Below are 144,179 nucleotides of genomic sequence, written 5' to 3' on the forward strand. Positions count from 1 at the left end.
TATCTGTAGTCTTCTTAGATGTGCAGGTGATCCACAGCAGTCTGGCAATCACTGGCTGTCCCACAAGAAGATTAAAAATGTTAATCAGTGAGAGAAACACAAGGTGGCCCAGTCCACAATCACAATCCCCAGGTTTGCTGGAGTTGAGCGTGACATTGGTGAATGTGTTCTCCATCTTACCAGACTTTGGTTCAGAGCTGGAAGAAACAAAACTGTCGGATAATAATTAATGTAAAAGCAAAGAGAGCTGCAGATAATGGATAAATACACAAACACATACTGCAAAATTCATTAACATCTTCAGATTCCTACATGCCAAAAACTGACCTTGTGACTTTGTAAGTTTAGCCCAGTATTTTTCTTTACAAATTTGACATATTCTCTTCTAATAGGTAATAAAAATACACCAATGCAAGATTATTTAAACATTTTTCTAGTACAAATAAACTAGTAGAGCAGATCACTGCACCAAAATAGGGTTGATTCTTGAAAAATGATTAAAACTGTTTGCTTTGAGGGGGAAAAAAAGGCAAAAATATTCTCACTATCTGGCAGCCATTTATGGAAATAAATTATAGGTCAAGAAACATAATAAAACATTTTTGTTTGAGCAGATATAATAAACACTAACTTATGTTTATTATTACTAACTTAACTTACATATAGTCATACTGCAATAAAGTAAATATTAACTTATATTTTTATTATACACATGTACAATTATACACATAATCATACAATTAAACAATCAACACAGTTGAGTGCTTACCAGGTGTGTTCAGCTGCTGCTCGGACGTCACCAAAGGATGACAGGAAGAATAATCTACTGACTGAGTAAAAGTGACACCTAATTTTCCTAAAAGATGTAAAACAGGTGCAAGCCAACCAAGCAAAACCAACAAACTGTGAGTCAAATGCGTCCTTATTTTCATAACAGCAGAGTTTCGGTTGCACCGGAGGTTTAAGGCTGTGACAAGATCAGACGTTAAGAAAAATTTAAAAAAACTCCCAGAAGTGTTTGTCAGTGCTGAGACTGATTCCATGATTAAAGTTAAGCAGAAATCGTGCAGACCTCATGGTGTCAGTGTGCACCATAACTTCCACCCAAAGCGCTGGAGAAGCACTGAGCAGCACGCTTTATATTACATAATATAAAACAGACTAGAAATTAGAACTGTTTCACATATAAGATTGAATCTGTCTGGAATTATTGATCATGAAGATGAGATGAAAGCTTTTTAACTGATATAGATCTTTAATGAAAGGGTGAACTCTGTGGATGCAGGGATGAGTAATGTGTGCTGTTGATGGATGTGAGATTGATTTCTGTTTTAGTACTAGAGCTACAGTAGAGTCGAAAATCTTTGTCAGGGGAGTTTTTGTTTTCGTGGCGATATCAAATATTTCAGTGTTGGTTCTCTTTTCCCCTGGCTGTTTTCATTTGAAGACACTGAAGTTGTCTCTACTCACAAAAAAGGAGATGCAAGTTCTTATTTTTTTACATTAAATTTTGTTTTCATTGCATAATCTTATTACTTAACTTTATGTACCTTTTTTGAATTATGCCATTTTTCTCTTTGTATGCTTTTAAATGTATTAAATAAACATTGAACTTAAAAGTAAAGTACAGTTTACAAGATCCAAAACTCTATTTTGATTCAATTTTATAGGTAAATCACTGAAATAGAATTCAGTTGACTTAAATAAAAGCTGTATAAACACAACTAGCAAGACTTTACTGAATATACTGAACTTCCTGAAATCCTCTTCATCAGTAACATATGATTCCAACTTTCTCTTGACAACAATCTGCAGTCTCAGGTTAACGCGATGTGATTTTAAAGGACTATACTGGTGTTTTCTGTTAGTTTTAGCTCCTTACAAACCATTATATTTCTGCTGAACATTTTCAAAAGCATGATATTCAGTTTAATGGATGTATTTCTACTACAGCACTATTCTATTCTAGGCAACCTTTGGTTTAAATTTGAAATCCTGAGAAACCGGCTTTGTATGTAACATGCAAAACACCTGGTATTGCTTTTCTTATATAAAATCCTTCCCAGTGCAGCTGTGACTACAACTGGAGATGATGAGTATAAATTTACACTCTAGATAAGGCATAAATACAAATGGAAGACATACCAGACTAGATTTTGTATAGTTAAGGATGAGGCAGAGGAACCTTAACAGATAGTTATAGTTATTATAATAATACTTTTATTGTCTCTGCTGCTCATATTAATCTAACCTGAAGACCTCCTCCTGAAAATTCTATTATAATGTGATGACACACAGATTTCTAGCCCCTTGTTTATAGTGAGACACATATCATACAGATGAAAGAGATGAAGGCTTATTTATTGACAAATACACAAAATAGAACACAAAGCAGAATTATGAGTTGTAGACTAACAATAACCTCCTCAGTAAACATTTCAGTACGGCTTCTTTCATGCCCTTCAGTTACATGGATTAAGACTCATAAATACATATAAAGGTGTGAGAACTGTGTGTGTGTGTGTGTAAGCCCATTAAATCTTGCTGTAAGAGCGCAAAACAAATTAGTACATAAACCACAGTATGCAGGTAACCATGTAAAAGAAGCTGTATGATAAACATGAATAAACAGAGCACATGCTAAGAGAATAAATATGAAAATACAAAAACAAACAAAGAATTTGTACTTGTATTGCTGTTCACCGTTGTTGAGTATTCTTTGGATCAGAGGCCTTCTCTGTTACAACGGTGAATGTTAACATTCTTTTAGAGACTAATGCTACCTGCATGTTGCATAGCTTCCAGGGTGTAATAATAGTCAAGCTTTGTCAAAACTGAGATGATTTCTTCCTTTGATAGAAGTCCAACCAGTATTACTGTAGCCAACAGTTTACACAAAGTTCATGTCGTCAAGTCAGTATGTGGTCTGTATTGTTTATATGAAGAAAATGATTCAAAATGACTCAATATCCTGTGATTACACATCAACTGAAAAGTTTTGCCATTGCTGTGTGACTTAAAGTGACAGAACCATGTTGCCTTAATGGATTAAGTACAAGTAATACCACAGGTTTAGTGGTTAAGTGCTTATTGTTGATTGTGAATACAGAAAATGTATTCTATTTTTATTCATCTTAAAGGGGACATATTATGCTTTTTGTGATTTCCTGTTATTTACATACTGTTATGATGATGTCAGTTATGATTTAGAGAAAGGCTGAGAAGAAAAACAGTTGGAGGACCATGAAAGCCAACCTTCGGATCGAAGATGGCACAAATGGTTGCTTGGTTGATATGATGTCGCATTTCTATGTTAAACATGGTCAAAGTTCCAAAACTTGAGGTTTGCATATGTAGAAATGCTCCCTGCAAGTCAAAATCCAGGGCTTCAACCTGCTCTGAAAGCTTTGTTTGCGACATATTTTTCTACGTTGCTGACAAACTGTTGTCGGCTCGTCATCCGTTTCATAGCCTTTATTGCTAAGGTTGTTTTTTCCGTGTGTTGTTCGCATTGTCCACTCTCATATTTTGGATCGGATTTTGGCTCAAATATGTACGGATGTATTTGAGAAGTTGATATTTTGAATAAGAATGAGAAAAAGTAATGAGTGAGAAATCCTACTACTATACTCTGTTGCATGATTTGTTGATGTAGCTTCCAGAGTTAGCGGAAATCTCCTGAGGGGCAGCTTCTAAGAGCTGGCCAATCAGAACAGAGTGGGCTCATCGGGAGGCGGGCCTTAAAGAGACAGGAGCTAAAACGGCCTGTTTCAGACAGAGGCTAAACTGAGGGCCTGTGTAAAGGGTCAGTGTGAGGTAAATAAGGAGTTTTTTAAACTGTAAATCATGGAAATACATATCAATGCAGCCCAAAATTAAAAATATAGACCTGTAAATGTGCATAATATATCCCCTTTAATTTAATCTCTCCAAACAAATGTCCATCAAAAATGCAAACCAAATATGATTTAAAGTGAGACTTTGCAATTTTTGAAAGAAGAAATAAAACATTTTTCCTGTTGACCTCATTAGAAATAAAATGCATCCTTGATCAATTAAACACACACATGGGTTTTGCTATTACAACCTTACTTGGTCTGGTATGACCAGTAGCTTATAGTGGCTAATTTAGATAGATATTACTGTGTAACGGACATTGCTTAGTCAGCGCACTGACTTTAAGACTCTTTTCTATTTGTGCTACTATTACACTATCTTTTAGCTTTTACATTATCCCATAATTGTCACTTGTGGCCAAAGTAGTCCCAGTTCAGCAAAAGCTACATAGACTTGCTTTAAAAAAATCTTCAATCTTACATTTTGAGGTTGAACTTGTGAAGTCAAACTTTCTGCTTCCAGTCAAAAAGGCACTTTTCTTTTAAAGTGTCTCTCTGTAAAGCCAGATATGCAAACTGAAGCACTACAGACACTGTATATACAAATTACATAACTCATAGGCACTGAATCATTTACAAACTGCAGCAAAAAAAGATACATATATATATAAAACAATGCTTGGTCCTCTAAAAGCATATTTGTTGTGGGGTTGAGGGTGGCAGGTTTGGTTGCTACATAATCAATTTACACATCTTTAAAAAAGTCAGTCATGTGATTTAATCCTTGGATAAATTCTGTGTAAAGGCATTATATATGAAAAAAAAAAACAAGGCACACGATGGACCCTGGTCATCTGGACAATACATTTACATTTGTTCTCCTTGCATTTCCTGCTGTTGCTTCCTGCAGGTTGTAGTCCAAGCACGCACAGCATAGTGTCAGTTCTGTTTGGCGTTTCCCTTTTTTTTTTTGGTTTCCTGTGTCAGTTTTGGTGGTGACGGGAAACTATGCGTGGCTGTGGACGGAGATGCTTGACAGGTCATTCCTGATGATCTCATTGACTGCAAAAGAAAAGAGAGAAAAGGATGGTTGGTATATTGGATACTTTACAACGACATCAACAAGGAATAAAGACTGCTGGCATGTAAAGTATAACATGTAACACTGAAGTATATTGCAGTATTACTTGCAGGTAATAAAAATGTTCCTTCACTATTAGCTCACTCCTTTTAGACAACTACACAGAATACAGCGGGAGTCAAACATTCTTCTTAACTTACACACAAAATGTTAACAGTCTCAATATAAAAACTCGTCTCTGTTTCATGCTTTTTTCTGTTTTCATTGATTCCTTAACTACAGCAAGTGACTTAGGTCATTGTTACAGAGAATATGTCCCACAATATTATTTCCCATTTACTGTCTGGAACATGTAACACACTGCATGTAACACCTTTGAAAATAGCTTCAATCTGAGTTTTTTGTTGTTGTTTGTAATTGTAATTCTGTTGTGTCTGTAAATGGTGAACGGAGTCTTCAGTTTGTCTGTGTAAATGCTCTTAAGTATATTACTGTACTGTATGTGTGTGCATTTATGTATTTGTATGTTTATGTAAGTACATTTACAGTGTATATATACATATATATAAACAGTATACTGTATATCAATAAAAAGTTGATCACACAAAAAAAATCTGCATTAATTGATTTTTTTTTGGCAGTGCAACAAGCTGCCAACACAACACTGACTTATTATGACCTTTTTAAGTTGATATGGCTATAATGTTAGCACTGAACTGTTTCTAATTTACAAGACCAGCAGACATGGAGTGACGTTCATTTAGAATCATGTTTTTGTGACCATATGAATGTAAGTCCAATATTCACTCCAATTTTTAGCTCTGATTTGGTCTCTACCAACTCCTGAGGGAAATATCTGTCTCTTTAGCTGCCTGCTGTGTCTGGAAACAACACTGATGACAGCGATGAGAGTGAAACAAGTGAAACATAAAACCAAAACAAAGAGATTGAGAGTCATCTGATAATTATCTGTCGGTCCGTCACTAGAAGCAGCACCTTTCATATTACACATAGTCCTTTTTCCATTGTTAATAAGAAAATTGATTAGTGCAGCTTTAAGGTAATATTTTCCACCACTGTGAATTAAATTCTCTGACCTATTTAGGACCTGTTATTTCCTTAGAGTCAATTTAATAGAATCACTTTATATCTGAAATCCCCAGACATTTCTTATCAAGAGAGATGATGCAACCCGCTGCTGTCCCTAAAGGATCCAGGTGCACTTGTTTATCTGTTTTTATCAGCTGTGTTCTTTGGCTGACGAAGGAATATGATCTACAAGCAATTCAGCTAAACTAAAGTAGAAAAATATATAGATATCAATGCACTGATAACAGAGAAAGGAGCATTTCTTCCCACACTGAAGGGGTTTGAGATGTTTCATTTTTCATTAGCTTTTACCGTCGTTATCTGTGAACTCATTTATTTGAGGAGACAGCCTCCACAATTCCTCCCTGTTTAATCAGCTTCTCACATTTTTTAAAATTTACTTTTAATTAGGTTGTCTTTTAAAGAACACAGATAAACAAAAGTGATACATATGGACATAAATCACACACGCTTTAAAGGAAAAAACAAGTCAAAAATAAAATAAACAACGAGGGGAGGATCCATCTCTTAAATAAACAACAAAATCTACCACTAACAACACCATCAACAAGTATCTCACTTTGCACAGTGAAGCTCTTCTAGATCACCAAGGTACATGATTTTAAAATTAAAATGGATTTTCATCTTAAAAACAGCCTCCAGGACAACGTGGACGCTTCTCCAAAATGGAGCCACAGAGGGACGATTCCAGAAAATGTGATGGTGGTTTGCTCCTGCGCTTCCACAGGACCACCAGCAGGCATCTGATTAGCGTTACAGAAAAATCAAGTCACATTCTTCCAGCTGAATTCTCTCCAGGAGGGAGAGGATGTCATTAACCATCGTTGTCTGCAGATCCTCTCCCATTCTTCCAGTGTTATTGTGAAATCACCCTCTGGTTACCATCTTGCTTTAATATTCAGATTACGACCTCTTTTAAAATTTTCAAGAGCAAAATACAATTTAGATATTACTTTTTGGTAAATAGCATCTTTATAGGCTTTTTGAAAAATACCAAGGATTTCTTTTTCCATTGTGGTGTCATCTTTTGGAAATTTCTTGCCATCAAAATACCTAAAGTGATCCTGATTCTGCAGATTAAAGTTGTCCTTAGGGTCCTGGAAGCTCAAAACCATACCTTGATTTAAGAGTGTGCAAGACCATTTCCAGTCCAGCATCTAAACCTTGTGTCATATTTACTGGCCATGAAGTCTGGGTCATAGGCAAACCATTTGTGATTTCAGTCCTGTCCTTCAATTGGTGCCTTTTAATGAGTTCATTCCATATCTTTCGGGAGCTAATTATCCAAGGGTTATTGGCATCTGAAAGATGACTAGTTAATGAAGGGTCTCTGACAAACGTGTTAACTGGTAGTCCCTTCCCCACTAAGCTTTCTTTGTCTTTCACTATGATATATAGTTGGGTTTACACCAGTCAGCTAGTGGCCAAATTTGAGCTGCTCTATAAAAATCCCTCAGACATGGAAGGGCTAATCCACCTCTCTCCTTTGGTAGTTGTAGAGTTTTATATCTTACTCTTGGTTTCTTCCCAGCCCAAATAAATCAAGAAATAACTGTATCCCAGTCCAAAAAATACTCTTCTGATTTTTCAATAGGTACTGATTGGAATAAATACACAAGTCTTGGTAGGGTATTCATCTTTACTAAATCTATACATGAACTAATATTTAGATAAGGAGTTAAATTCAATCTGTTAATATGTGCTATAATTTCCTTTTTGAGAGGACCATAATTCATTTCTTCTAATTTGGATACGTCTATAGGCAAAAAAATTCCCAGATATTTTACAAATTTCTTACCCCAGGGTTGATACCTCGAGTGAAGATACTGAGGGTGGTTATAGTGAATATTAAAGACCTGAGTTTCTTGCACATTTAGTTTATAGCCTGAGTATGACCCGTATCACAGGTAGACAGGCTTTTGGGCTTGATAGATACACAAGAATGTCATCTGCAAATCAGGTTAGTTTTCGTTCCCCCCCTGCCATTTTTATACCTTTAATCATGTTGTTCTGTCTAATTCATTGTTCCAATGGTTCAATAAAAATTGTGAGTAGAAGTGGACTTAACAGGTGGCCCTGTCTTGTGGGTCTCTCTAACAGCTTCTAATGTCTTAATGATTGCTTGGCTAAACCTAAAATTCTCCACAACACTAAATAAGAATTTCCATCTAATCAAAAATCAAATCAGAATCAAAAGCATCGAAACCTGTCAGCACAGCCTGTATTTTATTTTGATTTATATGTCTAATCATTTATAAAGATATTCTGATGTTATCATGAGTCTGACATGACAGAACAAATCATGCTTGGTCCATGTTGATTACTTAGGGTACAATTTTCTTCAAATTTTCTTTGAAAATATTTTGGCAATGATTGAAGTTAACAATTTGTAATCAAGGTTTAGCACACCACATGGTCTGTAGTTTTCACAATCTAATTTATCTTTCCCTCCTTTGGGTATAACTGAAAAAATTGCTTCTTTTGATGAAGCTGGAGTTTCTCTTTTGTCAGAACCCAGTTGAATGTTCTTAGTAAAATAGGTGTCAGAGCCTCTTTCAGACTTTTATACCACTCCAAAGTGAATCCATCTGTGCTCGGGGATTTATTAACTTTCAATCTGGCTATAGCCAATTAAATTTCTTCTTTTGTTATCTGTGAGTGCTCTATTTTGATCTTCTGTAAGGGCTGGCAAGTTTAATGATTTGAATAGTGTCTTCATTTGCTGGTCATTGTCGACCTGAGGTTGTCAATATAAATTTTCATAATATTCCTTAAAACAATCTTTAATTTCCTTCATTGTGCTGGGTGTCTTTAGTTTAGGGGTCCTTTATCTTATATATCGTGTTATCTACGTGTTGTTTTTGTAGTGGTGAACTGACAGACCTGCATGTATATTCCATATCCCCTAGATAAGTCCAACATAAACCTAGGGCTGGGATCCCCTGTAGGCTTTGCGCTTCTCCATCACCTCAAAGGCATAATCATGGTCGAAGAAAATCTGCTTGTTATTTATGTGAACTTTCTTCTTCCAAGCCAACTTCACAACGGTTTCTTTAACGTCAAACTGCTGGAAGTTTATAACGATGGACCTTGGAGTAGCATCGGGTCCTGGCTTCTCTGTCAAAGCTCTATGTGCGCGGTGAATTTGGAGGGACATACTGTCAAGTAAGGGGAACTCTGTAGTCAGCAAGTTTTCCGCAAACGTAATCATCAAGTTGCCCTTGGAGCCCTCAGGCACACCGCACATCCAAATGTTGTTTCTTCTGGATCTGCTTTCCAGATCGATCACTTTTTCCCGCAGCCTGCGTTGTTCTTTCAGCAGACATAGCAGAGCCTCTTTAGTTACAACGCTGCTTGCTTCCATATGTGAAATGCGCTCCTCTGCCTTGGTAATAGCCTGGCCTTGAGCTTGAAGCAACCTCAGATAGCTTCTGGTTAAGCTTGTATTTTAGTGTTGTCAGCTTTTCCTTCAAGTCTTTTCTTAAACCCCTTTGGAAATAGCCGTGTGTAGGCTATATCTTTTTTAAAGTCATGGATAGACATAGATAGAGATAGACATCATTTCACGGAGCAGGTCATCTCCAGGCTCAGTAGCTTCTTCTCTGCTAGCTAGCAAGATGCCATTTTCCTCGTCGAAGGGCTCCATTTGGTCTTTTTTCAACGTTAATTGTTCAGCAACCTGCTTTTTCAAACTCTTCTGACCTCTCTGTGATTCCCCCCCCCACTCATTTCTCTCGCGTCAAAGTTTTCAAGTAGGGTGTTGTTTTTAAGACCAATTGAGACAGAGTAAACTAACTATGTATCCACCTTAAGTATGGCTTATCTGGAAGTCCAGCTTCTCACATTTTTAATCAGCTTATAGGTTCAGGTTCAAGGCCCTTTCGCAGCTCTAAGGAGGATGAGAAATGTGAGAGGGGAAGGGGAACACCCCTGGAGCCAGCCCCGAGAAACCAAGCCAGCAGGCCGGGGGAGGAATTCCCTCTGACTGGACGCAGCCGAGTCTGGAAAAGCAGCCTGGAAACCTGAGATTCCCCTCCAAACAATGGACTTTTTTTTTTTTACGTTTATTTTCATCGCAGGCAGCGGTGCAGCCCTTCCCTCATTGACCCAACACTGGCACTGCTGCTTCCTACCAGAAATACCACTCACTTCCTATCACGAAAAAGATGACAGGGTGTACGTGCCTTGCAAAAATTCCACAGAGAAAACTGTTTAGAAGTGCGCAGGAGGCTACCATGGTAAAAAACAAAACATAACAGTATCATCATCAGCTTAAGATAATAGAAAAATAACTGCGCAGGAACTCATAATAGCACAAACTAAAACTTATATAATGAGAAGGTTTCCATTGAAATCCCCTGAATTCTGATTGAAGCTGTTAAAAATTAACCCCGCATGTAAAGAGTGATATGTCACACTCACAGCATTTGAGTCATCTAAACATGAAGTTAATGACTCTGACTCACTGATTGACTGCTATTAATAAAGGAACAGGAAGATCTCTTGAGAGGTTTGATAACTGCAGCACGGCAGCGATCTCACATGAGTGTGTCACACAAACACATGGACACATTGAACCTATTATGTGACTATGAGGACAGGGTGCGATTCACAGCAATATGTCTTTGTGAAGAACTTGGCAGCGGGGAAGAAACTCGTCAAGGCAGTGGTGACATTTATATTCAGGTGCTCTAAATCACTTCCTCTTGATTCAGCTTAGGGCCAAGAAAGGGATGAACTCATCATTCAGGTTCAACATAGACACTTAGCATGTTTTATCCCACTTACTACGTGTTATGCATACTGTACTAAAAGTTTTTAGAACTTGGAGAGACTCCTTAAAGGCCCTAAAACGTGTTTTTTCAACAAGCTTTTTACTATTAATGATGAGGTGCTACATGAGCACACAATTTTCTGCTAACAGATTTTGTTATTTCAAATGAGATATTTCTGTTTTTGTCTTGTCTTCTATGCTTTGCTCATTAGTTTTAAGTGGGCAGAGCTCAGTTAGATAAAGGTAATGTTATATATTTACATTAATCAGTCAGAGTTTGCAAAATCTGAATGAAAATCTAACGACAGTGAGGTTGTTTACTAATGTTACTAATGTTGCCAGGCAACTGTCAATCAAATCTGATTAAATAACACCTACACAGCGCTGATGGAGGAGATTAGGTGAGTTTATGACTGTTAAAATCTTAATAAATAATAATTAAAGGTATTTGTTTTGAACTTATTCACTTATTTAGCCATGAAAATGTAATGTCATATAGAATAATGCTACTATAACAGTGAACATTTTGTTGCCCTTGCATTTATTTGTTAAAGTAATAATAAGTGTAAATGGGGACTGTTTTGAAGACTTGGCAATGGTGCATTCAAGGACAGACATCTGACAAGTAAAATAAAACTGTCAAGCAAAAACTCTTTTAGGACAAGAGGTGACAATTAACCATAAAAATCTAAGTGCAGTTCAACTAATTCCAACAACAAAGATCATGAATATTTTGTTATTCAGCAACTGACTCTTAATGTTTTGACTGTCTGATTGTCCCTTAACGCACCACAAAGGTGAGTTTAGTCTGAGGTGAGTCTCTCATAGAATAAAGCAACTTTCATTAATAAATAGAGATGACGAGTTGATCATTGTGATGAATTAACGATCTCAAACATGTTTCAGGTCTCAGGCAACTTGACGTTGCTTGTGTACTGAAACAATGGCTGCCTGGAGGGTAGAAAAATCTTGTGTTTTATATGTAATGCAAATATGCTAAGCCACTGGTTTTGATCTGTATATTTATCTGTGTAATATATCATGGATAAATGTGTATCTCTTAGATATTCATACAGGGTGTACAAATCCTTGCGGCGGAGAAATCTCCTTCCTATGAGACTTGACTGAATCAGAGTTAAACTCCACAGACTTAAGTCTTTGTTTCATCAGGATTAGTTGCAACTCTGTTAACAGTAAGATTAGAAGGATCCATTTTTCTGTGTATATGGTAATGCAAGATGCTTTCTAACATACCTCACCATCAGGACAGCATACTGCCACCAGCCATGTGAATGTGAGAATATGACCAATATTACCATAAGACATACTTGAACTTGAAGAAATAAACACTCAAACCTCATCTCCACCCTCCTACAGTCTGTCGTTCCGCTGCCATGTGTGCTCTTCCCGACCCAGACTGAACTGACTGACCTCCTCTCCTCTATTTGATCTGGCTTTGACCTTCTGCGCATCTGGAGGTGGAAGGATATAATCTTTGAGTTCGAAACCTCAAGAGGACGTTATTACACCAACTTCTCAACGCGCACATCAAGCCAGGACGGCGGCTATAAATTCAGCACATCAAGACATCGTCAGACCTCCACATCATCACCTGTCCGGTAACTTTTAAAACCACGGGTGAATTATGGCGTTCAGATATTTTTCCTCACGCATCTTTATGCACCACATGTGGAGGAATAGCTTTCACATAATAATGAAATGGTAAAAAGACAGAATTCAATTGGATTCAGCAGTAAAACGTTATCTTTTATCCAACTGAGGCCACAGCATTTACTGTTTACATGCCCGTTGCCATGGCCCACTTTTCATTGTGCCGCCACATTTGATGTGGAGGATCTAATTGAAAAAAAAGTCAATCTATTGATCTCTAAGTGTGTTTACAACAAAGTCCTTAAAATAGGCACAGCACCAGTGTGACATCTGTGTCATGTGGCTCTCTGGTCACATTGATTTGCTCAGGCGACAAGTGATAGAGATGCTTCAAACACATCAGCGGCCACACTGAGCAGCATGGTAATCTCTGAGTCATTATTTTATTCAGGTAAAGTCTTAGGTCTTTGTGATTTTGATTTGATTTTGAGAAACCAAAATAATAACTTTTTAAACAATTATACTGTATGTAACCTTGAAAGAGATTATGTTCAGTCACTCTAAGGGTCTCTATTTTAAAAAATGAATTAAAACAGTTGAGAAATTAATCTCATAAGGTCCATTTTGTGGTGGTTCTGAAGGTTTAAATCATACAACATGATCTTCAGCAGTGGATGGAGTTTGCCCAGTTGTCATGTCCATTTTTTGAGCACTTAAGGGGCTGCTCTTTTCATATTGGCTTAAAAGCTCAGATCCATTTGTTCTTGATATGATCGTGACATGACTGAAAGCTCAAGAACAGCTACTAAATGGACCTTGTGACGAAAATATGAGACTGCTTTCTCAACTGATGTTTTGAATGTCACAAATGAACTTAAGCTTTTGAGCAAACATGGATGAGAAGTCCTTAAAGTGCTCAGGAAAATGGAATCTACGTTTCCATGACAACTTAGTAAACTCCGTCTGCTGATGAAGATTGTGTGATATGATTGAAAGCTCCAGAGAAGCTTCTAAATAGACCCGGTGGTGAGATTGTTTTCTTAACTATTGTTACTAAGGTCAAGAGTGAAATTTGAACCTCAGATTATCAAAAACAGTTTAGGATATATTATGAATATGCAGTATACTGTATACACATTATTTATGGTTATTAAAATAATGTTTAGATAGTGCCTTGTTATTAATGTAACATGAGGCACTGTGCTGTTAGTGAGCTCATTTCTTGTTCTATGTGGCTAAGTTTACAGTTATTTAAGCACAGGGAAGGTGGAGTTTGATATGAAGTAATCCAGGAACAGGTTTCCTGTTGCACGGAGGTCCACAGCAACTGGAGCCGACTGATACAGACCAGCTCTCCAACCAGGAAACCCCTGACAGACGAGGAACTCCCAAACAATTAGCAGGACAGCACTGTTTGCCTCATTAAGGGCTGAAACGTGTCAACATGATCTGAGCCTGTAATAACAGAGAACTACAGGAGAATCGATCATCTGGCGAGATATTCAACAGTCTCTGAACACTGTGGATAAATCAGATGAGAGACCAGAGCTGAGACAATGAGAGAAAAAAGGCCGGGGGGCAGAAAACACCACAAATCCCCCCGTTTACTGCCACGTCAAGTCCAGGCCACAAGCCACGAGATGTTCTTGGCCCACATAACGAGGCTCCTACTGGGTTACTGCAAGTCAGTCCCACAGAGCGGTTCTGTAGTTCACCACAGCTTTTGCCATTTTTTGTTTCTTTAAAACCCAGGTATTATTTCAAATGAGAATGTCTGAACTTTAGAAACTTTACGGGCCTTAAGACAAATGAATAATAGTAAAACAGCAGACAAGACGCAACATATTACATGAAAGTTCCCTCATACACTGACTAACCAGAAAAATGGGCCCTCTGTTGCAAAGTAACCCAGTTTAGTAATCTATCTACCTAATATTGTCATTCTGTTGCTCCATATTGTATTTTACACTTCTTATTTCTGTCGACTCTTGCGTACAACATCTATTGCATGTCTGTCCGCCTCTTTTATCGCTCTTCCCATTTGTTCCTTTTATCTTGTTGGGGGGAGTTTTTCCTTATCCAAATCGAGGGTCCTGAGAGGCAAACGTTGTGTCTTTTTTGGACTCTAACCTCAAGTCCTGTAATAAATATGATCCAGGTGGAAGTTTTTTTTGTTTCTGACATTATGTTAGATAGGTGTTGATTCAAATCTATTGTATTTTTGCAGATTACAGTGTTGTTGTTTTGGATTTCTACTATTTATGTTCCTACATATATGTAAATGAGGTGAACATATTACATACCCATAAAGTAGTCTCAGTAGTGGTATTTATAGTAGTATTAGGTACACAGGTGTGTGTATTTTTCTGGCCACTCACTGTATTTAGAAATAATTGGCAACAATACTTAGATGATGTGGTTGTTCCAATACATGATAAACCTTTGCTATATTTTCTTCAAAGGTAGTTGCTATTTACTATTACTGCTTGGAGCAAGATTCTTGCAAGCTGTGGCTGCAGATAATACGGGTAAATTGAGAGTTTTACTGCATCAAATCAGGCAGATTCCAGTTTTCAGACAGGTATTACACACAAATTTACTCTCAAATACTTTTCCTATGAGTATCTAAAATATCTGGTCATCAATTGCACCGTTCTGACATATAACAAGGCCACAACACGCCGTAAAAAACGCATTTCGTAACGCCATTTGGCTCCGATCTGATCTTCAGAATGCACATGTTTTGCTCATGTTACCTCACCATGGACAAAAGTCTATGGCACACTACTGTGCAGTATAACGTATGGCTTTGGCCACCTCTTGCAGACGTTTATCTGAGCCAAAGGGAAGCATGCAAACCTCTCCAGTCAGCAAGTTTTATGGCAGCGTGGCCAGTCTCCATCTCCCTCAGCCTCAGCAGCAGAGGAGTTAAGACTGTGCGCCCTGCAGCCTATAGCTCCGGCTCGGGGCCAGACAGCATGATTCAGACTTTCCATGAGCAGACATGTTTGTAACCTGTGAAGGGGACGGTGTGAAAAAATGTTTAACAGAGCGGGGACTCTGATGAATTTGAGAGGGCTGTACAAACAGAGATAAAAGACAAAAACAGCACCGCTTGATGTAGGAGATCAAAAACATCTGACTGTGTCACCTTCATTTATGAATTAAGTTTACTGTGGCTATTTAACACGATAAGTGGGTTAAACATCACATTATGACGATTAAATTTAAGTGCATTACATTAAATAAATGGCAACAATTAATGTTTGGTTTCTCAAAGGAATGTACAGATCATTGCAGACTAAATTGCAGCCCACAAACCCTATTTACAACAAATATTTTCAGTGACAATCAATGTCTCAGCCCTTTAAAAGTCTCATATCGTTGTCTGAGTTTTAATGACCATGGCCAACAAGAAATTACAGTAACAGTAACATCACACCTGAGTGAGGCTATAAAGCAAAAAGGCGTATCAAACTCTGCCAAAGGTTTTAATGAAGTGAGAAGCCACATTAAGATTGGAATGCTTAGCAAAATTTCCTTCAATTTGCCAATGAAAACAAGTGTAATTGGGGGCCCAGCTGCTAAGAAATATCCATTATGGTTATGGTGGCGTACTTATACACTTTGATTTTTTTTTTTTTTTTTGCTTTAACTACACCTGGTTTGAACGTAAACAGCCTCTAGAGACGCCAGCAGTGGTGGCACCAGTCTGAACATAATTACAAATCAACTCTCCACTGACACAGAGCTAGCCAGCCAAATATCCCCGCAGACAGAGCTAACAAGTGTTAATGTATTTACCCAGACTTTTCAAAGGAAGTGGCATGGGAGCAGTCTGAGTTCTGCGTCTGCGGCCCAACAACAGCGTCTCATTCGCCATCGTCAGGAAGCGCGGCCAGATGATTCAGCAGGGGCTCTGGTGACGGATCAAAGCTGCTCTGTCCGCTGATAGCTGCTGGTTAGTGTTTCTTTATCTACTGCACTGCTTTCCTCCCCGGGACTTACACAGAGCCAGGCGCTGTTTTTTCATGCCCCGAGGAAGATCATTTATCCAATTTATTTCAAATCACCACAGCGCAGAGCACACGGCCCCCGAACCTCAGTGGTGAGCACAGCGGCCCAGACCAGTGAGATCATAAAGTTTGTGCTCCTAAAATCCTGCTCTTGCAGTCTCTCTGAGATAAATACAGGAGGGTCACAAAAAAAACTGCATTTATTTTATCAGTGAGCTTTGAGAAAGCTTGTCTCATTCATGGTTTAAAGCCAAATATATCAAACGTTGGACCACCAGCTGTCTTTGATCTAATTACCTCAGAAGTTAGACGGCAAAGAAAGCTGACAGCAATGGAGAGAAGAAACACAGCTACCACAAAAGTGAGAGTATTCATAAAGGGATATAAAACAATGTATGACTTTTGATAGCCTCTATTCAAGAGAAATAGGAAATACAACAGCAGTGATAAACCTTTCATCACTCCCACAACAATAAATAACATTTTCCCAAAGTAAGTGAAAAACACCTACCAATGAGGTTAAGTATCACCATGCTGACATAACTGATTTGTTATTTTGTGTTTTTTGGCCTTCATATGTAAAAACACAATGTTAAAATGTTTGTGGCTTGTTGGTAGGATTGTCCTCCATCAAGAAAAAGTTTGTAGTCTTTAAACAACATTGGGTGAGCGTGCTAACTGAGTTTTGTAATCCAAAGTCCTCAGCTCCTGGCAAAGTGATCGGTGAGTCATGCAGTATGATATTGATCAAAAATGCTATCAGCACCTGCAGACATATTATGGTCATTTTGTGCTGGAGCACAATAAAAACCTTATTGTCTATTTAATTAGGGGGTTGGACTGGTTGTTCGTTTTATAATGTTTTCCATGTCCTGGATTAGAAAAATATTTTTGTATAATAATAAAAACAGTTTCACTCACCATCATCAAGGTACATCTGGTCCAGCTCTTGTGGTTCTTGTTTGATGCTGACAGCCAGCGAGGGGGGGCTGCCGTCCTCCTGCAGGGAGGAGCGCCCCCTCTCTGGCACCTTAGGGTGCTGCTGGGCGCCGGGGCTGGTGCTGCCGCTGACTGGCTGAGGGGTCATGCAGTGGGCTGGAGAGAAGGGCGCCTCGGGGCCTGTGCCTGGGGTGGAGGGCTGCGAGGCCGGGGAGGAGGAGGCGCTGCTGGGTGGGTAGAGGTTGGGCGGCTGGTAGCGCCCAGGCGTCTCCTGGATGATGGAGACGTGCGGGATCGGGGACTGCGGGCCTGGGTGTTGGACTGCTGGGCCGGCAGAGAGGCACTTGGAGAAGGGCGGTGGTGACAGGTCGTGCAGTTTGGGGCTGGCGCTCGGGGAGGAAGAGGAAGGCAGCGAGGAGGGCTTTGCTGCCAATCTCTGCTGACTGACAGAGTAAGCCCCTCCCACCACACATGGCCTGAGGTCAGAGGTCATCATCGGGGTCATGACCTGTGGGGGGAAATATGGCTTTGGGTGCAAAGACAGGCTGGGTCCACGCTGGGCACACACCAGAGGGGCGTTGTAGTCGTCATGTGGCTCTGTCTTTATTGTTGGCACTGTGGGAGAAGGAGGAAAAACAGAAGGAAAAGCTAAATGAGTAAACACATATTCCAACCTTCCTGCAAGTGTGAGTGAGTGAGTGGGTTTGTGGCTAGGAAACACACTGCCAAACAAACACTCTCATCAATGAGACTCTGTGTCTGGGCCTGAGCTCTCCCACCCTGCTGAAAATATTCACAAAACTAGAAAAAAGAAGGAAAAAAGGGATGACTCATCAACACGAGAAACATCCAGCTGCTTCTATAATAAAAGGGTCTATTTTCTTTGGATCTTGCTCTACTGCTAATATCCATTAAATGTGCGATATGAAATATGCAACAGCAGCTTCATACTCAGCAGGGTTCAGCAATTTAAAATAAATTACTGCTCGCTCATTGAGACAAAGCAAAACAACGAAGTTTAACTGGACGTGAAAGCTGCTTTAAGCACAAGATGTGGCTGAAAAAGACAAAATGGTGGCTTCGGGGTGTTTGAGGATTGTGGTGAATGCACAAACGAGGACCAATGCTGAGTTTAAATGAGGCAGGACTTGTTCTCAGTCGCTGAGATCTTGGCCACCCGTACAGATTCCAGCACAGAACATGTTGGACACCGCGTTTTAAAATGTGGACCGTCAATCTGCTGCAGCTCATGACATGACATCAATCTTATATAACAAGCATTTCAGTGCCGTTACAACCAAACAACAGCACGGCTCTGACCCTGAGCTTCATCACTGCATCACTAAACTGGATCTATTTCTTCTTTTCATGGCTGCGGTGAAGCTGTTTCAGATTATAATATGAAGCATGTGCTTGAAATCAAAGCCGATGGATTAAATTACTTTATTCCTCTCTGTGATTCTTGGTGCACTTTCTAAATTTTTTTACTGATGCACGCAGTTAGTTGTTCTTTATCTGCGTCTTCTTTTGTTGTTCTTCTGTATTTTGCGATTCTGCTTGTTCAGGGAAATCTCTTGAAAAAGATCATTTTAATCTTTCTGGGTGTACCGAGCTAAAAAAGGTGCCTCATTATACTAAAAAAAGAGTGAAACTAGGACGCGTCATGCCTTACTGAAGCCTCCACTGTCAACAACTGTAAAAGAGGAACTGTGATGAGATGGTTACACCAACCGCAGGACTAAAATAGCACATGCACCCCTATTTTGGGCCTGTTTGGAGGAAGTGTGTCTGTCTGCCTGTGGAGGATAGGCAGATGCACCAGCACAGAAAAGAGCAGAAGAAGTGCAAATGTTTGTCTTGCCACAAAAGAGAGCCTGCCCTTGGGTTTCCGGAGTGTGAAAATCAGCCGTGTGTGCTGTATGTCCCAAAATAAATCTGTTGTTTTAGTACAAGCTGTTGTAACACCTGCTGCTGCTGCAAAAAAGGTTAACATGACGTGATTTTTAAAAAGTAGGAAAAACTGAATTTCATTTAAATCTCATTATTGAAAAAAAAAACGGGCTTTTGATCATTTTTTCCACCTACGTTTTCACTCAACTTGTTTGAAACTTTTCACTGACTTTCTCCTTTTCTGCGGCAGATCGTATTGTTCACCCAGCCTTGCTTGTTGCCTTAATGGCGCTCGCTCACCCTTTAGGATGAGACACTGACCAGACTAGCTGTCCCCCCGAGTTCGTTCCCTCCCTTACGCTCCCTGCATCCAGAGGACAATGCTCCACTTTCACAGCGGGGCACTCCGTCGCCCACGTACAGGGCTGGGCCAGCTCAGTTGAATCAGAGCTTTGAACCACCCACCCACTGGATGCTCGCTCCAACCCCGAAGCGCAATTAGCAGTGGTTTTTACATTTCAGTTGGTGGGTCAGTGTTTATATTTAGCTTGGCAAAAGGTTCTCTATTCAAATAACATGCTTTTCCCATGCCCCTTTCCCCACCCTTGTGTGTCCAGTCACTGCAGTGTTCATGTAGCTACAGGTATGGAAAAGAACAGATTTTATAGTTTTTTTTTTGTTTTTTTGTTTTTTTTACAATGGGGGAATAATAGCATTGCTTTGTTCCTCCCTAGCAAACCACCAGACAAGGGAGCATACAAACTGTTTGTTCTCTTCTTCAGATGTGAAATGCTGGTGAAAATGTTTCTAATTAGTCTGGGATATGAAAGGAAAAGGGCAGACTGCGAGTGGCGAAGTGTCGGGGTGATGACAGGAAAGTAAAAGAAAGACAGGATAAGTGAGTAGCAGTAAAGGTTAGAGGTTAAATGGAAGTTATTTTCCCTTTTATTGTGACAAATAGTTATGACTCTTGTATGAAGCCCTCACAGTCAAAGTTCCTCAGTTTGCCAGCCCCACTAAACTCAACTGAATGAAACTATTTGGTGTATCAGTATCTATGATCAACAACATGTTTGAATGGCAGTGTTGTTGGCCTCGTCCTCGTTCTTGAAATATCATATCTTAAGACTATTTCTAACTTGATTTAGATCCTGGATTAACAACGGGAGATAATACAAATCTTTTCCAGTTGTAAAATCACAGCGAGGGGCAGTTCAAAATATCTTGTATGACTGGTGCATTTTTATTAAGTCAAAAAATCAGCAGCTTCATTCTTGTTTTCCACAGTAATCCTTCTTTGGGAGAGATGTTGAACTCACCAGAACATCCATGTGCTCTGTTAAAGTGTCAAGCAAATAACCCAACAAACCCCAAACTGTTACCTGCTCATTTACTGTTAGTTAAGCTTAATTAAGTAAGCTGTAAATGCATATGAAGTGGAGATCTTTACCACTGGCAGGAACGTAGGTGAAGCGCTGATACTGGCTTCTTTTCCTCTTGCCGTTGCAGACGTAGAAGTTCACGTGGACGGGAGTGGAGAGTCTTTGGTTTCGATAGGGAGGGATTTCAATCAGGAGCGAATTCTGCAACACAAAATTGACTTTTGACTAAAACTGAGTTATGCATTCTTATGGTTTGTGTGGTTGCAAATGTAACTCACAAAAAAAAGATGATACACAAGGCAATTTTTGTTGGTAATAAAAAGGCTACTTGAGGACTTTATCCATCACTTGCTCTACTTCCTAGATTAAATTTATATATATCCTAAGTCAGTACATACTGTATTAAAGTAACAGACTTGTATTTTGCCAAATGGTAACATTAAATCAACATCTAGCTCTCTTTTCCTTCAAAAAACAGACTGAAAGTAAAGTAAGTTGTGTGTTTTGGGTGGGGGGAATGAAATCTGAAAATCTGGTTGTAATCCTCAACGAACCACAAAGAGACCATGAAGTGAGGTTATAGAGAACCATGGTTGTTTGCACAGTGAATAACTCAGCTGATGTGAATAAACTGAAGTCGGGAGTGTCCAGATAGTTTATTTCCCCAGCAGAGCTTCCTGCTGTCTGAGGAGAGAGTGAAGGTTCAGCTTGTGGCCATATCAGTCCCACATGTGTGTGTGTGTGTTTGTGAGCATGTGTGTGTGTGTGTGTGTGTGTGTGTGAATATATATGGAGTGTGTTGGAGGTGCTGCTCAGTAGCCAGGGAGGAAGTCATCTGTCTACAAAACTGTGCTTTGGAGGATGGCTGGCCCTGACATGTACAGGTGAGAGCTGACACACGTTATATTAAATCACTACAGTCGTAAAGTCAAGTAAAGCCAGATGAGGCTTTTCTACTTTTCTTTTTTGCCGCAAGCCTTCTGTCCTTCAGAGGATTAGCTGATAAAAACTCTGGAAACGGTTCACCATTTGCACTGCGCTAAAGCGTAACTGTGTCCAGGCTGAACAGGAATATTTCCAAAGTTTCACTGGTCGCTAGTGTCCAAACTTTTTATTTACAAGTATTCATGAAAAACATGCAGGCTTATTTTTGAATCAAAAAACATACACGGGTGAAATAATTCACTCGCTTTTGAAAATTTTATATGCACATGTGTTGTATTGTAAAAACATCTCATCCCACTGAGGTCTATGTGGACCTCTAATTTGTGTAAAAAGCATGAAAATCACCAAAAGTTGCGCAGAGATGTTGTTAGCTGACAAAAGTAATTTATCTCATATGGAAGAAGGAAGAACAAGGGTGACAAATTGAGCATGGAGGAGCGTTTTTTGGACTCCTCCACACCATTTATCTAAGTTCATGTAAGCAATCTGATGTATCTAATTGAAAATAATTCTAAAATGAATAATAAATCATCTCAATCTTTTCTCCTCTGGGTAAAGGTCAGTTTGTGCAGGTGACAGAGACGGTGAGGTATTCTGAATTTGCGGTTTGGTCTGTGTTGTGGTGCAACAGCAGAGGTTAAACTGGCCAAAGCAGCGTCAGTGTTTAAAATGGGACCAATCCAGCAGACTGGGCTGAGTGGGGAGGGAGGGAGGGATGGAGGGAGGAGCGAGGCCCTATTGTCTATTCAAGCAGACAGATGTGTCCCAGCAGTTACTCTGTGTGTGTGTGTGTGTGTGTGTGTGTGTGTGACAGAGATGGAGTGTGTGTGTGTATGTGTGTGAGTGTGTGTGTGGCGTATATGTGTTTTGCAATAGGAAGACACTGGGAGCAGGTGCAGCGCTTCACATGTAGACACCCACTAATCCCCTCGTCTATCTCCCAGACTCCCACTACATCTCTCTCTCTCTCTCTCCCTCTCTCTCTCTCTGCCTCTGTGTGTCTCTCTCTCTCCTCCGGCTGTCCCAGGCCAAGACAGGACACGCTGCCAAGCTTAAACTCCCACAGGTTGAAGGTTGAACTTTTGAAAACCTTTCCACACGTTTCAAACACAACACTGCTGTTTCCCCCGGAGGGCTTCTGCCCCGGGGCGAGAAAATCTACAGTCATGCTATCGTTACACTTCTCTCTCTCTCTCAGTGTGTGTGTGTGTGTCCTTGATTTTGTGTACACCAGTGTGTGTCAACATATTTGTTTCAATCTAACTCTGGGACAATACAACAAATGGGAACACTTATGTTAATATTGTCTATGGTGCAGAGAGGTAGTTGTGTGTACATCTTATCATACAGGCCAGGTGCAGGATTCAATGAATGCATTAAAAAAGCTCCCAAAACTTTATACCGTTGCCTTTTTTTCAGACCAATTAAGTTTTAATCCAGTGTACAGACCCTCTCCATCTTTTTTACAATAATGTATATGGTACCTTATCAATCTAAATATAGATTTTAAAATCTAAATTAAATAAGAAGACATCAGACTAAAAAATGATACCACTGGAGACAATTCAGATACCGTAAATTCTTCTTCTTCATTAATCTTAGTATTTGATTAGCTTTGGATCAATGCTGGATTTCAAATTTTCAATTTAATTAAGATGAGATGAAATAAGATGAGATTGAGTTAAATTCATACTTTATGCAACTAGAGCGGAATAAAGAATGAGTATATTGGGTTAATAGGAGGTTACAGGAATAGTGCAACATTTTGGGAAAGACATTTATTCGCTTTCTTGCCAAGAAAGAAGAGAAAATATCTGTATTGTAAATATAAAGCTACAGATGAGAGAAGGTTAGCCTAGCTTAGCATAAAGACTGGAAACGGGGGGAAACGGCTAGCCTGGCTCCGTCCAAAAGGGAGAAAAAAATAAACCCACCAGTATCTCTAAATTTAACTAAATAACACGTTATATCTTGTGTGTTTAATCCGCACAAAAACTGAAGTATAAAAACAACACGTTGTGGTTTTACAGGAAGTTAAGTCCCAGAATATTTTTTGTTGTTTTTTTTATTGTTTTTAATTATTTTATCTTGACTGTTATGTTTTGGATTTTATTTACTTTTGTTTACTGTAAAAAAACTATGTAACTTTGTGCTAAGTGCTATATAAATAAAGTTATCATTATTACTATTTCCTGGCGGGGTGCAGTGACTTCCTGTAGTCTTATCGTCACCATGTGGTTGCCAGGCAACAAGCTGCAACGCAACAAGAGGTTACTTTCGCTTCCATGAAATTGTCCAGCAAGCTTTTTCCCTCTGCTTCCAGTCTTCATGCTAAGCTAAGCTAACTGTCTGTCTAACCTGTAGCTTCATATTTAGCACACAGATATGAGAGTAGTGACGATCTTCTCATCTAACTCTCAGCAAGAAAGTGAAAAAGCATATTTCCCCAAATGTCAAACTATTCCTTTGAGATAAAACCCGAAAACGGTGATATCAAAGGACATATTTACTGCACATTTAGATTTATGACGTCATCGTTACTGTGAGTCTTCGCCAGACCGAGCGGAGCTTCATTCATTCTCAGCTGACTTGATTTAGACATCAAATTTTAATGTGGTGATAGAAAAGTTCTGACTGAGTTTGGTTAAAATGATTTAGAACAGCTGCTTTGTCCTTTTGTCTGCTTTCATCCTGAAATGAGACCAGATTCGTTACAATAATAATGTCATATGTATCACTTACAGGCTTTGAGGCGTCTTTGTCAACCTTGGCCTCGGTCTCCCAGAGGTGGTGACCATCTAGAAGAAGAAGAAGAAAAAAAAAAAAGAGAGAGAGAAGAAGAGTTTTGTTTTGTTATAACAAATCAGAAAGTAATCCACCTACTTGGCTCCCAACAGAAATGAAGAAATGGAATGAGTGTTGTTATTATTATCTGTTACATCAGTGATATATAAAACAGCTACGGAGAGCCAAGGGTATCGCAAACGTCATACTGTCTGACCCGCAGCTCATGAGCTCATATCCTCAGTCTAACAAACCTGAGACAGAAAGGAGAGAGACGACAAACTCACAGAGAGACAGACACAGACAGAGAGAGAGAGAGAGAGAGAGAGAGAGAGAGAGAAATCTGATGCAATCCTTAAAAAAAACTAGTCATACCAAAGGGATGAGCGACATCTTTTGTGGATGAGAGAAACCTTGACTTCATCGCTGTGTGGAATCCCAACATGCTCGAGCAGCTGGTGGGCTCGTTAATGCAGAACGACTGGAAACTGACAACTTGCCTCAACGTTCAGACTTCTTATTTCTTATGTTCTCATAGGAATCTTTCTGTTATCCCCATATAATGATGGCTAAAATAGCATTGGTATTCTGGTAATGTGTTTTTTTTTTTCTTAAACTTGCCACAATAAAGAGGTTTTCCCATCAGGCAATAAAATGGGGCATCATATGAGCTGTTGTAAAACACAGCCTTGCTAAAAATACGAAGCAAGTTTGATATGTCATTCTGTCCAATGAGGTGAGCAAAACTATATTTTTACCGATTTGTGTGACACAGAAGGAAACCATTGCAATTTCTTTACACCACTGACTCATTAACAAGGCTGTAAAAAGACATTAAATGACTGTGAAAATGAGTTTACGTGGAAAGGAAACTGCCGTTTAAAGAAAAAAGGTTCAGCCGTGGCCAAATTTCTTGAAGAAAATTAACTGAGATATGTGCCGTGTTGCTCAACAGGCTGTCTGCAGTTTGATAAGTGGAGCTTTTGAATTGAGGCAGACAGCGCAGCGCAGATGGATAAGGTACCGCTCGTTGATGTAGAGAGGAGTTGTGAGGTGGCAGAGATGGAGGAGGTGAAGCTTGGCAATGACAGCTTCTATTATGTCTGAGAAGACACAGGAAACCTGCACACCCTCTCTCACTTTCCCTTTACTTTCCCTCCCAGTCTGTCAACTGTGGATTGGATTTTAAGCTGCTGCACTCCTGAAAGAATTATCGCATTTGTTGAGTATAATCTTGAAGAGAGAGGGGCTCAACTACTCGAAAGGGAGGAAAAAAACACACAAGACAACAAATAAAAAACAAACAAAAAAACAATTTTGCTGCCAAATCTCTGTCTCATCAAGTTTGTGAGAGCTCTGAAGAGATTTGTGCACAGAAGTTCTTTGGACAGAAATATTGTCAGTATAGCAAAAGACTATAAATCAGGGATCAACTGAACACTGAACTGTTGACTCTGGAGGCCTGTTGTCAAAATCACAAAAAATCAAGAGGCTGCATACAGACTTTTTGGAGTACATTTAATTTTGTCACTTTTCCAGTGCACCTGCTGAGAATTAGTATGTAGCATGGAATTGGGACACAGTTATGGTCTAAGTATCCAAATTTTTTGACAAGATTTTCTCCAGACGTCTGTGAGTCTGCTAGACTGACAATTTCAGCAGCACTCAGGAGGCTTTTTAACATGATATCCCTACCCATTTACCATTTAAATGTTTCACTGTGCTTCAGACTAACATTATTTATATACTAGATATTATCTAGAATAATTTGTGCCACTTTGTGACTAAGTAATGTTTGGTTATGAGAGTTACAAATATCAAATATATTTGTAACTGAAGAGTCATTAGAGTGTTCATAGTGTAAACAGTATATGCAATGTGCAAATAATAGTAAATACAGATTTGTGTTAATGTAACACACCATGTTTGATGGGAGTGGATTCAGAGATGTGCAAATGATAGTGCAAGTGGAAACTGGACGATGTAGAGAGCTTTTATCCAAAGCAACGTACATCTGAGAGACAAGCAAGGATCTAGTCAGGAGAGAACAATGTGAATAAGTGGCATGAAGCTAAGTTTGAGTCCGCTAGGGCATAGATGCCAACAGGTGGTGCACAGAGACAATGCATAGAGTGCATAGGATGCACAGAAGCAGATTTTTTTTCTTTCTTCGGTCCATCAAGTGCAGAGGTGTACGCGAAAGAGCTGGGTCTTTAGTCTTTTCTTGAAGATTGAGAGGGACTCTGCAGATCAGATGGAGTTTGGTAACTCGTTCCACCACTGAGGAAGAATGTAATAATGCACTAAGACTCGCTGCAGATTGATGGATTGGCTTTACTGAGTTGTAAGCAGTGGAGTTTTCTGGTGAAAACAGAACCTAATGTTGCTTCCAGCAACTAATCCAAGACATAACAATTCGAGGATGTAGCGATTTGAAAAGACTTTAGTGGAATACATTAGCACTAACTAGTCCTGTAGGTTAATATTTGTCTGAAATATGTTTTGTTGATTTTTGTCTTTATTAAATAAGCATTTGTCAGGAGAGACCAGAAAGGCTTAGGCGAGACAGAAGGGAACAACATGCGACAAAGCTCCTCCAGAGATTTTGCAACTTAAGACCACTGAGCCGCAGGGAAGCCATGATTCCTCTTTGCAAACAACATGCAATAATGAATTTCTTACGACAGATCAATTCTGCAACCTAAACTCAGAACAATCTCACCAGAAAAGTGAGTAAGCTAAGATAGATGACAAAGATAACAAAGGTAAAGCTAGCTTAAACAAAGCAGTGCCTTCTATGGGCATCATACTGTACAGTCATAGTGATCGGCATGTGTGCGTAGTACTGTGAATCAAACTATTGTTGCAAGGAAATCTCCATGTAAACAATAGAAATGAAAAGGAAAACAGTTGCCATAAGGGAAGTTGGACAGGATCCTTGGCAGGATAACTGCTGGAAGGATGTCTCTAAATAAAGGGCATGCTGATGTTTTAAAGGTATATTCTAACATGTCGACAAGCCAGAAAAGGTTTTTCACGCTTCATTTGTCCTCATTCTTTAATATCTACTTCAAACATCAAGTTATATGTAAACTGCACTCAGCAAAGGTATCAGTTAGTCAGAAAACTTTGAATTCTAACTCAACCAATGAGATTATTTCTTCCTCCAGAGCTCTGACTTTAAGAATTTCTTATACATCAAAAATTTAAATAGTTTTCTCTCTCCCTGTCTTTCTCTCTCTCTGCCTCACTTCGCTTTGGGAACGTCTCCAGAAGGGAAGCTTTCGAGGACGATGTCGATCCACAGGAGGTAAACATGTTTTTCAGATCTCCCTCTACGTCTCTCTCACCGTCTACCTTTCTCTCTCCTTCTGACTCACACACATCATTTTTCACATCAATGCAGAGATAGAAGAATGAAATTGAGCGATTTGTTTTTTGTGCCCAGTTACCTATTGCCAGGAAACTTAAAAAAAGAACCTTGAAAAGCTGAATGCGTGGGATGCCTTTGTTTGAAAAGAGTATACCGGATAATTGATAACCACAGAATGTTCCAGAGTTATAGGGCAACATCTGCACAACGCCTGCACTGATCCAATGAAAAACTTCAGCAGCAGTTACTCTCCAGCTTCCCTCCTACCAAATTTCAGCGAGCACAATATGGTTTCTAACTCCCTGGCCCACTGTGCTGGATAATATCCAATATTATCTAAGTTAAACAACTCAGCCTAAAACCTCTCCCCCAAAACCACCCCGACCATATAAACCCAGTACCCTTCTCCAACTTTCACAACGCCCAAGCTCCATTCTCTTTGGCTGCATCCCAGACTCGCAGAAGTCTTACAATTCACATTTCGTTAGCAATGGTCTATACAAATCATTACTTTCTCAGAACAGACATAACACAGTGCAGTCAATGACACAGCGGCGGTGTGCTGTACAGAGTCATGGCAGCCGAGGGGGATCAAACAATAAACAATACAGTTATTTGTCATGTTGGGTTTATAAAGGGAATCAAACAGCTCCTTGTGCTCCTTAATTGGGGCTGGGTGGAGTAGCTTTGGTGCCCAGAGTGAAACAGCGGGGTGGCGTGTGCCCAAGCCCTCATAACGTACAGTAAATATAAACACATGCTCTACCCAGGCCCATGTGGCATGCTGAAAGAGATCCCTTGTCCTCTCTCTGATGACTGAAACTTCTTCCTTCCTACTGCCCTGAAAACACGTGGATTCTGGAAGTTGCATGCAAGCTGCTGCGGTGTGGCGACTGAGAAGAGAGCTGAGAAATGGCAACCAGCGAGGAGGAGATACTGACATCTACTCTTCAGCACAATGCGGCACTACTCACAGCTACAGTGGCGCCTTGTCACTGCACAACGTCATCTGGACGCAGGGCAGCGCTTTCATCAAAAATATCAATTTCTGGAGTTTCTCAAACAGGCCTGCAATTTTTATGAATCATACACTGTAATTTTTTGAAAACAATCTCTGCTGTTTATGTGGCTGTAATTGATTTGTTTATGAAAACAGCCATTGTTCTCAAGAGTGTCAGAGGCAGCCAAACCGCTGAACGGCTTCAAGTGGAAGTCATTGTTCTATGAATGCAATGAAACCGAAGCCCGCTGACCATGTGTACCACCAAAGAAAAGCACCCCTCCCTCCAAACAAAACCACTGCTCAAAGCTAGCAAGGCTAACGGAGCTACCACATTGTTGCATGTTAAAAACAGCTTCACTCTCTCTGCTGTTACATTTACTGTTGTTTTGTTCACAGCTCTCGTGGGCTTAAAGGAGGATGGTTATCTGTAATTTTCTTCAGGTAATTCCAGACACCATCTGGCAGCTTTGCAGCATGACAATCCTCTTGCAGTTCAATTTTCAGGTCCTCTTACTGGTGCAGCCAAGAATAATTAGACGAAATTGTTGGGGTGTTCCAGTCAGACGTGGAAAGCTCAGCCAGGTTAGCAGTCCACAGAGATACAGAGATGGACAGGTCCAAAAAAATAGCTACCTCATGGCTGATGTGACAAAGGGTTTGGTTGGACACATAGAAAGTGAGTTATTTGTAGGGAGACTAGCTGCAGCAGACAGCAGGCAGCTGTCCAGTGCACCAAGCCAGATGTGAAAGTGCTCTTTTCATTAGGGGGGTTCTCCTCTGCAAGGATTTCCTTCAGGATCTCTCATTCAGATTAACTTATTATCAATCATGGTGGGGAAATACTGTGCATGAAACCCACAGTGTATTAAAAATATTGCAGGAAAGTTAAAAAAAGAAAGTAAACTATGAGAAAGTAGACAAAGGTCAACATAACTTGAAGCATACTAGTTTCAGCTGTTACTTGACAGATCCTGTGTCTACTTGTGATGGTATTACATGTTTATTGGTTTCATCCAATGAAAATGAATGTTTTTAAATGTTGACATTTGCCTTGAAACTTAGTAGACTCTAACTCACCAGCCTAAGAATATGAGATTATCAACAACCTCACACATGTCCTCTGCAGCTACTTTAACATAATACCATCAGGAATGCTTTTTAGATTGCTTGTGTGTAAAACAAACAGAAGGACATCTGGTTTTATTCCACGAACCATTAGACTTTTGAACAACCACAGTACAAGAAATGGTCAGTTTATCTTGTGTATATGTACATAATATGTGTCTTTGTGGTGTTGGACATAGTTCTTTTTTGTTGTGGATATTGGCCAGCTAAAGAATGTCCGCTGCCATTAATCCTTGTGTATTTTAACTCTTTTTAACGTTGTCATGTTTGTATTTTTAGATTGTCTTTATTTGTGTAAATTAACTGGTCAAATGTACTTTTGTTTGCAAAACTGCTTGCCTCAAATTAGAGAAGGGTCTAGCTGCAGTCTTGCAGACTCACCCTAACCCGATGTTGTCACCCTAACGGCATGTTAGACGCCCCCCCCCGCGCCCCCTCACCACCACCACTAACCCTAACCCTAACCATCAAGCCTAAACCTAACCGAGTGGGTGTGTCATGTAGTAAAGTGGGTGTGTCATGTAGATACCGCATGTTCGTGATGTGGCTGCAGCTGGATCTATTTGGTCAAATTACTCCTCAAGGGCATAAAATATTTTGAACTGAATTACCAATCAGTATCAAGTTGTGATGTGATGGAGTAAGACATCACAAAAACAATATGGCAGACAGACAAAAAGGGGATTAAGAAACCTTTTCATCTATCGAATACCAATTTGGGAACTTTAAATATCGATATGAACAATACTTAAGGATAGGTTCACATTTTTTCAAGACTGTCTAATACAATATTCACATGCTCATGTGTTTATTTAAAGAGTTACTGGTCACTGTACTTATTCCTACTTTGTATACTGGCTGTGAAAAGATCATCCAAAGTTTTAGTATGAAATTCTTTGTTTCTTTCTGAACTGAGTTGCAGAGGAGGGATAGTAACTCAAAGACCTGAAAAAATGTGATATAACATTAATTCATTTATAACTTGTCCAAGTGGCCGTGGCATAAACAGGCTAATCCACTTTGGCTTGTGTGATTTTGAAAAGTAACGCTCCATTCACTGAAGGAAGACCATGAGGTGCTGTTGAATGTTGACAAAAGCCAGTAAGTAGACCTTTGAGCTTAGGTTATTTTGTTACAGTTATGTTTCAATCTAGTCTAGTTTTGTTTAATTTTAAAGTGAAAGTTTCATTTCTCTTTGCTTTAGTTTATTATAATCCTGTCACATCCCCTCCCTGTTTTATTCCATGTTATATTACATTATGTTATACAAGTCACAACACTGTTCTCTCCTTCATTAATGCAAGGTTTTAAAGTTTAAATTATACATGTAGGTGAATGTTTTTTTCCACCCTGTGTTCAATCTTTGCACCTCACTCTCTTTTATTGTGTTTAATCTTTTTGCTTGGCACCTTTAGCCTTTACTTACTTACAGACAATAAATTACATCTGAGGACTCTTTCGACAGAACCCAGAACACGAAACCACAAAATAACAGAGTGGAATAAAGGACAGCAGGACCTTAATTTCCCAAAAGGAGTGACTGCGACTTATCAGAGACAGCATCTTAAGGGCAGGCCGGGGCGAATGAAAGCAAGGTGAGATTGAGTCGGGTTTAGATTACAGGCTGATGTCTGCAGCGCCAAGGCCATACAGTAATCTCTTATGACTGATTGGCTGCAACCAGGAGTGACAACTGAACTGATGCTATCTTGGTTATTTCTACCGAGACGGCATTGAGGCAGGAGACGAGAGGGGCAGGCGGGTGTGATAGAGCAAGGCTTGACATGCAGTTGCTGTTTTCAGATGTTGTGCTGAGGAGCAGGTGACAGAGAGTGAGTCTCTATGGGGGAAACAGGGATTTCCTTCTGCATGAGTCATAGGTAGCAACAACAACAACACACTAAAAATATGAATATGAGACTGTACATGCACACAAAAGCACAAAAAAAAGCTCTTTTTCTCTCTCTCAAACACACACACACACACACACAGACCAGTGTTTCCCCCAGAATCTCATTGTCAGCGGCGAGGAAACATCAGACCATTGGACACTAAAACAGAAACCAAAACAAATGAAATTTTTAGTTTATTGGCAGCTTCTTAAGGAAGAGTGACCCATCCTGCCTGTGTATAATTTCAAGGGAAACTCTGACACACACACCCAAACACACACACACATGCTTGTAAGTACTGGATACGTACAAACACACAAGTCGGAGCACTTGCATCTGTCGATGCCCACGTGTTCTGTTACCGCAGCTTTGTGAATGCTATTTTGTGAAAGTGCTTTATTGGAAAATTTGCAGGAAAATTGTCCATCGGTAAAATTAAATGCTCAAGCTCTTCATGGCAACAAAATCCACCGCTTTGGATTTATGAGTTTGATCGTTAAAGTGTTTCTCAGAGCTCTGTTTTGGCATGAGGAAAATGACGATAAAAGAAGCATTATTAAACGTTAAAATTTGTAATTCTATATGAGGATGTGCAAGCAGACACGTGTTGCATGTTTTTAAATTATGACCTTAATCATACATCAACATACACATTACTTATTTAGCATCTTAGCTCTGTTATACTGTATCTTATTATACCACTGACGCCATTGCACCCCAGAGATTATTGATGTTACTACTTGTCTGCTTTATCTATTTATGCAGAGAGCAGCTGTAAAGAAGACCCAGTATGATCCGTGGGGAGCCCAAAGCTCACAGAGTTAATGAACTGAGAGCTGGTGGCACAGATGCAGCTTAGATAGAGAGGTGGAAGGATGGAGGGAAGCGGAGGAGGGGGGTGGGGAGGGGGGGGGGGGGGGGGGGGGGGCAGTGTTGTGGAAGCCTGGCTTAAGAGTGTTTCCATGGTAGGATTGCCCAGGAATCTGATGCTGGTGCCAGACGCGGGGAAACCCTCATCAAAAACAAGGGAGCACACCCATCAACACCAGCCCAGAGCCTGCACATGGCCCTAAAGGCAGTCATATTCAGAGCCCAAACAGAACCGGAGGAGCCACTGACCCAAAGAGTGGATTTTATGAAGTTGTATGGTTTTGTAATTCCTTTGTCGGCACAGAATTCAGTCCGACTCCTCGTCTTTCAGATTGGAGTTTTAATTAAACAAATAATATTTGGAGCAGCGGTACTCTTGAGGAAGAAATAATCTCATTGGTTGGGTTTGACCTTAAGGGGAGGAGCTAAAGAACTACAGTTACTGAACTACTGAAACAGAAGTTTGACCAAAAAAATATCATAATATTGAAGTTATTATTATTACAAGGTTTATTTTTCAAAACCTTTGAACTGAGGACAATTAAGCTGAAGAGTTGGAAAAATGAAAGATGAGATTTGCATTTGTCGAGGATATGTATTGATATATTAGACGTTACTAATTAAAGGATGGTAATTTTATGTTTTGAATAATTTTGCATCCTTTTATCCTCTGTACTGATTTCAGGAATGACTTTACTCTGCTTACATATAACTGTAGTGATGCACCCAGAAAGCAGTAAACCATGTAGTTTCATTATAATTTGCTTCATGCATGACCTGGAGTTACCTATAGTGCTTGGTAACACAGCTTTACATTTTCAGAAAGAATGTAAAGTGAAAATGCACTCTTATTAAGTCAAAGTAACGAGACTGTAACCAAAGTATTCAGAATTACCAAGATTAGCTGCTTAGTTCAAACTCTAATGAGTGGACTTTAAGGGCAGCTAGTTAAGCTAACGAGCTAGCCTTTAACAAACGACATCTCCAAGTTTATTTTTGTCATGACTGGAGGTTTGTCTTCACCAGTTTGCTAACTCATGCTCCAAAAAGTGTCTTTTTGTCTCTGTCAACTGAGGTTTAAGCCAACCAGTGACTTAAAATCTGTCTCTGAGAAACGGTACATGAGAAACTCTAATCTGCCTCCCTCTCAGGAAGAGATCAGCGTTAATCAAAGAGGTCAGAAAGAGGGGAGCAAGGCCCGAGCTCATACAATCACTTCTTGTTTTGATAAACAATCTCACTATTTCATTGTATGGCGCTGGAGGGGGCTGCTGGAGTGCCCGTCGCAGCCTTGAATTCTTCCTTTCACAGGTGGAACAATGAAAAGGCTTCCCTCTTTTCTGAATGAGTCACTGGGCTGATAGGATCACACGTGTTTACATTGCTCAGCCTTGGCCCAAACCGTACCTCACGTTGCTTTGCTAAAGCTAATCAAGGAAATTGCTGTTTGTAAATCTCGTTGTATCAACATCTGGGAGCAGTCCCCTCTCCCTCCCGACCAAAACGGCTTAAAGTAAGAAAAAGAGAAACAAATACTGACGCATGGCACACGTGCACGCACACACACCACGTGCACAGCCACCCACACATACACACACACACACACACACACACACGCACACAATACATACTGCATTTGTGACCCATTCCTCTGCTGAACAGGCAATGGAAACTTCTGCAAATGTAAATCTGGTGGGTTAAAAATACGGCGCATTAATGTGCACCACATGTGGCACTCTGGCAGGATGGAGGATATTTTGACGGCGGGGGGAGAGGAGGGAAGAGGGAGGGAGTAGTCCTGGGGTTTCTCCAACAACAGAGAGAGGCAGACACACACACACACACACACACACATACACACACACACACAGCTGCACTGAGACGATGCAGCCCCGACTCCAAAAACTCCTCCTCCTTTACCTTGAGCCTTTTCCACGAACACCACCTTGGAGTCGTGCTGGAAGTTGTGTCCGTCGAGGAGCATCCTCTCCCCTCCGGGGGCGGGACACGTCTCCAAGCTCTGCTTATCCACCAGCGGTAGCTCCTGGGCCGATCTCTGGGCTGTAGGAGGGAAAACAGAAACCGGCCTCATTGCTCAGCTAATACACACCCACTCCCCATGCAGACCTGAGCATCCAGACTGAGGCTGAATCACTACCTAGACAGCTTTCTGAGACCTCTCTGTAAAACTGTAAACCTCTACCTCTCCATCTTAAAATTAAGATGCCTCTCTGCCAGTAAGTAGGGAGAGGTTTCATGTTGTGTTTATTTGTGTTTTCCTAAAATTATGGTGGATGTTTTGTCCCAAATATTTGGTTTAAGAGTATCTTTCAACTCTCTGACTGTCTTACTCCTCTCTCTTACCTTCTGGCTTGCCCTTCTCATTCCTCGGTCGCTTTCAGTTTTTCCAAAATGATTTATTACTTGCCATGAAATATTTGCAAACCTTTCCTCTCTAAGTATAATGCTGATGTCTTGGCCAGGCCTCTCTAGTGAAAGAAATCTGTAATTTCATCGTGATTGACTGGGATAAATAAATATAGGTTCAATAAAACATCAATATCTTTCTCATGTGAGGATCATCTTTTTGTAATTCGATGCTGCTGCTTTCTGATTTTGATAAAACTCTAATTCCTGGTCTTTGGAAATCATCAGTCTTCCCCACATCTCTCTGTTTCTCTCCCTCTGTCTGTCTGTCGCTCTGCCTCACTCACACACAAAGTGAATTTTGGTCAGAAACAATTGCTTTGTGGCAGTCGTTCAAAAACTAACAATGGTCTATTTCAAGGGGCTGAGATCATGGTTTAACTACTGTCTTTCATTTACCTCATAAGACTTAATCTCAATGGCAGCTCTCACTGCCAGAACCACATGAAGTGGTTGATTTGCCTGAGTTTATCCCGATCCAGTGAAAGGTCAACTCCAGTGCGCTGCAGAAAGTCAATGAAGTTTATCGAGCAAAGGCCTAAATAGCCTTTACACAGACAAATGCTGTCAAAGTCAAATGCAGCTTGCATGCACCGGTTCTGCAGTGAATCTAGTTATAGGGCTGCATCAAATTATTTTAATTGATTAATCTAATGCTTATTTTTTGATAAAGTGATTAATTAATCAGATCAGATTAGACATTAAACATTCAAAAACCAAACAATATTTAATCTACAGTGATGAAACAGTGAAAAGCAGCAACATCTTATATATGAGAAGCTGGAATCAGTGATCCAGGTGATAAATAACTTTAAGGATTAATCAGTAGTGAAAGTTTTTGGCTACTGACTAATTGATTAATCCAGTCCTTCTCAACTTTTTAGTCTTGTGATCTCTTTAAACTTTATTTTGAAACCCCTGGTCACATGTGTCATATGAGTAGTTTCATCACAGCTTTATTTTTTTCCCTTCTAATCTGAGATATGTTTGATCTTAGTAATTAATAAAGGCCAGAAATGGTAAAGCTATCCAGTATTTTCTAAAAATGTGTCTTCTGAACCCGTAGAAAGGTCTCGACCCCCCTGTTGGTGGTCAATAAGTCAACTATTCACTACTCTAAAAGAAAAACTAAAGATGTACTCACAGCACTCGATGGGGTTTGACGCAGCCTGCAATGACACTGTTCTCCCGGTGGCCTGGTTGATGTGAACTCTGAAAACCATCCGCACACGTGTGTTTTTACGTCCGATGTCGGTCTCCCCCTTCCGCAGCTCTATGTCCGAATTACGCAGCTTCAAGATCCCCGCGCAGTCGATTCTGCAGTCGTGGAGACATAAGGTGAAGAGGTCAAGTTGGAGTCTGTCCGCGAGGCAAATCATCACGTGCGTTGGTGACATATGCTGCAGTTTCTCAGTTAATCAGGTTGTGATTTATATGGTGTTTCATTCTGGACTCACTCAAAACAGTCCTGAGGGATGCTGCGGTCATTTCAACAGAAGATTAACACCACCACCCCCTACAGAGTTTTTACACTTCAGTGCAACTACTCTGGGGTATAGTTCAAACTCTATAGACACAAATGTCTGGGAGCGTTCATTACATAATGAATATCTATGGTATGATCCACAAGAGATCATCCCAAAATATCGTCCCTGTCCTCAAATCTCACAACCAGGAATTGGCTGTAATGATTGTTTTTTTTCTTCCTTTTTTTGTACAGTGTTTAAGTCCTCATCATCAGACACTTAATAAAAGCCTCCCTCCTCCTCTTCCTCCTCCTCCTCCTCCTCCTCCTCACCACTTCTCTCTGTCTGCACTGCACTCATCTAACTTTTTCATACTTAAATACCTCGAGCCTTTCCAAACGGTTTCTGGCTTTTCCATCGCTGTGCTACTTGATGCCGCATTCCTCAAAGCCTAGTTAATGTCAACTTTTACACACATTCGAACACTCCCTAACATTCTTCTTGCCAGACACCAGGGTCTGCTTCACTGGCGAAGTAATCAGGTGTTGATGCTAAGGAGCCCAGCTGTTCGGCTCTCCGCCTACGCAGACAGACTGAGTGCAAAACCACATACTGAGGTGTCCGTTCAGTGCCTGAGAAAAACTTTTAGAAGGACAGCACAATACCAAGAAGAGAGGCAGTATTGTTTTGAAGGGACTCCAGCACAATCATTTAATTTATTAAGAGTTAATTGGAGTCATACCAAGTTGACCAACAACATTTGTGGCTTTGTATCAGCTAAAATATCTGAACTGAGGGTGATTAATGATTTAGTTTAAGACGCATGCCCCTAAATCATCATAAAAAACCATTTCATGATGATATAATAAAGCTTGTATTCTATACCTCATAGTAAAACGTCGACAGTGTAGTAAGTCACACTGGAGCACGTGTCAAAACGAATAAATCTTGCGCAAATCCCTGGCCTATACTGTAAGTACTCTGAGGCGTGTCCTCCGTGAGAAAAGAGAAGCCATATCCTGAGGAGAAGTCGTTGTATAAGGGGAGCTTATGTGTTACATCCATTAAAAGGCAGAGAAAGTGCTGATGCTAGCAGCCCGCTACTGCCTGCAGCTCAGACAGAAACCCCACGTCCCTGTTAGCAGCTCTGAGCTTCCCCAGTAATCTGATCTCTGAGGCTTATAAAATGGGAAAGCCATTCGTCTGTGTACAGAGGGCAACACGTTCAAAACCCAAACACACTCGAGGAGGCCTGCAGGCTCATGGACACACACACACAGATACATTAGATACAAAACTCTTATGTCCATAGTGTCAACTTTTTTAGAAAATCTGTACATCTAACATGCTTTTAAAGGCTCAAGAGGAGCAAAAATTTAGCCAGGTAGAAAACTGGAAGGATACCTCGGTTGAAGTATTACTCTAAACTGGAATTCAGAGATTATCACATGGTATCTTTACAGAGCAGCTGGCTATCATGCACAAACTGTTGCATATCAGATGTTCTTTTTGTGAAGTTCAGCTCAAGTCTCAAGTCATTTTACATAAGTTCAAGGCAAGTCTCAAGCCAGCTGATACAAGTCCAAATCAGGACTCTGGCACTGGAGGGCAAATATGTCAAGATGCAAATATGGGAATGCTTTAAAATGCCACATTTGAATGTTTTTCTTTTAAAGCTGTTCTAATTCTGGTTTTTACATGAGTCATGGACCATTGTGTGACTAAACTTACTTTAGACTTGACATGAAAGTAAAACATTTTTGCATGGCCTCACATCTGTATATCTGATTAATAGCCTGCTGCACTGAAGGGACTTAGTTATGAGGTGGTATTTAACAAAACACTATTAACACAGCTTTCAAAGGAAGGATGTTAAAATGTTTTGTCACTGTAATGGTCAACATTCAACCCTGAAAGACTTGCATCTTGACCTGATTGACCACTTGGACTTTGACGTGGACTTGCCTTCAAAGACTTGACTTGTACATACATGTCTGTAATAACTTGCGATCTGACTTGTCATGAACAACTTCAGACTTAACTTGGACTTGTCTCGAATAACTCAAAAACTTGACATGGACTTGTCTCATATTGCTTGAGACTTAAAGGCATACTACGCAGGGTTTGTCGGTTGGCATTCAAAGTTGGCCCCTCCTCCCTGGCTCATTTACATCAGAACAAGCTGAGAGAGAGCGAGAACAGTGGTGGTTGAGTGAGCTAGAAAGTGAATGAAGAGAGCAAGCAGCAGTAGCAAGAATAAAGCCGTGAATCAAATACATAAAATATTATTGTCTGATTGTTTCATGGCAGTTATGTTCTGAAGCACAAATAAACACGCCCACACCTCTGCACACCTCTGCCGAACCATGCGGGAAGGTGCCGCATTGCCAGATTTTGTGTGAATACAGAGTTTCATCCTGTCCGCTGTGGCCTCTCTGCTCTGTGTGTGTGTAGCTCAGCCCCACCCTCGGTCAAACAGACACACAGACAGAGAGCAGAGGAGCAGCACTCTGCACACAGCAGAGGAGAGAGACGGAGAAACAGGGGAAACCTGGTCACTATGTTTTCAAACAACCTCACACTTATGTGCTGTAATTGGCTGGGGGCTACACACCACCTACCCAAAGGTTGACACACAGAGGCGTCCCAAACACAGCAAAATAATAAGAAAATACAGATAAATACGCCACCACATGCTTCCAGTGGGTCATAAGTGATGATTAAGGGGGGTGAGAGGGATTTTTGTATAAGTCTATACATTGTTTTTTAGGAAAATCTTGCATAATATGCCTTTAACTTGGATTTGCATTTGCAGACTTGACTTGCACATGTCTCTAATAACATAAGGCATGACTTGCTCTAAGATAATTACAAATAACTGACTTTTTAACCAGATTTATTCCAGTTTTAACCAAGACATCTGGGGTTATTTCTAAGTCTTTTGGGGCAAATCTAAGTCGAGTCTTGAGTCATTCCAGACTTTATATGGACTTGTCTTTTAATTAGATGGCTCATTTAAACCAGACCAAAGCAAAAACATTTAAACCAGATTTAGCCATCTTTTAACCTACAATTCACCAACTCACATCTCACTGGGTAAGTACAGCCTCTGACACTACTCACATGGCTCGCATGTTGTTCTCTGGCAGCAGCGGGATCTCCAGCACCTTGGTGTTATTGTGCAAGGCCTCGTGGCTCGGGGTGGACACCGTCTTCCCGGTGATGCGGTGAACCTGGTAGAAGGCGTGGGGCCTCAGGAGCCTGTCGTCAGCTGTGCCAATGAACAGCTGCAGGGTCAGAGGCTCGCTCTCCATGTAACCGTGCAGCTAAGAGGGGGAGAAAGAAAAGACGCAGTTGTGGTTAAGCCCTCACGTCTTCTCCAAAAAAATAAAAAAGCAGCCACTTGTATGCTATAAAACAAACCAAGGTCTTTCAGAGGTCAGGCCTTCAGTGTGATGGTTTTCAAACAACGTGCCCATTTAGGATCTTGTAATCATTTTATCTTGATTAATTTACTACCAGTGGCCTGTGTGCACTTCCTCCATCAGTTCATGTCAGGCCTTCCAAGATGTTGATCCTACAGTAGCTGAATCTCAGGGGCAGACACTGCCAGAGAGCAGTAAAACCACCCACCTACAGCCAGCGGCGTTGTGATTTGTGAGCACTGTGCTTGTCTTGTGACAAGACTGAGCCAGTGTTTCAGCAGAGTCAAGGTCATGTCAGCTCCACAAAGCCCCGGTCAACCAGGGTCAAAGAAAACTCTCACTAGTGACCCTGTTCTGATTTTTATCAGTAAAATGATCCCACGCACGTTTGAGTTGGAGACAGTACAAAAGTATTGCTCGCTGTTGCTGGCAGGCTGAACCCAGAGCTTCTAAAGTATTCCCAGACCTCCATAGGTGTTACTTGACAGGGGGCCTCCTGCCAGGATGACCTCAACCACCCAGCCTGCGGAGTGCAGGCATGGAGCCCAAACCCGCAGGGTGAAATCTGAGAACAGCGGCTACTACTGACACACTGTCTGAAAGTTATGTATGTTATCCATACAGTGTGACGGGTGAGAAATTACAGCAGAATACTCAGCGTTCTGAAGTCAAAACAATGGAGTGAAACACAAAGGGTATAAGAAGAAAGTAGAGGGGCTCCAATAAAGGAATGTACTAGTAAATATAATGTATTGAAAGTAGAGATCATATAGACAAATTGGTCATGTTAATGTTATTTAAGATGTTAAGGCTGCAACCTATAACTTGGCTCATAATCAAACTACAGCAAAGATGGGGGAGCCTATCTGTGTTGCATATGTGAGGCTGTTTCACCTCATCGATGTTGGTTGACGGTGAAAATTTCATCAACCGATCAGGTAACATGAATGCAAATATGATGAATTTTGATGGCATTGTTATTGTTGACCAGAGAGGTGGTTTTTTGCATTTCACCACACTCCACTATACAGGCTGATATATTAATGATATATTACATTGGGAGAAAAACTCCCCAATGAAACATTCAAGTTGTTACATTTACCAAAATTCTACCTCTCTTCAGCCATTTGGTCCTTTTTGGCTAAAAAAACATCTTTCCATCCTTTTCATTAAAAACAGGCAATTGCTACACCTGAACTGCTCAGACTGAATTAGAGAAGCTGATATTGTTGGACAGTCACGTCCGGTGTTATGACTATCTTCTCTATGGAGCGTTAGCTGAAGCAACAGGACCTCAGGAGTCCAAACTGGCATTACGAGGCAAGAATAATGTCTTAAAATGAACAATATGTGCACATCAGCATCCACATACCCTGTCAAAGTGTCACAAAGGCATACACTGAACCCCAACTAATTATATGCCACTGTGGGTAAGAGTGTCAGCTGAAACCATTGGTGGGGAAATGTTGAAATGAAGACCACTGTTTTCACTTACATAAGAAGAGCACTCGAGGTGAGGAGTACCCACATCGCGAGTAAAATGCTCAGTATGGGGAGGCACAACATGTGATTTGGAGGAGGATCCCTGTCAGGGTTAAGAGCCTGCAAAAGCCCTGTATATTTGTGTAAGGAAATGGGTTGCTGCCTAGCAATGCTGTTTATTTAGGCAGCAGGAAGGAGTGTGATGAAGTGAGGTAGCCAGATTGCAAGGTTAGGTGGCTCCTTTCAAAATGCAATTACTAACAGATTATGGATTATCATCTTTAAATCATTATCAGAAACATAGTCTTGAGAAATAGAAATACTCTATAATGTCATCTGAATGCTTTCAGTTTCAGTTTTCCAAAAACTTCACGAACCATGCAATTGTAGAAACATTTACCACTCGTATCGGCATCGTCATCGATCATTTCAAAGTATAAAATGATCTAAATGGCAATCGTGCAATCAAGAAAGCCTATTCCCTTCTTGTTTTATAAATGATCTGAATCCTGCGTTTTATAAAGCAGCTGCAGCGGACAGTTATGATTCATTGATGCAATTAAATCACTGTGATACCACTTCATGTAAATCCACCGCTCCCCCTCCCGAGCAGTTTGAAATTGGCAATGCAGGCACCCCTCCCTAGTTCATATTATCACCCACAAGAGGAATGCCGAGACTCCGGCTGCTCAAGGCACCAAAGAGGAGTGAGAAAGGGGTGAGGGCGACTGGGGCTCCCTCTCTGTTCTATCACGAGCCCTCCCAGCTCTAAAAAGATGATCACACACGCACACAAACACACACATACGCCATCCTGGATTTCAGATTTGTCGAGAGACGGATAGCCTGGTTTGACCGACAGTTCGTCCTGTCACGCTTTTTGCTTCACATGATATTTGTTCATTACGCTTTGTTCCGAAACCTAAATTCGATGACAAGGATGAAAGCCGAGAATCCGCAAGGCAATAAGAAAAGACACATGACTCCAAAATAATGATGATCAGATCTACAAAAATGCACTTCAAAACAGCTAGTTTGATGTGTCTTTTAAGCAATGGGAAGCTCATGAAAGCTAACTTCAGACAAAGAAAAAAGAAGACCTCACAGACTTGAATAGGGGGTATTTCCACTCCACCAAAGTGCAGTATGAAACCCTGAGCATTAACTGCGGTGAGGACTGCACACAGCACTTCAGAGGGGCATACTTCAGTCTGTGCTGGCGTAAGGGCGGGTGTGGTTGAGGCAGGCAGCAGCAGCGATGGCACTGAAAAAGAACAGAAAACAGCCGACGTAGCTGTGCTGGATGTTGGAGGTGGAGAAAAAGGAACCACACAGAACAGGCCCTTCCAGAATAAACTCTGTAAAGTCTGGGCAGGGTTTGAGTCAGAGGAGCGACGGGACAAGCCAGAGAGACTTCGTCAGCCAGCGTCCACAGCAGAGGTTGCAGCGCTGTGTGTACCATGTAATCAGGAAGTCACAGAGATGGGGCTGCCTTGTCTGAGGCTCCCTTCAACATCTCCATCAGAGGCTGCCAGAAACGTGTGTGGTTTAGTCGCTGCCGCCTCCGCAGGACGCAGCGCACGATGATGTCAGTCGTACACACGGGAACTTTCCTAAACAAAGGGAAGTCTGTGTGGTTGGGGTGGTAGCTGGCGGAAAAGTAGGGGGAGGTTTGGGTTTAGGTTTAAAGAGAACACTCTCTATTTCAGCTGGGGTGAACTCAGACCCCTGTCATTAAATCATTAGCACCTTCTCATGGACAAATACACGCGCCCAGCACGGATGTGTGGCTGAAGTTGCCACACGTTGGATGGTTCATGTTTTGGTTTCCAAATTTCTTATTCCACGGAGTATTTCAATTTCCTTATTCCACTGCTGTCTGATCAACAAAAAGCACACGAGGAGAACTTCAATCCAAATACTATTAAATTTAACCTTTTCTACATGATACCTTGTCATGGTGGGAAAGAAAGTATAGTTGTGTCCCAATTTCATGTGTGTACTATCTATCAATCATCCTAGTAAACTGTTTTTGCGGTTGGTGCACAAAAATCAATGTAATTAATTTGTAATGATGCCATAAACGCACTGACGAGCGTCAATCAAACTGCACAACCACTGCCAATAAAACTTCACAAAGAGACACATTTAATCATTTCTAAGATGTTCCTGGAGCTGTCACACCACTATTCAAAAATGAATTTTAATAGCAACACCTCAATTTGGTGTGACAATAGTGTCCATCATCGCCACATTAAAAAAAATCTTGCAGATTAACCATCGTGCTGACTTTTGTGAACACAACACATTGGCCAGGTCTATATTCTCAGCCATTTTTATCATCACAGATATACTATATTGGTGTACAGCAGTGGTTCCTAACTTGTGGGGTGCCCATTCATAAATTTACAGGACAGCACTTTCATTTCGTAGTGCTATTTCCCGCTTCCTTGTGAGTGGTGCGTTCCACCTCAGACCACACCCAACAGTGATGTCCTGGTGTACTGACACACCCTGGAGTACACTTCATCACCGCAGCAAGATGATAGGGTGTGATAACTGGAGGTCAACAAAAATAAAATTTTCAGCTACTATTAAGTTGCTTCTTAACTACAGAAATAACAAATGTATGTTACATAGTTTGTCCACCGGAGGGCACTGACACGATTATTTGTCAACTGCAAAACGTCCTGCTCACTACGAATATTGGTCACAATTCTTAAACAACCAAATTAAAGGTTTTCTTATAAAAAATATTTCTTTATGTTGTGTGTGTAAAAAAAAAGGTGAATGTATTGTTATCGCATGTATCTAAAGCACGAGTCATTTCTTTTTCTGACCACTTGGAGGCAGAACTCCAAAAAAAGCTGAATATGTTTGACTTACTACCAGCGACCGCTCTAACATTACATTATATGCATTTGACATATTGTTGATATGAAAATATTGATTTGAGCTTTAACTCTCAACTATAACAAATATAACAGGAACTGGCCTCAGATATCCAGCATCAGTCAGGCTCTAGAGAGGATACTTACTTCCTTTGACCCTTTTTGAGTTGAACTCACTACATACTCAAAGCCTGCTTAGAGTTAGTATGTAATGTTAAACAGGAAAACAGCTTATTTTTGGCCTTAAAATGGCTGCTTAACAATGTTAGCATTTCCAATTCAAACCAACAAGACATGAGGAACGAGCTGCTTCTTAGCTGCTTTGAGAAAAACTGCACACTCTAAAAACCCTGTTATTAAAACCAAAAGGCAAACACAGAAAAACTTTGCCCCATATGTGACGAACATCTGGTAAACTTGTAGGCCCATTGTAATGTATTAATAAGATGTCAAAAGGTATTAATTAAACTGACAGCCCGGCTTACCACTCACTTTGCCCAACTCATTGCTGCAGACCCTTTATTTATTCAGAGACTGAGGTCAGATGTGTGCAGTAATGGTTGGGGGACCAGATGGGTTTATAACCAAAACATATCTGCAGTGGTCCACATTTTTTTTCTTTAGACTCGACCACCAGAGCTACTGTGGTTAAAGCTCATGACTAAGCTCTTACTGGCCATGCTACATCACTTTGTAACTGTCTGTGCTGCACTCGACAACGCAATGGAAAAGTCTGAGTCACCCTTGTCTGGACAGGAACTGACTGAGTGGACTGGTCTGTCTAATAGCATACCTATGGTATTCCATTCAGAAATGTGACATCTTTAAATAACATAACAGCCAGGTCATGAAACATATGTCGCCACAATCTGTTTTAACACATGAAGTTGAAAACCAGGAGGGGGAAAGTGTGGAGGCGAGAAGTGACGAGGTAAGGAGAATAAATAAGCCTAATGGTTGCACCGTGTGTTGGTCTAATCATCACCGGAAACCGAAGTGTCTAGCTCAGTGGTTCCCAACATTATATACACAAGGGAGACACCATATAAAAATGAGGGGTTGCAAGATGATGAATAAGAAAATTGTGTTCTCTTTTTTTCACTTTTTTATGATCTTTTCTTGAGTAATACTGGAATATTTTACTTCTAAAAATATCTATATGACACAATCAAAGAGGGAAAAACCCGTCTTTGGTTTAAGTGCTCACAGCTTTTAGAAATATGCAACCTGTTATACGGGGTCTTAACTAGACACTGCTTTCTTTTTTTTTTTCTAAAAAAGGCATCACAAGCCAAAAAAAGTTAAAAACTGCTGATCTAGCAGACCTGAACGACTGGGTGTCCTCCTGCCAGGGCTTTCACTGCTCCTCTGCTGCCCTCTGTCTCATAGTGGGCCCGGTGGTGGGATTTGGGCTGCACGTCGATCTGCAGGCTGTAGGGCCCCGAGCTGGACGGCAGCTGCCAGTCGAGGGCTGGCAAGGATGGGCTGTCAGGGCGAAAACACGTCCAACATGTCAACTTAACAAAGAGGGAGGAGGGCTTATTTTAGATGCACTTATCAAGGTAGAATGTGCAGAATGTGAACACTGTGATATGCCAAGCCTCGTGATAAACCTGTTGTGAAATTACAAATATGCATAAACTTACTTCTTGTTAGTAAATATTCACAGTGTGTTCATGTAAATAAAGTGAATATGTTGAGAAATTCTGACATAACTCCTCAGTTGCCAAAAATACTGAAACAATTTTAAATTTATATGCAGTTTTACACTTTAATAAGTCTTGAGCACACAAAAAGCTGTTCCCCTCAGGGCCTTTCTTTCAGGTTTTAACAGATATGCTCAGGGCTTAAATCTAACTCAAACTGTCACTCCTTCTTTACCTGACATATTGCTTTGGCTTGGACCAGGAGTATGGATGCTGTGGCACGTCCAGAAACCCGCCACAGTAGCCCTCCTTCTTTAAGGGCAGGCGGTTGGAGTGGTGCTCATCTTGACAGAGCTCCCCAGGGCTCAGCTCTTCGCCTCCAGGCTCTAACTTCAGGCTGACTGTGGGGTTATGCTCCATGCTGGTTTTCCGGGCCTTCATAGGGATTCCCTCCCCGAGGTCAGCCACTCCATCTGTGGTCAAGGCGTTGATGGCTGCCAGGATGGCCGAGTTGGTGTATTGGTTGGTGTTTGGAAGCCAGCTCTCCTCCGTGACGCTGAGGCGAGGGGAAGCCTGTGGGGACAGCCCGGGAGAATGGTTGGGTGAGTACGGATAGTGCTTGTGCAGCGCCCCGCTGCCGTTGAAGCTGTACTTCCTCTTTGCACCGCACGGGGAGTTGGGCCTGGAACCTCGCTGACCTATCCAGGTGTCGTCTGTCACGCTTGTGCGAGGGGAGGTGGAGGGGGAGTGGCGTGGGGAGCCACCAGGGCCGCAGCCATCACCTGGCAGGGCGAGTGTGGAGCCCTTGGGGGAGACTGAGGGAGACTGCCAGGGGGAGTTCTGGGGAGAGTTGTCATAGTTGTATGAGTAGCTTGATTCATAGGAGGACGCTTCGGAGTGGCAGCTGCGAGATGAGATGCTGCTGGCTGGACTCAGGCAGCTGGGGTCACGATATCCATCTGCACTGGGGAGGGTCAGCGTCACGATGGAATTGACTCGCTTGGCAACAGGAAGGTTGTTCTCCTCCACCTCATCCTCAGGAAACTGACCGTAGGCTGTGATCTCAATACGAGGACTCTCCAAGGTTGGGGCTCCGTTTGGGCGGACGCTTGAAGATGAATAGTAGCCGGCCGCTCTCATGTCATCCTGGGCGTCATAACTGTGAGGCTCGGAGACAGAGACAGATATAGTGGGGCTGGACTGGAGGCTGTGGTACTGCGAGGGAAGACAAGGGTTGCCCAGCGGCAGGGAGAGACTGACATTTGGCGTGTAGCCATATGCATCTGGAAGGCAAACAGATTGAGTTTGTTACCATGATAATCAAACACACATTCACTGGCTCCCTTACTGAGACAGTTGCCAAGTTGAGTCTCATGAGAGCTGCTGCAGAAGTGTTGCCTATAATGGCAAAAGAACAGCTTGCCTACTGAATTTGGCCCTGGCTATTTCCTGATGCAGAAGGTATGAAAGTTAAAGCTTAATGCCTCGTCTAAGGGAGATCCCCAATCATACACTGAACGCAGTTAAGCCAGTGACACAAAACCTTTCTGAACGGTTCAATTTGTTCAAAGGAAATTAGGTGGGCGACACGAATAAAGGGGCCAAAAATAACTCCAGTCTAAATATAACCAAAGTCAAGACCAGGTGGTTTTTTTCCACTTCACATTGCCAGATGTATGCCACTTAATGCGTATGCTGCAGACCATAAAGTGTAACATTATAAAAACACACACTGACGCTTTTGTTGGCCAGTTTCGTGTTCCAACGGCCATCGAAAATAAACACAGGAGGGACATGACTCGTTTATTCGCATGCTGTAAAGGTGCATGCTGTACCCAACCAGAGGCAAGCTCATGGTTTTGTGCCAAAACTCCCGCTGGGTCGTATGAAACTCTGCCTGTCTGTGGCGAAGGCTGAGGTCACAACCAGGGGCTGAGGAGGGGGAACATGGGAACGGGACTTGTGGTTATATGGTGCATGAGGCTCGGCGAATGTGACCACAGTGGAGCACATTGATACGGAGGGAGACGGCAGCCAGATGCAGTCAGACAGCTCGCAGTCACCACAGCTCCTGTCTGCTGTAAATTTAAGAGAATTAGGGGCCCCGCCATAAAGTCTATGACATCAGTGCTGCACCATATGACTCCTTGTAATAAAAGAAAATTATGCTTACATTTAATGCAGCTTGCGGTGTGTGACACAGTAGCACTGAAATGTTTGTCCTCTATAATTAGACTGATGTGAATTAGCTGGAGGTTGCAATCCTAACAGGTAGCCTCAGGGACTTTGCCATCAGATGACTCTGCTCAATACTGGCCTCTAAATCATGCTCTATGTTACCCACAATGCCATGTCAGTCATTAGCACAGCTTCAATTCTGACTATTTTGGGAACACTTTTAGTCATGAGAGCAGCAGAGCCACGCCCACCTTGCCCAAACCAGCAGGGAGGGGCGCACATCGACTGTCCATACTCCTGCTTTAATAATGTTAGAATCTGCATGGATTCTGGCAGAATACAGACATTCAACTGACAGGAAGATGCAGTTAAGACCATAATTCAGTGTAACACCACTGTCCAATGTATCGCATCCGGGTGTGAAGTGTCAAACACTGATGAGAAGTTGAATAAATGCCATATTAACAGCTTTACTGTGCAGTGATACTAAGTTTACGGTAGTAAATATAAACTCAAACTCACCCTCTTCAGCAGATTTCATTTTCTTCTTTGCGCAGAGAGCAACGTCTGAGATCAAACTCTGAGTTCAGTTGCAGATGGGAGCGATTCCTTATCCATATAGCGGAGTTTATATATTCCCCAGCTGTTGCTCAGGATCCTCTCTCGCTGTATAACCGCACACAAACAGCGAGAATGAGAAATAACAATGTCAAAAAAAGGCTTAGTGGAGAAAAAGCTGTTTCTTTTTCAAAAAGAAAAAATAGCCTCGCATCCAAAATGAAAGAATCTAATTGAGATGCGTCAAAAATATCAAAACGTTGAATAGATCATCACTTGAGTTGCATAAGTTTGCCCTCAGAAAAAGCTATTTTCGTCGCTGTGTTGAGATATCTGACTCTGTGTCGGGGGATCCTGGCTCTTCTGGGTCGCTGTGACGCACTGCTCCGGCGCACAGAGGACTTCTGCGCTTTTAAACTCGGGGATCACCTCGGCGCGGCGTACCGCCCCTCCAAACTCTGACGCAGCTGTACGTCCGACCATCAAATGGGGATCCAATGGAGATCCTTTCTCTCACTGGGGTTTCCAGGATCAAATGAGGCCAATTAACGAAGCTGGCAGTGAAGCCTAAAGGCTCCGAGATGAGTAAAATAAGCCTCGCCGTGGGAGGGTCAAATACAAACCTCCATTGATTGGAAAAACATCCTATACCTCGCCTACAAGAGCTAGTACAGTAGAACCTGAGCCAGGGTGAACATCCTTCTGAATATAAACAGTGGAATAACTTGGTTTAAAATGACACAGCACAGCATAAAACACCATGATTTGTTGGGTGACAGATGTTAAAAGAAACCTTGTAAGGCAAACTATGTCCCCATGATCCATGACTGACTTAATGAGCACAAACAGCATTAATCTGCAGTTTCCACCCACATTGTCTGCAGTATCTGCTCCCCTTGGCATCACATACAAAGGAGTTATCAATGTGCTGCTGCAAGACACTGCACATGGAATCTCCTAAATCAAGATTTATGTGCAGACTAATCCTCACGAGCATTTTACATAAAACTGCTGTCATTTTCACCCTAAAACAGTCATTTATCAAGTGGTTACAGCAGATGGATGTTCAGTTTAAGGCTGCTGGGTTTTTCAGAGTGCAGCTGGAGCAGCAGCAAATAGGAGGACAGGTGACCTGAGCCAAGCATGCCAGAACATACGTATAGCTTAAGTGCTGCTTCATAGGACATAAAACATGAAACTTCCTTTAGATCTTGCACATAGGCGTCTCATGGGGTTTTGAAGTTGTTGCAAAGGCAAATAATTGCTTTTCCACTTCCTACTGACAGACTGCACGTCTGCGGGGCACAAAACACATAATTATCCATACTTGCATAGAAGTACTATATAAAAATCAAGTCCTATACCCAGTCATTTGACACGCTGAACTGAGAATCTTCATAGAGTTTTCCATAAGCCGCTCTCTGCGGTTGGTGTATACTTATTCGGCTTCTCTCCTCAGCGCATTCAGTCCCATGCAGGCAGGGTTGTTGCTATCTTTGGCAGGTCTGGACCTTTCAGCAGCTGGCAGCAGGCCCGTGGTTTCTGTGATGACAATAGTCACATGGTGGCTCTCTAAGAGTCTGTCTATCCTTGGAGGTGGGAAGCTACTTTACAGCACTACAGCACCTTATCAGCTGGCCCTGTTTGGTGTGATCCTTAGAGGTGGTGGAGTGCCAAGCCGTTGTCACTTCCAGTTAGGGGGTTTTAAAGGTGCAGTGTGTAGAATTTAGTGGCATCTAGCAGAACTGACTTGGCAGAAATGGAATATAATATGCATAATGTTTTAATTAGTGTATAATCACCTGAAAATAAGAATTATTGTGTTTTTGTTACCTTAGAATGAGCCCTTTACATTTACATAGGGAGCGGGTCTCCTTCCAAGGAGGCCACCATGTTGCACTGCCATGTTTCTACAGTAGCCCAGAACGGACAAACCAAACACTGACTCTAGAGAGAGGTTTGGCAGCCACTGTATGTTCTCCTACATGCTTGGAAAGGGAGGGTGAGAGAAAGGATATTCGGTTATTTAACCTCACCGCTAGATGCCACTAAATCCTACACACTGCACCTGTGTCTCTCTGTAATGTTTCTGCAAGACAGTTTTCATCTTTTTAGGTCATTTTAGATTTGTTTTGTAGATTCTAATGAATGTATCAGGATAATTACTTCAGCTGAATTGGAGTAGAGCTCAATATTTCCACACTCTGCTCTTGCATCTACTATATTCATGTGACCAATACAACTAACTTTCAGTCCCTGCAAACCTTCATTAGAGCATGAGGTTTCTGTTATAGCCAATGAAGAAACAACATTCACTCATGGCAAAAATCTTAAAAAGGGCAATTCAATATACTCTAAAAGAATCTGCATAATGCTAATGCATAGCTTGATTAAATCAACTGTCTAATCTTGTTTTACAATTTTAAGCATTTCACTTTTAGATCTCCTATTAGCCTCTCACTGGAGAATACTGTAGAAAGCAGCAAGTAATGGCAAACCTGCAAAAGATCAAGAATATGTGATGCAGGCACATTTCTTTTACAAAATGCAAAAAATGCAAAGTGTGCTGCATCTAATTTGCAGTCTTTTGATAGAGTACATGTTTTCTACCCCTTACTAGATCTGCATTAAGGTGCAAATTACTTCCAGCAACCTGAGTGCCTAAGTGCATGATTGCCCTAAAAGTAACTCTTTGTCTTCCCCCTTTGTGAGATTTCAGTGATAGGCGGTAGAGAAACTGTTTTTGAAATCCGCTCTTAATCCACATTTGTCTCCATTGTGCAACAACATGGCACGCATGTCCCAAATCCAAAGCAATATTCCCTCCTCACCCATTGGGATCTCATTTTGGCAGAGCTCTCTCGCCAGCAGAGTATCTGAGGGAGTGACGGCACTTGTGAAATCCTAGCTGTCTGTTTCATCATGGGGACGTGGCGCGGTGGCTCCCCAGTCATTTAAAGAACCCCAGTCATTTCTTTGACCTCATGGAAAGCTGTCATGGGGGTAGGGGTCTAATTGGGGCAAAAGGTGGAAGAAGGGGGGGGGGACTGCCACTCCATAGCTATGTGTAACTGTAACATGCACTGCAGTAAACACTTCCACCCATCTGCAGTTAATAAATAGCTCTGCTGCTGATTGACTCGTGGGGTCTTCTACGTCACGGCGGTGCTGGGGCTCGTAGTTTTTCCAGCCAGGCCTGTTGCTGGTTAGCGGACACCTTGGTAACAGGCCGCCACAGACCAGATGGATCCAGAGCCCCAACTGAGAGAAGAGCAGAGTAGATAATGAGAAACAACACCAACATCCTGGTCTGATAATATAGACTAAATAGAGAGAAAATAAGCCCCTCTTTGATATCAACAAAGCTGTGTTTCACCGCTGTGAGTCACACAAAAGGTGCTGATGTAATTTAATACCAGAGCTGGTTTTACATTTTTTTAGTGTACGTCAGATCTCAAGTCTTGAAAAACAAGTCTCATGTTCTTCGGGGTGAGTTCAAGTCCAAGTCTGTCAGGTCTAAGAATGTTGACCATTGAAACGACACAACATTTGACATCTTCCTTTCAAAGCTGTATGTTTACATAACTACAGACTACTGAGACTTGAGACTAAATCCTTTCAATCCAAATGTCTAATAATAATATATTCAAAGTGTGTGTCTATTCAAGTCCTGCTTGACACTGTCAAAACTTGACACTTAAATGTCTCAAGTCATTATGTTGTCAAAACTCACAGAAGTCAAGTCCTTATTTTATGATTTAAAGCTGCACTAATTCATATTTTCATATTAACAATAAACTAATGAGTATATGTAATGTAAAAGGGCTCACTTGTAGTAATGAACCCACAGAGAAATATCACCCAACATAGCAGTTCCCTTTAGCCTTATGAAGCATTTAAGCATCTTTTAGCTTACTGTTTTGGTTCTCTGGCTCGTAATGTTACTGTTTTGCTTCACTCTCCTCATTGTTTTAGGCCACAACAAGCAGCTGTTTACACTGTTGAACACATTAAACACTACCTGCCCAGCACCAAAAAGCAGACTGACAAAGTTAGCGGCTAGCTCATGAAGAATTTAGCTGCTTAACAGATATTTCCCTCAGGAGTTGGTGGAGACCAAAAGATGAGTGAATATTGGACTTAGATTCATCAGGTACACACAAACACGACTCCAAATGAATGATCAACGCTGCTCCATGTTTGCTGTATATGTAAATAAGCAACTGTTTGCTAACAAGTTCATCATATCAACTTATAATATGTGAGCGTCGTGTTTACAGGTTGTTTCCACTGCCCCTAAGTATTATATAAGTATAAGTGTTTCATTATACTTTTAGGTTCAAAGTTTCAAGTTTGTTGGTGTGCTCTGTTGCACCTGTAACCACACCCAACAGTGATGTCACAGTGTACTGACACACCCCCTCGGGTACACTTCTACATCACTGAAGCAAAGTTAAACCACTGGAAGTCATCAAAAACAAGATTTTCAACTACTGTTGAGTTGCTCTTTAATACAAAGACTGACTTTCGCATATTGAGGGTTTAAGGCAGTGATACACAGGGCAACTGTTGGGCAACTCGGATGGACAGCAAAGACATAACTCAGAGATTTCACTTTACTCCCACAGGATTTTTTCTTTACTAGGAGACAAGTGAACAGACCCTGTCGCACACTTTCGTTGCTTGTCCACATTACCCAAGTGCATCTATAAAACAAAAAGATTTAAGACGCATCACATGTAAACATATGTTTTTGCAATCACAGGATTTTCAGATTATAACTGTAGCAGGTTGTAGATTCCCTAAAGTCAAACTGTGTTTATAGTGAGACCTTCACACTGTGCCAATGTGTGTCCTTCACTGTGAGCTAACGGAGCAGCTCAGAGAGGACAACACACATTCAAAGCAACAGACTACACGCAGCATCCTTTATGGTGCAATCTTTTTGGCTAATGAGTGAAACAGTCAATTATTTTTGACCTGTTATCTCACTGTGATCATTGCTGCCAGGAGCATTGCCCAACTGCATTTCCCAAAGTTTTGCCTGGTGTTTGATAATTTTAAGAGTCTGGGAGGGGTAAAGGATCACGAGTTGGGGGTTGGTTTCGCTGTGACAAGCCCACACATTTTTGTTGTCTGCCATCCCGTATGTGACTACTGCGAAAATTTTCAAATACACTGCCCGGTATGACGTGGTTTGGCCACAGTGAAGTGGAAAAGACCTCGACTCGCTTTCCTTTCCTCAGTTCTAGCCCTCAAATCCAGTGCCTGGCTTTATTTGTGTCTGAACACAAACAAAATGGAACACTGGACAGCGTTGTAAGTTATTCATAAACTAAGAAACAACCAGCCCAAAATACCGGCTTTCCCACTGCTGACTCACCTGTTTGTTTTGGAAAAAAGAATGGGAAGGAAACTGAAAAATTATTACTGTACTTCTTTGTGTTTCTGGCTAGCACACCCCTCGCATCATACGTGGACTCATAACTGTGATTTTATGAAGTGTTTCTTGATGTAGAATAATAAAACATTAAAAATAGTCTCTGTGAGCACAAGTTAAGTTCAAACTATGACCAGAAAACTGGTTTAAAGGGATATTAAGTTACTTATGACCAAAACTTAAAAAGATCTTTGGCACAGTTTACAGTGGACTGAAAGACACGAGAGATTAAGGGAAGGCAAGTGGTGTAGTGAAGATATAGCGTATCACTATGCAAAAATACTGCATGAATAATCCTTCTTTTGTCACTGCTTGAGATTGAAAGGTTGAGTATATTACTGTATTGATCAATCCTGAATCAGTTTGAACTAATAGGCAGTAAATATCATTCTTTTTGCACCTTTAAAATTGGCTGTAATTTTGTTTTTAGGGTTGGTAGGTTGAGTGTTTTGTTGTTATTCAGCCTGTCAGAGCAGTGGTGACCCCCCCCCCCCCCCCACCTCACCACCATCCCCGTTCTTACAGTCAGACTTCCTGTCTCCCATGAATGTTCTCCTTTTTTCTCGGCTGCTGTGACGGAATCCCCTGCTCTGTTTCCTGTTTTGAAGGCGCGTTGCTTGGTTACAGCCGAGGGAGGAGTTTTCAGAGCTGAGGGAGCGTTTGGAGAGAGCCGGGAGGTTCATTTTCTCTCCCTAACGGTCCCAGAGCCGGCATGAAATTCAGGCACAACACTGAGCAACAGCTCCCCGTGGCACACAGCAGTTTACTGTCTCTCTGCTGCTGGTCATGGTTGCAGAGGCTCCGTATGCCCAAGTCGTTTACATAAATCAAGAATGGAGCTAGTGTAACTGCAGGGAAGTGTGGTTACCATAGACCAGTTTGTTGCTGTGGTACACACTGAGAGGTAGGCCTGTAAAGAAGTCTGTTGGCACATTTTGGAAGTTTGTGCCTACGTGATTTCAGTCATTATATGCAGTTACAACCTCAGTATATGTTCAGCCTTTTGAATATATTTCCTATTTTCTGGTGACAAACAATGACTGAAGGAAGCCAAAGGCTATAAAGGAAAGACAAAAGAGCGCAAAAACAAAAACAAAAAAGTGCACAAACAGAATATGTTTAGGTCGAGACATATTATAATCAGAGAAAGCCTATTATAATCAGAAAAAATGATTCACTGCGGGTCCACAAACAATCATCCAGTGGGAGGAAGGGAACCAGAGCGATGTCATAATTAGTACAAAGTTCAGAAGGAATGATATTGAGAAGTACATTATGAACAAGAAAAGGCTCAGTTGTAAGTGCAGCACTGAGCTATATTAAAATGTTAACTGTTTGCATGAGAGATGTTGTATGTGAGTTAAAGTTGAGACACTGAACAGGTTTATAGTGTCTGTTAAAGTGTAAGAGACAAAATCAGTTGAAGTGTACTTAATGAAAGCAGTTTAGTTAAAGCCCTGTAGGCAGTTTAAATGTCAGTTTTCACTTAAAATAGTTGAAGAGTATGAGATAAAAGCAGCTGAAGTGTCCACTTGATGAGTAAGCACCGAAAGCAGTTGAAGAGATGAAGCACTTGAAATGTAAATTAAACAGAAAATAATAAATATTATTGAAATTTTAGTTGATGTTGAAGTGAGAGATAGTTGAAGTGTCAGTTGGTATATAAGCAGCTTTACAGCAGTCGGAGTATTTTAACAGTCAGTTGAAAAGTAAAAATTAGTTTCAGTGTTAGTTGATGAGTAAGACATTAAAGCTTTATTGACTGAGAGCAATGTTGTCTTTTTCTGGAATTGCTACAAAAACACACAGTTACCACACAATCACATCTGGAAGCTGCCCAGTAAAGCCCAAGTAGTAATTACTACCATGGCTTGAGGCTGAAGGCAATGCGGAAGTACCTTAAAGTGCAACGCCACCGACAGCCGATTGATGCTGGCACCAACTGACTCCCATTCAAAAAGCGTCAACTTCTCTGTAGAAATATTAACTCAAATTTTTTTTAACGACTCATTATGGCCTCAATTGCTACATTAAGACCCTCTAATAAGTGTGCTGTGGGTCATTTTGGAAATTATTTAACAATAAGATTTGAAGACTTACAGGCTTTGATGTTAGCAGAATTTAGCTAACGTAGCTAACGTTAGCCCTGAGGTGCAGCACTCGGTGTTCCCAGTAAGCTAGCATTAGCTTCAGTCCAAGGTAGCGGGGCGTGTGCAGGGCGCCTGACATCTGCATTTTGGAAAGACATAAAGAAGTTTATCTTTGATAAAACTGGCATTCTGCAACAGTTGTGGCTAGGGATGTAATCTCTAAGTGTGAATGTAATAATGAACTCTTGTGTTACATAATGAATCCTTTACATGTACTTGGTAAATTCCACATGCATAAGGTGGGATTCTCTGAGTCTTTCCCAAACAAATAACTTTCTGGTTGAATTTAATTTGTACACAGATATTTTAAGACTTAAGACAAACAAGAAAAGTGTACCTATATTGATATATTGTGTAGAATTATCTTCTGTGTCCCCCGATTAACTTTATTGTTATTATTTTTTACCTGTTTTTGGATATTATTTGATTATGTTGTAAGGATCTTGTGTTAAATATTACTTTATATATTATTTTTATTTATTTTGCATATCTCCTATATTTTATTTACTTGACATATAAATATTTTTTGCACAACAATATTTTGAATTGCACAAGAACGCACATTTCAATTTAAATGCTTAAGGTCTGTATGTTAACTTGTTTTTTTTTTTTAAACAACCACAGTCTGATATTACTGGCCACTGAGCGGCTCCACTGGGACAGTTGGGGCGTGTAAAACCTTGCGAGACGGCACCTCAGCGGTGTTAATGATTTATCCTGCTAGTCTGGGAATTGAACCAGCAAACTTGCGGTTACAACCTCACTGCCCAGTTTCAGCATCACAAAAAAATGCAAAGTTGTCTGGACTACGTCTCTGACAAAGATGCAGACGCTGCATGTAGTTTGGAAATGACAGTAGCTGATGTATTTCTATGGATAAATAATTGAACGTTGGAAATGCTTCCCAATTGGACCCCTGGATTGAGGAATAGTCTCGTCTTCCTTATGGCTTCTACACTCTTCTCCCCCATGAAGCCAGTCAGGGAATATCATTACCAGTAACTTTATCTCTACTGGTTGTTGTTTCTTAATTCAAACAGGGTGCTGTGGAATTTTAAAACAAGCTCAGTCAGATGGAATATGGCTGGAGAAGCCACTTAGCCGCTTAGTAACAAGATAGCATAATGGCATAATGGCAGGTCTCCCTCCAGTGTATAAAAAAAGCAACAAAAATGTAAAAAAAAAAAAAAAAAAAAAAAAAAAAAAAACTAATTTGACAAATGTTCCATCTGAAATTTCTGCAGCATAAGTGTTTTGTATCCCACTTATGGCCTGGATGAAATCTTGTTTAGCCGAGAAGTGTTTTGCAAAAACGCCTCATCCTGCAGGACTTCAAATTAAGTTATGGAGTCTTTTTTTTTTTTTTTTTTTTGTTCGAGGAGACAATTTGTTGTACAAGAGATGAAACTTCAGATTACTAACTTCCATTCTGACAATGTAATAGCTCAGCTGTCATGTTTCTACACTCACACAATTGAGCCTACAGTAGACTGTCGAGCTGGTCTGCTTATGATGATAGATTTAAGACCAAAACTTCAGAAATTGGGGGAGAAAGAGGATCACAGCAATGTATACAATAACCAAGAATGGAAATATAATGAGTTTTCAGGAGTTGAAAGAGAGATATGCATTAGAAAATTATGACTTTTTGCAAGATATTTACAGTTGAGGGATTACTTTATAAAGGAAATACAAAACCAAAAAAACCTAAATTGAGTACTTGATGTGATGATACAGATATACAGTGGGACAAGATTCAAGGCAATCTCACTATACCAAAATCTAAGAGACTGTAAAGCTTCCTCGACCATGTACATTAAGGCTGAATGGGAGAAGGAACTAAACATTGAAATTACAACGGAGGAATGGTTTAGCATGTGCGAAACACAACACACCGTGACAAATTCAAGAATACGGAGGGAGTTTGGATGGAAAAACCAAACCCGCTACTTCATTACACCTAAAATAAAGAGTAAACAAACTGGTTCACAACAATCATGTTGGCGGATATGTGGGAAAAGAGAGGCGAACCACACACACATTTTTTTGGGGAATGCCACAAATTACACTCATTTTGGGAAAATGCGCATGTTAAAATTAAAGACATTCTGGGATATGCAATACCTAAGGAATGCAAAGTTATGTACCTAGGAAATATAAATGATTATGCCATTGCTAATGACATATGTATTTAACCAAGATACTATTGATCACAAGGACGAAGGCTATAACAAGAGATCGGTTCAGAGACTGAACCCCCTGCTATAAGAGCAATGGTTAGGAAATATAAGAGAGATTTATACTATGGAAACATTACCTATCAGCTTAGATTGAGAGAAAATGTTTTTGTTAATAAGTGGAAGAAATGGATGATGACACAGTGGAAATTGATTATGGACTGACTGATATATACATTTCATGATAATGGTTTTGTATACACCCTTTTTCAACAGTGGACATTTGTAATCATGGCTGTTAGGTTCATTTTGTTTGCTTATGTTTGCTTTTTCTTTCTTTTTAGTTGTAAAAAAGTCATAAGTTAACAGACATAATACTTTTGGCTATATACACAAACAAAAACTCAATATAAATATTAAAAAAATCTGAGCCCACAGATGTTTCAGGAGCTTCTTTTACAGAAAAAGGCTGAGAGTTGTTGTCTTTGCAGGGCGGGTTTGGACTCTCATCTATGTGGGTTTTACATCTACTGAATGTATGTAAACACATCTGACTGTCAAACTGCTGCAGAGAATAAAACTTGACTGAGATTCAGGTAATGATCTGACACTTCTAAACCTAAATATCAGTTTTGTTAAGGAATACAAACATAAGCTCGTCTATTACAGTGAAACATCTTAAATTTAAGATGCATCCCAATGTCCAGTATAACTCTCTGTGTCTTGATTAATTCATTATGGCCAAGTTTCGCAGTGATCCTCGGGATTCAAATATTGCTAATTGGTCCACTCTACATCCTCTTTTAGACCTCTTAAAGACTACTGTAATAATCTGTGCTCACTTACATTAAACTTTCTGCTTGTCATTTATAAAATCTCAAATTTGAGGATCAGATTATCTGAGTTATTCATGTCTATTTCTACAAACAGAGAGGTCCTGTCTATAGAAGATACAAAGAAGATAAAAAAGAGTTTGTTACATCAAACTTGGAATATTTGAGCTTTTATGTCTTTTTTATGAGTCCTGTTTGTGTCCACCTGGTGACTATAAGTCCAATATTCACTGTCTTAGCTCTGTTTTTGCTCTCTACCAACCGCTGAGGGAAATATTCACTTTAGCTTCGAAGTGCTCCACTGTGTTCACCAGCTAATCACAAACTACCAACTGCCCCCCTGGTGTCCCCGAAGACAAAAAAATAATAGCAAAAAGTGCCACCTGAGATGCCCCCAGAGTAGAGCAAACATGATAAAATGCTTTCTAATGTGCCCGTACAAAGGAGAAAACATACCAAAGTGCTGTAATGACTGTCTTAGTTATGGGTAAATCAGGATGAAGAGCCCTATAGAGCGCCTCTCTGCAGGTGACTGGAATTAAGTGCCCTCATTGGTGCCCTTTCAGGGATAGAAAGTGTGAAAGTGCCCTGTAAAGTATCCCCACAAGCGAGAAAACATGATGTGTCCTTTCAAATGAAGAGGATGTAATGTACTGCTATGAGCTGCCGTTGTAATGGGGTCAGTTGCTGTATGGATGCTCTTCTAATGAGAAATAAAAGGAAAAAGTGCCATTTAGGTGCCCTTAGTCTAATATTCTGAACTGCAGAATTGGATGCCCTTTCAATGAGAAAACATACAATTAAGTGTCCTCTATGGTGCCCCCATGATACCATGATGAATCCACTCCCGTACATTGCACTGTAGGGTGCAATGTACGGGAGAAAAACATTGTGAAGTAAAGAGTATATTCTGAATCACCCTATAAAATGTTTATCTTAATTAGCCTTTTTACCAAACATGCATTGCTGTTCTCTGCTGATGGAGGCCCATTGAATGTATCAGGTGCCCTTTTTATTTCGGCGCCCCCGAACCTGAGTCCGCCATTGGAAAGAAAGATTTGATTTGTCTAACTCAGACTGCTGAAGCGTAAATTGAACTTCAGCTAAACTTTAGAATAGTTTTCTGTGGATTTTGTCCCTTGTCTTTTACTGTACATGGAAATCGCTTATGAAGGCATCTTAGTACGAACAAAAGGAACAACTACAGCGACCAGCAATGCCGTGAGTGTACATGTGGACTTGTGAGGTTTGTATGACGATAGGCCTGAAAAAATGTGAGCCTATCCTTTCAGCTAGACTTATATGTATGTATGTATTTAACTTTTAACACCTCACAGTATGAACCTGAAAGTTGCTTGACATCCAGATGTTCCTAGTTTTCTTGTTCTCTTTAGTGCCAAAGTGCTAAATAATGGACTGGGCTTCATGAAGACCTAAAATTTGCTAGTCTTTCAAAAACCAACCATTCAGAGAGGCTTTTAAAAAAGTTGCATTTATTTCTCTGTCACTAATATGAAATTTTAGCATTTTATGTATATTTTAAACCACTTTGTAGCTTGTGTTTAAGTCTTTAATATATATATTATTCTCTTCTTATTTCTTTCTTAACATGTAATCATATATTGTACATAAAAGGAAGACCCAGACTGATCTAACATAAAATTGTTTCATCAACAAACCTCAAATTAATACTCAAAGTCCACATGAGGAGACGATCCTTCCAACAAAGACAAACTGTTTTCTGTTAGTACTGTAAATCATTATTCACGTGAACATTATCCGCTCCATCACTGCTGCTCGTGCAGCACATTAACTCTCAGCTTGGAAAAAAAAAAAAAAAAAAAACACACCACAACAATCTTCCAAGACGCACTTAGGAACAGTTAAAAGCAACCTATACGGTACAGCACTTCTTTCCCTCCCTAACTGTAGATGTGTAGCTACAAAGTGAAAACAATGAGATGAAAGAGATCATTTCTTAACATGTTAAAGCCATCGGACCATCACATTCATCACTGGGTCGCCTCTCATCCACAAAGTACTTCCTCCTCTGGGGGAGAAATTGATAACACATTGTCTGTTTGCCTAATGACTGCCTTAGATTACATGGTTAAACATATGTTTTTTTAAAGTATACATTAAATCTTCCTCTATAGTGCTTCCATTTAAAGGCATAATCTGTAATTACTTGACAGTGATCCTAGTTTAAAAACTATTTTCTTACTATGGCTCTGTTTATATGCAGTAATGCTTATACTTTACTGTATATTACTCAGATGTTTTGATTTAGAAGCTGACAACATGTGACAGTTATCGTTCGAGTACTTTAAGGGCTTACTATGGTGTAAAAGGTATTATCTGTTAAAACTGAAGACATGGCTTAAAGGATAGGTTTGCAATTTTTCAAGTTGGTCTTAAAACAACAGTCAGATGCACATATTTACATTGAAGCAGGTTTTGCTCGCTGTAATCATTCCTCCTGTTCATACCGGCCATTAGAAGATCCCCTACAAATGTGTTTTCAATGTAATGGGGGGGGGGGGTAAAGCCCTCTTTATGTGCAAAAACGTGGTTGAAAGTTTATCTGAATATAATATGAGTCTTCAGCCTTCTGAGTTAGTCAAATAAAGTGGATATCTTCCACAGTTACAGTCTTTTTAGTATAAAACTACCTCTTTGTGTCTCAATGGACAGTGTTTTCCTGTTCAGCTGCAGTGGAAGGATCGTAAAAGATGGAATTAGGCACTAAAACGTCAGTAACTTTGAAAGATATTGACTTTATTTGACTAATTTGATGGTGTTCCCCATCACTTACACTGAAAGCACATTATGAAAGGATCTCATAATAACCAGTATGAACAGGAGGAATGATTACAACAAGAAAAATGTGTTAACGGTAATTTGTTAACCCAACTATTCTTTTAGGACAGACCTGAGAAATTGTGAGCCGATCCTTTAAAGTTTTACTAGAGTTAAGATTTTTACAAAGAAATATATTCATTCCTTCTGCAAGTGAAACTTTGCCAGAGGAAGTATCCAAAACATACTTTTTCAAATAAATTACCCTAACAATGTGTCAATGCACAGCAGTTGGGACTTTAAGTTTTAATAATGTGCATTTGTGATGTCATATTACTGCATTGAACAGCAGTGGCCACGAGGGATTTTTAAACCTTTATACTCTGTTATGAGCCCCACAACAGCAACATATGTGGCATCTGTAATCTCAGAGGAGCAGCAGTATTTTTGTCCACTAAACAAACAACTAAAAGTTCAATAATACTGTGTAAATTTGACTGTAATAGTCCTTTACATGGTGCCACATCCTCATTCTGTCAAGTATTTAACCTCTACCTCCATCTAGTGGCCACATGATGAATTTTAAGACTGGATTAAATCTTCCAGTCAAGACATAAAAACAGTAAACTTTCTGGCATCTGTTGTTTCTTTTTATTATTCATTAATCAATAACAATATTATAAATAACAGACATACTGTTAGAAATCGCAGTGTAGGACATGGAACGCAAGTTCACGAGAAAGAAAAGTTTATACATCGACACATACATAGAACACATAGACCTCGACAGAAAACACAGGGAGCGACATTTGGAATTGCTCTTCGTAAGAATGGAAATCACAAATTTAAAAACACTGAATGCAATTTGCATTGAAGTGTCGCAGTCCCGCCAACTCTTTCCCAAATAACTACATCCACTATTTGTCTTTATTGTCATAGTGTAGCTACATTTTACAGTATGGTTGCCACAATTTAAACAAAATAATACAGCGATTTAAGTAGGAATTTTAGGAACGATCAACCTGAGTTTAACTCAATTATGATTAATGACAACCTGACTAATAAAAATAGCTAAACTACATCCCATTAACTGAATTTTACATGTACAACAACATTTCCTCGATTGGGATTTTCCCCACTGTGCTTAACATATGCTTAACACTTACAGTACATGGAGTGAATGATAAAACTCATTCCTCCTTAACAAGAGCTGAATGTCAATGTCCTCTACAGGCCAAAGTCACACAGAAGCCCAGGGGAGTCATGTTTTCAATAAAGGCCTAAAAATACACAGCTTTTAGTGCTTCAGGGTCCTTTTTTGTGACTTTTTGAGTAGTTCTATCATCAGAAAAATGTTTTTTCTGAGAAGAGCAGCAGGTTTGAAGCTCCTGGAAGTTCAGATGTGGTTGCAGAGGTAATAAGAAAACCTCTGACTGATTGTTTAACATCCAATGCTCTGAAATGCAGCTTCAATACATTGACATACATCATAATGAGGCACAAAGTGAGCTGCCATATCCTAACAGGAGGACTGGTGACCACCCACAGACATCATAAATGTAAAATAAATGTAATAATCAAGGCCAAATAAGCAGATAATAGGACATTAAATGTTGCTATGGAGTGCTGGTTTTATACCATGGAGATGATGTACTGATGTCATTCACTGTCTTAAAAATGTAAAGAATATAGAGCAGCAAATGCACAGAAATTCAGTTTCAGGGTTTTTTTTTTCACCCCCCTGGACAAATAATCAGCATTTTCTTTCTGAATGTCGTCATAAATGTTCTTATTTTTGGTTAATGCACATTTGTACAAGTAGAATTAAACGCAGTGAGGTTTACATTAACAGCAGTAGTAATCAATGCTGCGTGTAAAGGTTTTATTTACAGTAATATTAAAGGAAAACATTAAAGTAAATAATCTTTTTTTTTTTTTTATCCCTTACAGCAACTCAACACTGTTCAAAGATGCAGGCTAGCAAATGTAATTAATACCTAGAATAAAAATAACACTTAAAAAAATTCTGAATTCCACATATAAAAATTTAAACAATGAAAGTAATGTATCAGAACTGTATAAAATGACACTTGAAGCTGATTTGTTTGAAATGCTTTTGAAAACAAAAGAAGGCAGATTGACCCTTTCTGACAAAAAATGGGGTCAAAGTGTATCAGGCCTTCTAAGTGCAGTCACTTACTTCATTTCAATCTTGTTGTGTGACAAAATCCGTCCTTATATAGTCTTTTTTTTTTATGTGCTCTGTCATTTCAAGTAATCCCAAGTCTCAGTGACATAAATCCAATGAACAATTATTTAATTTCTCTCCATTTTCGATTGTTCCAGTGGTTCTTTGACCTCTACAGGTCGCCTGTCCGTCACTGAGGATCAGTGAGTAAAAAAAGTGCTGAAAATAGAAAGCTCAGAGAAGCACAGAACTACAAAACAAACACAAGTAATCCGAGTTTGGCTCATGAGGATAGTTTGGAGTAGCTCGGTGGTGAAAACTTGCGTTTCAGGTATTTGATTATGTAGAGAGGAAGACAGCTGACCAGCGTGATGGCGGACACCTTCCACAGGAAAGGCCAAGTCGTGATGAACGACAAGTCTGGGAAAGCACAAAGAAGAGAGAACAGCTTAAGTACACATGTCTCAGTATTGTGATTGCACAGGATGATAAGTATTTAATCAAGTAATGCTAAAGTCAACATCACTTGATTACGAGATAGAAAAGATAAAATGAACAGTTGCAATACAGTAAGGAAACTTAAAATCAGATACTGGTCTTTGATGTGTTGGAAGTTTTTTTCGTCATAGCGTTAAAATGAGAACTGAAAAGTGGAATAAATGGCATGACACAAATGACACGAGAGAATAAAGAAATGCAGTGCAAATTACTTAAAAGACACATTAAAACATCAAATTGAAACGTACAGAAATAATAAACACAGAGAGATGGATGAGATGAATTTACAGGCTGCAAACCTACCAAGGAAAGCTCCAAAGGACACCCTGCCTATGCCTGTTGCCAACATACAGAAGCAAAAGAAGTGCAGCAGAAACAGAGTGAGTGCAGTACAAACGTTGGCAAAGAACAGAAAAGCAAAGGAGGACATTGAGGAAAAACAGGGATAAGCAATAAAAAGCAGAGCTGAGGGTTGAACTACTGCACAACACTTAGGTGCCAGGTAGTGTTACATCAAACTGAACAGAAAGAAGGTGCAGAGAAGAAGATTGTGGCCCCTTGAAGCGCTCCGTCCACTCAATACTGGCGTTAACAAACCAAAAGTAAAGTTATCTTTTGCACGGCTACTGTATTTGTAGTTCTCTGGTATTTGCAGTAAGCAAACATGAGAGAAAATAGGGTTGCATGCTCCATCAAAGTAATTAAACTGCTGTTGTGCCAAAACTTGGTCTTGTGTAACTTTGCAAAGGACTTGAGCTTGAATCAGAATTTAATATGAGCATTTTGCACTATTTTCATCAAGCTTTGGTACATGAAACCCCTTTAAAAATTTACAAATGCATAGCTTTCAATTTCCTTTAAGTTAACTTTTTCAAAAGATACAAGGTTACATTGTATATAAGAACTGTAAAACCTCTGACAAAATGGATACCTACCAAAATACTCATTGAGGAAGGCGAGCGAGGCCAGGTAGCAGCCCAGGCTGAAGAACTCGGCCACCACCATGAGCCAGTGCCAGGTACGAATCGTCAGCGCCACCATCAGGAGCTCCGTCAGGATGAGTGCTGTGAAGGAGATGGCAACCACGTGCACGAACTCCGACTCAAACAGCACCAGAGCACCGTACATGAGGATGCCACCTGGTGGCGCCAAAGGAAACACATCGACCACACAAAATCATCAGACCAGTTTAGAGGAATGAATCACTAATACTGGATCAATGTCAAGGGGTGAGCATTTTCCTGCAGGATTTCACTTTTATGTTCCACAAGATCTTTGTCAAACGTGGCTCTGAACCAGATAGTTAAAGTTTGTTTTAACCTAGTTGAAGTATCACAAGATTGGAATTATTTCTATCACAACAACTCAGATGGAAACATGTTACGTAAACGCAAGAGCACAAAAATAACTCAAAATGCTTTATGACGGTCATCTCTCCAGTCATTTTCTTTATAAATTGATTGTTTAGTCTAAGAAAAGTCAGAAAGAAATGAAAGACAGCCATCACCACTTCCAAGAGTCCAAATTTATGTCCTCAAATAGCTTTTTTTATCCAACCAGCAGTCCAAAACCGAAAGATATTTCATTTACTATCATGTCTGATAAGAACAAGCAGTAAATCATCTTATGTGAGAAGGTGGAAACAACAGGCATTTTTGTTAAGAAAATTTATCTGCAACTATTTTGACAAATCTCAAATGACTAATCATTGCAGCTCTACTTATTATCCATGTGGGACTAGTCTCGAAAAAAAGTAGCTTATAAGAAATCACAAAAAGTATTTTCAAATGACCATTCGGCCCAGATCTGTTCTTGTGAGCACAAATAGTTGCGTGGGACATTGAGTTAAGGATTAATGTGTCTGGAGATAAGGACTGATTCAATAACATTTTTATGAGGGTAAAAGATGCACAATGTGCTCTAGTGTGTCTCACTTTGGTAAATGTCTTCGAGCGTCCAGACACTCACTCATCTTTGGGCGCCTACAGTATTTTGATAGCCTTTCATTTGATCATAACACAACACAAATTGAGCTTAATAGCCTATAACTGATCACATAATTGCTTTTTCATACAGTCTTCATACAGAGCATTCCAGCGAGTCAAACACCATAATGAATTAAGCTAGATTGGTCCCTAATATTTTCCTCCTCTGCTGTCGTCCTCTCATATCGTCTTCACATTTCTCTTTTTTTTTTTCCACAGACCTGGTATTGGCCTTTAATTAAAAACCTTGAGCTGTCAGGAAGTCATGCTTGAGCAGGAACATAGATCTTTCTCACACGCTGCATGGCTTAGCGATTACAGAAATATCGATTTACTGGTCAGACAAAAGCCTGCATGTAAAAGCGGATGGCGGTTGGAAACCTAAGATACTGAGAAACAGAGTTTGAAGGGGCCAGGGGACCCTGGCATTAGGCACAGTAAAATTGATGATATGGTAGTTGAAGAGTTGCTTTGGCAGTATGCAGTGCCAGACTGGTTATTCTTCACAGATGCCGTCATATTCTAGATTCTGTTGAAAACTTATTTTTAGTAAGTTATTTGTAGTTATTTTTATGAAGCTAATGTTTTCATTTGTCAGCCACAGCAGCTGATGGTCAACAGATGAAGAACTTTAAGGAAAAGTGTGCACAGCTTACCTTGATACACACTGATTAAAACCCAAATGAGGAAAGTCTTGAAAGATAATGAACGCCCCTGAAAGAGAGAAACATCTATGAGTGCAATATACTTTCACCTGGTACAACCAACAAGAGCTGTTACTGGATAAAAATGAGAATGAAGTGACTTTATTCTAAAAAAGGATACCGTACCTTGGTGAGGTCTTTGTAAAGCTCTGGATAGAGCAGAGCCATCTCTGGCTTTACATCCTGGTCCAGAACCAAGGAAAACACAGGAAACATGGTGTAGATGGTGGCATATCTGCATGAGGGAGCAGTAAAGTACATGGAAATTAACAATATTAAGATGGAGAGGATGAACAATCAAACTAAAGGGTAAGATTATTATTTATCCACACATCTGTTTCCTGCTGGTGTGAGGCTGTAAGGATATAAGCCATACAAGTGTTCATGATGTTAACAGCCAGCCTCTTAACTGAGTGTATGTATGGAGGTGATAGGAACAATAATTAACTCATTCTCGCTAAAATAAATCAATATGTTTATCATAAGACATTTGAAAAAGGTTCATACCCAACCATGAGGAAACCCTGGTACAAAGGAACAGAGGCAAAGAAGAATATGGAAGAGAAGACAGCCTGAGAATGGAAAACAAAAACAGTGTTATAAAAAGTAAGTTAGTTAGGAACTTTATTGTCCACAATGTGGAAAGTTGTCTTTGGCTTCACCACACAGCACATATTAAAAACAAAACAACTAATCAAGAACAGACATCCCAAACAAACCATCAACAATATGACTTTAAAAGAGCAGATGCAGTTCAGAAAAAAAAAAAGTGATTAAAATTCAGCAAAACAAGTTTTGTCAAAAAGGTTCATCAGTGGTTTACTGACACTATACCTGCATGGTGGAGATGATCATCCCTCTGTGCATAACAAACTGACCCAACGCAGCAGAGCGCTTGTAGCTGTTCCTGCCGTGAACCATAAGCAGACGGCCAATGTGCTTAAACTGAGTGATGGAAAAGTCTGCGGCCAGTGATGCCTGCTTCCCCTCCTGTTTGAAAAAAAAACACAGGAATATAAACAAGAAATGTTACTGCTGTGTTGAACAGCACTAATATCTGCTTTTAAAATGTTGATTAAAAAAAAAACAATAAAGGGAAATACAGTATGTGTAAACATCAGTTCATGCTCTTAAATGTTGTTTCAGTGTCAATAAAGTTCTTTACAGTTTGGAAAGACACGAGGCCCTCAGAGAAAAGTATCACCAATAAAAAAGGTAGGCCTCCAAGCGCTTATAGTTTCACCACATAATGAAGTAAGTGCTTAATATGTTTATTCAAGATATATCAGAGCTGCCTGGCCTAAGTCAAGTTACGAGGCCTAATCCAGGAAAACACTTGAGGTCATAATGAAATTTTGTGGTTACTGGTTTAATTATGAAAGCTTTTACCTTTCCTTCGATTCCAATACCACAGTCTGCAGCCTGGATCATACTAACATCATTTCCCCCATCACCTGTCAGAGAATGAAAACATACATTTAAAAAAAAACCCAGCTACATAAAGTTTTACAATGTCTGCAAGAAGTTATACAAGAAGCAGATGGCGGTAGGTGCCACTCTTAGCAAGCTTTGACTGCCATCTTGTGGCTACAAGAAGTACTACGTATATTTGCTGCAGTTTCTGTGTATGTGTGTTAATATACATCCATTTAGAGCACCCTGCTTAAAATCAGTGAAGTTAAATAATCACAGCTGCAGTTTAGCAACAGGAAAATATTGTGTCTACTTCAGAGGCATTTCATCAGCAGTAACCAATTTAGCTTCTCCAGGACATCAAACAAGAGTATAAACGAATCCACTGGACTGATTATTAAATTAATCTGTTCGATAGATTGTGTTACACATTGTTTAACATTTTCCTCCCTGGGGGAATGACAGGATTTCCCACGCTGTCTGTGGACTGGAGCCAACAAACTTCCTGTCAACACTCACCTATGGCACAGGTCCTGTTGGCTGTGTGCTGCTGGAGGAGCGTGACAATCTGGGCCTTCTGAGTCGGGGAGCAGCGACAGCAGACCACCGCTGGACACTGACACGCCAGCTCCACAAACTCATGCTCGTAATACCTCAAACACACCTGCAACACCACAGAAACAGAGCTATAAAGCATAGTTTACTGGATCCTAAACGTTCTGGATGTATTTATATGTTTTCTATCCATACATTGTTCAGTTTGATAAGCCCATCGTGTAAGCCCAAGTGAAAATACATATGCAACTCATGCATAGATAAACTCTCAGCCCTTGTAGAAAAGGTTCAGATTGTTCTATCTCATTACAAAATACTGATATGTTTTCGTGATTCTTCTCCCTCTGCTTATCCTCAAGACCTTGGTTGAACTGCAAAGTATTACTTTTGGCTGAGAATTACTTTTTATTCTCTCTTTGCCTATTTGGCTGCATCTCCAGCATCATCTGTTGTGCAAGGAAATGTCCCTGTGTGCTGCACTGTGTTGTAGTACCTCTAAGGAGTCTCCAGAGATGACCAGAGCACAGTCATGTTTCCTTCTGAAGGCGTTGAGCTCCAGATGGGCCTCTCCTCGGTTTGAGACCTGCTCGAGAGCCACACAATACAATTAGCTATGAGAACATTTAGGCTTTTTATCTCCCATTAAGTAGGCGCATCATGATTACAAAGCAGCGGGACAGAGGGGAAGTGAAACAGCGTTACCGGTCTGAAAACGTGGATGTCTTGGTTTCTGGAGACCAAATGGGAGCTTTTGGCGATGCATGTAGCCGTTTCAAGCTTGTCCCCCGTCAACATCCAGATCTAAACAGAAAAGATGTAAGATGAAGCATTTCAGAGTGCAGTTCCATGGATTTATGTATGGTTCCTCAATAACCTTTACTAATATTTTAAGACTGTTGGGCATTATTCATACTGTCTGTTTTTATGAACACATGATTACTATTAATTTTCAAAGAAAGATTACCATTTACTCCTTTTTTGTGTTGCTGGTTACATCCCTTTATGTCTGAAGTGTGTGGGTTTTACAGGCTGGTGGTGGTAGATAAACCAGCCAAAATCAGAATACACCAGTGTTACCCTCATGGTCAGTTGTTAAATTTCCTTGCTGACCTTGATACCAGCGTTCCTGAGCAGCTCCAGCGTGGGCCTGACGTCTGCTTGTAGCTGGTCTTCCACACCAGTCAGACACAGAAGCTCCATCTCCCTCTCAAGGCTCTCCACGACTGCTGCAACTTTCAGGCCTCGGTCATGGATGCTCAGCTTCGCCTGGTTGTAGCGGTTCTGCACAGAGAGGGGAGAGGAGAGGGGAGATTGAGGGGTGAAAGGAGCTCCAACACATCGGGGGAATGAATTCGTCAAAGACAGCAAAAAATAAATAAAACAGGGAAGAGCTGTTGGATAATGTCGTCATCAAAACTGGCCTATTTCTACTCTGAGGGAAGGAAACAAGAAAGGGAAATTCAAGTTTTTGGGCTGGTGATGGTGAACAAAATCAATTTTCTTTTTTTTTTTTCTTTTCAAAGTATATTGTTATTACATCTACAGGTAGTACAAATGGATATATATGAAATGAAGGGGAAAAAAAGGGTCAGAAAGTATCTTGTACCAAAAATATAGTCTCTCAGCCTTATTTTCATTTAGATTGACTCAGACTGTTTCTTTTCATTTTCAAGGGATAGCTATGAAGAAAGACACACAACATAACTATAAACATTCAGAGGGAGAGGTAAAGGGGAAAAAATAAATAAATAAAAATGCTTATAGCAGTTTGGCTTCACACAGTTGTATAGATGAGATATTTGAACACCAAAGAATACAATAAGGAACAAATAAAAAAATATTGATGTTCTATCAACTCATTATCTTAACTAAATCAGGTATTAGAGGGTTTGACATATTGCACCCATTTTTTCCCAGTGTTGTATGAAAATGTCCATCTTTAAGTTTAAGGAGAAAGTAACCTTTTCCATCATGTAAATCCCTATTGTCACATCTATCCAGTTATTTATGCTAGGTCTGACATGCACCATCCATCTTTTGGTCAGAGCCTTTTTCCCTGCTGCCACCAATATACCCATCAAGTACTTGTCAATACCTTGTCCTTCTGGGGAGATGTAGCCTAAATATATGGCTTTGTAATCTATTGGCATATGTGTATTAAAGTTGGTCTGTATTTCTTCCCAGTAATTCTGTATGTTTTGGCATTCCCAAAAAAACATGGTAGTGGTTTGTGGCTTGACAGTCACATTTTCTCCGACACTGAGGATTACCATCATCATAGTGTGCCTTCATAAGGGGAGTGATAAAAAAAAACTAACTACATTTTTCCAGTAAAATTCTTTCCATGCATGACATTTTGTGGTTTCCCATTGAAATATGCCATCCTTCATTTTTGTCAGGTCTTCTTCCTTCTCCCGTCTGTCCTTTATATATTTTGTTGAGTAAGCTTTCAGATTGTGGAGACTCTTCTACAGCCGAGAGATGATCTCTCTTAATGCCTGATTTATTTGCATTTATGAATAGTTGGATAAAGGGTTTACTGGCTTCTCTGGTATTTTTCTTTTTGATTTTTTGGTTGTAGTAATTTCTTAATTGGAGATATCTTTAAAAATCTTGCTTTTCTAGCAAAAAAAAGTCTCTCTTAAAGTTTGAAAACACATAATTTCATCTTTTTTGTATAATGGTGTATAAATCCAATATAGATATATAGATGTGAATATGCAATAATCAACATTAAGGACTGAAATCGGCCTATAAGACCCACATTCAATCTTATCTTTTCCCTCTTTAGGTATAAGAGATATAATAGTCTCTTTCCAAGAGGGGGGGTCTATTAATTAGTCTATTAATTGCCTCATTTAATTCTTTCGCAGTTATTTCTGCACTTTGGACCTTATTTTGATCTTCAGTCATATCTGGTAATTCTAGAGCCTCTAGAAAACAGTCAATCTAGTCTTCTTCATCCTCCAGTAGTCTATAATACAGTCATTTGTAGAATGATTCAAAGACCGCTTGGCTCTTGTCCCGTTTGCTTTCCATGGCACTTTTTGGGAGTCTCATATTTTATATGTTGTACTATCTGCCTGTTGCTTTTTCAGTTTCCCTGCCAATCATTTTGTGAATTTAGAGCTGTTCTCCTAGTATCTTTCTTTAGTGAGTAGCATCTTTTTCTCAGTTTCTTGTGTATATAATATGTTAATTTTGTTTCTAGTTTTCTTTATTTGTTGTAGTATCTTGTGTATGACAACCATCCAGCAGCTTCAAATGATTTTGCAAATCAAGTAATTTTCTTTGACGCAGCTTTTTTTTTGAGTGAGGTTACAGCTATGATTTTGCCTTTGCTGCATCCCATATGATAGGCGGTGAAATCTCTCCATTATCATTTTCTTTTATGTACATTTGAATTTCATACTCATTTGCTTTTTTAAATGAAGGGTCATTAAGAAACTCAAATTAAATCTACATGTTGTGTTTCTTCGGCAGTTCTCCAAATTGACAGTAATATATATATAGGGGCACGGTCACTTAAATCTATTATTCCAATATCTGAGTCCCTGATCCTTGACCTGTCTTTACTAAAAATAATGAAGTAGTCAATTCTGGTGAATACCAAGTGAGGGGTAGAGTAGTGTGTGTACTGCCTTGCATCAGGAAACATTTCTCTCCATATATCTATTACGCTTATGTCTTTCTTTAATTCATTGAACTTTTTGCTTCCTGCTTTAGAGTTGTGTGTGTGTATGATTTGATAGATCTAGTTACATACAGATGTATGTTTAGATCTCCTCCACATATCAAGACCCCTTCAGTATGACTTATTATTATGTCCAATATCTTCTTGAAGAAAGAGAGGTCACTTCCTGGAGAAGCATAAATGTTAAGTAGGGTGATTTCAGTCCCATCTATTGTTCCCCTAATCAAGATAAATCTGTCCTCGTTATCTTTTTGTTCATATGTCTGTTTATCTTTTGTGCTCTATATTGTTTAAACATGTTTCTTGTAAATATACAATATGTGCCTTCTCTTTTTTCCATTTTGGAAAGTATCTTACTGAGTTTTATTGGGTTAAGTACACTACACTGACATTGAAGGAAACTATCCTGAGCTTTTCATGTGTCGTCTTTTCTGTAAGGAAACTCAAACTGCCAAAAAAATCTGCAACAAATAATCTCTCTAGTTGAACATATAAATAAAAACATTAACTGATATAACTGTCAACAATCAGTAAACCCATCATTTGCCAGACTGAAGCTTCCAAACTAAAGGTTTCTGTACAACCTCTGTCCTTCATGTTGTTCGTGGCCTCACTGATCGTGTGGTAGAGTCGCGGCCCATCCTCGTATAGGACACGTAGTCTGGCTGGATAGGGGGTCTGGAAGCAGATCCTCTTCTCCTTCAACATTCATTTCACTTCACTGTATTCTTTTTGCTTGCTCAGTATCATAGTTCTGTTTTTTTGGGAGAATCTCCTTCTCTTCCAAAGCTTTATGTAGGACTTCTTCCTTTGTTTTGTATCGGTGGAATTTAATCACAATCAATCTGGGTTTGCCTGTAGCTGTGGGTTTCAGGGCTCTGTGCGCTCTCAAAATATGGAGTTCTGTAGTTTGGGGGATGTCCATTTTGTCTCTGAGGAGTGTCTCCACAAAAGTTATCATCAAACTTCCTTCCTCATTTTCTGGCACGTTATATATATTCTGATGTTGTCTCTTCTTGATCGACAAGTTTATCGTCATGGTGAGTTTGGACCTTAAGCATGTTTCTCACTACTTGCTCCATTGTTTGCAATCTGGTTTCCACCGTGTCAGTACGATCTTCTGAATCTCCAATTCTCTGGTTTGTCTTGTTGAGCTCATCTTTGATATCATCCAGCTGGTGGATGCTTTCTTTTTGAAGTCTTGAATCTCCTGTAGAGTCCTCTCCATATTCATATATGCCTTTTTTTCGTTGGCATTTCTGCCTTCCGCCATCTTTCCTGTTAGCATTGGGTTCTGCACCTCATGGTTTTTCATCATTCTCATTTAATAGTCTTTTCAGACAGGGAGTGATTGACGCACCTCAGTAATTCATTTTCAAAGAGAGGCGAGTGGGCAGGTTTGGGAGATGGAATAACAAATGGGCCCAATCCTGTGAAACTGTCGCGCTCACTGCCAGAAATGAACTAAACACAGCATAAACAAGAGGGCTTTCGCATGGCAGAGCATCGGCACAAGACTGGGTGTATCAGATAACATTACGTATAGTTTCAACTTAAGCTAGGCTATAAAGTTACGACTATGCTAATTTAGCTAACTTTAGCGATCAATAATAACAGTCTGTGGTACTAGGATTGCCACTACGTGTGAACAAATCGACCTGTGATCACTGGTATTTACTTGCAGAGCGCTTGTCTGCGCTCACGCACGAGCGCAGTGAGTCCCTGCAAATCCAAACGGTTGTGCAGGTGGAGTGTCGCTTACAGTCTAAAAGTTCTGTTGTATTGTTTTAGTTTTTTTCTCTTGTTTCCATGGTTGTCCTGTATCTGACTGCTTTTACTACTACATGGGGTTTATTTACCAAAAAGAGGAATATTTTAAAATTCTGTCAGAGGAGACCACATGCTTGGCTTCCATCTCTGACGGTGGCGGAACCAGAAGCCCCCATCAAGGTATTTTCAACCAAATATCTTGACAAAGGTAATGTAATGTTGTTTTGAGAATTGCAATTTGTGCAAGAGATATTCATTTAAAGAGAACGAAGTAAAGGATGAAAGGCATGTAGAGTACATACAGTAGGGTTCATCCATACCTCAAAGTCCTGATACTGCTCCTCAGACAGACACTTCTTGGCCACCACTAGCGTTCTCAGACCCTCTCTGGCCATGTTCCCACACTGAGAGAAAGGAAAGAACGATGTTGGAAGACAGACATGCACACAGTTAATTTTTCAGGAGGATTTTCCCATTTCAATTTTGGTTACAATAACCAAATAATCAAACTGATATGTTTTCTCTATGACAAATCTAAATATAGGACAGATCATCTATTCTTTCAGAGCAGCTGCTGTTTAAGTACACTGTGTACAGTACAGTCAATAGAAGCATATTGTTACCAACACCAAAATAAATCAATAGTGAATAACATAGCCTGTGGTGAAATTCAGAGGACACAGTAAAACAAAGGGATGGATGGCAGTTCATTTTTGATATGAAACACCAATGAGGCGAATCTGTCCTGTTGATTGGTTATTGACAAGCAGAGTTAACTGTAGCGCCGACTGATTTGACAGCGGGATATTACAGCCAACAGGACATCATTAGCACCATTGTTCAAGAATATGACATACTGTAATTACTTCAACTTTATCTAGGTCACTAATTAAATCAAAAGCTGCCCCCGGTGGTAAATGACTCAATAATGCCAATATAATTATGAACATATGCGCACAAGACCTTCGACCACTGAACTGGTGTAGACACTGCCTGTTGATCTCGCGATGAATGTCCTGATTACCAGAGGTTATCAGACTAAAAAATGACTCCTATGAGCAATTATTCTTATATTAATCTGTTTTTAATCCTTATCCATTTTATAACAATTTACATTTTTGTCATTTGGTAATACTTCCAGTCAGAGGTCTCACTAAAAAGACACTTTAAATTACAATCCTGAAGATTTTTATACAACCAAACCCAGTTTTTGACACAATTTACTGTTTCAAGCAGTAGCCGCTCAATATATTTACATTCTGTAATTACCTCTCTATATAGTTGCTGTAATTGTTACTGGCAGAGTCCACCATTCCTGTGTGGGATCCACGTGAGGGATTCCCATGAAACAACATCCAGCATTATAGTTTGTAATTTTACCTCATCGATATCAGCCTCACTGTCTACTGCTCACTCAGCCCTATTTCCTACTGCTGCTGCTTCATATTAAAAGCATTCAACTGGTGAAACACAAGGTGGCCTTTATTGTCAAAACAAGACATGATGAAACATTTTTTTGACAGCAGATCAGTTTTAAATATTGCAGGGAGTATTGGAACAAGTTTTTACTGTGCTCTGCTTTTGTGCTTTTATAATGTGCAGCATGAAATCGGATTGGGATGCTCAGGGAATGATGGAATTATTGGCTGACTTCATTATTTAAAAAATGTAAATCAGTTTGTCTGTATTGTTAATAGATACATCAGCTGCTCTACTGTTGTATTTCTAAAAAAGCAGCTGCTCAAGGAGTTTTTGATTCTGGGATCTGTAGTTTTGAACCACACTTGTTGTCATCAAATTAACCACGGCTGAAACCAAATTAACCGGGACTGAAATCTAAAGAATTATAGAATTATAATTTTTAAGAGGAGACATGATGGCTGATGGACAAACTGGCTGCAGGCTTAAAACATGTGACATTAATTTGTTATTCTCAGGATGGAGTCTTTACCTCTTCCTCCAACCAGTCGTTATACTGTACGATGCTCGCCATGGCAACATCAGCGCCCTTCATGTAGAAAGTGATGTCTCCCGTTGACTCCTCCTAAATCAAATTCAAAAAAGACGATTAGTACTCCTGTACTATTAAATCTAAATTTAAAGCATAAAAAATCAAACAGCTGAAAATGTAAATGTACACAAGCAGATATAACTGGGTACTAAAAATCAAAGTTATAATATTTTTGACACCAAAACCACTACAGTAAAAATTCTGGTTCTAAGGGATATTTCAGCTAAAATAATTTAAAGTAGAAAAATGTATTGCATCTACAGGACTGACAGAAATGACCGCAAAAACACAGAAACATGAGACCACACAGAATTCACACATCATATTGTAATAGAGAAGGTCCACACCCTGACGATGATGCCCATCCTTTTGCTCTCTGAGGTGAAGGGAAAGATCTGCAGGATGTAGTACGAGAGAATCTGTCCTGAAGGAGTCTTCAGCTGCAGGGAGGTCAGGTCTCTGTTCACCAGGGTCAGGCCGACGCTCTCGGTCCACCGCACCAGAGCCACCTGAGGAGAAGATATGAACAGATTGATTTATTTTTTGACCGTTACATAATGAAAACGATCTACCCGAGATGAATTTTGACAGTTACACTTATTTGTCCTATGGAAAAGATGGGAAAAAACCCATTTAGAACAAAGGGAAAAGGAAACATATGCATTTTCTACACGTTTAAATGTTTTCTGGTATTCATGATTATTAATCTGGCTTTGCAATGAGTGTAATTTGGTGACAAACAGCAGATTCCTTGATTGTGAGAATGGCTTCAACAAAATTATGGGAAGTTTTGAGAAAATACAAGTAGATTAATGACCAAAAATATTTATGTTGAAATCAGTCTCTACCAAAAGGACCATGAAAAAACATCTGACTCATATATAAAGAAGACCATCAGCTGATCATCTACTTTCACATGCAGTTGAAAGACAAGGCATCAGAGAGTTATCTGTAGAGTTATCTCCAGAGCGGCAGAGCTCTTCTCATTCAGCTCCAGATAAGTGTTTTTCTGTTTCTCTTTCCTCTTTTTCTCCTCAGCAGGAACTGCGGCCCCCGAGTGAGCGTTCAGCTGCACACGACTCAATCCTCAATGGGTTCATTTTCAATTTGCTCACTCAAAGGTTGTTATTATACTCTGACCTACAAATTGGAACTTCCTGTTAATACCCCATCATTTCTCCTGCTCCCCCTTTGAGCTCCGTAAAAAGGGCTGCCTATATTTACTTAACACACATCTGTGTGTCATTATCGTGTGTGTGTGTGTGCATAACTACACACACATACACATGAACACACAGCATGAGCTGAGGACCCTAACCCTAGCTCTTCAATCTACTTTATCAGCTCTACAAAAACTATTTAAAGCTTTGTCAACTTTGATACAAACTGCATGTGAATCATGTGTTACCACAGCAATAGAAAAGGCTGCTGCTGACTTCTTTACGACAACGGCAGACAGGCTTAAACAACCCGATCAATCATTTCAACTATGTTCACAATGTTCTAGTGATCATGTAAATCACAATGGCAGACTGCCTTTAAAATAAACAGCAGCTGAAGCATGTCATGATGAAAATGGACCCTTAACAGTATAATTCTTCTCCTCTAATGTCACAGGTAGGAGGGAACACTCAAGAGCTGAATTCATTTTGGAATATTTCAACACTTTTGTTTAGATTTCTGAGTAATCGTATCTCTACATAAAAACGTGTGTGAGCTGGGTTTATGAAAAACCTCCTAAATTCCATAAATTGTGCTTTAACTGAAGTTAGAGGTCAACAGTAACAGGATATGTGGATCACTGTCAACCTCTCTGTGCGGTCTGGTTGTGCCTTTTGGCAGCCACTTATCCAGTGTATGAAAAAAAAAGCTATATTCCTCACCCTAATTAAATCCATGAGCCATATTGGAGTAAAAAGGTCTGATGAAAAACCCCTTAGATTACATTCATAAATTTCAAATTGCACTTTAAAGTTATAATTTGAAGATTTTCATTTAAGTAAATGTCTGTTACTATCTATCGTCGAGTGAGGTAACACAATGACTAATGAAAGCTCTTGTATTTGCAGTATTATGATTATTACGAACCGGGCGTCCGTGGCGACTTTCCTGTCATGCATTCAAATCACAACGGCACAGTTAATGACACGTTTTCCATCACCCAGTGGTTGATCCGCCAGGGACTGTAGGCGGACTTAACACAACAGACTCGCTGTTCAATTCGCTTGTGCTAGCGTGATGTTACACAGCAACTATAAATAGCTGCAGGTCTGTGTGTCTTTGTTTTGGCCGAGCGGTCAGCGCAGTCGTCCGTGGTCTGGGAGATCGGGAGGTTGAGACCCGGTGAGGGAACCCTTCTTTGCAAAACAGTTTATTGAAGAACACTTATTTTAAGACTTTAATATCCTTAAATTAGAAGTGTGATAAAAACAAAAACAGGATTTACGCCTATTTCCACTTTTATTTGAATACAAATACAAATAATTTTGTTGCCTCAACAAATACAGATACAAATACAAATACTGGGCTCTCTGTACATCCCTGACAGCGACACTGTTGGGATCTCTGGGAGTAAAGTCGAGTGAGGTGCAAAAACACACCTGCAATTACTGCTTAACGCCATACGGTGCCGCCACAGAGAATGAAACGGAGCTCTTTGAGATTGGCACTTTACATAAAAGTTACAAAATAACCTACAAGACAATGCTAACGTCAAACTTAAAAAAAAGCAAGATCATCAGCATGAAAGGCAAAGGATCCTGTTATTTTAAAATACAGTCTACAACAAATAGTTTTTATCAGAAAAAGAGCGGACAAGTGTCATGCCAGTCGAGAGCATACAAGAGCTGACTGGTATGACACGTTGTATGAGCACAGAAAATTAGGCTATCCCTAATTTCCAAAGCTATTAAAGATTTCTTCTCAAAAGAATCCTTATCAGCCTTTTTTCTTGTCTGCTACCACTCTATATCAAAAATTACTTTGATTAGACACAATTGACAAATCTGATCATGTTGAAAGAGGGTCAACAATTCCATCTATTGTAATTAGCTCTACTAATATATTATTACCTTGCAAATACTCAAATCTGAATGTATTTTTAATAATTTACTCTGGGAAGCTTTGTTTAGTCTTAAATCAGTGGGTGTGTGTCCACATATGCTACGTCATAATGTCATAAAGCATTCTTCAAATCCAGCCATCATTATCGAGATATGGGTTCTAACTGCACAGGACCAGTATCGCTCCATTATAAATTATTAAAACATGGCACCATTTTTGTCAGTTTGGGCGATCATATACGACCTGGCTGTTAGCTTTGCAACTCCTTTTAAAAGATAACTGTCAGGCAGGTCACAAAATTAGCACCAGCAACCAGCCAAATGCTGGTAAAATATGCAAGTAGCTGGTAGATTTGTTTCACTCACCAGCCAAAAAAACACATCGGTAATCTACTGAGTGGCTGGTAAAATTTGAACATTCACTAGCCATTTGGCTGGTGGACAAAAAAGTTAATTTTGCACCCTGCTGTCAGGTCCAAAGAAACACTTTATTTGCATATATAAGGTCAGATATAAGATATTATAGTGCAAATGCCTCATACACCCACTGAGGCTGCCAGTTACATCCAACTGAAAATAATGAAACACCCACTTCCTGGGACATGGCAGTCATTAAAGGCTACAGTCAAATGCTCTTGTCTAATATTACAAGGGTCAAAGGTTGCACGAGGACTCTGTTCATAGCATGGCTGACCAGCAGGTCAGATGACCCCTGTTCTGACCTCAGCGTCCAGCCCACTTCATCTCCTTAATGACGGCTCATTACATTAGACAGGCCGAGCACAGAGCCAGGGCCTAACAAACTGTCGCTAACAGAGGTTCGGTGGCCAAGATCTGATGCTGCAGTCAATGAGACTGAGGAGACAAGGGGAGAGAGACAGAGAGCGAGAGGGGGAAATAAAAGGACAGCGAAAGAACAAAGAATATAGTAGAAGGGGAAGGGAGAGCTCCACCAACAATCACAGACCTCCACCTCTCATCGTCTCTGAGAGAAAATTAAATATTGATCAATCCAAGTAGTGTGAGACAATGGAGAAAGGGAGATAGAGCAGGGATATAAATAAATATATACATCAACTCCGGGAGGAGGACACACGGGCAAAATGGAAAACTGAGATTTATCCTTCGCCACCTTTTTATCTTCATTTTGATTGCTGGACTTGGTTCAGGATAGGGCAGAAAGAATGCAAGTCTCTCAAAGGCTTTACGAAGCCTCACATGTCATCATGGGTAATAAACATGCCAGAGGTTTTAACCTGTGTGTGTCGAGGAAGATTAGCTCCCCTTCACTATACATTAAACAGCTCTTTGAAAAGCTGTCAAATCTTTCCCAGTGTTCCCAGTATTCAATTATCAACAGTATTCTCATTGGATATCTCTATTATTAAAATCTGTAGTACCAAAGTCTATATGTAAAAGGCTTAGCAGCACCTTCAGTCATAAATGCCCCAGCTCTTGGGTTACACGGAGAGACGGCCAGAGGAAAGAAAGCTTTGGGATCGTTTCTGTGCCGCATTCTTCCTTCAGTTCGAGCAGTAAATTTTCAGGAAGCAAATACAGACAGTTAAATAGCTTAACCTCTACGAGGAGTTCATGACCTCTGACTTTCCCTTCATGAAATGACTATCATGACAAACTGGGGTTATTTAGCAGCGTCACCAATAAAACATTCAGACTGGGAGGCAACTGTGGAGGGGGTCCATTCGTTCTTCGGCCAGAGGGGCAGAGGAAGGAACTTAAACAGCAAAACTATTTATTAATATTTAATAACTGTCAACAACTTGCAAAGATGCAACCTTCATTACAGGCTCTGGATGTCTATAGTTTGTCTCTCTGGCTTGAAAATAACATTTGGCTGGAAAAAAAAACATGGCTAAAAAAAAAAAAAAAAAAAAACTAGATCTGGATGATCAGTAAAGTCTTAAAAACTGATAAAGTGCCATTGTGTCCATAAATCCTCAAGAAAACTGATTGAACCTTTTGAAATATGTTATCTCATGATGTGAAAAGTGAAAATTCTCTTAAAGTATATTTAGAGATACAGTATACAAACAGTGACAGGTTGCAAATATTTTATCAAAGATGTCAAAACTGAGATTTGTTTGAGTGTAACAGTAAGTTTGGCATCAGTGCTTTGCTCAAAAGTACATGGGTTAGGCGTTTGTTTTTTTTCCCAAGCAGTAAAATTAAACTGAAAATGCTAAAAAAAATGGTTAATTGTAGCTCATAATTACCTCATCAGGACTGGAGGCCTGGTAGGTGCGGTTGTCATCGCTGAAGTCCTGGTCGGCTTCGGCAGACTCCGTCTCTCCATTCACGCCGATGTGCGACTCGTAGACGGGTGTGACATTGTGACACAAGGCGATGGCCTTAACAGCCTCATGGATGCGACTGCTGACACTCTTGCGGACTTTCGGGCCCGACGTCTGGGTCTTTCGGGATGGTGTTGCGCCACTTGTGCTACCATTGGAGGGCTGGGAGGTCACCTGACATCACAACAAATAATGTGAGCCCTGGATTCTGCAAATACTCCAGACTTTTAAATCATAAATGCACCTATTTACAACATATATGAATCGACTGTACTGTGTGCATTGTTGCCTAATTGCTTATTATTCCTCCAAGAGAAATCTAAAGAAACAATCACAAACCAAACTTAATAAACTGCCAAAATAATAAATAGAATTGGCAGCTAATAAACTTCTAAAAACTGGACATGAACAATATTACTTTACCTCTTCAGACCTAGACATTGTATTTCACATTTTAAGACTTTTCAAAGCTATAGGATCCTTGTATGTGACAGACATCTAGATTTATTTTAATCCCACACTTGCAGCCAATTCACCCTGACACCCCTTTACAAGCTAAATGACACAGCGAGGGGAAGTGGTGTATCACCGTCTTTATCGTGTCATATCTGGTTTGAGAGCCTTTTATGTGTTCCGCTGTTTTGACATCAACCATCAATTTAACTGTGTGGTGACTTGCGAGCAGGCAGACAGCGCACTGTGCCAGCTGCGTTTGACAGGGGCGACGCGCTCTACTGAAGCATTTGATTTTGGCATATTATTAACCTTCAGTGCTGCCAGGCAGGAAAGGAGGGGCGATGGGGGGGGGGTAGGGAGGAGGAGGAGGGGGGTGTTACAGTAAGGACACAAGATGACAACCTTCATCAAGAGCAAATGTGTGCAGAGATCATTAGGTTACGTTGTGAGAGAAGTTGTCCGAGGTACATTTAGAAGATGTTACTGAATGCGCAACAGAGGTTTTAGACATCAGATCCATATTAAACAAGCTTGACTACCGATATTGCTGTATTACGTAGTGTGATTAGAGGTTATCAACTAGTCCAACAGTACTGTAAAAGTGTTTTTTTATGGAAAAATTAGCACTTTTAAATACTATTATTATGCATATGGGGTAATACTTTATTTTAACCCTTCATTAGTAATAGTATATTAACTATTAATAAATGTTTATAACACACTCATGTATTTGAAAGCATCTTTATGGACATGTTTGTCTACAACTATAACTCCTTCTATGAAGCTAATAAATGCTTGATAACATTGCTGCAGTAATATAAAACATTATTAATAACATGAACAAATCCTGGTGTTATAAAGCATATATGTACAAACAACAAGTTTGAAACTGTTTATAGATATGTTTAAACCTATTATCAATCAATCATGTTATCAAGCATTATTAACTATTAATACATAAATTATGGATGTTTCATATGAGGAGTTATATTTATTGACAAATACATGAATAACCAATTATATCCATCCTAATATCTGCTTACAGCTACATCAGTGTGTTATAATGTGCAACAAACCATTTAATACAGCATATAAATGCTAAACAGGGTGATTAAAATAAAGGGTTACCATTGTGGTAGCTACAGTATGTTGTTGACCAATTACAGTCCAGTCCAAAAGTCTTTCACTTTCCCATTCAATTGAATATGAAAAAAACAACAACAAAAAAAACAATTAAATTATTATTTTAAGAAAGTATTCCTGCTCAGCCTTGCTTTGGCTGTGCAGTGCTAAAAAGACGAGTCATTTTTCATTAGCTGAGATTACACATAAGGGTGTGGGGCAGATGGTTTCAGTACCGACCAGCTGTTTGGAGCTGGCTGAGAGCAAACAATATCATTCTGTCAAGACTGCAGCCAGATCTGAGCCACCCAGTGAGGAAAACACTTGCTTACAGTACAGGGAGTCGCTCAGGGACAGCACATGATGAATGAACAATATGGGCTTCTTTCCTGGAAAACTTATCCTTAGCTAAATATAAAAATTGATTAAACCAATGTACAAGAAGAGGAGGGAATAGGCAGGAACATCATATAATGAAATATGGTACATATTTGTATTCCAAGGGATTCATCCCCCTACTGGAAACAAATTCTCATATTGTAAGTGACAAGTTTTGTTTTGTTCTGGTTGGTTCTGTCCAATGTTACATTACCTAATCATCTATATTTTATACCATTTAAAGGAGGCGTATCATGAACATTTCTAGTTCTATATTTATATTCTGGGGCTCTACTGGAATATCTTTGCGTGATATACAGTTAAAAAAACTCCTTATTTATTTTATACTGGCCCTTGGCAGCCCCCCAGTTCATCCACTGTCTGAAACAGGCCGTTTTAGCTCCTGTCTCTTTTAGGCCCACCCTACTGATGAGCCCACCCTGCTCTGATTGGATAGCTTCAAGACGCTGCATCTCGTCCGACTTCCAGCAACTTGGGAGGCTACGTAAACAAACGGCAGTAGCAGGATTTCACTTCTTTTTCTTGTTCTTTTCTCAAAATGGAAACTCCTCAAATACATCCGTACATGTTTGAACCCCAGTCTGATCCAAAATATACCAGTGGACAACGTAAACAACCTGTGGAACAACCTTAGCAACAAATGCTATGGAACGGACGGCTGTTTGTGGGTATGCACGAACAATCTAATGTCATCATGAGGAAGAAGTAGAGGTAACATTGCAAAGGAAGTGTTCAGAGCAGGCTGAAGCCCTGACTTTTGACTTGCAGGGAACATTTTTACATATGTTCAGCTCACGATTTGGAACTTTGACCATGTTTGACATAGACATCTGACATTATAACAGTATAAAAATAACAGGAAATCACAAATAGCACATGTCCCCTTTAAAGGGGATTAGTGTGAATTGCTAAAAATGCAAAATATGTTTTTTCTGTGTGACAGTAAGATGACTCACCTGTGCATATGACTGAACTATATGGCTCTGTATTTCATCCATAGTATCAGTGCCATAGGATACTGTTCCCAGGTGCAGCCGCTTGAAGATCATTTCATTCTGCGTCAGAGTGCCTGCAGTTCACAAGACCAGTTGAGACTTTACAAACCGACAAATCATCAAGAAATTACATCATCTAAAAAACAGTACCTTGATTGCTTTTTTCACTTAATGAGTACTGATTTGTTTGAGCCGTTTGAACGTTTGAGACCCATCAAGCACCAAAAGCTGACAAAAGTTGTCTTTAAATATAAAAGGTTATACAATATAAAAGGTTAGTCTGCCACACTGGCTAGTAACATTTTGAGATCATAACATTTTAATTCCTAATTCAATTCCTCATTTAAATATAATTTTGGCTATAAGAAAATCAAATCAAACGGTTAATTTATCTGTTCTGTACACTCAAAGCTTGAGCTCAAACATGTGGAGTGAGATACAGTTAATTCTATGAGAAAATTAGCGAGGATAAAAATACATGACAGATGTTTTAATTAAGACACTGTCATGTAAAAATATATATGTATGTATATATATATATGTTCCAAAGTATTCAGCAAAATTCCTCAAAGCTCACACACGCACATACACACAGAGAAAACACAATGTTTGTCCTCACAGGGCTGCCTACAATGCATCATGGGACCTGCAGGGTGGTGTGACTGCCTTCTCATTGACCTAATCTCATTACCAATATGGACTGCATGTCCTCTCTAACTAACAGACAAGACACAACATTGCATACAAAAAAGACTGAGTGAATGTTCAGAACTAAAAGAAAAAAAACAAAAAAAAAAACAACAACTTTGAAAACGAGGGCAATGGTCTTGTTTAATGGATGCCAGTTGCCAGAATGTGTGCTGATAGAGCGTAAAGCTGATTAGAGGGCATCTAACTTCTAAAAACATTAGAGCCACAGGGTTAACCAATTCTAATGGATTGATTGTTCTTCTTTCCATGTGCTTTAACTATCAACCTGGATAAATAGGCGCTCAAGCTAATCTATTCCTACCTAGATCAGCAGGGTTAAGACAAAGAGGCATGTTAGGACCACCGCGGGAGTTTATCACTCTGACACGATGTCTAGCATTTGTAAAGAGCAGCTATTTGTTATTAGAGAATCCAGCCACGATGGTGAAATGAGAGAAGTTGAGGGAGGCCTAAATAGCACCTGGAAACTCTGAAGATTTATTGTGCTTTTTATTGGGTTTATTACATTATTTTGTTTTATCATGCGCTTCTTTTTAATACACTGTCAGAGGAACATCAGGTTCCACTTTGTATGACTCTTATGAATGTTACTGTGGTTCAACTTCTCTGAGAAGTGAATTCCACAGAACACCTGATATGCATTCATGGCTTGTACGGAGTAAAATATTGTATATGCTTGTAAACACGGTCATGATCAAGGATTGAATGCGTGCTACACTTCTTGAAAAGAGCAAAACCGGATGTGTTTCGTAGTTTCTTTGAGTTCACTAAAGAAATAATTGTTGATTATAAAACCTACTGGCACCCAGTGCATTTAAAAACATATCTGTCATGCTTATCCCTTTCAAGTGAAATATAATATTGCGCAGAATGTCAACTTGAATAAAAGCTTTAACTTAAGTAGCAAAAATCAACTGTAAATGTAATGTTTCTTCACTAAGTTTGCACTCTTACCCGTCTTGTCTGTCAGGAGATAGACCAGCCGGCCCAGTTCTTCAGGGATGGTGCTGGTTCTCACAACAGTACCAGGGATGTTTTCGTCTTTCATGATCATCCAGCCGTAGGCCGACTTTCCCATGTCCAGATTCACACGCAAGCTTCACAAGGAAGAATAAAGTTGTAATCCATCACAGACAAAATAACAGTAAAACAGAAGCCAAACTGTAACAAACACTGAAAAATGTCCCAACAGTGTCTTTGTACAATGTACAGAGCTGAAAAAGAAACAGATGGACAGCTTGTGTTTCAATGCAGGGATGATAGATTTTCAGTTATACTAGGTATCATTTTCTTTCCTGTGCTTTTAATTTTTTCCCATTTTGAGAACACATGTTCTTCTTGGAAAAAGACATCACTGCACAGCCACGGTTATTTGGTTGTGGTCACAGACTAGCAAAGAAATAACAACAACTCAGTTTGAAAGGATTCAGAAAGTCACTAAGCACAATGAAGTACCTGATGGGGATGATGTACGAGAAAAGTACAACAAATCGGAAGAGGTTGCGAAACCAAGGACCCACGAACCCCTGCAGTGCCACCATGACCACAGACAGAACCACCTGGGCCAAGAACAGGGCCTTGGTGAGGCGGTTCAGCTCCAGATCCAGTAGGCCAACCTATGAGGACAAGAGGTCAGAGGTCAAAAAAGGGTACAAAACAATTGTCATTTCCTTGAAGCAGGTTAGAACATATAATTATTTATAAAGAAAATTTAAGTAAAATCTGATGATTACATGTATTATGTTTGATACTTCCTACACGCTATAGTTTGAGGACAGTTGCATTTTCCTTGAGCAGGAATCACAGAGTTTTTTAAAAAACTTATTAATGTTGGGTAGTTGTGTAACGGAACATAGTTGATCCGTACGGATTGTCTCCCACTGTTCGGCACACATGTGAACTGTGGATTAATTGCAGGAAGACAGACAGCGTGTCACTAACAGGGATTTTGAAGAGCAATGACCAAACCAGCATCTCACACGTCCTTAGTGTATGTTTACATGCTGTTTAGTTGCAGCTGAGCAGCTAATTAGCTATCTAGGTGCTAACTGACATTAGCGGTGCGCTTTTCCCAGGTGAATATTTGGTGTCTCGTTAAACAAGCTAAGGGTGCAGGACAAGACGTGTGTTCATGTTTGTATGTTATCATCAAGTTTTGATGATGTGGCCTCGGGCTATTTTTTCATTCACTACCATGTTTAAAGGAGGAAGGATTCATGCCTCATATTGCACTTTAATTCAACAATTGAGTATTGAATATTTTATATATTTTAAGATTTTATTTCAACATTGGACATCTTGAATGCAGTTTTCATTTAAGACCATGGGCAAAAGTTCCTTGCTTTAAGTGTTTTACAGAATAAATGGAAAGCAAAGTTATATTTGTCTCCTTTTTTTTTTTTTTTTGATTGATCCATGACTCTAAACCGTGATACTATCAGAGTTTTCCGTTGCACTCTTAATATTGGGTACAGACCGGAGATTAGGAGTAAACATCTTACTCCATTTCTGACAACGTATACTAGAGAAGACTGTTTGTTACTTTCCCATCTGCTCCCAAAACCTTACAATATGCTACATGGGGAGAAAAACAAAGCCAATGAAAGACATTCTTAGCTGCAGGCTTTTCTCATGCAAACCATGCGTACGGCATAAATAAGTTTATTTTTTGGGATAAACTACAAACTGCATATAATCTTGCTGAAGTATTGTCCCTGAATGCAACAGAAGGTCAAAAGGCCTTAAAAAAATAGAGAAAGTTCCCGTATTGAGATGGTTCTCTGGAAAGGGAGACAAAAAAAGGGGTCAGAGTTGTCTTTTATTTTTCGAGTGTATCTCCCAGCCAATGGAGCATGTGGGAAAAAGATGTCAAATAAAGAAGCACCCTTCCCCTTTCTGGCAGCACTCACAGCAAAGCCCTGTACACAGAGGGCTTTCATCTGACGCACCATGCTTACAAAAACAGCAGAACATAACATCTCTCCTCCCTCAAATAAAGGAACTGGTCTGAAAAGGAGGGGAGGGGGCAAGCACATATAAAAAGCAGGAAAATTCCTCCACTGGCTAAACCCCCACCAAGCCCATTCCCCTGAGGACTGGGGAGAGCTGGGAGACCAGTGTGACTGATTTATCAGTCGCTGTTAAACTCCCAGTAGCAGAGTGCGGAGAAGGGTAGGGTAAGGGGAGTGTGAGCGGGTGGGCATCTCCCCACCCCAGTGCCTCACTACATGGTTCATGGTTGAGCTATTGAGAAAAATAGGGGGTTTGGGTGGATTAAAATGAAGAAAAATTAAGACAGAGACCACAGTGCATGCCTGAAAAGCAAAGGATCCCCTTCTGCTTGAACAATGGCTAGTCTAAATTTTCCAAGCCTTGCCAGGGATCAGATGAAGTCATTATTCATTCAGTCAAGGGGGGAAAAGGGACTCAATTACCTCAACCTAAAAGATGCTATCAATGAATAAAAGTGCATATTTTACTCTATTCATCTCCAAGCCATCAAAAGCAAAAGGAATGATTCGATCTGCCTGTGTGGGTTGTATTTTAACATGTGTGTGTGAAATCCAGTAAAGAATCGGGACATGAATATTCATCAAGTGAAAACCAAAGAATATCTGGACTTCAGTGAGAAAACAGTGTATTGTTTAGTGCTTGTGACACCTGCAAATCAAGGAAGTCAAGAAAATGAACTGAAATAGATCCCTAACAGTTTGAGAGACGTGTGGAGAGAGCAGAGTATTGGAACTTGGATATGTACTCCAAACAAACAATCTTTATTGGGGGAACAGCTCCTTGTCAAATGACATTGTTCTGTCTCTTTACTCAGACAGACCTCTGTCTAACAGTACTGAGACAAAGAGTGAATCTATGTCTGACATCCTGTCAGATTGATCAAGTGCAGGCATTGTCCTGGCTGGTGTCACAACAGATTATATGAGGCCAAAACGTTCTTGCGACTTTAGCTGCACTGTATCGACTTTCTCCGCCAATCTCCAGTCTCCATATTGGCACTTCTGACATCATCTCCTTGAAATATTGAATTCCACTCAGCTGTCGAGCTTACACAAAACACCGGCCCCCGCCGTTCGACCGGCCACATCAGCGTTCTTAATAAAAGACACCGGTGTCAAAACTGTGCCGCAGTAGGAAAAGGGGGCTCTGTTTTGCCACGGAGAGCTTTAGAGGAGCAGACAGTTGTAGGTGATAACTTTGTGCGTAAAAGTCATCGCACGGCAAATGCAGCGGAGCCAAAACATTGCCTCTGAGATCCTTGCTGATGCTCGTCTCTATCAGTTGACCCGTGTCTATCTATCTCAACCATCTTCCAGGTAAAATCTTATATTTAGAATCAAATTTTCATTAATCTCCTCAATCTGGGGACAAAACGCTCGATGGGGATTCTGTGGGATTAACTTTCTGCTGAAAATGTCATTTAAATCCTCTGTTAGTTAATTTCCCTTCAGGTTAATTAGCAACTGGCGCTGACCTTTTGCATTGACAGGTCCAACTTTATCTAGAAAGTCAAGGTTAAAAAACCACCTCGTCGTAGTGATTGATTAGTGATTAGAGGCAGGGGAGAAAAGATGGCATGAGGGGTACTTGGAACAGATGTTACTTTGTGTAAGGTGTTTCACCCTCTGCAGCTTTTACAAAACATTTTTGTTTTTACTGGCGCCATGTTTATGCTTTAGGAAACAAATCTTAAATTTCTCCAATTGTGCAAAAGATGTAAAATCAACACATCCTTATTTAAAATTTATATATATTTATATACCTGCAAACAAAAACTCTCAAACAAATCAGATAACTTGCAGTATTTCCTGCAGAATTACAAAAACAAAAAAAGCGTTCACCTTGTTTTTGGCATAGGACGTGTTCAGTACGCTTCTGGTCTCTTTGCCTGTGTAGATCACCACCCCTATCACCGTGCCTGCCAAAGAGAGAGACAAGGAAAGTAATGCTGCTCATTAACTGCACCTCCCCCCCCCTGCCCCCCCCACCATCTCATGCACACACCCACATACACACACACACGCATGCACACACTCGTCTTGGTCAAGTAAGATGAACTGCATGAGAGGAAACACAATAAGGCTGAGCTGAGGCAGTTTTGTCTCATTGCCACTCAACCCAACAGCCAGGAGTTTAATACGCTTAGACTCTCAGGGCCTTCGGACACCCTATGGAAGCTCATAAAACCTGATCAATACGCTGCCATCTTTATTTGCCAATTCATTATGGTGGCCTTATTACAAAGGATTAATGAGTCGTTAATATTAAATGAGCTTAATGGGACTGCAAAGGCACTAATAAACCTTAATACAGCCCCCTCAAATCCCCAAACTATAAAAATGGGCAGAAAACAAAACAAGGAAAGTGATGTTCAGACAGACGGATACCAAGAAAAGGGAGCAAAGGTTACAGAACCTGAGGAGACAGGTGATGAATTGCTCTCGTTGACTTTTAACTTTCAGAAATATTGAACAATGTGACAAATAGTCTGTGGCTCAGCATGCAGAAGGGTTTTCAATTTGAATATGCGAATGACTAATTCTCTTGTCACAGCTGGACTGGGGCCCGTAACAGAGTGAATACACGGTGATCTGGGCCGGTTCAAGTGCCCAGAACGCCACTGTAGAAGCGATGAAGTGTCTGTCAAGGAGAGGCTTGTGAGGAACAATGACATTCCCAAGCAAAGATGATGTAAGGGGTCTAAGTCAGGCTTTTTGTGCGAGTGTGTGTGAGTGTGTTTGTTCTTCTGGTCAAGGTCAGGTTTTTAAGGGGGGCGGGGGGAGCAACACCACAAATCAATGGTATGCCCATCGCTGGGAGCATCACAAACACTCTCAACTGACACAACCGTTTTCTGTGGGGAGTCGCTTAGTTGAAGCGAGGGAGGATTACCTCAACTGTGGATTTCTGAGAGTTCTACAAACCAGCACATAGCGGTATCAAATCAAACCTCTTGAAGGTTTAGTGCCATAAGTCCTTTGTATTCAACACAACTTCACTACATCAATCAGAATCATTTTAATCAGAACGATGCGCATGAATATGTGCTGTTGACTGGTTCTGTTTCCATTAAATATTTGTTTTATAAATAATAATAAAATGCGAGTCAGTGTGTTCAAGAGGATGTGACGAGATTTAAAAATTAACCGAGCACCAGTAACTCCCCCGTCTTCTGGTGCCAACTGGTGCAGACTATATACAAAACAGTACATAAACACATTGAGTATTCTATGGCAGTACTGGGCAGCAAAGACAATTTGTCTGACTGGCATTGTCGAGAAAAACAATCATCAGATTTCAAAAATGAAAGTGGACTTGAATGTCATTCACTTACCAGATGCTACAACTGTGCTGGCCCATAGAGTGTTTTCAATGCTCAGACTCTCATGGATTTGGGGGTCTGTGTCTTCCTACAAGAGAAATAAAAAAGAGAATGATAACTCTGCAATATGTGTAACTTGATGTAAGTTGACCTGCTGGTACGGTTGTGGCGGTATGTAAGTGTAGCTAGCTACCACCATCATCACGCCCCACTAATTTTGCCCAGTGTAGCTCAAGTATATGTAGATTTTTTATGGGCAGCTGCTAATTTTCTTGAGTTGGACACTATAATAACATCACTATACAAGTCCAGAATATTCAGTGCTTTTTGAAAATGTAAAATGTGCTTATTTTAAAACTTCTTCTTTTACATTTGAATCCTTAATAACTCAATATGTCCCTTATTGGAGCACTTGTTGTGCAAAAAAAAGAAAAAAGCTACACAAAAAACAAAGTGGCACAGGAGGATTACCTGCTTGAAGGAAATACCTCAACAGTGAGAATTTATTCCAGCAAATTAGCGAACTTCTAATTAGTGTTATCTCCTCCAGTGTAGCCTCGGAGGGGATAAGAACAACAAAACTAGGACCAGGAAGACATGAATTTTGCTCCTAGTAAAAGACAATCAATGTGGTTAAACAATAAATTATCTAAACTTATTTTATGTTTCCACTTTTTTTTAATTTAATTTAATTCTGAGGGCTCATATATTGATTAAGGTAGATTGTCTTCCACTACCAAACTGGTCTGTGCTTCAGCTATGCCAAATGCTTAGCAGACATGGGACAAGACATCAGGGACATTTTTGTGATGGTCTTGATGGATTTCAATATACATAGTGACCTCTCTAAAATATTATGGCAATGACTTATTGTTATAGATGTTAAAATAATGTTTTAAAAAGGAAAGTTGTACACTGAAACCATTTTATTTGTGCAAAAAGCATTTGTCAGGGCAAACTAAATTGACCTGAAATAAGATTTTTAGTTGCATAGAATTGATTTAATGTGCTCAGTTGAGTTTATACAGTCAGACCAGGACGGCCGGGCTCTGCCGTGCCATTAATTTTCACAAGCACCTGACACAGTTGTGCAGACTGTAGCAATACAGTAGCTCCTTTATCAATACGCTCACTAGATTTGGCATGGTGATAGAGGCTTCTTTTAAAAAACAGTATAGAGAGAGCACGTAGATGAGATTTCAGTGATAAATAAGTCCCTTGAGAGCCTCTTGTTTCACCCTCCTCCCTTTTTCTACCCCTCTCTTTTAAATAAAGACGAATGCTGAAAATGGCTCGAGTCAGGAGTGCAGAGTAAAGGCTCCGGTTTCGGCTCAAATTGCCTGCCTGATATGATAATTATGATACCTAAGCACCCACATCCTGTCAATCCACTCAAACATGGGAAGAGGTGCATGAAAAATAAATGGCAGGTTGCAGAACGGTTGACCGCTCTGACATTGGCATCGTACTACGGTGTTCATAACTGCAGAGGGTCTCAATAAAGACCACAGAAACAAAGCCACCATATCCGTCTTAAGGAAAAAAAAAAAAAGAAAAAAAAAAGAAACCCTCATAAATAGGTAAGTTCATTTGCTGTGGATCTGTGGGAACCCATTTTTTTCCCATCCTGCTCAGACTAAAAGCACACGCTATGCAAAGGAAGGCCGCGGAGGATGAATGAGCGGAGGAAGTGCTCGCTCACTAAGCCTGGTGTGTGGCCAAGAGTGAAGACGGGCCACAAAGCCTCCCTTTGTACTACAGCTCTCCTCTCTGTGGGGGCTGCGCTAATCTGCTATTAATAAAAAAAAAAAGAGAAAAAAAAAAAAAATCACTGAGCAACAAGCAAGACGGGATGGATGGAGCTGAAGCTAGGAGGGACCTGCCTGTGATGTAAGAGGCATGCCTGCTGGAGATAACAACAGGCCCAGATGGACACACAAGCCCTCATTGTTGTCACTTGTCAACACATCGCAGTGATACACATCTTCTGTGTCAATCCAATTTCTATAGAAAAATCTGCATGCGTTTAAGATTTGTTTTACAGGTCATAAATATGTCAGCGAGGCTACTGTACCCTTGTAAAGTTTCCCTCGAAACTGTGGATGTCCAGCTGAGGCTTCTGGGCGTAGACGTAGGAGCTGATGGAGAAGAGGTCCTGAGACGAGGAGGAGAAAATGACAGACAGAGAGGACGTAAAGTCTTCGGTGCTGATCGGCTAATGTACACAGTCTCAAACACACAGCCTTCATTTAATTAGATTACCATAGTTAGTTATTATTTTACCATTTAACGGTTACGGTTGGATGGAGTTCGGTCAGTTTTAATGGAGAAAATTAAGACAACTCTTCCTGAAAAAAAGCTGGTAAAAGGAGCTTGAGTTAAGATTTTAATGTCAAAAGATATACATGTCAACTACTTCGTATGTAAGGGGTATTAAATCCCGGTATCCTCATTTTAAACTAAATCCTGAGTATTACTGGAAGTAACACCACAGCAATGACAAACACATGGAAGGGGTTTGAATATGAACAGAAAAAAAGACAAAATAATAAACAATTAATCAGTTTTCAATCATCTTTTTCTCTCAAGTCATCCCAGCAACTAAGACTCCAGCCTATAGCCTGTCAAGCACCTCACATTAGCCCCCCCCAACCCCCCCTAAATTATTCAGGCAGGCAGGCATGCAGCCTTTGCAGCGGCCAGGGAACTCTCAGTCATGCTCAGATAGTGTTCTCCTGGTGAGAACATGGGCAGAGCGGTTAAAAGAGGAGCAGGGAAGATTATTTTACCGAACCCCCAATGGAGAGTAGAGTTGCTCCAGCGTTTTACAGACAAAGGGACTACAGAGACTCTGAAGGATCTCAACACATTCAAAGACGTCAATGTGGCTGATATACATATAGACTTAAATAATATAGACTTTATTAGTTGAGAGCAGGGACTGGGACACTGTGGTCTGGATTCAGTCTGTGCTCTCAAATTGTTTGGTTTTGAAACTTATACAGATACAGAAATACAGAATTATATAATACAGAAAATAGTTTTAAGGGATGAAATTGGTTAAAAAAAAAACTCCAGAGTTTTAACAAAGGACCTCATACTTTTGCAGAAATTGCAACGTGATTATTAAAATCCATTGTTACCCAATACGTACAACAGTTATGACCTGGTCCTTTAGTATCTGCAATCAGCAGACTCTGACTAAGGTCACATGCCGCCTATGATGTGTTCTCACTTATCACCATTACATAAATAAAACAGTCTTACAAGAACATCAAACTGATTCATTTTGACTCCTGACAACAAATCAGTTTGGGGGAAATCCTCAAATACTCTGGAAAGCTATCAATCCATTATCTAGTATGACATATCCAAAAATTGAGGGATAACATGGTAAAAAGGTTGAATACTGGCTAAAACCAAAGACAACTGTGGCCATCTTCATGCCTCATGAAACCCAATATGGATGCAACGGTCCAGTCATTAAATGACTCGCTGAAACTTTAATTCTCTGATCACATTAAGTGGCAACAAAGAAAAACCCATCAACTCAACTTAAATCTTAAGATCTAGAGTGATGAGTATCACCTCCGGTTAAAGGAAGCTGCTGTCAGGTCTGGATTGTTCCTGCTGTCTGTCAGCAGTGATTAGGTTTCCATCACAGCACAGACAACTTCATTTGATGACCAATGCTTTTAGTGATAACAAAACAGTCATTCACAGCAGTTGGTTCATCCGTACCAGAACCAGAAATAACTTAAAGACATTCACAACATTGTAATGTATCCATACCCCGACTGCTGGAAGTCGTTGTGTGCAGCCAACAGCTACTTTCAGTTTCCAATCTGTTTCTCCATCCAGCTGATCTGTTCTGATGAAACATGAACCTGGAAAATCAGAGACAGAAACGTTACATGTATTGTTTCCTCTGTGTTCAGCACCGTTCTCCTGCACTGACAGAGAAGTCTTGTTGCTTCAGTGCTTCATGTGTTTATGCAAATATGCTACCTATGAACATATTCATGTAAATTGATAAATAAACAAGTAAATACTGTGTCTGAGATTACCCACTTGAACCTCAATGTTCCCACGTTTACCTTAATTTTCTCCTTAGATTAATGTTTAGTACGTAGATGAAACATTTTTACCCCACAACATGGCACAAAACACCATGGTCAGTGTTACTTATTTCAAAGCCTCACTGAAGCAATATCACATTTATAAACTGGAATACTTAAATCTACGATGATATTTTATTTAGCTGCATCAAAAAATCTAAACAACTATACACGTTTTAGCATTATTTTACACATATTTCAATGAAATTCAGCAATAAATATTGGCATCTCTGGAAAACTTAGGTATAAACAATGTTCAGCCAACAAACACGAGTCTGTTTTGATCAATTTGCTGGAAAGGTTAAGTATAAGATATCATGTTTAACTGGCACACATCTTGGTGAGACATTATCATAAATTAATAAATTAAAAACACATTCACTGTATAAAATTACTGTACTGTTACTGTAATAAACTGGCATGTCGACGTGCAGCAGCAACAGCGTAGTACATTCAGAGTTTGTAGCGCGACACAAAGCATCTGCGGGTGCTGTGGCCAAAACAAGGTCCAATAAACGTTGAGCAGTCGTGACCTGTATTGATCTGAGGTAATATTACATATGAAACTGATGGATGAGAGCAACTATTTGACAGAGAGGGTAAAGGGCAGCTATAAACCATCCCTGGAGAGTTAAGTATGATGGAAAACATTAACACAAGGAGGATGATTCATGCTTTCCTTCTGCTGCAATGGCAGTTCAGCTTGTCATATAGCACCACTGAGATATGTGTGTGTGTGAGTATGTGAAAGACAAAGAGTATGAGACGGTGAGTGTGAAAGACAAAGATGTGTTTATGTATGTATGTATGTGTGTGCCTGTGTGTGCCTGTGTGTGCCTGTGTGTGTGTGTGTGTCTTAGAGGCATAAAGACATCAACAACTCCCTGCCAAGCATATTGGCACATCAAAGATTGATGGAAATGATGTCCTCAGAACATTTCCTCCCGATGCCCCTCAGAAAAGAGCAAGGATCTGACGCAGCTCATTGATTAATTGGAATTTGCATCATCAGTCACCCGGACAATGTGACATAAATCATATGAATCACAGGCCGCCTTGATCGGATGATGTCAAAGGACTGGAAGTATGGGGAAAAGTCACATTTCTCACCCAAATGATCTTGACACCGTTCGTTAAAGGTGCCACACAGGGCAGATAAAGTTCAACTGTATAGCATTCGGTCTGTTTCTTATTTTTAGCTTACTATCTCATCTATTTGAAAGATAAATTTAAGTATATGACGATATTTTTCTTCATTTTAAAGCCTTTATCGTTCCAGGGGGGAGTTTTGCTGAGCATGAATATGTCTTTTCAGCACTGTCCTGCTTCACATTGATAAAGTTACACCAACGCTTTGCCTGCTCACCATTTTTCTCTGATGTTCTCAGGAATATCATGTCTGCAGGAATCCTTTGGTTCTACAAAAAGAAAAGAAAAACACACAAGAAGAGTGCAAATGGTGGTGTGTTATTGAGCACTGTAGCAAAAGCCCTTTGAATCTTCCTGAATAATTAAACAAGGTCAATACCTTGACCAGAGAGTGAAAGAGAAACAGTTTTTTTAAAAGTCTAACACACAGTAATGGGAATTTAACTTTTCCAAGATCCCAAGATCACATGCTTAATAGGTGAGTGAGAGCTTTATAGTATCAACAGTGTATCATCAGTTTCACAGTCACAAAACAACAAACACAGTCTGCTGTTCATTCAAATCCAGTTATAGAGTAGATAGTTATTCTATGTACTTTAAAGCGGTTCGTCTACCATTCAAAAAAAAATCCCCTTTTTCTTCTTTGGAGGTGGAAAGAACGTGAACTGATGTGTTTCAATCAATGATGTGAATTTAGAATAAAATTATGTGAAAAACTAAATTTGAGAAAGAGACAAGTGTATGAGCTCAAACTCGAGGAGCTTCCTCCCATTAACTAAGTTTAGAAAGAAGCAGTCATGTCAGGGTACACACTTCAAAAGCAGAATGAAATAGACTCTAAAAATAGAATCAAATTCTACTTGATAAAAAGTCTTTTGTGTTTTAACCCAAAGCTTTTCACAATATACATGTTAAATAAATGGCAGACTACTTGTGGGCACATATGTCAGGTAGTAAACATTTGTAGTGGGAAGCTGCCAAAAAGTGATCCCTTTAAAATCCTTGCATGCAAAGACATCTAAGGAAGAAACTGTAGCCTTACCTTCTCAACAATAATCATGTCTCCGACTTGTATGTCCGAACTCTTCACTTGAATTTTCCCTGAAGAAACAAACAGGTTAGACTGACAGGAACAGAGAACCAACCTAATCTGCAATTTTTTTAAGATGTAGCTGTAAATTTTTTAATAGCTGTGAAATAAAAAAGAGGGTATTGATTTCTGGCCCTTGAAAATGACGCTGACTCTTAAAACCACAACCCAGTTTTTGTTCTTGCTCTTCTTTCTCTCTCACCTTCTAACAGATTGATTACCTCCCGCATGATAATGTAATACCCTTCTGTTTTCATCTCTGGTCTGAGCCATGGACAAAAACAATGGCACATAGGGTCACTCTCGATTATATTGCCTCAATATCCTCTGCAACCCTTCTTCTTCTGCTCTGCTCACAAGCACACCATAAGTGTATACATGCACATGAGGGTGTGAAAGCAACATCCTCAGCGTGGGTCACAGATATCACACAAGGGGATTTACCACACATTCAACAAAGGGACGCATATTAGATCATACAGTCTTGAGAAATCGAGAGAAAAAAATCAATGCAATTACAGCAAGAAGAATGACTTCTGTTACAAGTGTAGATCCAGTGGAGCGCCGTCTCTTAATTGCGTGGGGAGAGCTCGACTATACGCGGGAATATCCGTTATCATAATGTCGGTAAACAGTTACAGCCCTGGAGGAGGAGCGCTGAGCGGATTTCATTCACTTCCACTCACTAACCTCGCACTGTGAGCTTGCTGTAGAGTTGAGAGTTCATCTCTTTGTCCCGTTGGTAGCGTCGCACTTCATCCACGGCCTCTCGCACCATCGTAACAGCTAACACAAAACCCTGAGTGACAAAAAAAAAAAGAGTATTTCAAAAAACGGATCCATCACATCAGGATCACTTACAAAGCTTTATTAATAACAGAATCCATTATCATAACATAGACGACTTAGTTTTAAATGTTGATTCAAAAAAAACAGTAATCGGAAACTCTGTCAGTTGCTGAAAAAAATATTTTAAAGTTTATTCTCTAATGACGTCACAACAACACAAACTGTTTGCTTTTACCTATTTCTCTAAGAGAGATTTTACAATGATAATTAATACGACAGGAATTTAATTTAAACTGTCTTCTGAACTGTGTTAACGTGAAGGTGATGTATTGGGTTTAGAGCTGCAACTTATTATTTTCACATTAATAAAACATTTGTTAAGTCTATGAAGTGTCAAAAAATAGTACATCACAACTTGTTTTGCCTGACCAACAGCCCCAAACCCAAAAATATTCCATTTACAATCATATAAAATAGAGAAAAGCTGCAAATTTTCACATTTAAAAAGATGGAACTAGAGCATGTTTTGAATTTTTTCTTTAATTTATTAAAATTATTATCAAAACACTTATACTTACAATTATTTTTTCTCCATCGACTAATCAATTATTCAACTAATCCTTTCAGCTTTAACAGGCTTTTGCTGCACGTAGATATTTATTAATCACAATAAAGACATTTAAATAAAAAATAATAAGAGTTACAAATACACATGAACAACATTAATGGAATGATGTAAGGGAGACACGCTTTGAAAAATCAAAAAGTAAAAACATATGTGCATTTACCAGAGGTGCCCAGTACGTATACAAATATCCGATTTTCAGCGATGGCACAAACTGGGAACAGGCCACCACCAGAAAGTAGAGATTAAGGAAGAACTTGAACTGCTGGTAGAGAACCTGAGAAGGGACAGAAGACAAGGATTCAAGCGAGGTGAGTGAACATGTCAACGAGGCGAGTCAAAGACGATGACAGCTGCCAGAGAAGACAAAGAGGATGCAGCAACGACAAAGCAGGCGGGATGGGTTACTGTACATGTTCCAAGGTGGAATAAGATACATGTTACTGCTGTTAACTTTACATTAACCTAATGGAAACTCTGACACTTCTTTTTCAAATGGCACTCAGGGTACAGATTTCATGTGGGAGGGTAACTTGGTACAATGTTGGCTGGTTGCAACACTCTGCAGAATAAACCTTCATGACAGATGAACACAATAATAAAGGAGGAAGAAAAACAGGCCCCTTCTGTTGATAAAACCTGGGTGAGTTTAACAGAATCAGATATTGTGTCAGAGGAATTTACCATAAAATCACACATACCGGAGCGCCACCTGTGACTTAGAGAGGTTTCTTTGCTAATGGGCTATCCATCAGCGAGGATCTCTTAGTATTCTATTCATCTAAGGTCAAATTTTGAATAATGTTTGCAATAATGAGAGTCTAGCGTCTAGTCACAGATTATCAGAGACAATGGGATCAATGGACGACGCTCTACAGTTAATGAACCTCCTGACCTTTAGGGAAAAATGCACACTGCTAAACTCAATTTGTGTGTATTTAATAATTCAAAGTGGAGGGAGGAAAAACAGCCGTTTTGGTCACCGTCGATGAGAATATCTACGTCTCTAATAGACAGTTGACATTTTATAGCTCGTGCAAAAGGCAACCCCTGTTAATCATGGAACCATTTGCTTTTTAATAAGTAACTTAATGGATCTCTAATGTCCCCTACAGTGTAAACCCTTAACTTAATGTCAGAACAGTTAACAATTAGGATAGATCCAGCGAATGCTACTGCGCTTTACATACAGTTCATCGGTAAAGATCAACATATTTTAACTAGAAGCATGAATTGCCACTGTGGGGATTATAAAAGTCAATAACAGCGTGAACATAAACTCAACAAAACTGCTGTACTTTGAACCAAAGATTAGAGCTTAAAATGTGTATTCTGGCAAAATGAGGAAGGATGGGTCACAGGTCAGTGTTGTTCTCTGGAAGCCGACTCACCCCAGGCACAAAGGTGACGATGTTGTATTTCTGGTTTTTTATGGCGTTTTTGGGGTACTTTTCTTCACACTTCTCCGGGCAGCCGAGCCAAACCGTCCTGGCCTTCAGCTCCTTCTTCCTCCGACATATATGGGCCAGGCAATCGCAGCAGCTGAGACAGGAAAACATTGACATGTTCCAGGGTAAATGCATAACACCAACCGAATGTTGCTAAATACGTGGTTGTGTTTAGTTTGGTTGGGTACATTCTCAGACACTTATAATAACCAAGACAAATAGTGAGAGATACCGACTGACGCATGTGAATTTTGATTGAATTTGCTTTTATGCAGCTGCAGACAGACTGATTTTTTCACCTGATAGCTACGGCAGAATTAGGTAGGGAAGGAGAGGTACACTGCACAAATTAGGGAACTCAAGCAATAAATTATGTTTAGTTGATATAATAAAAAGGAATATACAGGTTAAGTATTATCCTTGGCGTTTTGACTGACTTTCACAAAAAACAAGATTCTTTATTGAGAGTATATTGGTTGATTTTCGCATGGGTTCAACAGTCACTCTTTAAACATTATTGTATCCAAAGTGCCCTGTTGGCCAAGTGGTTTGGGCGCATACCATATTATGGCCGTGCCCTCAGTTTGATTCTGGCCCAGGATGTTTGTTGTCATACTTCTGTCTCTTTCTGTCTCCATTCATTTCCTATCCATTTTAACTGTTGAGTTATCCAACAAATGTAGAAATGCCAAAAAGTAATTGTTGCATCCTGCTGCCAGAGGACACCGCAGTTCACCACAATTTACAGTAAACAGAGCCCTCTGACGGGGAGGACAGAGCTAAATATGCTTCTGGTGATAGGAAATGAAAAGACAAAAATAGACAAAGTGGGGAAAAAGAAAAAGAGCTCCTGATTCATCAGGAACAGAATCAGTTGAAATAAAAAAAATAAAAATAAAAAGATGCTGATGTTAATTATATTTTAATAACACAGATTTTTTGCATTATTGTCCCCCCCAAATGTTTTCCATCTATTTTATTAATATTCACATATCAATAAATTCCTGGATTTTTCTTGATAAAAACGTTAAATAATGACTCAGTAGAGTGCAGATCTCCACCAGGTGTGTCTGAGGTCGTGTATAGTCTGGTAAAGATATTGTAACTGGGCTCACCTAACTGTAAACTTAATAAGGTAACAATAAACGGGATAAGTCCAAACTTCTCAATTTAAACATCATTATTTATTATGAACATTGTGTTATTTATCTAGAACCTCTTGTTGTAATACACCATACAAAATAAGACCTCTCTCTACCTCCCTCTCCCCTCCCAAACAAAGAAGAGTTGAATCTCACTCAATTGTCCCTCCCAGCTCCCTTACAGTCAAGATGGCAGACATTTATTCATAACATATCAGGTATGGTTTTAATCTGCAGATGCTCCGGTTCAAGATGAGACCAAAATTTTCTATGTATGTCAGTTTTTGAGCCACAACAAAGGCCAAAATGTGGCCTGCAACAGACATGTTTTTAGGCTAGCTGATTGCCGGAAATGTCTTTTGCTGCGGTTGTTGATCACTCGCGGCCCCTACTGGCCGGTTGAAAGGAGTGGGGGGTCAGGCATAAAACCATAGACTGTAAAAAATATGGACGTAGCACCCAATGGTTTCTGAAGAGCAGTTTAGAAGCTCAAAGTGGGCGGCTACAGCTGTCGCCTAACTCCCGGCTAATCCAAAACGGACAAAGAAGAGGAGCTGAGGTTGGCCGAATGAAGCCTGGTTGCTGAAACAAGCCACCTAGCGGCTAGTGACCTGTCACTCAAAGCAGCCACGTCCTCAATTATGCATAACTTTACGGCTAAATAAAATTTAAATGGGTGAGTTATAAAAAAAATTTACCCCCTTACAGTTGTCATGAAAGGGGAAATTAGCGATAGAGATCAAAACCGGTTTCTGTTCCAGGCTGTAAACATGTTTATTTCTGCCGTAAAGCACTTTAACATGGGGGTTTATGGGGATTGACTCGCTTTTGGAGACAGCCTCAAGTGGCCAGTCGAGGAACTGCAGTTCTTGGCACTTCCGCATCGGCTTCATTTTTCAGCCCCGGAGGTTGCCGCTTGTATAAAACGTGTTAGAAAACAGGTTTTTCAACAATTGTGAATCACTGCAATAACAAGATGTCCTTGAGCATACAGTCATAAATGTGCACAAAAAATATTAGGCTGATGGGTGCACTAGTATGCGAGATTAGCTCCAGACAGACGCACACGACCAAACACATGATCTATAACAAATATCAAGACTTTGCAATGAAACAATCTCATCTCTCCTTAATTTTCTCCTTAATTGTGGCCAATAAACTCCACAGCTGTGCCCTGCTATATCCTACAGTACTGATGTTATTTATATCTGTGGTCTTGTCAGTGTTAATTAGATCTTCAAGGCTTCTATTGACACAATTTTATAAAGAAGTCCTTTATTTCTAGCGCTCCAAGTGATCTGAAAAGGTTAGTATCTCTCCAGGAGGGAATTTCCTTGCTAATGCTCTCGTTAACCAACTTATTTCAGAGCTGAATAAGTCAGTTAATGTCAAGAACCAGACAAGCTGCATGTAAGCAGGCAAACATACTGTATGGCATAATGTAAAACATATTTATTCTTTCTTCCTTGTTAGTTTTACCTCTAGTTGACTGTTTCTAACATGCAAGGACCATTATTTTTCCTGTGTACCTCTATTATTAGCGTGACACCATCAAAGTTCTAAGAAGAGATTAGAGAGTGGAGATGATTGTAGATTGACATTTACTTTTTAAAAAAGTATTTGACTTTCTATCAACCTGCTAATGACTACATCGGGGCTTATCTAGAATATCTCCATGAAATGCAAACATGCTGTAGTGTGGGGGTAAATTACAATCAGAGCAGCTTGATGTGAGCATGACCTAAACTGGCACCTGGGGGGGAGAGAAGGGAGAGTGTCGGTGTATACCGTCATGCTGATCGACTTGGCTTTTCCACTTTTTAAGCAAGTTGGCAAAACATAAAACTAAATAAATCAACTTTGGTAAAAAGTCTTGTTTGTATTGGCCACGATGTTCTCTGTCTCTGTGCACTCCGAGTCCAGATTCATAAGAGAGATTATTTGAGCAAATGAATGCTATTTAAATAATATGCCATTTGAACAGTCAGGGCTTATTCAGTGTGAATTATTTGTGTTTTATAATCCCACACAAAGCACACATAAAATTACTGGAAAGCATCAAACTGGTCAGCTGTGAAAAATCCGATTTGTTCATTAGTGGGGGGGATGGGGAGGGGGGGATCAATATGCTGCTTCAACCGGAGATGCACCGCTAACAACAAAACGACGATGAATACGCAATATTCTGCAAAAGTAAATATTACTGTTTCGCCAATGAAGTGCTGCGCAAACATTTGTTTACAAATGTTACACTTTATTGTTCTGGCATAAACAAACACTCCTCTCTTAGCCAGAAAGGAGCATCTTTAGAGGGCAAAACCTGTCAAATTAATCATTAGCTAGATAAACCGCACCGTTCTGTTTGACCTGAAAATCTTTTTGGACTGATGATGCGCATCGAGGAACTCGACCAAAAAACATGCCCTTATCCTCTCTTTGCACTTCATGCACAACTACCAGTGCGTTTGAAATCCAAACTGATGATCACAAGCATACTTACTGACAACATACACTACACATAAATTTACTGAATAACAAAACACAACTTTCAGAGCAAATAAAGATCCAAACGGAGGTGCAATAACTTACCGAAATAAGGCAATTTTGTGAAAACAGTAGAGTAATTTATCTGTATTTGCCTCTAACCTGGAAACCATTCATCGACTATACTGGACTTCAGTTTTTCAATAAAACTTCATCTATTATCCTGTGCTATTTATATCAGTAAATCAATGCAATAGATAGGTTTCAACTTCTAAAGTCTTAAATCATTTTGTTTAATAATAGTAATAACTTTGCTATCTTATATTAACATGAATATTCAAAGCTCTCAGGGACACTCTACTCATGTGGTAAAACTATGTAGCAGAAAATAGAAAATCTCTTAAGAAATTATCTCTGCTTCTGTTTGTCTAAAAATGGGTTACAGCCAACATCTCTCCTGAGAAGAGGAAAATGAAGCGCTATATAAGACTGTGCTGTTGATCTGTGCATAATTTCTTTGAGTAAAGTCATTAAAAATCATATGACAAACAATAATGTGATGGATCTATAAATACCTGCCACAGAGGACTTTCCATCCTCCTAGGAGGAACCAGCCAAGGCCTCTCTGTCTCTGATTGACTCTGGCCCGGGGCAGCGTCTGGTAGTCGCTCTCATCATTCTCGAAGCCTTCTTCCGACATCATCAGAGGCATCTCATCCAGGTTAGAGGGCTCATCTTCTAGGGAGTATCTGTGAGGACACAGTACAGTAAAATAAAAAAGAAAATTAACACAGAATTGTGAAAGGTTTTGTTCAGCAGGACGCACTATTTTCTAATGAGGAATTATACAATTATACATACTGTTCTCCAGCCTTGTACATATTAGATAGAGAGCTGCAACTATTAGTCGATCGACTAATAATTGACAATTTTTCAAGCTAAAATGCCACTCTAGTTCCATCTTCCTAAATGTGAGAATTTGTTGTTTTTCTTTGACATATACTGTATGAAAGCCATTTGAATATCTTAAGATTCTGTACTGCTGGTTGGACAAGCTAATCAAAGGTATCACTGTAGCCTCTAAGAAATGGTGAGTGGCATTTTTTCACAGTTTTTTAATATTTCGCAGACCAAACAATAAATCGATTAATCAAGAAAATAACTAGCAGATTAACCAATACTGAAAATAATCGTTTGCATGTCTAATTAGATGTCACAATATTCCCTTGAGGTGAATGAAATGACTCTACTCATTACATTAAGATCCTCTCTTGATCTACAAGGATTATGAAATATACAAATATATATACACACACACATCTATATACAGGCGGTGTGACCAGAGCCTAGCAAATGCGGACACTTTATAGTTGGTTGAATTCTTTTCACAGCACCAGATGTGCAAAACCTGGTGAAAGACTGAAGAATAGCATGGATTAAAGCTAGTCTGAGCAGTTGGCTCCGTTCCTCTATCACTAAGTACTGTATAGTACACCTCCTATTCAGATTTTAAAAAGACACTGGAAACACTCTTGAGAAGCAGATAATGTCTTATTCATGAGGCCCCTCTAAAGACTTGAGAACGTCTGTTCATCAGGAGAAGCCTACACGAGCTCACAATGACCGCTAAGTCACTATAAACCCAGGCTCACTGATAACACACGAAGGAATTCATATATTACTCTGTTAAACAATGAAACACACAAAGAGAGGATGTCAATTACAAAACAGAAAAAACAAACCACAGTGTTTTACAACAGAACAAACTGGTGCTAACAACAAAATAGAAACTTGAATGAAAGTCTTTTTTAATAAGTTTGATATTTGAATGAGTAAAAATCAGTATTCCTCTACTGAAACACAGCTGAATGTGACGGATCTTCTACTGCAGACCGCAACGAGTATTGAGTAGCAAAGGGGATATCAGGTTTACTATAAGAAGAGCTGCTCTCTTGGTTACTATAAAGTCAAAGCAGCCTTCTTTCCGTTGGCGTGCAGCGGAGCCTATGCTGCTCAGAGCTTCACGCTCTGGTTTTGTAAGAAAATTTTATCCATTTTCTGAGCTTCAAAAGTAATTACAACAATATACTTTTGTTTTCTGAATATATTAAATAAATTAAAGCAACTGCAACTCTTTCAGTACCCTCTAAATCTGCTGAACCTCATGACCTGACTGATTTCACTTTGGTAGATCCTTTTATCGTTAAATATTTATTGCCAATTAATGATGAAGAAAAACAAAATCAGGTATTAAAGGGAAAATTCACTGCTGTGAGAATGATGGTTTCTTAAAACTAGGTCACCTTTGTAGTAGAAATGTGCAATTATTTTTAAAATTGGCGTCCGATGACCAGAGAAAACTAAGAAAAAAGCTGTAGGTTCTCCTAACCGCTCTTAAGGGGGAATCCTACGACAACCAGAATGCATTGCATGCGTCCCATCCAATCACACTGAGCAGAGCAGCCGTTTAGCAAAGACTGAGTGGTGTTATATGTCTTTACTGAGGCTTATTTTCATTTACAAAACATTTTTCCTCATCAAGTCTACATCCTCTATATCACACCGGTGTGCGAGGATCATAAAACAAACGCGCTGGAGTCAGTTATGTCGATCATTGCAAATTTACTGCACACAAGGCTGCCAATGGACAGTCAAAACATCTCCCAGTCTACCGTCTCCATTTGAGCTTGTTTTGGGAAACTATCGTGGATGAAGTTGTGAAAAACTACCTATTTTTGACAACGAGGAGCCGGACTGTGCTCAAGCTGGATGCAGCCACAAAAATTAACTTACAGATAACTTAATACAATCGCTGTTCCGTATTCAGAGTTAAAGTCCGACATAATATTCTGTCAGAAAACAAACAAACTTTGCGGTGCTTTGTAATTGAAAATTGGCAAAGTTTCCTTTTAACAAAATGTGAACAAAGCTGCCTATTTTATTACCTCCGATAGTTGAACCTTTATCTTGCATATACATGAAACTTTTTGCATTGGTCAGACCAAAATTGTGTTACAAGTCTTTGAAGGGGATTTTTTTTTAACATCTGACAATATGGCACAAAATAAGGCTTTTGGTGCCGAGATGATGATACATTTCTAAATCTGGAACTTAAAATCCTGATTTGGGAAGCTGTCTGTAAAACCTTCCCCCCTAATGTGACTTTGTTGGGAATGAGAGGATCATGTGCTTTAATTTTTGAAACATAATCACACACAACATACACTCATACAAACACTGCATTCATGCATAAAGTGAGTGAACACATGCCACTAATGCAAAACAACTTACTGTAACAACTTCAGCCAAAAAGACACTGAAGTACTAAATAAACCTCCTGTGATGTTGGTTTAATGTCTGGTTTAATTTGGGTATGAGGGCTTTCTGGACAAAATCTTAGTTGGTCCTACTCTTAATAGTGGCCTAAAGGAGCAGCAGAGTTCAAACTATGTAACGCTCAAGAATCTTTCTTGCTGAGGCGTTCTTGAGCAACATGTTATTAACGCCAACAAGAGGCAGATTATGGAAATGGCTCTAGAAGTTTATTTTGAATCAGTCCTAGCATATCCAACCCCAAAGTTCTGGCCATCACCTGGCAAATTTAGTTCATTCTAGTCCCTGTTTCTGCTGGTATAGAATCAAGGAGCACCTGACTATTAGAGTGGGTTAATTTCATAAATATCTACAACGAGAAGGACCATGACCAGCAAAGAAGAGGCAAAAAAAATGGCTGAAATTATGAGCTGTAAACTGTAATTCAGTTGGCTCTCAAAGATATTGGTGGTATACTGGAATACTGGACCTCAAGACAGAAAGAAAGTTTATTAAGAAATGCAAGGGTGGATACCAAAATACAGGAGGATACAGACATAATCTGAAGTTCCCAGAAAAGTACGGAAAAAAAGGGATTACAAACTACAAGGACTATAAAAATAAAACACCAATACAGCGCCACTGGGTAACTCAAGAATTGAATAAATTTTGACATTAGGACATAAACCTGCAAATCAAATCTTGAGGTTTTGGACTCAGTAACCGCAGCACTCGAGCCAACGTGTGAGTCACCAGCAACCACCAAAGAAGATCTTGGAGAGTTATATTGGAACTTACAAACAAGTTGTGTTAGCCACTGTGATCCCTGCCTTGCAACTCCCACATCTGATTACATAACAATTCAACTCTCAAACTAGCGGAAACGTGGGCTGGTTTGTAAAAATAGTGTTGCTAGCTGTCCTGATCTGCAACGGCATTGTTGCAAACCCTCGTCCTCAGTGTCAATAGAAAAGCTTCATTTGTGACCCTGCAGTCTAACCTCCACAATGAGGTTGGACAAGTTCCCCACAGGGCCCAATAAACTGTCACATGAATTTTATGACTGAGAGTAAGAGAAAGGAAAACAGCGTGGCAAAGGTGTTTCCCTTATAATGTGAGTTTAAATGTGATTTTGGCAGAGAAGAGAGGTAGATAAAAATAATCACAACTTAGGAAAAGATGCTTACATGCAAAGCCAATTGTGGCAAATACATTTGTGGTGGGCAACAGTAACTAAGTACATCTACCCAAGTGATGTTCTTAAGTACAATTTGAGGTATTTCTATTTTATGCTACTTTATACTTCCACTCCACTACATTTCAGAGGGAAATATTGTACTTTCTACTCCACTACATTTATTTGATAGCTTTACTTTTCAGATTTGACACAATGGATAATATAACAAGCTTTTAAAATACAACACATTGTTAAAGATGAAACCAGTGGTTTCCAACCTTTTCGGCTTTTGACGTCTTACGAAAAGCAGTGTCTAGTCGGGGTCACATTTCAGATGTCTATGAGTTGTTAACAGCTCCACCAAATAGTGATTTTTCCCTCTAAACTTCTCACATGGTTTCATTTCAATAAATGTTCAAATGATCCAATATTTCACCGAAAATCAAAGATTAGAGAAAAATTCCCAAAAATGGACACAGATTTGTGTATCACAACTTTGTTTTTTCTTCTTTCCTCTCCCATTAATCATCTCACGACCCCTCAGATTTATCTGGTGACCCTTTGGAGGGGCCCGACCCCTAGGTTGGGAACCACTGGACTAAACTAGCTAACTGTATATGAAGTAATACAAACTAGCTCCAGCTCCAGCAGCTACAACAGTAACATGCTGCTCTAACACTGATGCTTCAGTATTAATAATATAATGATGTCATATTAGTAAAATATCAGTCAGAGGGATGAAATGAGTAGTTTTACTTTAATATCTTAACTACATTTTTCTATTAATACTTATGTACTTTTACTTAAGTTTACTTAAGGATTTTTCATGCAGGACTTTTCTTTGTAATAGAGTACTTTAACATTACTGTATTGACAGTTTTACTTAATTAAAGGGTCTGAATACTTCTTCCGCCACTGTGGGCAACTAATTACACTTATTTACTTACTATTATAAATATTAACAGCCTCCTACTAGGTTTAAAAGTACCTGGTCATGCGCCTACTTCACTTCCTGTCCAATCCTCACCTTGAGGGCTTTATTAGCTCATCATCGTCCAGTCTGAAAAATGAACAGGCTGGTGAATGTCGACTACAGCATGCAGCACAAGTTTTACAGCATATGACGAACTTGGTTTAACACACAGTAGCTGTCATTTACTTTAAATTAAATGTCAGACGGGGCTGTGGGGTGCAGTAGTCAAAAGATATCTGTCACTACATTTAGTTGTATACATTTGGACTATTAAAGGCAGATTAAATAGTTGACATTTTAGCCTTGAGGACGATGGGGAGAGAGAGCAAAACAAGAAAGCTGTCAAAGCAGAAAATGCGAAGGCAGTGCTAGCAACACAAGCTAACAGCCAATATCCGCAAACAGACGCGGACCCGGGGAGCAAAGCGAGACAGCGAAACATAAACATGTTTTTTTGGACAAATGTCTGTTTCTTCAGTACTCGACCGAAGAAACAGCCAGACTGGCCCCTCCATACCTTGAAGGTCTGGCTGAGTTGTAATACGGGATTCTCTTCGAGTTCTTCCGCACCGGATTTAACGGGATGCTATCAGCCATCTTGGCTGGGCTGTACACAACATGACGTCACACTAAAAAAACGTTTAGGAATCGTGCTGCGTTCATGGCTAAGCAGAGAGGGTGTAACTGTGAAACTCTCCACCAAAGAAGTACCATGATGTGACATCTGTGGTTAAAAAAAGCATATAATCCTTCTCTTTAATAACTGTGAGTGTATTTTCAATTATTTCGGCTTCACTGTTGAGTAGCATAATGTAGCTCTTAGCCGACTTATTTTTTATAATGAAAGTATTAAAACCGGTCTGGGTGAAAGCAACAATGGGGCAGTTTGCGCTTTCCAGAAGACTGTGAAAGCACCATATGTGATCCGTTGCTGAAATTCATTTTGGTCACTATAATCAATTTAGTTTCTAATAAAATGACGCTGTGAAACATTGTAGCTTTATGAGACGTGTATGTTGCATAGCCCATAGCTCAAGCATATTAAAGTTAAATAAGAAACAATTAACTGTTGAAATATTGCTTTTCACTGGCTAATCCCGTTTTCAGTCGATTGAAAACGAAAGAGCTGTTAAATGAAGCTCTGAAAAAAACTACTAAGTGTATCTTGTCAACTTGGAGTAAAAATTTTCTGCCTTAATCTATCCCATTTGTTATCAGTTAAGTTTAAAGCTATCCACCTTAACTCACTTTGTTTATTTTTTTTTATTTAAGTAGCCTACCAAGTAATATTCCAGATAAGTGGTTCAATGAGTTTTTAATCGGTCTTTGTCTCCCAGCAGAATTTATAACAGTCATTTCCGAGAACTATTCTCAAAGACTTTCATTTTCTGATGTGCCTCTGATGAATAAAGAGTTGCACTTGGAAAAAAAAATACCTCTCTGTGTTCCTCCTCTCACAGTCGAGATGGATTGCAGGGATTATTATTAATATTATTATTATCTAGAATGTAGTGTTTTGGAGTATGCTGCAGTTTAAGAAAGGTACAGTTCACTGCAGGCCAGCCATCAAAACATTAAGATAAATAAGAATGCAGGAACATGTTTGCAAATGCATTTTGTCTGAGTTGAATCAGGACATACTTTACCCTCTTCTGTTATACAGATTTTTGAAGATATTTTTTTTTTCTATAAGAGTTTAACACAGAGATTGCACATCACATGAGATCCAGGAGGGAAGTAAAAGTAGTTAGTAGTTGTGCATGTCAAGCTAAGTGAAATTAAATGAATGCAAGAGCTCGGGTCATGTTGAACTTTTTACTCCAGTGTAATATCTTTGATGTAATGTGTTAAATGACATAAAGACAAATAAACTCTTTTCAGTGTTTAAACAGTGAGAGGTCGTGAATTGAACATACAAACTGTTTGTTCTAGTTTTTATTCTGTTCAACTGTTGTTCAAGAATGACAAATTTTCACCATAACATTGACAACAGATCATTGCAGTTTGTAATTGTGGGTATTTGTGAGCATATTTTTGTGCTTTGCACCAGCTAGCAGCATTGGGCCGCTGTCCAGAGGAGAGAGCAGACTCTTTGCATTATTGATTTGAACATATGTTCCCTTCTTCAGAGCAACCATACGTCTAAGCACCGTAGGAATTCTCAGGTACAAGTTAAACAACTTATTTATGTATAGAAAAGAAAAACATTCACAATGACTGTAAAGTAAAATAGCAAAATGTGAATACCCTACTATTCTCTGTCAATTGATAAAAAGTTCTTTTTTAAGTCTATATATAATATATAAGAACAAACAAGATGTTTTACAAATATTTTAAAGTCCATAATAGTTTGCATAAGTATTTCATCATCATTTAGCTTTATTCAATTGATTCCAATTTCTTTACTGTCATCAATCAGCATAGAAAAATGCCTATTATTTCCCAGGTCCATGCCAGTCTTGGTTAGACTCGTTATTGGACTTCCTGCGGTGCTCACTCTGTCCATGCCTGCAGTCATAGGGTGAAGCTGAGAGATGCCTCTATTCTGAATCACTGAGATCTCATTGTTCTTCATGGCCAGGCTGTTGGTGATAGCTGTCGCGTACCGGTTCCAAAATCCAGGGTCTACATTCATTGCTCGAGCTGCCAGGTCCTTCTGAAACATCTCTCCAAACTTCACGGCCTCTCCACCCAGCAGGGCCATGGGGTTCTCCACCGACAGGCGCCGGCCTCTCCTGGCCGGTGCGTTGTTCCACATGTGAGTTCCCATATGAACCTGCAGATGAAATCAGAACATGTTACATTTGGTGGATGCTTTTTCTCCAAAATACAAGTATGTTAAGCATGAATGACCCTAGTAATCAGGCTCCTTCCAGTAGAACAGCTGGCACTTTATTCTCCCCATTGCAATACATGATAGTCACACATTTTATTGATATATTGATCAACCTATTGAAATATGCAAAATTTTCCAAACGCACCTTATTGCTGTATCAGAAATATTCCTCAACTCGGAAAGGCATTTCATAGGCAACTGTGTTTACAAGATCTGACACTGCCAGAATTCAACTAATATGGGTTTTTGAATGTCAATAGCTTTACTGATAATGAGTTGAATTATTTTGATAATTGATTAATTGTTTGAGTCATTTTTTTGATTTTTTCTCTTAGATTTTTTTTTAAATTTGTACCTGGGAATGTACTACGTTTTAGCAGGACTTTTAGTGACTTGTTTTACAAACTGGCTTTTCCCTGATAAGGTACAGAGCGCACTTATGCAGGAGAAAACCTGTGAATGCTTTGTTTCTCTACAATTGCGGAGAGGTTATGCTGTTGCCATGTACTCTATTGCCTTGTGCTGAAAGTATGGTCCTTATCCACTATACAACACAACACATAGTTTGACACATTACATTTGTAGTTCTAAAATGTGTTGATTCATTTGTTTATTTGACCCTCCATCATCATATGACTAGTCAGTATCTAATATTTCATGAAAAGCAGATCTACCACCCGTATATCTGCTTGACTCCAGAAAGCACAACAGAAAGACATCCTTTATCTACCTTCAGATTGCCTTTAGTTGTGAAAGCTCTGCCGCAGATGGAGCAGACAAACGGTTTTTCGCCAGTGTGTGTGCGCTCGTGGATCTGAAGGGCGCTGGCTGACGAGAAGTTCTTTCCGCAGACGTTGCAGTTGTGCTGCTTCGGTGTTCGGCGGGGAGGCGCAGGGCCGAGCAGGGAGGTCATTCCCGGGCTGGCGACTGATGGGTAAGCTGCAGGGATGTGGATGCTAAAAGGTGGGTGCTGCCCTTCGGTCGGGTTGTTTGGTTGACTGTGACCGTTCACCTCAGTTTTTATCATGCCCGATGATGTGCTGGTAACCATGCTGGGAATGCTTTGACCTGCGGTAATAAAATGTAACATTATTCAAACTTTCAACAGATTACTGAGACATCCAAAAAAAGAAAAATATTTGAACACCAAACTTTTTCACTAAATAGATACATAAAATTTCAAATGTACCTCTTTCTCTGCTCAGTTGGAATGACGTACTATGAGGAGTCTCTTCTTTCACACATAGTTTGCCGGGCTGTATTCCTCTCAGCTCTTGGGCCGCTGCAGCTGCTGATGCAGAGGTAGGAGACTCAGGTTGTTCTCTCTTCACTGAGGCTGCCAAAGACTCTTGGGATTCTGGCCTGTTGTTCACTGCAGGTGATTTGATCGTCATGCTTTCTGAGTTGCTTTGAATAGGAGACACTGATACACGAGGTGAACAAGAGGATTCAGACACATTTGGGCTGTTTGCACTAAAATTCTCCACCCTTTTCTCCGATAAAGAGCTTTTAATATTGAGTTGGCTGCTGTCATTTAAACCATTTGTCAGAGATTTTATACCTAAGGAGTGGTTTAGGTTTACTGTAGAGTTTATCATCCTCATTTGGTTCTCCAGAGCTGCTATACTTGAAACAATCGCAGAGGACTTAGGAGGTGAATTGCAAACAAAGCTCAGTGGTTTAAACAGACTCACACCTTCCTCCATATTTTCTACCTCCTCCTCCTCTTCATTATCATCCTCCATGGAAATATCATCGTTGAGGTCATTGCCATTGCTGCTGAGACTGTCAAAGTTCTTCTCATTGATAGAGATGTCACCGTCCATCTCCTGCAGCCCGTCCACCAGGGTTGAGTCTGGAATCTGCCCGACCATGTGCATACGAATATGCTGCTGAAGAACAACAGCGTTGGTGAACTTCTTCTGGCAAATGGGACATGAGTGTTGCACTTGAACTGGAGGATTTTCTCTGTGAACGCCAATGTGAGTCTTCAGGTTGCCTTTGGTGGTGAAAGCCCTGCCGCAAACCTTACATTTAAAGGGCCTCTCGCCGGTGTGAATGCGGTAGTGCATCTTCAGCGCACTCTGACAGCTAAGGACACGGTGACAGAGGACGCACTCGTTGGGGTCTGTTATCTTTTTGTCAATATTCTCCACCAGCTGCTGAAGCTTTGAGGTTTCAGATGTTTGCATAGAGTCCATGAGGCCACCTGTTGAGAATTTAGTTTCTTCTGAGTTTAATGAGAGAGGCGGAGAGTTGGAGACAGGTGACGCTGAAGTGACGGGTTCGGGTGTGGTGGCCACAGATGGGATCGTGGTGCTGGTTGCCTCTGTAACTGGGTTGGTTCTCATTCTGAGGGTGCAGTTTTGGGGCAGGTGTACCCCCTCTGTTTTCAGTATATTAGATGCTTCTGTCTCACGGTTAGATTGTGGAGACTCTGAAACAGGAGAGAAATGAGCCTCACCGCCTCTGTGGTTAGGTGACAAAGATGCACATTCACCAGGAGCTGACTGGTAGGGAGATTTAACGGATGGTGTTACACTTACAGGGTCATTTGAGCCTCCGATACTGGTAACAGTGGAGGAAAGCTGAAGACCCATAGAGCCTGGCAGAGTTGCTACAACAGGTTTGCTATCCAGCCATGAGGAGACAGGTTTTTCTGGGGGGATGGACATTCCATAGGGAATCCCAGAACTTGTTGGCACATTGTCTAGATATTCTGGCACAGGGTAAGGGTTCATCTGAACATGAGGATACTTCTCTTTATGCCTCTGGAAGTGTACCTTTAAGTTCCCTTTCGTGGAAAAGCGGTTGCCACAGATGTTGCATTTGAAGGGCCGCTCTCCTGTATGTGAGCGCAGGTGGATCTGCAGAGCGCTGTCGCTGCCAAACACTTTGGCACAGAACCTGCATTTATGTTTGAAGAAGGGCTCCTCTGGGCTGGGCTTCGTTTCGAACAAGGACACGCTAGGCAGTTTTCCTTTCCTGTGCTTCATCAGGGCTGCAAGGGGGTCAAGTGCATTAGCTGTGGCGGCAATGCTAGCCAAGGGATTGGGAAAAATGACACTGCTTGGGGGGCTCTGAGGTAGAAATGGCAGGCTGGAGGATGAGCTGAGGAGACTGCTCTGCCCCAGGGAGAGTGGGCTGGAGGAGCTCAGTGTCTGAGTACAGCTAATGCTGGACGTGTGTGAGCCTGTATAAGGAGGCAGTAATGTGGAGATGCTGCTGCTGCTGCTGCTGCTGGAGCTAGAGAGAGATGGGGCTGAATTTTCTGAGGAGGCTGAGGTACATATAACGTCTCTAAAGGTGGAATGCCCACATACAGTTTGTGAGGGGAGACTTTGTGATTTTTCAAGCACAGAAGACAAAGAAACAGCAGCCTGTCCATTGATGGTTGAGGGCATCGTTCCTGACAATGGCAGGATGGGAGGAGGGATGATGCCTTGGGATGGGAAAGGGTTAGGTGCTAGAGACAAGGTTCTAGACATTGGGTTTAACGCTGCCTGGGTTGGTTGTCTGTTCATGATGGCTACCTGGCTGCAGATCTGCTCAATAAGCTGAAGCTGGTGGACCTGTTGTTGCTGCAGAGCAAGCAGGTGCTCCAGGATCACTGGGATGGCTGCTGAAGCTGCCTTCCCTCCAGTGCCACTGCTGTTGATCCCCTGGGAAAACTGGGCAACAGCCACCCTGGTGCTGTGAAGGATCTCCAGCGTCACATTTGTACTCGGCCTGCTGTAGCTGCCAGCAGCTGACATCTGGGTGGACGTGGACTCAGCTGAATCTGGAGGCTGAGGGCTGGAGGTTGTGGTGTATTTGTCCTGCGGGCGATGCTCAAGCTCCATGGCTTCTTCCCGCTCTCTCCCTTCCTCTAAATTATCCAGGCTGTCATTGTCATTCACCAGCGTCTCTCCCAGCTCAAAGCCAGCGTCCGTTGATTCTACTGCAGACGAGTCACTGGATGCCATACTAGGGACCGGAGAGGGTCCGATAGGAGATTCCTCGGGAACATGCATCCCCTCATTGTCCTTCACTATCAGCACCAAGGGATCCTCAGTACAGACTTTCTGATGTTCACTCAGTTCAGTCCAAGTGAAGAACTCAGCACAGCATTTGTCACAAATGTGTGTTTCCTCACTGCTGTGGTGACCCTCAACTCCACTAGTCTCCTCTCTCTCCATGCCTTCCACGAGGCCTGAAACCAGGAAAAAAAAAAAAGAAAAATTAAGAACGTAAAATTGATAATTAATTGCAGAGACAAATTTCCTTCCACACTACAATTAATCACCACAGACCCACCAGTGAGTCCATCTTTCCAAACATTGTTCAAAGACACAGAAGTTTAAATTCCACAAGAGATCCCAAAGATAACAAACATGTCAAGCTGAATTACAAGGAGGTTTCTATAAAATGATGCAAAACACATCTTGAAACAGATCATTTGATGTTATGCTGCTGCAATGAAAAAAACATCTGGGTTTCTATTTTTACCCAACACAAACAGATATATAGAGAATTCAAGAGAGTACATACATACTGTATATGCAGTATCGTTATACTTGCTTGTTTTTTATTTCAACTTTGACGCCACTTAAAGAGTTTTAATTGCGAAGAATAGCCACTTTATTTTTCTGAATTTATATGTGGAAAAGCAAATGTTTTCCTAACCTCTTAACGTTTATAGCTGTACAGTGTTAGTGCAGCTGTGTAAGAGTTCATTTTTATAACATGATACCACTTTAAAACTTAAAACTCAACAGGCTCCATAAAAACATTTCTTTAAAGTGCTAACCGTTTTTAACTCACACTCCTTGTTTTCAGATGTTAATAATCTTTTAGAAAAATCAATAAAGTTAAATGAAGTTATCTGACCTCTCAATTGTGCATTCGGACAGATAATGAAATTCCATACTGTGTATTGATTTTGTGTACATTTATATAATTTAGTAATGTGTTTCAGCTAAAAAAAAAAAAAAAAAAAAAGCGTGCTTACCACATTTTGGTCAAAAATTACACCATTTTTGTCTTTATTTTACCTTGATTACAAACCTAAAAGTTTAATCAAATGATGTGATGCCAGTTGAAAATAACTCATTTGATTCACACTTTCCTGTGACTGAGGTGTGTTGTTTAATTAAGTTCGGATTATCTTAATTGTCTTTTTCCATTTCCAGAAGAACACAACTTTCTGCATCAAATGTTTGTAAGACGAACGACAGCAGGCAACAGATAATATAATATTCTTAACATTAGACCTCATTTTACTATTTGGCTCCTTTAATTGACAGAGTGGGGTTATTTCTATCCTTCACTACCCCTGAATGCCTAAATTTTATTTGTAAAGTTAACAAGTTTTACTAGAACAAGAACAAGTTCTACTTTTAAAGAATGATAAACAAGGGAAGGCTACTAAATATGACAAATATCCACATGAGTTCTCCCAAACTACTTTTTTATTATGTAATGCGTAATTCTTTTCAGTATTTTTATGTCAATCCGCTGTTACTTTAATCAGACTACTACATTTGGTTACATCTGAATCTAACTCGTAACACAAATATCACTTACCACACATTTCAAAAACATTCATAAAACTCTTTTTCTTCCAGTCTGACAGTTGATCTTTTGACATCTTGGCTTCCTTTTCTCCTCTTGTGGTACAGTATCTGATATGTGACATTTTTCATGAAAAGATTTTTTACTTTACAATCGTTGTTGCATCTGTTCAGGCTCTGCCCCATTAGGAAACAGACAGCGGTACCAGATGGAAAGATTTTGGGGGAAATCAATAGTAAATCATTGTTACATACACTCGGGCTTCCCTACACCAATTTACGAATAACAATTTCATAACGAGTAAAGGAGTGGAATGGATCATATGAGGTTGTTGATGTTCGACTATGCAATTAGATTTTTGGAATTGAATTGTTTTTTATTGCACCATGATAATAAATACACATTTTAAGAAAAAAAAAATCCACTGAAATAATTCTTCCTGCCACCTACTTCTATATAACAAAATAATGTATGACACTGCAGTGTGTGTGTAACTATGTGTGTGTCCGATATGCGTGCTGAATTCTGCACCTTTGTGTTAAGGTTCTTAAACACGGTAAATTCGGCCAAAAAAGCAACTTAAACATACGTATATGTTTGTGTTGCAGTAAACATGAATATATGTCTGTGTCTGCATGTGTGTTTGTGTTTGCAGCTTTAGTCAATACACTCCAATTATCACCAGGGTTCACCACCTGGAACAATGAGTCCCAGTGTGCTCCAGCTAAACACAGAATAAGACATTACGTACATTAACAATTATACAAAATCCTCATTGAAACACACTATACAATGTCTGCGTTAACTGACATCATAAAACCTGATTTACACTCTTCTCAGCTCAGAAAGGGAGAGTGGAAGGAGAGTGGACTGGGCAAAATCTATTTGAAAGTACGACCTGTCAGAAGTAAATAATCAGAGTCACTGGCTCACCAAGTGGGTGGTCTGAAGATCACCAAGGCGATTCAGCAAACACAGGAGCGAAAACGCTTTCCGTGTTTTAGCTCGAGATTTTGTCTGCGCTTTGTAAGATTTACTTCCAGAGAAAACAAAGAAAAGATCAGTTTTGATTTAAAGCGTTGACTATATGTCCAAATATAATAACAATGACAGAAATTTATTTTAAAATTTCACTCTCGTAATTCACTCTATCCATAATGTTGGGAGCAGAAAACAGATTTATGTCTGTTTCTTGCTGTGTGGTTTGGCAATAAGAGGAGAAAAGCAAAATCATCAAGCTGCAGCTGCAAAGCAAACAGACTCTAAGGCCAGCGTTAATGCCTCTTTGCCTCTCTGTGTGACCTCTGGGCTTCAGAGGTCAATGGTTCAGATGTACTAATTGTATTATTATCCAGACACGGAGCACTTGCCCCTCGCAGGGTGAGGCTGACAAAGGTTAAGTCAGCAGGCTCAATCAAAGCCCATCTCAGAGTGGCGGAGCCCCCCGCCTGGCTGCAGGACTGTGGGAGGGCATGAGTGAGGAGGGCCTCTAACACTCGACACCTTTTCACAGCCACAAATAATCAGAAAGTGACATAACACTGTAAATAAAAACACAGAACGAGAGCTGTGATGGTGAAGATTTGAATTAATGTGTTTAAATGGCTCGATCTTTTACAGGCCTTTTTGCTTTTGAGAATAAACTGACAACGTCGCCATAAATATGAACAAAGTCGACAATAATATAAATTAACGCACAGATGTGAAATGAATCATATTGCAATAGATTAATTGAGACTAATTTAGATTAATATACTGCCAGTTACAGCCTGCTAGGATGCAAAACCGTTAAGATCCTCAATTAAAGAGATCGCAGGCCAAATTCAATTTTAAAATTCAGTCAGTTTTTGGATAAGCATTTGAAAACAACTCAGTGTTTTAAAGGTCAATTCATGGTTAAAATGTTATTGCTGATATGATATCCACAGCTATTAGTGCTGATTAAAAGGTTCAAATAACATCCAGGCTTCTCTGGAGGTACATGAGCAGAAAATAAAATTGTTTGATTAAATATTAAAATATTAGAAATTATGTAAGGCTCCTGGTGTATCATAACACAGGCTGCCAATATGATTGAATAAGGAAGATCTGGTTACAAATTATATGAACAATGCTGATAATTATTGATAATTATGTTATTCTCTCCTGACAAAACATTAAAATTAAGAAATAATGGATGTTGGGAATCATTTAACCTTATCTCTTTTGTTTTTTATATTATTTATGAAATTATTTGTACTGACAGACATGTTAATAAGGCATTACATTAAAATACAAGAGTCCCCATGCATGTAAATACATAGTTATGATCATAAAAATCATTTCAAACAGATTCTACTTTCCTTAATGCCACATTTTCACTTCAGATGATTTTCTCCTGGTTTATAGTGTGAATGTTTCTCATTAAAATTGAAGTTTAAATAGTTGTCAGGAAGGCCTCGAACCCAAAACACAGAAAACCTCGAACATAATCTTCAGAATTAAAACATTAAATTACATTAAATATACGTCATTCAATGTTAGTGGCTATTTCCGTGGATTCATAGTGTATTTTGTTGTTTTTGGCGGTACAGTGGTTCACAACAGGCCCTGTTTCTACATATCTCCCCTAAAAATGTTCGACGTCCATTAAATTAAAACATGGTGATAGTTTTATTTGGTGTTATTCCACAGATGTGCCATCGTCTTCACATTTTTTGTTTATACTGTTTGTACCTCTCCATGAGTTAATAAATCTGGATCTGATTTTTGAAAACACATTCAAAACTGATTAAAATATGTGACAGTAAATTCTCTTTTCCTGGTCTGATCATAAACTTTTTCAGACTTTTCAGACTGACAGAGTTTCATTCGGTACACTTTAAAACTACATAATGTTAAAAACGTAAAAATAAATAATTAAAAGTCAAGCAGAAACAGAAAAGTTCAGCAACCTGAATCACTTTATGATCCATTTGTTTTGCGATATGGAGTTTTTCCGTCTTTTTTCACATATTCTAAAGACAATTTTACCATATTCCTGCACCTAAACCGTGTTCTGTCCAAAAAAAAAAATCCTTTGAATGAAGCCTTTCTGAAAATAAAACTTGTTTTTTTGCTTTATGCTGGTGATCCATTCAGATGTTCAGCTGTGTCAAACAGCGGTTGAAGTAAAAAATATTCCCGGACACATACCATTTTTACGGAGCGGTCCGGTCTGTAGCGCTTCTTCGTCTGACTTGAGGTGCTGCGGCTTGGCTTGCTTGCGGCGGGACATGTTGATCTTTCTCTGCGAGTGGCTGCTGCCTTTCCCCGAATCATCTACAACCAGCGAATGGGACCCTTCGGAGGGAGCGGGGTCGGTGAAATAAGCGAACAGTGGCTGGTGTTGATGCCCGTGTGCAGATTGCGCATGTCAGTGTAATTATGATGGAGGAAGGATAATGCTTTTACGACTCTTGCTGCCCTTCGGTGGGTGATTGGCTGGGGTCCAGCCAACTCACGCTAGATATGGAAATGAGGGATGGGGTTTAATAATAATTAGTTCACTTCCTGTCCGGTGAGCAGCTGCTTTTACGCACAGCTCCGAGCAGCTCCAACATGGTTTAGTCCGAGCTGAACTCCTGAAGTGTCTCATGCGTTTTGGAGCAGTCTTGGGTTTAACTTTGTGGCCAAATGCAGCATCTTGGTATAGTCCTTAAATGTTTAAGATGTACTTTTCTTTCCCTTGTCTTCACCTGAGCTCTTTTGGGTGTGTTTGTGTCAGAAGAGACGCTCTAGTGTGAGCTGGCTTCTTGGGCTGTGGATGGGTGGATGTCCCGGTTGAATCTCTCGCCTCACACACACACACACACACACTTAAACAGCAGAGCCACCCAGTAGAAGCAGTTATCCTTCCATAGGAGGATAGGCTGTATGTTGCGTCTTCAAAAAAAAATGCGTAAAGTCCAGAAGCGACGAGGCAGAGGAGGTGATTCTTGCGTAAAAAAAAAAAAAAAAAAAAGATGAAAAGCCTCGCAAAGCAGATGTCGGCGGATTAAATACGTGCGTAAAGGGAAACTTTGTGCGTTAAAAGCTCGCTCAGGTCGCAGAAAGGTCCGATCTCAAACTGGTGACTGTCGGAAGTGCGCGACTCCCTGGTTAGTCCGAGGCACCGGCGCTCTCCTTGTTGCCTCCGCCTCCGGTCCATCATTAAATGCCCTTCAGCCGCCTGCGATAGGCTACTGCCAGGATACCACAGGAGGTGTTGGAGCCCTTGCTTCATTTGTTACGACCTCCCACAATTTGGCGCCATAAGAGACCGAAAAATATTTCTATGTTATAAAAGAAATCTTAGTGTTGAGTGTTGATAGTGATGATCAGGGATGTGTGGCGGGTAAACTCACCTGTACTCAGTTTATAATCTTAAGTTTTATGAGGATATGAAAGAAGAAGAAAAAATTAGGCCTACCAGACCTTCATTTTTGTAGTTTTATATAAGTTTTGGTTGTTGGATGACTTACAACCACATCAATGTTTTAAAAATAGGTCTAAAACTTTCACTGGCGTTAATATTTAGCACTAAAGCTATCATCCAAAAATCAAAATGGTAAATGAAACCAAATACAAGAGTATGATAGAAGTGTATGATAGAATCTGTTTTGGTGTAATTGTTTGATCCTCCCCTTCCACATACTGTAGCTATTTCAAAGCTTAGCGAAGAATGAAACATACTTCTCCCGAGCTGTAATCCCTTTTCATCAGGCATTGTCCTTAAACTTGTAATTATGTGGTATTAAAAGATGCAGCAGGGGGGAGGACAGAATCAGCTGTTGATAATTGCAAGTACTACACAACAGCCTGGTATTGATCGGCATGTCTCCTATTCCCCTGCTATGGAGAGATAAGGAGACCCCACTCCTGCTGGAATATAATTTCTTCTGACCTATCAGGTTTCTACAGACTTATGATGAATAGCCAGAGTGGCCAAGAGCGCTTATCTGGAAATTCAACCCTCCTTGATTCGATATTGATTCTTTGTAACCAGCGTCGGCACACAAAATCAAACTAGCAACTACTTGACCATGATCTCTTCCAGATTCTAACTTGGCCCGCAACGACGCAGACTCCATGCTCACAGCCTAAAGCACCACTTGAATTAAAATGATTGTGTACATCTGTTAGTTAGAGGAACAAATACATTCATTTGCATTATTTCAATGATGAGCTATGGAAATTTAGCTGAACACGGCTGATAGAAGGTGCAGGATTTTGTACATGCAGGGGTTGATTCAAGTCATTTGAGTCACTTTTAAGTTTATCAAATGCTGCTGGAAGTCTGTGAAAACATGAAAAATCTACACTTTTAACACAATACGTACCTGAAAACACAGTCATGCAGCAAATATTACCACCGTGAAGGTTAAACTGTGGACAGTGGGGCAGAAACATGTTGATTCAACTCAAGATTGCAGTATAAGCAGGGCCATAGCTAGGATTTTAGAAATACACATGTATCCTGGATGAGGTTCTTATAGACAAGAGTGGTTGATCACTTTCTAAAACCTCTCTCTCTAAAAGAGTGACTAAATGTCTTATTTTCATATGAATGTTGTAAAAAATGTAACCATATGTGAGGAAAGCAGGCGTATACTGTATACTGACGTATACTATTAATTTAAACCCCCAAAATTACATGATTATACGAGGCTGTATACACAATGGGATCTGACTTAATGGAGCAGGAGGCCTACATTTCAAAATATAAGATGATGTAATAAGTAGCAGACTGTTTCCACACCTGATTTCCACTAAAAAATTGAAATTAACATTTGCCCTCATCCCCCGAAATTACTGAGGACATGACATCAGTGGCTACAGTTGTAGCTACAGCCTCGAATATAAAGCGTTTCTTTTAATTTGTCCAGGGGATGGACAGAACAGCAATAGTGCATTACACTTCAATTGTTTCTCTTATTTTGTCCACCCTCTAGACTCCATCCAACATAATGTAGTCCAATACAACAGCACCACAAAATCACCTAAAAGTTCAATCAACACTTGTCTGACAGACTCTGAAACCTTCAAGTTATATTTAGATATTACAGGTGTTCATGGTATTCTGTCCACTCCCCTGGACTGCTTTAACACAAACGAAGTATTCTTAAATGCTCAAAATAAATGGAAATTATAAATCTACTCCTTTATTTTAAAAGAATATGTCACTTTCTTGAGCCACCTCATATAAAAACATGTAAAAATAACACCGGACACACTGTACACATTTTCTTACAAACTTGGTGATTGCAAAAATATTTATTAAGTTACTTCTAAGTTTCTTCTCTGTATGTACACAAGCTTGTAGTGGGTCATTTTTGAGCGAGAGGTTGTCACCGAGGATGATGTACTGTCCATATAAAACTGAAAATTGAGTCTACAGAATTGAGAAAATTCCCTGCGACCACTTTCTGTCCATGTGAAGATTACAGTATAGGCTTTGATTTACCGGCAGCTGAACGGAGGAGCAGCTACAGCAGCGTGCTGTCAGCCGGTGCCAACTGAGGAATGTGAAAGCTCCTGTACGCAACATGAGGCCTCAGATGGAGATATGACAAGCTAATGGCCCCTGACCCGCCCGCTCAGACAGAGATCAGCCATGAGAAAAATGTAATGTTCTGCAGAGATATGTCAGACTAAAAGACATGACAGGACTTCTGATGAAGACTTAAAGACTCTTATGTAATCATACTGAGGTATTTACCAAGTAAGAGGGAAAACTTATTTCAATTGGAGCTCTATTTTGTAAGTATCTGCATGGATTAATAAGAAAGTTTGGGAAGTTTTTCACCCAGTTCCCCATAAAACATATTTTTTTCACCTATGTTTTGGTTTTATTTGCTAAGATTTCACAAGACTTCTTACACAATCAAGAAAAATCGCATTTAAAAACTCAACAGTAATGTGTATTTGGATAAACAATGAACCTGTTACCCCCAAAAAAATGCACAAACGTCACTGTCAACATTTGTCATTTGTCACTTTTTCCTCTTACACGTCTCTTACCCACAGGTGGATCGGTCATTTCAAACTCACGCTGTGAAACCGAACATTGTTCAAAGCCACGGAGCCTTATTTTAAATTCTCGAGGAGATCACAGCATTTCTAAAGGTAACAAACATTTCAGGTTTAGTTGAGGTTGAAATGTGTATAAAATGATGCACAAGACATGTAGAATATTTCCATTCAATGAAATGATTCAGCCATAAAAAGTGGAGTCTTGGGCCGACACAGAATATTCGACATAATCAGACAAAACGCATTTAGATGATTTTTTTAAATGCCGAAGCAACTTAAAGGGAAATAAAAGGGAAACAGCTGTATTAAAGTAATACACTCAATGAAAAGTGTCCACAGTAGAGGTTACTTATCACAACTAACTGACCAACAAGAAGTCCTGAGACCTAAAAGACAAAAATAGTTCTTTGTCATCGCCTTAAAGCAACACATATGAGTGTTTTCTCGTCTGGCACCCTTATTGACATGAACACATCGTTTGTCACGGCCCTCCTAAACTTCATTTCTACCGTTGCTTCTTAGAGAGGACAGCCATTATTTGCACAGTCGCAATCGGGTCATTTGTAAGTACTGTTTATGAAAAGACACATTTCTGTTGAGTTTTATCAAATGTCATTTTTCAGTGCTTTGAGCAGGACAAAAATCCATTTACCTTCATTGTACTGAGGTGGTTGCACAACTTCCAGAGGTGGATATCTCAAAATCTCAGTACATAAAACTACTTGAGTGGCTCGACACCACTCAGGGCAGGTGGTAAAAGAGATTTGTGTTAACTGACTATTTAAATTACATCGGGCGACATAACATGATGACTCTGTTTTGTTGTTTTCCTGTGTGTGAAAATTGCATCTTAGACACTGCCATAATTTTAAAGCCATTATTTGATGAGTATTCTCAATTTTGGACTTGACTTGGACCCTTCAGTTCCTACACTTACTTCCTGGGGCTCCATAGTTCCTGGAAATGTTAGGTTGAACAAGGTCTTTAGTTAAATCCAAAGTGAGTTAGAAGTCCTAAACGACCAGGGTTATCAATATCAATCAGTGAGAAGTGCAAGGTTGAAAGCCACAGGCTGCAGCCGCAGTTTGTAAATTATTAGTCCGTGGAGCCTGCTAGCTCGTTTGATTTACTTTTCAATGAAACTGACTGGATCATAACAATTTTTTAGCTGAAAATGTCTCTCCTCTGAGGGGCTTCAGGGTGGTAGTCTGTTTAGCCCTCAACCTCCACCACAGTGCTATAGAATAGATCTAAAAGAATTACACTCACTCAGACTCTGTTTCCTCATATAATCACACAAAGGGATTTTTCTTGAAAATGATCATAAATCACAGGCCGGATCAATACACCAGGCCCAGGCTGCACTAGCCTGATAACACAATCAATACAGGGTATTTGGATTTTAATTAATACATGACAGCGCCTCAGCCCTGAAACAGTGAAATATGACCCCGACCCCTTTTGAAATACGCCCTGCAGAGCATCACATGCAGCCCTGATATCTGCTACAGCTCATCAGATGTCGATGTGATCTGGTACCTGAGGTGCTAAAGGAACGGAGGGTAGAGAGAGAGAGAGGTGGAAAAGCAGCGAGACTAAGAGTTTACAGCCGTGTTAGCAGCTTGTTCGGGCTGTACTTAAAAATATATTACGTTTGTTGCAGACTAAATACGTTTCTACATGCAGTATTCTGACATTTATGAGTCTTACTCTGGCTTTGCAATGAGTGTGAAGTTACATTCCTGATAGTGAAAATTGGTTATAAAAATATTATGCATATTCATGCAGAATAACGACTGAAAATAAAATTTCTAATTTAATCTATAACATAAAAACGAGTCTCTTCCAAATATTTTTTAAAAAAAACTGGTTAATGTGAAAACAAGACCAAGAGTCTAGAACCATAATAGTGAATAAGTGCAATGGTGTTTGAACTTAAAGGGGACATAACAGGATTTTTGTGATTTTCCGTTATTTTTGTACTGTCATGATGTAGAATGACTACGTTAAACATTGTCAAAAATCCCAAAAAATGAGGTGAACGTATGTAAAAATGCCGCCTGAGAGCTAAAAGCCATCTTGCCCTAAAAGCTTTGTTTGCGAAGATTCCTCTACTTCCTCCTTGTGATGACGTCAGATCGTTCACACATGCCCACAAACACCAGTCTGTTTGACTATTGTTGCTAAGGTTGCTCTATGGGTTGTTCATGTTCTCCACTCATGTATTTTGGATTGGATTCAGGCTTGAACATGTACGAACGTATTTGAGAAGTTTTCATTTCAAGTAAAGAATACTGCTTAAATCTACTACTACTCCTACTGGCCAATCAGAAAATAGTGGGCTCATCGGGAGGGAGGCCTTAAAGAGACAGGAGCTAAAACGGCCTGTTTCAGACAGAGGCTGAACTGAGGGGCTGCATAAAAGGCCAGTATAACATAAATACAGAGTTTTCTGAACTGTGAACCATGCAAAGATATTCCAGTAGAGCCCCAGAATATGAATATAGACCAAGAAATATGCATGATATGTCCCTTTAAACTAACATCAACATGCTAACATGCTCACAGTGATACGGATATAATGTTTCCCATGTTCACCATCTTAGTTTAGCATGTTAACATTTGCTAATTAGCATTAAACACAAAGTAACTGATGGGTAGGTCTTTAGCTTTGCAGGAATTTGGCCCTAAACCAAAGTAGACAGCTCAAACATTTGGCCTAATGATGACGCTAGATGAAAAGTTGTCACGACTCAAAGTTGTTGTGAGGGGAACATGAATCTCTGCACCAAATTTTTATGGCAATCCATCCAATATTTCAAGATATTTCACTCCAAACCACAAATAGCAACGTCATGGTGGTGCTAGAGGAAATGTTAGGGGACCACCAAAGTCAGTAGGATTCAACTTCTAGGAAACATGAATGTTTGTGCCAAAATTTGGGCCGATCCAGCTTATAAATATTGAGATATTTCACTTGATAAGCTAAAAAGTTGACCTGCTGATGACGTTAGAGGAAAAGTCAGGGGAATCACCAAAATCAGAGTGATTCATCCTCCAGGGACCACGAGTGTCTGTACAAATTTTCATGGAAATCCATCTAACAGATGTTGAGCTATTTCAGTCTGGACCAAAGTTATGGTGTACTGACCTAGCTTGTCGAAAAACAAGAGGTTGATCACTTCAGTCCATCCTCACGTCCCTCCAGAGAGACCAGTAATTGTCAAAGCTGATATGGAAGCTCAGACCCAGACAGGCTCCCTCGCAATATCCAAAACCTTCACTCAGCAGTTATTGCAGCTGAATGGGAGCAGGTCCTTCATCCCAAAACACAAAGCAAACGGAGAATAGACCAAAAAGAAATCAAAAGTGAACAAAGAGGGATTGAACAGAGAGCGGAGAGTGATAGACAGCACCGAGACAGGGCTGTTAGGTTATGTAGACTGAGGGCTGAGTGGTCGGGAAATTTCTGATCGCTTTAATTCACTACACCCAACTTGGCCAGCTCTCTCCCCCTCTCTGCTTTTATCTAACACTGTGTTTCTGTATTGATTTTTTTCTTTATCTTCAAGGCTGGATAAGAGGACAGAGAACTACGGGAGCGAGAGTGAATGGAGAACTTTCCTGAAGATTGCTGCTATTCTCCAGCTTATTGCCTCCTGTCCTTCATGGTTTCACATGACGTCCCGGGTGTCAGGATCGCCTTCAAGCTGTAAATGAGGAAAGCGATGATACCAGTGGACTGGGATCAAAAAAGAAGGAAACTGGCTGAGGTAGAAAGAAATGGACAAAAATTAAATAAACCACTGAAAGTGTGGGATAATGCAAAATCAGTGTAAATATTCGTTGGAGCGCAGGCAAGAAACAAGAGAATATTTCCTTCAGGGAAGTTTTTTTTTGTTTGAGGAAACTCGGGAAGGTCTTGAGATAATCTCTCCATTTAGAGCAGCATGGGAGAAACAGGAATGCAGATCAAAACACCTCCTCAGCTGCTGTTTTCTTACACATAAAAGCTTCATAATGATATGTTTGGGACTTTGTTGACGGTCAGACTTACACGAGAACCACCTAACGGCAAAGAAAGCTGCAAATTTCAGGAAAAAAAAAAAAGATTATTCCTTCTCACAAACTTGCATGCCAATTACAACAATGGATGCAGTAAAACATTACTTAATTACAAGCTTTGAGCAAGTAACATCTGAGGCTGGTGCAGGAAGACTCAGAATGCAATATAATGTAGACGCCTCCTGCACATGAAATACATGAAATGCTTTTATGATGAAAAATCTTGTTTGGAGCAGATTATTAACTGGGCGTATCTAAGTCGGAAGTTATCACATTTCTAGAAGAGATAAATAGGCATCAGGGAAAAGATTTCTTGAAACAAAGAGGAGATTGTCTTGAATGTACCAGCAGGATGCCCTTTCTTATCCCAGAAAACAATTAGAGAGCACAATTGTTTCAGTTCGAATAAGAATACATTGTTCCAGATCAAAGTAAAAGTAAGAAGTCTTTTCAGAGCTGACTAACAAAGCAGATTACCCACAGGTAGCCTTTTGTTTCGCTTCTAGCGTTCGCAAAAACTGCATTTCATATCAACGCTGACAAATAATCTTGTTGGCAATCCCTTAATCTGGTGATCCAGGATTTTTTTTTAAAAAGAAATCAAGAAAATTATGATGTTTTCAGAGACTGTGACTCCTCTGAAGTGACAAACATTCTCAATTTGTGTTTTTGTACCTAAATGTGACACAAACCAGTGATGGAAAGTACCTGAATATTTCTGCTTACTCCACTACATTTCTTTAACAGCTTGTCACTACATGGTTTCAAATCTCAAGTATTTTTCTATAATATTAAATATGCACGGCTAAATAAGCAACAATCAAAGTTTAAGTAAGAAAAAATGATGCATACATATTATTTATTAAGTCTCAAAACGCTCATCAGCTGAACAATTCCACAACATCACATTTTGATATAAATGTTGCTAAATTGTGATTGGATCATGGAGGTACGTTAATTTCTTTATTTCTAAGATTTTGGGGCGATTTATTTGCCTTAATCAGACAGCGACAGTGTAGATACAGAAAGGAAACATGGGGAGCAAGAGAGAGAGGTACGACATGCAACACATGTTCCTGCCTGGAATCGAAAACAAGGATGTTGCGGTTAGGTGGTATGCACCTTCACCATTTGGCTATTAGGATATCCCAATATCAACTTTTTTTTCCAACTAAGCCTCACCCGCTGCAAACTTAGTGAGAAGAGCTCAGAGAAAACAGAAACAGACAGAAATATCTTATGTGAAAAAAAACCCAAAACTGCTCTAATGTTGGCAGAAAACATTGTGTTCATTTAGGACTCCATCGCTTATAGTGAGAAAATGTTTGGAAAAAAAAGGCTTTCAGGGCCTTTAAGGTATTATTTACAAAACATAAAAAACCATATGATGCACTGTTTTAATGAGACTACCCAAATGTTACCACATTGATCTGCTTCTTACATGCTTTTCTGCATAATTAGCACTTATATTTTTGAATGCATGAGTATTTTTTATACTGTGATATCACTTCTTTTACTTAAAAACTCAATGGAGTGATACATGTTTTCTTCCACCACTAGCACAAACACACTGAAGCAGTGAGAGGAGCCCTGCAGGCATCTTTGACACATTAAAACAACATATGTGAAGATTTTTTTTTAGCTTCCTGGTCTGGCTTGGCTCTCAGTAGGAGACAGACAGAGGACAGGATAATGATTAGGAAATTCATCCTAAAGCACACAGGGAGACACACTCATAACTTACACCAAAAGGGCCAATACCTACAGCTGGTGACCACAGCCTAAATTTTGTCATGCCACATCAGCAGAGTCAGAAGCGAAGAAATCTGTTGGCTACATGTTATAGTACATGGTAACAGCCTTAAAAAAAAGCTGTGTCAGATCTTTTGCCAGATCTTTTGACTTGTGTGAATGGTGATGTCAGACTTATTCACGTCTGTGTGAAATTGCAGCTCCTTGTGAGACTTGAAGCTCACAAAGATCCTGCAAACAAATAAAGGTGTTGTCTCCTGCCCAGTAAAACAGTAAAGCTTTGCCACTGTCTACATACAAAGAAAAAGAGGCGAAAAAAAAAAAAAAAAAAAAAAGGGCCCAGACTGATTTTTATGTGAATGTTGACTAAGAATGGTCTCCATCTGTGTAAACCGACTCAAACAGTGACTTCCTGTGAGTCACAGTCTGAAGCCTGGAGCAAATCACTGATATTTATCATGCAAGATGGCACACTTTCCGAGGGTTACAGTTTGCCTGCTGCTGGTCTCCCGTTCTGGCTCGGGCCTGCTTGTAGAGGCTATTTTTTTTCGCGTTTAATCCAAAAAATACAGGAGCAGATTCTCAGAGTTGTAGGTAAGATTGTTTTTATATTGTACTCTATTTGTCGATGCCATGGAGGGCAGCCAACCTTGGATTTTACAAAGACGTTTTTCGATATTACACACTCCATACAGGATACAAGATACTTCCACTTGAAATACTCGTAATGTTTCAGGCTCACGATTGAGGTAGTTAAAACAGTGCTTGCAAAATAATAAAACAATATTTAATTATGTTGGCTCAAGCTTTAAATTTGGAGCAATACTTTAATCAACATTAAAGAGACACAGTTGCCAAATAACTGATCATTTAGGGAGTCTCCGGGTTCTGCTAAACCTGTTAGCAACATGCTAAATAAACAAATCAGAATGTAAACTTGTGCCTGTTTTTGAGTCTACGCAGTCCTGGATATAAATCTGTGCAATATATTCCCTTTATACACTGAAAATGGTGGCAAAAAGATGCAGTTTTATATATTTTTTTAACCTCACTAACACATTATTTAAAAACAGACACTCAAAAACAATTCAAAGTCAAATATTTTGCGGCGTCCACATTTTGAACTGTGGAAATTTACACCCTCGTCTTCAGTTTCTGAAAGTCTTTCATTGTAAACGCCGAAAAAACACAAAAATGTCGGCTTTGTTTCATAGAGTTCGACATTGTGACGTGTTCCTCTACACTTATTAGCTTCCTTAATTCCATCCAAACAAACTCAGGAGGTGGCTGTGAAGGTAGCAGACATAAACAACATGAAATCCATCCCTCCCAGCCTCCTTTCTCATGTTGGCGCTGTCCTAAATGTTACAGCGTCCCCATCCTTCACAGCAGAAACCGAGGCGATATGTTTCTCTGTCTTTCTTGTACATAAATGTCTTGGCATCAAAAGCACATGTCGAGATTGGAGTTAAGGAAGACGATAAACTTGTCATCTGTTGCCTTTATTTTGGTTAGAGCTCTGACGTGTTCATGTTTTCTTTTTAAAGCTCTGATTTTTGCTGCAACATGTTTTCCTCTAAGTTAATGGAAGTAAAGACACCAAGCTTTTTTTTTTTTTTTTTCAGAGTTGCCATCACGCTCAGATGTCAACCTGGCTTCCCACTTATTAATGATGCAATAAAAGGCAGTACAGGAGGAGCAAGTTACGGATAATTGCAAAGTCATGGTCCATGGGGTTAGCGTGGTTTATTTGATTAACCTCTAGTAACAGGTCAGATGCTGGGAATATATTTTTCAGCCAGATGATCATGGGTCATTTATGATCTTCTGCTGAAGGATAATCAATAGCTGGCTAGACAGACAGCCACGCAGCTGACAAAATCTGTCATCAGGGTTATGTTTGTATTATGTCTGCTCCTGAGGCGAAGGAACTGGCAAATATCATGATACTGCCGACACTCGTTGACAGTTTTTTGACAGTGCTGGTGTTTACAAAGAAATGAAAAGGAGAGGAAGAAGACGAGACAAAAAAGTAACAAAGAAAAAGACAGATTTTCTCTCTCCGCGTGGCCTCAATTCAACCCTGTTCATGTTTCTGTTTCTACCTGCCTCACACTCTTGTTCTCTTGCATCCAAGACACAGCGGACCGTGCCACAAAATGGCAGCATGTGCGTCAAACAGCCCATTCAAAAGAGAGATGAGGGGAGGGGACAAGAAGGGGTTGGGGGGTGGGGTGGGGAGAGAGAAAAACAAATGTCATACGATGCAAACATAAAAAAAAAAAGAGTCCAATCTGCTTTACAAGAGTTTTACAGCACATCCTGGGCCGAGCCTCAGTGGCTGCCTGCAGACAAACCCCTCTCTCGTATCCGGCCTGCTCGCTGCAGTGTGAGAGCCTCACCACCTCTCTGCCATCCTGCCTGGCTGCTGCACTTTTAAACTGCCTCCCGCTTTGAGCTCCTTGTGGCTGTAAACAAATGCAATTTTGCATTTCCTGCAGTCTAGACATAACTGAGGCAGAGTCGTAGTAGTGCTCACTGGTTGTATGTTTGAAGAAAAGAAAAGTTTTACAGCTGTAGGCTAAAAGATTTTAAAGATTTAGTATACTGTATGCTAAGATGTGTTAACTGTACAGAATATCTGGGACACCTAATTATTTTCATGAAGTGATAAGTAGATGGAAAAATACAATATTCCTTTATGATTTTTGTTATTAAACTGGCCGTGAAGATGGAGATGAAGAAAAAAGAAGATAGCTTAGAGAAGGGATTTTAAGTTTGAGACAAATGAGTTAGCTTAAATTAAAACCTCAATATTTATCCTTTTTTTTAAAAAATCCAAGAAAATCCTGAAAAAAATCCCCAAATCCTAAACATCCTACACATTTCCCTAAAAATTGTAAAAAAAAAAAAAAAAAAATTACATATATTTAACAAATCCCCCCAAATCCTACAAACTTTAAAAATTCTTGAAAATCCAGAAAATACTGGTTATCCAAAAAAAAAATCCCCCAAAACCTAGAAATCCCTAATGGTCCCTTAAAAAACCTAAACATCCTCTCAAAACTGAAAAATCCCCACAAATGAAAAAAAAATCCTTAAAATCCACCCAAAACTTAAACATCCATAAACGCCCCTAAAAAATGAAAACGCCCCTAAAAATTCCTTTAAAAAAAATCCCTTCAAAATACATTCACAGATGAAGACCATGAGATGCGGTTGAAAGCCCTACAAAGGCGAGCAAGAGCTTGAGTTGAAATTTTTTTTTAATCACACACACTCCATCTCAAAGTGATGCAAGAATTAACTTCCATGCTGAAAACTCCTTATGTTTTGCACCTTTGCTGCATTTTATGATTTTAAACTACTCTTACTTTTTACATAATGGATACAGTATACTGCTTTAAAAAAAAAACGGAGCGTGAAAGTGTCTTTGAAGTGAAAGCAGAGTGAAACCTGTGTAATTTCTCCTGCTCGCTGAGACAGTCGGGTCTGTTCTGCTGCGCAGCCAAACGAGAACGAATCAAAGGACCTTCGGAGAGATGATCATTGATTTAATCACATCATCAACTGCAGCCACTTCAGGGCCGAAGTAGCTAATCCATAACCAGCCAAACAGATTCACGCCGACGCCTGCAATCATAGCTAAATGGGGATCAGGAGGTGTCATGCAGCTTCTATCACGCTCAGATGTGTTATGAAGTGTCCCAGTATCGATCAGGGATAACAACTACATGTCCATTGACCACATAAGACATAACTGTATCGACAAGAGAATTAGAGGGATAATTGTTCCGCTGTCATCTAAACTCTAACATGACGGTCCTCCTCTTTCTTTCTTTCTGTCTGTGTGTTTGTGTGTGTGTGTGTGTGTGTGTGTGTGTGTGTGTGTGTGTTTTCTCTGGCTGTTCATAGAGCTTTCTTGAAGTAAAGGTGTCATCGGCCGTCAGAAGGCAGATCACCTGCACTTAAACCGAATAGAAATAATGTTACAGTATTACAGTCAAGCTAATTTAAATGTATGTGTATGACTAGATTATTTATGTGCAAATTATGTGCATACTTTAACATTATTTGCAATTTTGATGTTATTTTTAGTGTCAAAGAGTCCTGCGGTGCAAGAAGTATTCAGATAATCACATAAACCTGTTAAAGTCAGGCCATTTTTACATTCGAGAGCAGTAAAAACACGTTAAACACTGTTCTCTAAGCCTAAAATTTTATGATTTTTCCTTAAGTGACCCCGAATATATAAAAATATTTCAACTCTTTTGGGTGCGGATCCGTGTTTTATGTAACGTAGGATCATAACATAGTGTGGTTGTGAATGTTTTTTTCTCCCCAGACAAATGGTGTAAAACCTAACGAACAGACTCTATCTGCTCTCTGAAAGCTTCATTAAGGATTAATCACACATTTATTAATGACTGATATGGTATTTATGAAAAATAGATTTGTGGTAATTAACTAATAATGAGAGAATCCAAATGCATTCACGTAAAAATACTCCATTACAAGTAAAAGTGCAGAAGTATTATCAGAAAAATGTACTTAAAGCATAAAAAACAAACGTACTTAAGTGAGTAAAATGACTGATTTATTATCATATATTACTTATAGGACTGATACTGATGCAGCAACGCAAAAGCTGCATGTTACTGTTGCAGCTGGCCGAGGTGACGTTAGTTTTAACTACTTTATATACCGTTAAGTAGTCTAGTGTAGTGTTTCCCAACTGAGGGTTCGTACCCCCTTCAAAGGGTCACAAAATAAATCTGTCACGACGCGATCAACGGAGTAGAAAAGAAGACAAATTCGTGTTAATTTTTTTAGACTTTTTTTTCTAGTCTTAGGTTTTGTTTGGCAAACGTTGGATAATTTTATCTTTTTGGGGCCTCGGTTGTTCAAATGAAACCATCAGAGAAGTTTAACAACCCTTAAACATCTGAAACGTGACAGGGGGCCCCAGCTAGACCCTGCTTCTTTGTAAGAGGTCACAAGCCAAAGAGGTTAATCTTTAACAATGTGTTGGATTTTATGAGGTGATCACACACATCACATTATGAGGGGTTTTTGTTTTTTTTATGTAAAATTCTGACCTGAAAAGTAACCAGCTGTCAGACAAATGTAGTGGAATGAAAAGTGCAATGTTTACCTCTGAAAGCAGTGGAGTAGAAGTATAAAGTAGCAGAAAAGTGCATCAAAATTTAACTTAAATAACATTGCTTAAGTAAATGTACTTTCCACCACTGCAAACGTCTAATATTCTGCAAGTGTCTTAAGAAATAAGCAACAAAAGAAAGCATTTGAAAATCCTGTGTTGCCTTCGAATAGCCTTGAAAGTGCCAAATATTATTGCTCTCATTTGATTTAAAAAGCTCAAAGTCTCATTAGTTTCTCAGGACATTTTTTCAAAGTGAATCATGAGTAAAGGATGAAAAGAAGAACATTAAAAAAAAAAAAAAAAGCTGGCTACTTCCTTTTTATCTGATATCTGGGCAGAAAAGACTTCTTTCGTTCCTCCTCTTGGGTGAAAAATACAGCCCTGGGAAAGCTTTGGGTTATTATTGGATGTCCACTCTAAAAGTATTTCCAAACAATTCAATGTTGTGCTCTAATAGAAATCTATGAATGCTTCTCAGGGGCGGAGGACAAAGCTACGGCGGGGCTGTACATCTGTGAGTTTTGAAACAAAGCTTTGTTTGTGAGCCTCAATCACTTGTGCTCATGAAAGCAGACACTTACTTGAAAAACTTTCTTTTTCTTTCAGGGAGGGTGGTGGTGGTGGTGGTGGGGTGGTGGGGGGGTTGTGAGGGGGAGGGTGTGTGGGGTGGTGGTGGGGTGGTGGTGGGGTGGGGTGGGGGGGGTTGAACACTCTAAACCTACATCCTGGTATAAATTTGCAAAACGCAATACAGGCCTGATTGTGTGTGGAGTAGACGCAGGATGCATACAAATAGAATCCCTTCTGAAATGTCCCCTTCCTTGCATGGCTCAGTGGCTAATGTACAATAAATCAACAAAAGGGGGCTTTAATACCAGCAACGAGCAGGTCCAGGATACTGTTATTTTATCTTTTTACAGTATTTAATTGGAAGTTTTCCCTGAAACATTACACCGCGCTTTCAAATGACTTTGCCCAAATCTAAGAGGAGATTGATAAGAATTTCTCTCCCTCCCTCCCCCCCCACCCCCGCCCCCCCCCTTCTCCCTCCTCTCTTAAAGTTTTTTTTTTTTTTCAACCCCTTCGCCTTTCAGGAGAGAGCAAGTTTTTGCCGAAGGGAGACTAAAGTTACAAGTGTGTGGCATTTTGTGGAGGGAGAATGAAATCGGAGGCTTGAAGGGACGGATAAGGACAGGCTGGGAAAAAGGGAAGTTGGCAGTGGTAGCGGGTCAACAGCGCGCCTCAGAGCCTTACCCACTGCACCAGGTGTCCACTTAATTCAAATGATACTATTATTCATAGACAGAGGAAGAGTATTGAAACGACCCCCCCTCCAAATCATTTGCAACTGAATACAGATATAATCCTGGAAATATAAGTCTCCATTAAGGCTATCCCATTTAGCAAACAAGGCTCCCATTGTGCAACATGTTGTGTGTGTATAAATCACAGTCTGAGAGAAAGAGAGAGAGAGAGAGAGAAAAAAAAAAAAAAGACGAGGGAGAAAGTAAAACATTCAGTCCAAGACGAGATTTGAGAATGTCACTTACTCACACATGACAATCAAGAGTGTGTTTAACTTTCTGATTTCACGGTGGCATTTGTCCTCTTTTCAGTCTTGAATTTTTATTCCTTTTTTTATTCGTTTTTGAAAAAAAAACAGTGAATGAACAGATAAGATTTACATTTTAATAACGTCGATTAGAATAATGTAAATAGATCACTCACATTCGTGCGTCTACAAACATTTACGTCTTTGGAAAGTACAAACTTACACGCATTTATAATTTAGATGTCTGTCCTTTCTTTTTGTTACCACTAAGTAAAATATCAGCCTCCTATGCTGTAACGTATCATGACGTACGCTCCAAAATGATCCGTTTGTTTCTACTATTTTTCAGCATTTATGTACAATCAGCATTTGTGTCACTGACTTCAGGATCAAAGCCTCACACGGCCGAAATATCAAGCCTCCAGGAGGTGTGAAAAAACGTCATCATCTGTCCTGTGACAGCGACGCACGCCACATAAAAAAAAAAAAAAAAAGAAATGAAAAGAAAAAAAAAAAAAAACACATACTGAGCTTCAAAGAGGCCCTGCGCAGGCCGAAGCGCCTCAAAACTTGTCAGACAATGATTGGGCTGCATTTTAAATACATAAAATTAGATTTCAACCTGTAGAATATTGTGAGAAACTGATTCCCATTAATTATACTGTGTATTACTGTAAATATAGCACTGAACATGCTGTAAATTAATCATTTGTTTGGTTGTATGGTCTTCACAATAAAATACGGAGGAAGTGAAATCTAAGTGAACCATAAAAACTTGGTTCTAATCTAAAACATAAAATATATTCTATGTTTTCAGAGATTGTACTTTATTCCATATTGAGACAAGACAAGTGATTTCTGACAAGATTCAGTCCAGTGAACGACACTTACACAACTGGGAACACGGACAGAATATATAAGTTGGAAAATATGAATCATAAAGTTGAACAAAGTCCGTTCAATCAAGCTCTTTTTCTTTCTTTTTTTTTAAAGTGTCAAGATAAAAAGAGGCAATAACGTTCAGGGACAACAGATGAAGAATAGTCTGTCTATGTCACATTTAGATGAGTCTTTATAATGTGTAGAGTTACTGTTAAATAAACCAAAAAACTAAAAGAAATCATTTAAGTTCAAACATTCAGATAACATCTTTGTAAATGGACCAGTACCGGTTGTTGAGATTCACTGCTTTAAAGATCAACTGACAGAGTTAGAGTCAACATTTTGTCACTTTTACAGTTAAAGAAAGAAACTTAATAAGACAAACTGATGTTCAGACAGCTAAAACCGGTGATTCATTTTAGTTCGCACTCATAGAAAAGGACAAAACTCGCTTTAGGACCGCAAACGTCTCCTGGTGCTCGGTGTTTCTCAGTACAGTACAGAGACCAGGACGCTGAGTTCATCTTCAGTCAGTGGATCAATCTAATCCTTCAGAGAAATGTGTGATGGACCGGTGCAATCACGCCAAACAATGGAGGTCTATTCCCTTTGCCCAGGAACTGAAAGGTGAAAAAGAGCAGCTACTTTATAAAAGCAGACAATATCGAGCTCCTGATAACTTCTGATTTCAGAGAGTTTCACTGAAGGCCAATTTACAGTTCAATCCTGTAACTCTCTTGTCTAAATATCCTACGAACCCGGCTTTATTTTGACAGACGGGTCAAATAAACGCTGAAGGATGAAGCAGTGTATTACTTAACTTCCAATACTTGAATGTGTCCTTTTGATCATCTCTGCAATTAATGAGGTGACCTTTGTCTTGCCTTGTGTCTGGACCCTCGAGCCAGTGAGATCAGGGGGGGTTGACTCGAAACTCTTCATCAACCAGCTGATCTTTTGTTTTTGACTGTCGCTGACTATATTCAGTCAATAGTAACACTTTTAGTAAACGTATACCTTGCTAAATGAACCACACACGTATATAATTTAAGGCAACGTGAAAAGGTTTGCACTCTTGAATCCAGTAAACCCATAATAGAGGAAAAAAACACCAACAAACAGACAGATAATTATTGGGATGTAATGAATTGTTCCTTTTATTCATTCATGCATCCAAAGAGTCTTTTTTTCTCTCTTTGCTGTCTTTGAATTACTGTCTTTTATAGCATGTAAAGCTGAAAAAAATAGGCGATCAATCAATTACTCAGTCGACACATGATTAATTAAAAAAAAACTTTTCTAATAAGTGAATAATTGTTTAAATTATCAGGTAAAAGGACCAAAGATTATTTGGTTCCAGCTTCTCAAATGTGACAGAATTTTGTCTCTGTTTTATATGATTTTAAGTTGAATATCTTTGAATTTTGGACTGTTGGTTTGGACAAAACAAGCAATATGAATATATCACTTATAGCTACTGTGACGAGCCGTCTTCACTGTTTTCTAATATAGACAGATCAAACGATTCATCGATTTTTATATCAAACATAATAATTGAATGATGAATTGATAAAGCAAATAAACAGTTACAACCCAAAGATCGTGTGTTATGTCTTTTAGCTGCAATGTTGTTGTTCTTTGTGTAACGAAAACCTTCTCAGCAAACACAAAGCAACACTATCGGACTTCATTTCAACACTTTAAAAGTGTCGGGAATTAATTTAACTCTTTTTTAAAAGGTTGGTTATATTAAACAGGTGATACCTTTTCTCAACACCAGTATCCGGATTAACTCCCTTGTGAAATTTGTTACAGGTGTTTCCCTCTTTTAAACACTTTTATGTGTCAACATGGTTCAATACAATTATGCAAAAGTCACATTTGATATAATAAACTGTGAACAGACGGTAAACTATATTAAAAGAAAGAGAAAGTTATGATAGAACAAAATTTTAATATCAAAACCCACTGTTATTTTTTACAACTCTATAAAGTGGGAACTTCTTTAGGAGTTTGTCTTGTATAAATAAAGGTTTCAATCAGTCAATCAATCAATCACTTCAGCTCAGGTACACTGAACTTCTCTTATATCACTCTCACATGACAAAATATGTTTTTCAATTTCAGATCAATATCAGAATGCTTCTTGCATATATTTATATATGACTACACAAATCCTTATAAGTTCTTCATTGAATTTGGTCTTTTCATTATCAGTTTTCAAGACCTGTCTGTCTCTTTCTCAGTCTCAGTGTCTGAATTTCCCATGACCCGTCACAATACAGTGATGATGTATTCAAGCAGTGATGTATGAAATTCGGGCAAATAAAAACCTTTGTCCTCCCACACTGGCTAATTATTTGACAGATTGGAGCCCTGTTGTGTGTGGATACTGTGAAGGAGCCCTCTGTCGCCCATCCCCCACCCAATAAAGAGGCCACTTGCAGAAAAAAATTCCTCTATAGCCTCCCTTTTCTATTCTTTGTTAGAAGATTACATTTTTTCACCACATTTTGGAATGACAAAATGGGGGAGAACTGTGGGTTTTTTGGAGGGGGACCCTGTGTGCTCAGGCAGTGACAGAGGGGGCCAGGACAGCAGTCAGTGGCAGTTTAAAAAGATTTTCTCAAGCAGAAATATTTAATCTTCTCAGGGAAAATAAAGCAGAGAATAAACAGAGGACAAAAAGAAGCTAATCATCCACAGGTCTCCCCCTTTTTCTCCCCCAGTCCCTCCCTCCCTATAGTTATCTGTAAAAAAACAAAAAACAAGAGAGAAAAAGATTATATAAGATTGATAGAATAAATCTGCATGTATAATTATGACGGGTTCCCACATTTGGACGCTGTTTCTCCATTCATGAGACAGCTTTTCTGACAGTGACTGTTAATTCTTTTATATCAGTTTTAATCTGAGACAGGCTGTCAGAGACCAGGCAATAAGGACACCAGGTGTGAAAAGCAAAAACTGTGATTTATTTACAACTTCGTTTGGGATTAACAGTAGCAAATCATATATAATCATATATAACATATAATAATAATAAATAATAATAATACAAAAATAGGTAAACTACAGAAAAAACATGAAAAACTACAGCCCTTGAACTTAAAACTAAGGTTAACTAAGGACTCTGGACTGAACTGAACATAAATGACCAAATAAATGAGTTTATATAGACTTGCCTACATAGACTCACAACAGGGAAGGTACTAACAATTAACTCTACACTACAAATGAACCTTAATACAAACAAAGATTTAAATAAATAAAATATTTACAACTAAGTTTCTAATGAAAGCAACAAAACAAAATAATTGATTTAATTGGGATCCCAAGTGGCAGATTCCCCTCTGATACACCCAGTTGGTCTCTCCCACTTCCTGCTTGTAGTATAGGAGGCCATCTTAACTGGTGCCTTATGTTTTGGCCAGGTGATGACTCATTGTGGATCCATGAAAGAGAATAAAGATACAACATAAATTAAAGCAAAGAACAGAGTTAATGACAGAATGTTAGCTAAAATCCGTGCAGTCAAATTAGCAATTAAATTAACAAACTCTCTCTCTCAAAAAAAGTCATTAAATAATTAAGATTACATGGTACGCCATTACTTTTGTTAAGGAAAACAGTCTCAAGAGGCAAAGGAAACATTAAGTTCACAAAAAAAATTTCAAGGAAAGAAAAAGTTCAGCCTTTCAAGCTTTAGCAGTTATAAGAGGAGACAGCAATGACTTTCTCTGAACAGTTAATTAGCAAAGCTGGAAAAACGCAACATTTTGATCTAACAAAGATCCGACTGGAATTGAAAAGTTGTGTATTTGAATAAATTAGGCTTTGAAGCAGTTTGCAGATGTTGCTGCTTTCATCAGCGTGTTTGTATGCTTTGATATCAGTAATTAGTTAAATTAGACTGAAGTTGTTTAAGTGCACTTTATTGCAACATTTTAAATAGCATCAATTACTGACAGGCCTGCCAAGTTTGACGTCAACTTGGCATGGATTTGCTCCTATTTTTACTTTCCCCCGCTGCTGTTGTGCTTTTCTGCTCTGTCTTGTCTGTCCGTGCGCTGTCAGTGTCCTCTTTTCGCGCTGCAATGTTATGAGTTACGAATTTGTTTTTCATTGGACAGAAAATGGACGTGTGGCATGAGAGTGTGTGAAAAGTGTCGATTGAGTGAGTCTCACGATTAATTTGTGAGAATTGGCAGCTCTGGTTACTGAATACGACATTTGTAACAGAATTGCTTTCAACAGCAACAACAACAACAGTATCCAACATGTGATGCGTTTTGCGTGATAGTAGTTTAGCAAATTAAGCTAATACTGTAATTTAATTTGGTTTTAATTTGGTTTTTGATTGTTAGTTTATACTTTGCTCACTATTAAGCCGAAGGCAAAAACTGCAGCATCATTGCATGTTTTACGTGTGCCACTTTGTGTCTTTCTTTAGGGTTATGATTAGAGTTTCTTTCTTTCTTTTCCTCATAAGCCTTGTATCCAAAAACTCAACAAACCACCATATTAACAACCCGATATTCCTCCAACAACTAACATGCTAACATTAGCTTTAAACTTATATAACATGTGATGCATGACATTATCTTAGCAAAAGTTTATTCAGCAACAGTTTTGTAGTTTTTGGTTTTAAATATGTAGATTTTGTATGTTGCTCATTTGTTGGCTAATGACAAAGGGAAAAGTAGCATAGAGTACCATTAAAA

The 144,179-nt window shown here is 39.6% G+C and overlaps 3 protein-coding genes across 6 annotated transcripts; all 3 read right to left on the bottom strand.

Moving 5' to 3' along the window:
* Positions 1–2,344: 2,344 nt before the first annotated feature.
* On the bottom strand, positions 2,345–50,440 carry nfatc1 (nuclear factor of activated T cells 1). Of its 2 annotated transcripts, XM_042435791.1 has the most exons (11): positions 48,669–50,440; positions 46,204–47,251; positions 45,648–45,807; positions 39,648–39,850; positions 36,203–36,375; positions 34,552–34,692; positions 24,327–24,382; positions 20,708–20,840; positions 17,350–17,982; positions 12,158–12,273; positions 4,836–4,898 (listed from the first exon to the last, which is right to left on the bottom strand). In XM_042435791.1, the coding sequence occupies exons 1-10, from the start codon at positions 48,685–48,687 to the stop codon at positions 12,173–12,175; spliced, it is 2,667 nt and encodes an 888-aa protein (XP_042291725.1). In that variant the 5' UTR covers positions 48,688–50,440; the 3' UTR covers positions 4,836–4,898; positions 12,158–12,172. The 2 variants fall into 2 exon arrangements, with proteins under 2 accessions (XP_042291726.1, XP_042291725.1); XM_042435792.1 differs by lacking the exon at positions 12,158–12,273 and having other exon boundaries at positions 2,345–4,898.
* Positions 50,441–62,735: 12,295 nt separating this feature from the next.
* Positions 62,736–111,236, bottom strand: atp9b (ATPase phospholipid transporting 9B). Of its 3 annotated transcripts, none has more exons than XM_042435498.1 (30): positions 111,137–111,236; positions 110,674–110,706; positions 105,733–105,906; positions 101,475–101,625; positions 100,247–100,360; positions 99,360–99,468; positions 98,622–98,680; positions 97,797–97,848; positions 96,105–96,199; positions 94,387–94,467; positions 92,325–92,400; positions 90,832–90,908; positions 87,434–87,594; positions 86,933–87,075; positions 85,229–85,341; positions 82,218–82,469; positions 77,269–77,430; positions 76,862–76,954; positions 75,231–75,314; positions 70,557–70,727; positions 70,149–70,247; positions 69,940–70,029; positions 69,411–69,555; positions 68,868–68,932; positions 68,313–68,468; positions 67,986–68,050; positions 67,605–67,713; positions 67,431–67,488; positions 65,725–65,928; positions 62,736–64,711 (listed from the first exon to the last, which is right to left on the bottom strand). In XM_042435498.1, the coding sequence occupies exons 1-30, from the start codon at positions 111,214–111,216 to the stop codon at positions 64,575–64,577; spliced, it is 3,408 nt and encodes a 1,135-aa protein (XP_042291432.1). In that variant the 5' UTR covers positions 111,217–111,236; the 3' UTR covers positions 62,736–64,574. The 3 variants fall into 3 exon arrangements, with proteins under 3 accessions (XP_042291432.1, XP_042291435.1, XP_042291434.1); XM_042435501.1 differs by having other exon boundaries at positions 110,635–110,706; positions 111,137–111,202; XM_042435500.1 differs by lacking the exon at positions 110,674–110,706.
* Positions 111,237–112,965: 1,729 nt separating this feature from the next.
* sall3b (spalt-like transcription factor 3b) lies at positions 112,966–122,383 on the bottom strand. The gene is made up of 4 exons (XM_042435784.1): positions 122,183–122,383; positions 114,645–117,647; positions 114,186–114,523; positions 112,966–113,395 (listed from the first exon to the last, which is right to left on the bottom strand). The coding sequence occupies exons 1-4, from the start codon at positions 122,262–122,264 to the stop codon at positions 113,003–113,005; spliced, it is 3,816 nt and encodes a 1,271-aa protein (XP_042291718.1). The 5' UTR covers positions 122,265–122,383; the 3' UTR covers positions 112,966–113,002.
* Positions 122,384–144,179: the final 21,796 nt, after the last annotated feature.

Source organism: Thunnus maccoyii, chromosome 15 (assembly GCF_910596095.1).
Source record: "Thunnus maccoyii chromosome 15, fThuMac1.1, whole genome shotgun sequence".
In the NCBI taxonomy this organism is placed as follows: Eukaryota; Metazoa; Chordata; class Actinopteri; order Scombriformes; family Scombridae; genus Thunnus; species Thunnus maccoyii.

Coding starts and splice junctions, on each gene's coding strand:
- atp9b (XM_042435498.1), bottom strand. CDS start 111,216: ATGGCTGATAGCATCCCGTTAAATCCGGTGCGGAAGAACTCGAAGAGA. Junction 87,076..87,433: donor TCGTACATCATCCCCATCAG/GTACTTCATTGT, acceptor TTCCTTGTGAAG/CTTGCGTGTGAATCTGGACA. Junction 65,929..67,430: donor TTTAATCAGTGTGTATCAAG/GTAAGCTGTGCA, acceptor TGGCGCCACCAG/GTGGCATCCTCATGTACGGT.
- sall3b (XM_042435784.1), bottom strand. CDS start 122,264: ATGTCCCGCCGCAAGCAAGCCAAGCCGCAGCACCTCAAGTCAGACGAA. Junction 117,648..122,182: donor CGGACCGCTCCGTAAAAATG/GTATGTGTCCGG, acceptor TCCTGGTTTCAG/GCCTCGTGGAAGGCATGGAG. Junction 114,524..114,644: donor CCAACTGAGCAGAGAAAGAG/GTACATTTGAAA, acceptor TTATTACCGCAG/GTCAAAGCATTCCCAGCATG.
- nfatc1 (XM_042435791.1), bottom strand. Junction 34,693..36,202: donor GTCAAACCCCATCGAGTGCT/GTGAGTACATCT, acceptor TCCCTCCTACAG/CCCAGAGATCGGCCCAGGAG. Junction 12,274..17,349: donor CCAGATGTACCTTGATGATG/GTGAGTGAAACT, acceptor TTCCACCTCCAG/ATGCGCAGAAGGTCAAAGCC.